At 39.0% G+C, this 144,179-nt stretch overlaps 2 protein-coding genes across 5 annotated transcripts; one reads left to right on the plus strand and one right to left on the minus strand.

The window, feature by feature from the left end:
- Positions 1–39,366: 39,366 nt before the first annotated feature.
- On the minus strand, positions 39,367–43,789 carry OXSM (3-oxoacyl-ACP synthase, mitochondrial). Its single transcript, XM_059162461.1, has 3 exons — positions 43,685–43,789; positions 42,032–43,139; positions 39,367–39,853 (listed from the first exon to the last, which is right to left on the minus strand). The coding sequence occupies exons 2-3, from the start codon at positions 43,009–43,011 to the stop codon at positions 39,451–39,453; spliced, it is 1,383 nt and encodes a 460-aa protein (XP_059018444.1). The 5' UTR covers positions 43,012–43,139; positions 43,685–43,789; the 3' UTR covers positions 39,367–39,450.
- Positions 43,790–48,902: 5,113 nt separating this feature from the next.
- NGLY1 (N-glycanase 1) lies at positions 48,903–112,418 on the plus strand. Of its 4 annotated transcripts, none has more exons than XM_059162458.1 (14): positions 48,995–49,130; positions 50,778–50,850; positions 66,523–66,637; positions 71,165–71,410; positions 82,141–82,306; positions 90,091–90,313; positions 92,848–92,969; positions 93,979–94,124; positions 96,374–96,484; positions 97,744–97,908; positions 101,732–101,917; positions 108,994–109,171; positions 109,539–110,886; positions 111,107–112,418. In XM_059162458.1, the coding sequence occupies exons 3-13, from the start codon at positions 66,623–66,625 to the stop codon at positions 109,712–109,714; spliced, it is 1,734 nt and encodes a 577-aa protein (XP_059018441.1). In that variant the 5' UTR covers positions 48,995–49,130; positions 50,778–50,850; positions 66,523–66,622; the 3' UTR covers positions 109,715–110,886; positions 111,107–112,418. The 4 variants fall into 4 exon arrangements, with proteins under 4 accessions (XP_059018442.1, XP_059018439.1, XP_059018441.1 ...); XM_059162457.1 differs by lacking the exon at positions 50,778–50,850 and adding an exon at positions 53,743–53,877; XM_059162456.1 differs by lacking the exon at positions 50,778–50,850 and having other exon boundaries at positions 48,910–49,130.
- Positions 112,419–144,179: the final 31,761 nt, after the last annotated feature.

Below are 144,179 nucleotides of genomic sequence, written 5' to 3' on the forward strand. Positions count from 1 at the left end.
GGCAGAGGCTCAACCCACTGAGCCACCCAGGCGCCCCTGAGCAGTCTATTTCTAAGCTCCCTATTCTATTCCACAGATTTATGTCCATCTATAGGTCTGTTCTTTAACCAACAACATGCTATCAGTTCACCCTGCAAGAAAGGTACATACTCACACCAACAGCTTCACATTGTCTTTTCATCTTCATCCCACCAACACTACATGTTATCTATCCTTTCAATCGTTTTCCAATCTACTAGACAGTCCTCTTCAAAAAAAAAATCTTTTCTGTTTACCCTTTTCTGTTTTTACCTTTTCTGTTTACCCTTTAATATATTGAGTGATTATTTTAATGATTTGTTGATACTGTTTACATATTGTGTATTGACATTTTGTTACCAATTTGTAAATAGTTCCCTCAAGTCTCTTAGCTGCCTTTTAACTTCTTCTTTTCTTTTGTTGAACAGAAGTTCTTCATATTTATGTAGACAAACCCATCTTTTAGATTTCATGACTTGTATGAACATTTTACTTTTGGGTTTCATTTCTAACTTTAAAAAGCCTGTGACACCTGCCAGGTGCTTCAGAGTCAAATTCTCAGTTTAATTCTAGCAACCATGTGGAATCTGTGGTTTACATATTTTCATTTGAAATTTTTGCTTTCTCATCTCAGTGTTCTACCTTTCTTATTATTTAATATTTGACTTAGCCAATGTCTCTAAAACTACCTTGATTAATGTTTCTATCTCACAGGAAATAAACTCCCAGTGCAAAATGGGCAAAAATAAATGTACATTTCACTCCTAAGTACATACCCCAAAGAATTGAAACCAGGTGTTCAAACAAAAACTTGTACACAGATGTTTATGGCAGGACTACTCACAAAAGCCAAAATGTGGAAATAACCCAAATATCCATCAGATGATGAATGAAAAAACAAAATGTGATATATCATACTTTGGAATAGTATTCGGTTATTACTTGGAAAGAAATAGTGATACATACCATAAAGTAATGAACCTTGAAACCTTTATGCTAAGTCAAAGAAACCAGATACAAAGGTTCACATATTGTATGATTCCATTTACAGGAAATAATCGAGAACAAGTGAATCCCTAGAGACAAAAAGCAAATGAGTGGTTGCCAGGGACTGTGGGATGAGAGTAATAGAGATTGATTGCATAATAAGTATAGGGTTTCTTTATGGGATGATGAAAATGTTTGGGGACTACACAGAGGGAATGGTTACACAACATTTGTGAATATACTAAATGTCACTGAATTGTACACTTTAAATGGCTAAGTTTTCATTATGTGACTTGTACCTTGGTTTTCTTTAAATCCAAATATATAATAAACATTTCCTTCTAAGGTGGGGATCTTAATCTCCACCTACTGCAAAGGGGTGTTATAATGCTTAGATGATAAACAGCAAGATAGAGCACTGTGCAAATACGGCATGATCACATAGATCACATTCATGACTGTTTTCCCTTCTAGGACAGATTTTGCCTTCCTTTCAAAGCTTCTCAGCTGTGGTTTGTCATTCGTAAATCTTTTAGGACAACAAATTGCTTAGTTTCCACCCCTGCTCTGCTAGAATTTCAATAAAAGGAAGGTCATGGTTAAAATTCTAGCCCATCTCTGTCCCTGCTCCAATTAGGAGCCGGCAGCTGGTGTTCCTACTGACTGGATTACAAACTGTGTGGACTCAGGAAAAAAAAAAAAAAAAACATAAAAGGCAACACTGTGAGCCCCTTCCCTAAGGGTACAGCTCACTTTGGTGTTGCTGTTTTCTTTTCTTATTCAAAAATTAAACATTGTTGAGTACCAACTATGTGTTGGGTACTTGGGATGTATTCACCAACAAACCAGTCAAAAATGCCAGTCCTTGTGGAGCTTGCCTTCTGTAGAGGGAGGGAGAAAAAATAATAATAAACTTAAGAAGGAAGTAAACTTTATAGTATGTTAAGAGGTGAAGAAATGCTATGGGAAATGGGAAAAGTAAGGAGCATGAGGAGAGTAAGGTAGGGTCCCCTTTCTAATAGGTGATCAGGCTAAGACTCCTTGGAAGAGCGGCATGTGAACAAAGACGTTAAGGAAGAAAGAGGTAGACCTCCAGATGCCAGATAAATATCAGATAGATCCTGCCATTTATCATGGAGAGTGCCGCCTCATGCAGAGCCCTAGGCAAATGTTCTAAAGCAGAGACATGTTAGAGCCTCAGCAAGGAGACCGGTGTTGGCAGAAAGGAGTAAGAGATGGAAGAGAAGATGGAAATGAGGTCAGACGGGTAAAGGGGACAACAGATCATGTCAGGTCCTTGTGGGAAAGTATAAGGACTTCAATCAAGAGCAACTACCAAGGTTCTGAGCAGAGGTCTTGCTTGTGTCTAACTTGACTTCTCATTGTTCTAGCTGGGTTTCCCTCAATGACTCCAACTCAGCATATTACCCCCAGAATCATAGGCTTCTTGTGCACATTTCACAGTCTTCTTAATCCTGCCTCTTCCTTTAGCAGCTGCTGCAGCTACTCATTCTCTATGGTTGCTAGTTCTTTGATCTCCTTTGTCCCAGAGCAGCTAGAGCACACCGTCCCATAAGCCCCCCTGCATACCACTTTCTTTCAGCCCAGGGATTCTTTTGAGGCTAAGCCAAGATGTCTTCCAAGTCACTTGGAATTCTTAATCCAGATGTACAAGAAAGTTAACATCAGCAAAGTCTTTCATGACCATGGCGATCAGAAGTCGAGGAGTAATCCTTCCCTCTTGCATCACCATCAAGAAAACAGTCCTTAGGTGCACTTCATGAGGCTCCTCAGGAAGTCGCACTGGATCCAACACAAGATGCCTCTAGCACTCATTCAACTCAACAACACGTCCTTGTATTGGCTTCTCCTCCCTTCCAGTTTCATTCTTCCATGCTCTATCCCTGCTTCCTGAGACCATATTTCCAATAAACTGACTTCACACAAACATATCCTAAGTTCTGCAGGAACTTGAGGGAAAATTAGGGGAAATCCAGTTTAAGACACCGCCCTATACTTTCAAACTTATTCCTTATTCCTTATTTATTCCTTATTCCTTATTCCTTAGCCTTTATTCCTCCAGAGTGCAATCCCCTAGAATGTGGTACCAGCCTGGAATGTCACAAACAGTCACACTTAACCCAGCTTTGACTGACCACCAGTTCTACCCCAGCTGCCCCTTGAGCTCCCTCTGTTCCCACAGCCGGAAGCAGAAAATGAACCCAGAAAACAGGTGGCCAACAGATTGTGAAAGGGCTGGGATGCCATGCTCAGAATTTGTAGGCAGAAGAGATTCAATGGATGTTTTTAATCAGGGGAGGAATGTGATCGCATTTTGGAAAAATAACCAATGGCATTGTAGATGGTAGATAGGAAGAAGAACGTCTGGAGCCATGCTGGGTGGCCCTAGGTGGAGGGGCTGGCAGAAGAGCTGCAGAGGAAAGATAAACAGATGAGGGAACGTGGTGATTTGAGGTTGTGGTTTAAGTGCTAGATCATACTGAGATCCCTCATATTGAATGGGAAAGCTACAGAAGCCAGGCACAATGAATGGTCTAAAAGAATCAAGACAGAAAGTGGTGAGAAGGGACAAAAAGGTGAAGATGTGGGGCGCCTGGGTGGCTCAGTGGGTTAAAGCCTCTGTCTTCGGCTCTAGTTATGATCCCAGGGTCCTGGGATCGAACTCCGCATTGCGCTCACTGCTCAGCAGGGAGCCTGCCTCCCACCCTCTCTCTGCCTACTTCTCTGCCTATTTGTGATCTCTGTCAAATAAATAAATAAAATCTTTAAAAAGAAAAAAAGATGAAAATGTAAAATGTCTATCTTATTTCTTAATTATAATTCTGAATGGAAGGCTTGGTATAGAATATATGGATACTAATCACTCACATGAGGTTTGGGGATTATTGGTGGATTTCAAGGATAAATGGACTGAATATGCAATGAAATTCAATTCTGCTTAACTGATAGGAACTAATGATCTCATTTTAAAGTCTAAAGTGAGAATGGACAAAACTTTCTATTAGTTCAACATAAATATTAATATGGAGCCCTGGGTACAGGGCTAGAAAAATGCGGCCAGAGTATGGCCTTAAATTTATTTAGAATAATGGTCAGGTAAAAATGCTATACCACTTGTAAGAGTTAACTACACGGATACAAATATATGTATATTAATTATCTTTTAAGCCAACTTTAAAAATAAATTTGGTTTATCAACTTGGTGATTTTTCCTTTTTCCTAGTAATTTAACGTTTCTATTTTCTTTCCATAATTGAATAATCCCTCATCTTCCTTTTTACAATTAAAATGATTTTCATATACATGAAAAATAAATAGCCAAGACAAATGCAAAAGCATAGGAATGAGGTCTGTAAACCACCACGGTAGTTTTGCTTGTCTGTTTGGTTCTTTTACTTTTATCGATGTACAAAATCACTTCTGCTAAATTGCATTCATCACCTTGAAAAAAGTCCAGAAAAAAAATTTCAAAAACCCTACAAATCAATACATGTACCAATAAAAAAGTAAATAAACAAACCCCACTGTATCACTTATCTCTTGTCACATTAATGTTTTGTAACTAGCACCCACAAATCCTGATTGGCATACACAGACCATCTTTCAGTGATCTCATCCCTGTGGATTGGCTATGTGGTTCTGCTGATCTCACCGGGCTCTCTCAAGTGTCTGTGAGTTGGATAGGTGGCAGAGCTTTACTGAATCCAGTTAACTGGGCTACTTCTGCTTTCACTCTCCTGGAAACAAATTAGCTAGAAATGTCCTTCTCATGGCAATGGCAGAAGCTCAGTTGCAAAAACACTTCAAGACTCTGCTTGCACCATATTCCTAAAATTCCATTGGCCAAAGCAAGGCCTCTGAGCCCAAAGTTGGGACATTTCATCCTGCTCACGGTAGAAGAGTGCTGAAAAGGAACATGACAAAGGGCACAGATAAAATGAGGGGAAAAAATACAGCCACTGGTGCAATCTCCCATATTCATTGTTCAGAATTTACCCAAGGAAATATTTTAAAAGGATAAAAAACAAAACTATGCATAGGACTCATTCATTAACATACTGATTACAATATGGAAAAATTGGAAATGTAAATATCCATGGATGGGGGCCTTGTTAAGCCATCATGATATAAGAAAATAATCATTTATATTTCTATTAAAATTGATGTAGATCCCTTTTTAAAAAAATCTTTTTAAAAGATAGATTTATTTGAGAGAGAAAGTGTACCCACAAGCCAGGGAGCAGCCAAGGGAGAGATCTTCAAGCAGACTCCCTGCTGAGTGTAGAGCCCATCAGGGAGCTTGAGGTCACAAACCATGAGATCATGAGCTGAGCTGAAATCAAGAGTCAGATGTTTCACTGAATGAGCCATCCAGGAACCCAATCCTTTTCTTTTTTAAATGGAAAGATGTCCGGGGCACCTGGCTGGCTCAGTCGGGTGACCATCAAACTCTTCATTTAGGCTCAGGTCATGATCTCAGAGTTGTGAGACTGAGCCCCTATCAGGCTCTGCACTGAGCATGGAGTTTGCCCAGAATTCTCTCTCTCACTCACTCTCTCTCTCCCTCCCCCTCCGCTCTGCCTCTCCCTCTACTCTCACCCTCTCCCCCCTCAAAAAAAAAAAAAAAAAAAAAGACAAAAAACAAGATTAAATGAAAAGAGGTCTATTACATGTAGTAGACAGGAAGGAGATGCAGGGGAGAAATAACTTCCGGAGTAGAATGAATAGTATGAGCGCATTTATGTGAAATGCATACATATTCCCACATGTTATACACCTAAGAAATCTCTCGAGGTCAACTATACTTTCTCTGATTGTAGAGTTTCAGATGCTTATTTCTTTCTCTGTATTATTTGATTTTTTATAACGCACAAATATTTTACAAAAGCCATACAGTACTCAAAAAATAAGTAACTCCTCTTTAAGATTAAATAGAGGGGGAAACAGACCTTTCTTAATTTTATTCCTGATTCATTGTCAAGATTTAGATTGGAAGTCCTACTTTTTATCCACAGAAAAGAGTAAATAAGCATTTTAAAACAAACTTTGGGGGCACCTGAGTGGCTCAGTTATGCATCTGACTCTCAGTTTCAGCTCCAGTCATGATCTTAGAATCCCATGATTGAGCCCCTTGTCTGGCTCCACACTCAGTGGAACATAACAGTGGAGTAAAGCAGCAAATACTGCCACAATGTAACAGGGGAGTCTGTTTGAAATTCTCTCCCTCACCTCTGTTCCTCCCTTCAGCTCCAGTTATCTCTCCCTCTCTGTCTATAATACGTAAATAAAACCCTTAGAAACAGTTAACTTTTTAATTAACTGGGTGGAAAGTACAAGGATATTTGTTATATTATGCTTTATACTCTTGTGTCTTAATTATTTCATATTAAATATTTTGAAAAATTCTTAAGCCAAACCTGTTTTACTACTCCATGTATTTGTATTACAAATGCAATCTTTTATTAGCCTGAGTCTTGATGTCTAAAAAGATGTTCAAATTTGTAAAGATTTTATTTATTTGACAGACAAAGATCACAAGTAGGCAAAGAGGGGGGAGGGGTGCGGGGAGGAAGCAGGCTCCTCAGGGAGCAACAGCAGGGAGCCTGATATGGGGCTCTATCCCAGGACCCTGGGATCATGACCTGAGCCAAAGGCAGAGGCTTAACCCACTGAGCCACCCAGGCACCCCTCAAATTTGAGACTAATTTTAATAATTTGCTAGACTCCTCTAAAATATAATCACTCGGGGTCAATGAGCAACTTCATGCCCCCAACTACAAGCATTCTAGCTACAGGGCACAAAAAAAGAATATCTACTAAAGAAAAAGAACAAAGAGTAATGTTAAGTAGTAAGCCTAATATGGTGATCCAAAATTGGCCAATATCCCAAGAGGACTATTCACCAGGATGCCTTAAAGTTCCTGAATATAGTTTGTTATCAAAAGAATCTAATGTATGTAACTCGATCTGAGCTTAATATGACCATGCACACAAATTCAGCTGCCACATTTCCAACACATTGTCCTCCACATTCCACCAAAAATAGGGATTCCAGCTGCCCATATGTTAATACACACTGCAAGAACATTGCATCATTACCAAACACCATATTGCAGGCAGGTTTCCTAGTAGATACTGAACTGGTGATACACGCATTTTAGGTTTTTAATATCAAATACCAATTGAAGGCAGTAATTGCTACTTCACTCTAAAATCCTATAGTTCAGTTTTTCAGTACAATTGCATTTAGATGTTGACCTACATTTAAAACATTTTCATTCAGGTCCTGCCTTCCTTCATTGATTCATTGTCCTTAAAGACAAGAACAGTATCTATTAATCACTGAAGGCCCAGGACCCCTACCACATTGTCTGGTAAAGAGTAGATTCTCAATAAATGGTTTCTAAATAAATGAATAAATTCTAGTTCTATTTCTATTTCTAAGCAATAAAAAGAATATGATGAGATAAAGTTAAAAGAGCATGGGACTTTTGAGTACAGAGATATAGACACTGTTGGCTACCAAACCACACATTTACTTTGCAATACTATCATCTTTTACAGTGAGTTCTGACTCCACTGACAGACTAAAAATGCTAGGTCTTTACTTTTCACGTCTTCCTTGTTACTGTAGGGATAAAAATATAACCAATTCTAACCAATGAGATATGTAGATAAATATTTGAAGAATTATTTCTTGGAAAGATGCATCTCCTAACTAAAGAGAGGAAGAAGGAAAGAATGGGAAAGGTGAAAAAACAAAAGGAGAGGTAGAAAAAATAAGGAAGAAAGGGGGAGGGGAGAGAGAGAAACAGAGAATGAGAGAAATAGGGAAAAAGGAAGGGAGAGAAAAAAGAAAAGGAGAGATTTACAGAGAAAAAGAGGTCCCTATATTTCTCTTTCTGCTTTAGACTGATTCTGTAATGAAGATGGGATGTTTGGAGCTACTGCAATCATCTTATGGCTTTGAGGGAAAGGTCAAGACAATCAGAGAAATCAGTCCAGCTCCCTGAACTAACCTAGAGCCATTTTCCAATCTTCTTGTAATGTGACACTATTAAATGTCTCCTTTTTTGAACGCTACTGTTAGCTAGGTAGCCTGTCATAATAAGCCAAAAATATCACATTTGATGTACAAAGCATAGGTTTAAGTCCCAGCTCTGCCACTTACTAACAATAGGACCTTAGAATACTTTCTTCTTGTCTGATTCTTCATTTCTCTATCATGACTTTCCTGACAAGGATGGTATAATGAAGGGAGGAACACGGAGAACAGTAAACAGCTATAAAAAATCAATTTAATTGTAAGTTGAAACTGAAGATATTCTCATATTTTTCAATGATTGTCCACAGATCATGTCCTCAGATCTCAAAATCAACAGGTAAAGAAAAGCACACTATAAAAACAAAATCAAAATCTGCTGACAAAGAGAAGCAATTAAATTCCTTATGTCTCTATCTTATCTTCCTAGCAAAGAGAACTCCAGAACCTCATTAGACCAACTCCAAGAATTTCTTTCATAGGGGCGCCTGGGTGGCTCAGTGGGTTAAGCCGCTGCCTTCGGCTCAGGTCATGATCTCAGGGTCCTGGGATCGAGTCCCGCATCCGGCTCTCTGCTAAGCAGGGAGCCTGCTTCCTCCTCTCTCTGCCTGCCTCTCTGCCTACTTGTGATCTCTCTGTCAAATAAATAAATAAAATTTAAAAAAAAAAAAAAAAGAATTTCTTTCATAATACTCTATACCATGATTTTAAACAATATAGATTTTATTTTTCTTCAAATATGTTTAAAGTGGGCCAAGAGACATTTTTCTGGAACATAATTACAGCAAATATGGACTAATGACAGGATCAAGCCCAAGGCTGTTTTTCTATGACAGACTGCACACTGTAAACTGTAAGGGCTCAGTCACAGCAGCATCTAATCACTCAGCATTCACAGCTCAGTACGTTCATTTGCCAAATGAAAACAGACAAATACTAAAGGATAGACTTCAGACGGGTACATAGATCCAGGAAAGCATAAATGTTTTACTTTCAGGTTGCCTGGTCTGTGATCGGGAATGCTTTGTTATTCCGTTGCATACATTTGTGGGAGTGAACTCCAGCCAGCTTCAAGTCAAACCATCACAGTCACTGCCTGCCCCAAGTGAGAAGTTTAGGCCTGACTTCTTGCTGATCACAGCAGATTGTTGTAACTACTATTTTATCTGCTCAGCATATGCACTTTCCTCACTCATTTCTTCTGGTAACAAACTTTCCCCACTTGTCACAGGCTTGGGCATGTGATGCAAACAAAATCACTTAAGTGCCACGCCCTCCTGACCCCAGGAATGTGCATGTGACCCATTTAGGGCCAATCAGAACCCTGCTCTGAGCTTACTGTATGAATGTTAAGAAAAATCCATCTCTGTAAGAGATAACCAGCTCAACACATAGAAATAACTAGCTCATTGTTTCGGTCAGGCTTTTAGCTTCTGCATAACTGGCAAGTTGCCAATTCAAATGACTTTTTTTTTTTTTTTAATTCCATTAGCCAATATAGAGTACATCTTTAGTCTCAGATGTAGGTTTCTATAATTTGTCAGTTTCCTAGAACATCCAGTGCTCACCACATCAGGTGCCCTCCTCAACGCCCATCCAAATGACTTCCAGCAAATACTTGCTGGTTTACCCAAGGATGTGACTTAATTTTTTCTCCACATAGCAGCAAGCAAAAATTAGACAGTAAAATCAGCTATCATCAGAACACAGAATTCAGGAAAGACTTGGATTATCTATATCGTTAGAACACTGATTAACATAACAAGCAGAAACAAAGAGTAATTGAGAACAAAGATTAATTGATCCAAAGAAGACTCTAGAGCAGCACCATCTAATAGAAACATCCAGTGAGCCAAATGTAATTTTAAATTCTCCAGTAGTAGCTGCACTTTAGAAAAGTAAAGTAAAAGGTGAAAATAATTTCAATATATTTTATTTAACCTAATATAGCCAAAATCTTATCATTTTAACATATAATATTTTAAAGTTATTAGTGAGATATTCTTTCCTTTTTTAGTAGTAAGGCTTGAAATCCCATGTGTGTTTTATATTTACAGCTCATCTCTATTCAGATTAGCCATGTTCTTTTTTTTTTATAAAGATAGATTTATTTTGGGGGGAGGGGTAAAAGGAGAAGACAAAAGGGTTCTATGCTGAGTGCTGAGCACAGAGCCCAATGTGGGGCTTGATCCCATGACCCTGAGATCATGACCTGAGCAGATATCAAGAGTCAGTCGCTCAACCAACTGTGCCACCCAGGTGGCCCTAGTCATATTTTAAGTGCTCAATAGCCACATGTGACTAGTAGCTACTATATTAAACAGCAAAGGTCTAGAGAATAAAATATCCTGGTTTTTAAGTTTTGGTAGCAGCTTCCTGTTACTCGTTGAGTTGGACATCAGGGTGATTTTCCCTAACCCAAGAAGACTCATTTACCATTATGATAAATAAAAATCCCATCTTTGATATTAAAAGGCAAATTCCAAGATTACGTGTGGGTGTGGGTGCACCCAGGCATGTGTGTCAAGAACCTGAGACACCTCTTGTGCACCATTACACCTCCCCAGTGAACACACAACTATGAGTCATTTACTCTGCACCCAGGTTGTTGAGCTCGCTCTTGGAGAAAAATCCTATAACTCTGAGCATTGGTCTCATTTACAAACTCAAGGCTTCAGATCTCAATTTGAAACTCAATATTACCCCCCAAAAACCTGCCCCTAATCAATTCCCTTTGCCATTGTCCTCAAAAATTTCATACCTTCACCATTTTCTTCGGTCCACCTTTGCCTTCTTCCATCATTCCTCCCTGGGTAACTCCAATCTTTCTTCATAGAGAAATGGAAGCTCACATACGAAACCCATTTCCCTACCCCTGTTTCCTCCTTCAAACTCCAGACTTCAACCTTTATTTATCCTTTTTTGGCCTCTTGTCTAAATCTAATTGCAGTTACCTCTCGCCACTGTCAGGCTTTTCTCAATCACACCATCCCTTGCATATCCAACCTTTCTTCTCTGCTTCCTCTCTTTAGCATCTAAAGTTCAAACTTCTATTGCATTGAAATTATATACATCCAATTATTGCTACTGCTCGCTTTCTCTGCATCCCTTTGTAGCAGTCTACCTTCCTTACTCTATTAAAACTGCTTGAAGATACCTCCTCCTGGAAAATCCAAAACAGCCTACTCTATGTGTTATCGTTCCTCAGTAATATTTGACCAAGTTAAGCATGTCCTCTGTCATGAAAATCTTTCCACACTTGACTCTATGACACCAGTAACTTTATGATTTCTTCTTTTTCCAGCTTTCAGCAATTTCTTTACAGTTTTTTTCTCCTTTGCCTATTATTTGATTGTTGTTCCTTAAATATCAACCATCTACCTTCTTCATTTTCCATGGGCCAGCAGCATCATCATCATCTCAGAGCTTGATGGAAATCCAGAATCTTGGGCAGCACTCCAGACTTCCTGAATCAGAATCTGCATTTTAACAAGATTGCCAGGCACAAGAGGCATGTCAAACTTACTCTGGTCCCACAGGCATGTCTGATCCCATGTGTTTAGATAAAGGGAAGCTCATGAGGAGTAATCATGAAAGAATACTTTGGAATTGGAGTTGAATTTGACATAAGCCTAAAAGGATGGGGAGGGCCAGGATTCATGTAACTAAAACGTGACAGGAAGCACAAAGCCCATTTATCTTCAAAACTGATGATGTAACCCTTTTTTCCCCCAAGGCAGCAGTCTCCTGGCAGGGAATATAAAGAAGAGGTAAACTAGTCAAAGGTTGTTGCCACACCCCGCCTCCCCCAGGGTTTCTTCAACTAGTATGAGAATTCACCTAGACCACTTGGTCTCTACCCTCCGCAAATTTCTTTTCATTTATAGTTATTTATTGAGCCTCTACTTAATAATGTCAGGTACTATTATTCCCAGAGCTGGTGATATAGCAAAGAACAAAACATGAAAGTTTCTGCACTCACATTCTTAGAAATATTTATTTTCTCCCCATAGTGAGTCATTTAGAAAGAAGTCATCATGCAACTTGAGTCCCTCTATAATCAACTCCCTGTGCAGCCCGAAGGTTCAGGAAGAATTCCAAAGTATCACTTGAAATACTTGAAAGCAAAGCCTCTATACTGGAAAGATTTACAAGTAAGGGTCTGGGGCAAAGAAGACCTGGATCCCTCTTCACTTCCTCATTGATTGTACAAAGAGGCTTGCTGGAAGCTAACCCCTGATAACCTCAGAATGACTAAGGCACTTACTCAATGTTTCTACACACTGAACTCTGATATTACAACAAAAAAGAACATCTCTGCCCTCCAGCAGAGACAGGAGGTGCATTTCCTTAATGAGTGCAAATTCACCACATCTGAGAAACTTTTTCCAAGTAGCTGAATAGGTTTATCAGTGCACATAAAAACAATATGGAACATTCTGTTGTAGCTCTTAGTCCATACAGATTTCACCTGTGACCTATTCCCCATTGTTTTTATAGACTAATTAGAACCACCACCATAGTTCAACAATAGTGCACCATAGAAACGAGGATGGGATACATGCCAGGCAATGTGAAAGTAAGTCTATCAGAGTTCAGTTAGGAGCAGAAGAATATTGGTAACACTAAACCATAGAAAATTGACAGTGGAATTATAGATTAACTGCAGAAATAGAGCATCTCCCAGACACTTTCATAAAAGGATGTTTTCCTCCAACCCCAAAGATAATTGTGAGAATTTCAACTGTTAAGTCCTCTCTAACATTTTTTTTTTTTGTTACATACTAGTGTTGATAAAATAAAACGGGAGAAAAAAGTAGAGCTCTGATATCATGGCTCTTACCTTCTGATTTGATTTCAGTCCCATTATCACATATTTCCAGAAATAAGCAGTAGTGCCAAATAGCTTTTTCTATCTTGAGGTGGTTTCCCTGTGTGTTAGCTGTCATTGTAAAATTATTGTGCCTCCTACATGCAGACTAAAATTCCAAACAATGGCTACTGACAAATTTCTCAATAATTCACTGGTTCCTCACAGAAAATGGATTTTCTACCCAGCTAAAATTAATTACCATTGTTATAGAAATCAGAATGCATCTGTCGGTTTGAACAGAAAATACTGTGTGCTTTGCTTTCCTTTTTATTGCATCAGTAATACAGTCTCCAGAATCAATTATTATCCTATAATCTTCCTAAAGAAATAGCCCACCACTATACCTGCTTACTGTGGAAAAGTCCCTGGGTTTGTGTATCCCTCAGGCACAAGAATCTCATGGTGGTGGAGACACCGTTTGGGGGGAATAGAAGGCTTCAGCGAATATTTTGTCACCCCAAGAATATGAAAGCTTTGGGAAAGTGCCGCGATGGTACTAGGAACCTGGGATGGAGAAGGTCAGGGTGTTGAAGTTACTACTTCGGCCTGACCACCACCTAATACTTAATGGCTCAAAACAGCAGCCATGCATCATTCCTCATGTATCTGCAGGTCCCCAGACAGCTAGTTCATATGACCCACTTCTGTGTCCTCAGTCACCTGGAAGGCTACTCTTGCTTCTGCAGTGGCTCGAACAGGAGAATTGGGAGGTCTCAACTCTCCTGCCTATGGTCTCACCTTTCAGCAAGCTAGTCTGGGCTTATTCTCAGGGCAGCAGCAAGGAGAGAAGAGAAGCATGCAAAAGTCTTTAATGATTCAGCTTGGAAAGGGCATCCCGTCTGGACCACAGCAGTCTCTTAGCCAGAGCAAGTCACCACTCAGCCCAGCTTCAAGGCGCAGGAAAGAGGATTCTACATCTTGATGAGATTTTAAAACCACAATGCAAAGGGCTAACATAAAGGGGCAGAGCATTGTTAAAGTGTTTTAGCCACAAGTCTAACATTCCTAGGAAACCCCTGGATAGCCTCCTTGGGTAGTACACTTCTACCTGGCACTCTTCGGGATCACGTTCATGCTGAGATTTTCTCTTACTGTGGCCTCCTCTTGCAAATGCTGTTACACCCCAAAGGGCAGGTCAAAGAAGAGACAGTGACAGAGGAAAAGAGGACAATGCTGCCTGTGCCTGTAAGACTTCATGATCTCTCAGCTCAACCGGTACATCCAAAACATGTGCTGTGGCTTCTTGGTTGGAGGGAGAGGGAGTAAGCTTTCCGACCCCTTGACTTTGGGAGACCCACATGCCTTGCTTTGGACAATGACATGTGCCACAAGCAAAGATTTAAAATGTGTTTGGGGGGCACCTGGGTGGCTCAGTGGGTTAAGCCGCTGTCTTTGGCTCAGGTCATGATCTCAGGGTCCTGGGATCTAGTCCCGCATCAGGCTCTCTGCTCAGCCGGGGACCTGCTTCTCTTCCTCTCTCTCTGCCTGCCTCTCTGCCTACTTGCGATCTCTCTGTCAAATAAATAAATAAAATCTTTAAAAAAATAAAAATAAAATGTGTTTGGGGCGCCTGGGCGGCTCAGTCCTGTGCACATGCTCTCTCTCAAATAAACCTTTTGAAAAATAAATAAAAACAAAATGTGCTTATACATTGCTTGTTTTATTGCATTTAGGCCTGGGCCAGAAGAAAAACATACCCTGAGTAGACACTGCCTCTTTAGCATGGCGTAAGCCAGCCCAGACAATCCACAGGGGTGTGACCCACAAACAAATGCTTACAGTTATATGCAATTGAAATTGTGCGGCTGCTAAACAGCAAACATTGAATTATTGATAAACTGAATTAAAAGAGTAAAACAAAAGGCAAGGAGGAGACTGGAAATTCTGAAGGCAGGAAACCAGCAAAAAGGTGATGGAATCACTATCTTCAATCTGGGTTTGTACAACACATGAATTTTCTGAAGAGAAATCCCACAGAAAGAGTATTTTTCTCTTTTTTCTTTTTTTTAAAGATTTTATTCATTTGACAGAAAGAGGTTACAAGTAGGCAGAGAGGCAAGCAGAGAGAGAGAGAGAGAGGAAGAAGCAGGCTCCCTGCCGAGCAGAGAGCCCGATGTGGGGCTCGATCCCAGGACCCCGAGATTACAACCTGAGCCGAAGGCAGAAGCTTTAACCCACTGAGCCACCCAGGTGCCCCAAAAGGGTATTTTTTCTTTACTGAGCATTTAAATCACCGATCCAAGAACATCTTTTCTACAGTCTGTGTGTGTGTGTGTGTGTGTGTGTGTGTGTGTGTGTGTGTGTATAAACATATTTCTTGTTTAATAGCGGGTGCTGGCCATGGCCACTCATTAGGTGAGAACTTTGCATTATTTTTGTAAGTGCAACAGGTTACACTGGTGTCTGTTCAAGAACTAAACCACCTTGGGGCACCTGGGTGGCTCAGTTGGTTAAGCGACTGCCTTCAGCTCAGGTCATGATCCCGGAGTCCCGGAATCAAGCCCCACATCAGGCTCCAGCTCCACGGGGAGTCTGCTTCACCCTCTGACCTTCTACCCTCTCATACTCTCTCTCTCTGTCTCTCTCTCAAATAAACAAACAAAATCTTTAAAAAAAAAAAAAAAAAGAACTAAACCACCTTCTCCCAGCTGTGAAATGGAGATTAACATGCTAAGATCCTTCAAAGGATTGTTTTCTGTTTTTTTTTTTTTTTTAAGAATAATGGAAAAAATAATTGAAAACACTTAAGAAATACAAAGTGATGTAAACACTAAATAATAATTACTTGTGAGAATTGAAATGAGAATTGCTTTGCCAAGAATCTTAAGTTAGATTATAGCTCCATTATTTGTGAGGAACAGCTAATGGGAATCTTCATTAAAAATTCTAATTTTCTGCTGACTGACTCTTTACCAGATCAAAACTATTAGCAAATCCGTATCAACCATCCGTCTTGAAAAAGAATGATATTCAGCAGAACCAGCTTAATTTCTTTTTGCAATACAGTTGATCAGCATTGTCAGAAGTTACTGAGCCATTGCAGAAAGATGTGGTACTTCCCGTTGGAGAGGAAAAGAATCATTTCCCCTGGCAGATATAGCTTCACAAGGGTGTAAGGCTCTAGTTAGTTAGTTGGAAGACTAATTGATATAATATTTCTTATTACCATTCCAAAAGACTCACTGCTGATTTATATATGCACACTAATAATCATAATACCACTTATTACATAACTACTATGTGCCAGGAACTTTATATATATATAAATATTTATATATATATATAAATATATATATATAATTTTATCCCCTAACCCTATTATGTGTAGTTCTTTATATATAATAGAAGCTAATGAATATTTAATGAATAAATATTCCTTCTTACAGATAAGAACAATGGAACTTAAAGAATTTAAATGACTTGTGTGGCACAGGACAGAACCAGAATTCAAAGAAACTTTCTGAATCCAAAGCCTAGTCTAGGACACATAGTACATTCTAGTAGCACACTCATTCTCCAGTGTAGACACGAAGAACAGAATGGTAAACTAACAGAATCCTTGCTCTTTTGACATTTCTGATCTAAACCAAAGCAAAGTTACCTGGTGCAGCCTGCATTCAGTGGGGTCCAGCTGTCCTCATGCAAGGTAGTGGACTGCCTGGACCAAGAACCAGACTTTCTCTAGGTCCTTCCCTGATTCTCCCAAGGCTCTGCCCTCTGGAAATCAATTTGAAGCAAGGTATCCTTGTATTTTCAAATACAGCATCCACCAGTAGGCCCTCAGCTCTAGCCCTTCCTTAGTTCTCTCTTTGGTCATCCATCCTGTGAACACACTGACCTGCCCTCCTACCTCTTGTTCTACAAAGATGACCCTGTTACCCAGCTCCAGGAAAACATGTGGGTTGATTGGGGCTTCCAGGGACCCTTAACCTTCTAATTTTCTTCATTTATCTCACTACCCAGAATAGTCCCCACAACCCACTTAGCTCAACATGTTCCTCTCCATGGAACATGTTTTATATGTTTGCTATAACATCATGAGCATGAAATCTGGAGCCAGAAATCCCATCTTTGTCATTTATTAATGGACTTTAAGAATGTCTCATAATTGGGGCACCTGGGTGGCTCAGTCAGTTGAGCATCCAACCCTTGATTTCAGTTCATGGTCTTGAGTTAGTGAGATTGAGCACAGATTGGGCTCAGTGTTGAATGTGGAGCGTGCTTAAGAATCTCTCGCTCCCAAATAAATATTTAAAGAAAAAATATTGGGTCGGGGGGGACACCTGGGTAACGCAGTCAGTTACATGTCTGCTTTCAGCTCAAGTCATGATCTAAGGGTCCTAGGATCAGACCCTACATCAGACGCTCTGTTCAGCAGAAGTCCATTTCTCCCTCTTCCTCTGCCCCTCTGCCTTCTTGTGTTCTCTTTCTCTCCCTCTCTCTCTCAAAGAAATAAACAAAATCTTAAAAAAAAATTTTCTTTTAAATTTTAGCATTATTTGTTCCATTTCTTTGAAAAAGATGGATGGTACTTTGATAGGAATTGCATTAAATGTGTAGATTGCTTTAGGTAGCATAGACATTTTCACAATATTTATTCTTCCAATCCAGGAGCATGGAACATTTTTCCATTTCTTTGTGTCTTCCTCAATTTCTTTCATGAGTACTTTATAGTTTTCTGAGTATAGATTCTGTGTCTCTTTGGTTAGGTTTATTCCTAGGTATCTTATGGTTTTGGATGCAATTGTAAATGGGATTGACTCCTTAATATCTCTTTCTTCTGTCTTGCTGTTGGTGTAGAGAAATGCAACTGATTTCTGTGCATTGATTTTATATCCTGACACTTTACTGAATTCCTGTATAAGTTCTAGCAGTTTTGGAGTGGAGTCTTTTGGGTTTTCCACATATAGTATCATATCATCTGCGAAGAGTGATAATTTGACTTCTTCTTTGCCGATTTGGATGCCTTTAATTTCCTTTTGTTGTCTGATTGCTGAGGCTAGGACCTCTAGTACGATGTTGAATAGCAGTGGTGATAATGGACATCCCTGCCGTGTTCCTGACCTTAGCGGAAAAGCTTTCAGTTTTTCTCCATTGAGAATGATATTTGCGGTGGGTTTTTCATAGATGGCTTTGATGATATTGAGGTATGTGCCCTCTATCCCTACACTTTGAAGAGTTTTGATCAGGAAGGGATGTTGTACTTTGTCAAATGCTTTTTCAGCATCTATTGAGAGTATCATATGGTTCTTGTTCTTTCTTTTATTGATGTGTTGTATCACATTGACTGATTTGCAGATGTTGAACCAACCTTGCAGCCCTGGAATAAATCCCACTTGGTCGTGGTGAATAATCCTTTTAATGTACTGTTGAATCCTATTGGCTAGTATTTTGTTGAGTATTTTCGCATCTGTGTTCATCAAGGATATTGGTCTATAGCTCTCTTTTTTGGTGGGATCCTTGTCTGGTTTGGGGATCAAGGTGATGCTGGCCTCATAACATGAGTTTGGAAGTTTTCCTTCCATTTCTATTTTTTGGAACAGTTTCAGGAGAATAGGAATTAGTTCTTCTTTAAATGTTTGGTAGAATTCCCCCGGGAAGCCGTCTGGCCCTGGGCTTTTGTTTGTTTGGAGATTTTTAATGACTGTTTCAATCTCCTTACTGGTTATGGGTCTGTTCAGGCTTTCTATTTCTTCCTGGCTCAGTTGTGGTAGTTTATATGTTTCTAGGAATGCATCCATTTCTTCCAGATTGTCAAATTTATTGCCGTAGAGTTGCTCATAGTATGTTCTTATAATAGTTTGTATTTCTTTGGTGTTAGTTGTGATCTCTCCTCTTTCATTCATGATTTTATTTATTTGGGTCCTTTCTCTTTTCTTTTTGATAAGTCTGGCCAGGGGTTTATCAATTTTATTAATTCTTTCAAAGAACCAGCTCCTACTTTCGTTGATTTGTTCTATTGTTTTTTTGGTTTCTATTTCATTGATTTCTGCTCTGATCTTTATGATTTCTCTTCTCCTGCTGGGCTTAGGGTTTCTTTCTTGTTCTTTCTCCAGCTCCTTTAGGTGTAGGGTTAGGTTGTGTACCTGAGACCTTTCTTGTTTCTTGAGAAAGGCTTGTACCGCTATATATTTTCCTCTCAGGACTGCCTTTGTTGTGTCCCACAGATTTTGAATCGTTGTATTTTCATTATCATTTGTTTCCATGATTTTTTTCAATTCTTCTTTAATTTCCCGGTTGACCCATTCATTCTTTAGAAGGATACTGTTTAGTCTCCATGTATTTGGGTTCTTTCCAAACTTCCTTTTGTGGTTGAGTTTTAGCTTTAGAGCATTGTGGTCTGAAAATATGCAGGGAATGATCCCAATCTTTTGATACCGGTTGAGTCCTGATTTAGGACCGAGGATGTGATCTATTCTGGAGAATGTTCCATGTGCACTAGAGAAGAATGTGTATTCTGTTGCTTTGGGATGAAATGTTCTGAATATATCTGTGATGTCCATCTGGTCCAGTGTGTCGTTTAAGGCCTTTATTTCCTTGCTGATCTTTTGTTGGATGACCTGTCCATTTCAGTGAGGGGAGGGTTAAAGTCCCCTACTATTATTGTATTATTGTTGATGTGTTTCTTTGATTTTGTTATTAATTGGTTTATATAGTTGGCTGCTCCCACATTGGGGGCATAGATATTTAAAATTGTTAAATCTTCTTGTTGGACAGACCCTTTGAGTATGATATAGTGTCCTTCCTCATCTCTTATTATAGTCTTTGGCTTAAAATCTAATTGATCTGATATAAGGATTGCCACTCCTGCTTTCTTCTGATGTCCATTAGCATGGTAAATTCTTTTCCACCCCCTCACTTTAAATCTGGAGGTGTCTTCGGGCTTAAAATGTGTTTCTTGGAGGCAACATATAGATGGGTTTTGTTTTTTTATCCATTCTGATACCCTGTGTCTTTTGACAGGGGCATTTAGCCCATTCACATTCAGGGTAACTATTGAGAGATATGAATTTAGTACCATTGTATTGCCTGTAAGGTGACTGTTACTGTATATGGTCTCTGTTCCTTTCTGATCTACCACTTGTAGGCTCTCTCTTTGCTTAGAGGACCCCTTTCAATATTTCCTGTAGAGCTGGTTTGGTATTTATATGGAACCAGAAAAGACCTCGAATAGCCAAAGGGATATTGAAAAAGAAAGCCAACGTTGGTGGCATCACAATTCCGGACTTCAGGCTCTATTACAAAGCTGTCATCATCAAGACAGCATGGTACTGGCACAAAAACAGACACATAGATCAATGGAACAGAATAGAGAGCCCAGATATAGACCCTCAAATCTATGGTCAACTAATCTTCGACAAAGCAGGAAAGAATGTCCAATGGAAAAAAGACAGCCTTTTCAATAAATGGTGCTGGGAAAATTGGACAACCACATGCAGAAAAATGAAATTGGACCATTCCCTTACACCACACACAAAAATAGACTCAAAATGGATGAAGGACCTCAATGTACGAAAGGAATCCATCAAAATCCTTGAGGAGAACACGGGCAGCAACCTCTTCGACCTCTGCCGCAGCAACATCTTCCTAGGAACAACGCAAAAGGCAAGGGAAGCAAGGGAAAAAATGAACTACTGGGATTTCATCAAGATCAAAAGCTTTTGCACAGCAAAGGAAACAGTTAACAAAATCAAAAGACAACTGACAGAATGGGAGAAGATATTTGCAAACGACATATCAGATAAAGGACTAGTGTCCAGAATCTATAAAGAACTTAGCAAACTCAACACCCAAAGAACAAATAATCCAATCAAGAAATGGGCAGAAGACATGAACAGACATTTCTGCAAAGAAGACATCCAGATGGCGAACAGACACATGAAAAAGTGCTCCGTATCACTCGGCATCAGGGAAATACAAATCAAAACCACAATGAGATATCACCTCACACCAGTCAGAATGGCTAAAATCAACAAGTCAGGAAATGACAGATGCTGGCGAGGATGCGGAGAAAGGGGAACCCTCCTACACTGTTGGTGGGAATGCAAGCTGGTGCAGCCACTCTGGAAAACAGCATGGAGGTTCCTCAAAATGTTGAAAATAGAACTGCCCTATGACCCAGCAATTGCACTATTGGGTATTTACCCTAAAGATACAAATGTAGTGATCCAAAGGGGCACATGCACCCGAATGTTTATAGCAGCAATGTCCACAATAGCCAAACTATGGAAAGAACCTAGATGTCCATCAACAGATGAATGGATCAAGAAGATGTGGTATATATACACAATGGAATACTATGCAGCCATCAAAAGAAATGAAATCTTGCCATTTGCAACAACATGGATGGAACTAGAGCGTATCATGCTTAGCGAAATAAGTCAAGCAGAGAAAGACAACTATCATATGATCTCCCTGATATGAGGAAGTGGTGATACAACATGGAGGCTTAAGTGGGTAGAAGAAGAATAAATGAAACAAGATGGGATTGGGAGGGAGACAAACCATAAGTGACTCTTAATCTCACAAAACAAACTGAGGGTTGCCGGGGGGAGGGGGTTTGGGAGAAGGAGGTGGGATTATGGACATTGGGGAGGGTATGTGATTTGGTGAGTGCTGTGAAGTGTGTAAACCTGGTGATTCACAGACCTGTACCCCTGGGGATAAAAATATATGTTTATAAAAAATAAAAAATTAAATTAAAAAAAAAATTTCTTTCCTTCTGCCCCCCCCCAACTTACTCGCACATTCTCTCTTTCTCTGTTAAAAGAAGAAAAAAAGGAGGAGGAGGAGGAAGTCTCATGATCATCTTAAGCCTTGACTTTCTCATCTATAGAGTAGAAAAGAATCTATGGAGAAAAAAAAATGTACTTTAAGGCACGTTTTTCAAACCTCACCAAAAGTACTGTTAATCCAGATACTTCAGATAGAACACTCTGACAAATTGGAATGAAGGAGAGTGATTTCAGTTGAGGGAACTTGGTCTATGACCCTAATATTATGCTGCCTAGGAGCCTACCTGATTCCCCCTTTACACTGGCCCTGAATCATAGCTCTTAAAAAGAGGGACATGTAATAAAAACTCAGTGAGGGCAAGGATTTTTGTTTGGTTTACTAATATATCCTAAGGACATGACACATACCTGGTATTCAGTAAATATTCTTTGAATGAATGAATGGAGAAATTGCCAGGAATAGCCAAACTCACAATTCTACCCACCAGGGAAGTAATTGGCCTAGTGGTTTAAAGCAGTGATTTAGGGGTCTGACAGATTTGAGTTCCATTTCTGGCTCTGCATCTTATAAACTATGTGAGCTTGGGCAAGAGCTAAACTCCTAGGCCTGAGTTTCATCATCTGGAAATGAAAATAATAATAGCATCTACTTGTTCAGGGCTGTTTGAAGGATTAAGTGAGATAATACATGGAAAACATTTAACACAGGCCTGGCATGCAGACCAACTGCTGGGAGGAAGAGAAGCTAGGAGTATTGCAGGATTAGCCAAGTGAGACAGAGGTCCTTTGGTTTATGGATTCCATTTGTGTTCTCTTTGCAGGCATAGGTGATACCTATGAGTGTCACCTATCGAGTCCCACATCGGGCTCCTTGCTCAGAGGGGAGCCTGCTTCTCCCTCTGCCTCTGCCTGCCATTCTGTCTGCCTGTGCTCGCTCCCTCTCTCTTTGATAAATAAATAAAATCTTAAAAATAAATAAATAAATAAAACAAAAGCAACAATGAATATTCATTCACTCGGCAAATTCCTTTTAGGGACTTTCTATGTGCCAGACATTGATTTAGGCACAGACATTGATTCACATGCTCTAGTGAACAAAACAAAGAACTTCTGGCAGAAACAAATATATAAGCAACAGATTAAATAAATGAGTAAATTATAAGGTATGTTAGATGGTGACTAATGCTTTGGAAAATTAAAAGTAGAGCAAGGTAAGTGTGATCAGCAGTGGGAGGTGGAAGCATCATGTAGTATTTAAATAGGGTGATTCTTGAGAAGGTGACATTGGAGGAAAGGCTTGAAGGAGGTGAGAGATTTGGTCATGGAGATATCTCGAAGACGAGCAGTGAAGGCAAAAGGGAACAGCCAGTGCAAAGGCCCTGTGGAGGGATAGGACTGGTGCCTATCGGTCTGAGAGATCATCAGGGCTGGAGTAGAGTGAACGCAAGTGGGTGCGGATTATTTAGAAGCTACTAAGCCATTGTAAGGACTTCAATATATGACATGGCCTGGGTTTTAAAAGGGTTGTTCTGGCTGCTGAATTGAGAACATGTCATAGGGAAGCAAGTGCACAAACAGGGACACCTATGAAGAACCTATTAGAGTGATATAAACATAAGAGGACGGTGACATGGACCAGGGTACCAGGGGTCTGGGAAATGGCAAGAAATGATTGGATTCCAAATATATTTTAAGGTGATTAGAATGGGTAGAAGTCAGAGGTTTGCCCCAGTGAAGGTCTGCTTATCTCCACTTGTTTCCAGACGACACAGTGCCCAATCAGTGAAGATAAATACAAATAATTTCATAAAATTATACTAGGTGGGCCTTGCCCTGTTCAAAGAACCATGGCCTCCACCCCGGATTTTTATTCAAAATTAGCAATTTATAGACCTTGGCCTGTCTGCTAACGTCACAAAAAGATAGCCATTATGTGCTGACTCAGGAACAGTGTGTGTTCTTGTGAACTTGGATCAAGTCAAGCCCCAGTTCTAACCACTAACTTCTAGGCAATCTGAACATGTTAAATAATACCACAGACTTGCAACCAGCAACATACAAATGTGTAAAATTCTATAAAACAAACGATCTATTTCTTTCACAGATAAATTGCAAGAGAAAAAGAAGAAAGAGACTTACTCCTTTAGATTGAAAATGATTTAAGAGCTACCTCTTCCAAATGTTTTAACCTTATTTAATCCTGTTTTTCAATAAATCCATATTTTAAAAAATTTATGAGATATTTGGGCAAATTTAACACAATTTCATATTTGATAGTATTAACACATTATTGTAAATGCTGTGAGGTGTGAAAATGGATCGTGGTTATGTTTTTAAAAGGAAAAGAGAGTATCCCTCTCTTTTAGAGTAAGAGTTGACACTTTCTAAAAAAGGTCAGACAGGAAATATTTTAAGCTTGTGGAGCAAACATTCTGTCCCAACAACTCAACTCCACCATTATAGCACAAAAGCAACCATCCACAATAAGTAAATGAATAATAATGTTTAGATGTTGTTGAGAAAGAATATCTTTCCCTCTATACTCTTAGATTCACTTGTTGGAAGCTTGTGAATTAAACTGAACGAAAAGCAGATTAGGGGGGCACCTGGGTGTCTCAGTGGGTGAAAGCCTCTGCCTTCAGATCAGGTCATGATCTCAGGGTCCTGGCATCAAGCCCCACATTGGGCTCTCTGCTTGGCGGGGAACCTGTTCCCCCCCCCCTCTCTCTGCCTGCCCCTCTGTCTACTTGTGATCTCTCTCTCTGTCAAATAAATAAGACCTTTGAAGAAAATTTGAAAAAAGAAAGAAAAGCAGATTAGGAAAGATTTTTATTCACATACATAAGAGTACACACACCTAGGAGGTGGTTAGAATTTGAGACTTACATATCATCTTAATTGGGGGGGGACAAAGGACACTTATGGGAAACCAAATGAGTTCTAGGAAGAATAAATGGGCCCTTAGAAAAATAGATGACGAATATGATAGTTTTGTGATAATGTCTGTTTAGATGTGGTTCTAACTTCTTTATGATAAGAATCAATCTTTCATAATGTTGAAATTCCCAAGGAGGAGATTTATGATAATTGAGTTCTTTTGGGAGACTCTGCTCTTAGGCACATAAGAGAGTTGGTAGGAGAAAAACCTATCCTCAAATAACTTCATCTTAAAATTATTTTTATGCCATATGGAATATTCTGTACCCCTTCACTATGTTCCTATTAAAACAGACATTGGGCTGTAATTTGCTACCTCTATATTAGAGATAGATGTTGAAATATTTACATGAAGTAATATGATGTATAAAATCTGTTTCAAAATAATCAAGTAGGGGAAGTGAATGGGCATTTAGGTAGAAGATTGCCCATAAACAGATAACCGCTGGTGAGTACATGAAGATTTATTATACTTTGTTCTATATTTTTAAATGTTTGCTATTTCTCATCATAAAGGTAAAAAAAAGTAAGAAAGAAGCAAACAAAAAGCAAACAAAATAAAACAATACTTAAGATTTTTAATTAATCACTATTATTGAACACATTAAATTCCAGGAACAGTGCTAACCACTTTTCATGCACTAACTCATTTAATCTTCAAAACCACCTTAAGAAGTAGGTACTATTATTATGCCCATTTTACAGATGAGGAACAGGAGATACAAAAAAGGTTAAATAGCCAAAGTCACAGAGCTCATAAAAGCTCAGAACCACTATCTGACCCAGGCAGATTGGCTCCAGAGGCCAGTCTCCAAAGACACTGTACAAGTTACTGATTAGGTATAAGATGCTTATGGATTTGTAGAATTCTCTCTGTTCTCTGCTAACAATGACTCTTCTCTAGTTAATATGCTGCTCCAGTAATGTCTAGTCTGGGAGGATTACCTCCTGGATCTTTGCATTATACATTATTATTCATTCATCTTTCTGAACTGCAATATGATAACTAAGCTTAGTTATTAAAATAATCTAAATCCTTCTGTATCTGAATGCATTTTTTATCAACCTTCTCCCTCTCGCTTTCATCCAAAATACAACAACGAAAAAATCTTCTTGAGAAAAAAGACCCAGTGGCTTGTATAAAACATGAGTATTTGAGTCCTGCTAATCTCAAGTATACAATTTTAACCAAGCAGGCAGAGATTCAGGTCAGGAGCCAGTATTTTTCAACCATCATTGTGTGTACAGAGGATTTCACATCAGCAGTATTAGCATAATCTTTAAATAGACATCAAAAAAACAAAACCCAGGCTACAGGAACCTTGAGAGGTCATCTAATCCTCCCTGCTGCTAGGAAGTGGTGGGCCTGAGCCAGCCAAGAGAGGCAACCTTTCATCCCTTCACCAGGAATTTCATAAGCTTCTTTGTTAACATTTCTACGCTTCAAAACACTTATTTTACGGGAAATTCCTAAAGTCTGGATATGGTACTTTTTAGCTTGACAAAGCTTTTCTCCATTTAGCAATAGGTATCAAGGATGATACTATAACAGTAATAATAAATATAGATATATAAAAATAATGATAAAATCCAAAGGCAATTGAATTTTCTGGATCTAGCAACAAAGCTCCTGGAGAATTCATTAATATGAAAAAAGACCATACTCGTCTCTTAATACAATAGTTACTTTTTACACAGATGATCCCACTCAGTGTATTATCGTTCAACCTGTTGGAGGTTCAAAATCATTATCACACAAGTATTATTACTGACTCCATCTACAGAAGAGAAAACCAAGGCCCAGCAACAGTGATTTCAGTCAAGGTCTCCTGAGTCCAGCTCTTCCTCTCTGCCCCCCATACCACACTTGGAAAGCAAGGAAATCTTCAGGTGGGTTGTTCGTCAGCAGATCATGGTTAACAGAGCTTGGCTAGGGTGGAATTCAGCAGTGAAAGGAAAAAGGAAATTCTCATATGCTATTTTCTGAAGTCAGGCCAGACCAAAATGGCAACATATAGATCAGTTACTTAGAGGTTATAACATGTCATTAGCCAGTGATAAGGCATGTGGAGAATGGGTTGACTTTATTCATCCACACTGCTTTAATTTGTAAAACTGATCATATATTGGGGCACCCAGGTAGCTCAATCAGTTAAGCATCTGACTTGATTTTGGCTCAGATCATGATCTCAGGGTTGTGAGATGGAGCCCCGCATCAGGCTCTTTGCTGGGTGTGAAGTCACCCAGCAGAGAGGATTCTCTCTCTCCCTCTGCCCCTCTCCTGTCCTGCGCTTTCACTGCACTTTCTCTTTAAAAAATAAATAAATAAAATATAGGATGCGTGGGTGGCTCAGTCAGTTAAACATCCACCTCCTGCTCAGGTCATGATCCCAGGGTCCTGCAATTGAGCCCTGCATGGGGCTTCCTGCTCAGTGCCTGCTTCTCCCTCTCCCTCTGCCTGCCACTCCCCATTGCTTGTGCACGCTCACTCTCTGTCAAACAAAAAAATAAAATCTCTTAAAAAGATGAGCATATGCCCTATACTATTTGTGGTAATGAAAAATATACCATTGGGGTGCCTAGGTGGCTCAGTGGATTAAGCCGCTGCCTTCGGCTCAGGTCATGATCTCAGTGTCCTGGGATTGAGCCCCGCATCGGGCCCTTTGCTCAGCGGGGAGCCTGCTTCTCTCTCTGCCTGACTCTCTGCCTACTTGTGATCTCTCTCTGTCAAATAAATAAATAAAATCTTTAAATCTTTAAATTAAAGCAGTGTGGACGAATACAAGTCAACCCATTCTCCACATGCCTTATCACTGGCTAATGACATGTTATAACCTCTATATATACATATATATATACCATCAGTGTTTTTACCTATAAATAGGTCCTTCCCTTAAGATACGATGAATTTTAAAATTCTAAGTATTCTAAAATTCTAAATAAAGATATACAAATACTGTACCTGGAAGAGCAGAATATTTACACCTAGAGAAAGGTTATTTTGATTTTCAAGTGGGGGGTTATCAGACTTTAAATGTTCTAATATAATCTCTCAATACCTGTGAAACCAAATAGGTCACATATTCGTTCTTTTCCAAATAGACAAAAGGAGACATTCAATAAACTTTTATTATTCCTTCACCCAACTCAAAACAGCGTTCATAAGAGTTATCTTCATCCTGTTCTATAGGATTTCTCTTAGTAGGGAGCGTCAACTCTTGCTTTTTGAGCAGATGGTATATTCTTAAGTTTAAGAAGATGCTCTTTGGGGTCAGAAGATACCCTTGAGTCTCTGCTCTGCCACTTTCTGACTTTGGAAACTTTGGACCAGCTTTTTAATTTCACTGAATTTCATGTTCCTTATCCCTAAAATGAGGACAACAATATTACTGGAATTACATAACTGTTATGAGGATTAAATGAGAAGGATTAAGAAAGGCACTTGAGGGGTGCCTGGGTGGCTCAGTGGGTTAAAGCCTCTGCCTTTAGCTCAGGTCATGGTCTCAGGGTTTTGGGATCGAGCCCCACATCATGCTCTCTGCTCAGCAGGGAGCCTGCTTCCCCCTCTCTCTCTGCGTGCCTCTGCCTGCTTGTGGTCTCACTCTCTATGTCAAATAAATAAGTAAAATCTTAATAAAAAAAATGTTTACACATCAGTTTAAAAAAAGGGCGGGGAGCACTTGAAACAATGTGTGGCATATAAGCATTAGCTATTGTTCTTGTAATTGCTATTACTACTCCGGTACTAAAATCCAGCTTTCTAAGGTTACACTGCAAAGTTTCTGGACACTTCACTGATGCACAAAGATTAGATGGCTAAACATTTCAGAGAATGTCAAAGAATGTGCTTCTTTGAAGAGTTAGAGCATAAAGTGTGAAGATATAACCCACTGACCGAATCTGCCCCTTTCCCTGCCAAATCCTGCTAGACCTACACATTCATTTATGCATGGTCTATTGCTGCTTTTGAACTATAAGGGGAAGGTTGAGAAGATGTAACTGAAACCATATAACGCACTAAGCCAAAAACATTTGCTATCTGGCCCTTTACCCAAAAAATGGGCTGAACTCTGAGTTAAAGGCATATTTGCTCAAGACAGCATATTTAGTTTCTTATAATTCAAGATAACATTGCTTGTAAGCAATCCTAAAGAAATTACCAAGATAACCATGAGCTTTCTTATTTGATTCCAACCAGCAAAGCTGAGTCTCAAGTAACCAAACAGAGAAAAAGCATGGCAGCTTCCACTAATTACAGTCAGAAGGTCCATCCCCTGTACTTAAGGCCCTGAATGGGCAACTCTTACCTTAATAACAACTCTTTTGGTTTTCTAAGACCATGGGTGAATGGCTCTTCCTCACTACCTTCCTGGAACAAAGATATTTTTAGTCATTGTTGAGACTAAAATAGTTGTTTGTGTTGGTGTATGTGTTCGTGTATATACTTGTGTGTAATGTCTGTGTGTGCCACACAATTTGCTGTATTCTGGGAATGCAATTTTTTTTCCCCAAGGATTGATAACATTTTTTTCCATGAAGCTTATGTTTTAACAGAGAGATGTTTTTAAAAACTCAGAAAAAGGGGACAATTTTTTAAAAATTATTATTTATTTGACAGAGCACAAGTAAGCACGAGCTGGGGTAGGGGTAGAAGGAAAGGTAGAAGCAGACTACCTGCCAAGCAGGAATCCAGACAGGGGACTCCATCCCAGGACCCTGAGATCATGATCCAAGCTGAAGGCTGACACCTAGTTGACTGTGCCACTCAGGCACCCCAATAGGGGGTAATTTCTGATAGTAACAAGAGATTTAAAAAAAAATACCATGGGGCTCAGGGATAAGTAAAGGAAAAGAGGGAGCTACTTTTTTTATTTTTAAGAATTTGTCAGAGAAAGAGTGTGCACAAGCAAGGAGAAGGGCAGGCAGGGGGAAATGCAGGCTCTTGCTGACCAAGGAGCCCAGTGTGGAACTCTAACCCTGGACCCTGGGATCATGACCTGAGCAAAACGCAGGCTCCTAACCAACTGAGCCACCCAGGCATCCAAGGGGGCTACTTTAGATTGGGTGACCAAAGAAGACCTCTCCCAAGAAGAGGCATTCATGCTGAAACCTGAATAACAAGAGGAAGCCATTTTTGACATAAGTTAAAGAAAAAATCATGTTCCAGGACAAGGGAAGAGCAAACAAAAAGCAGAAATGGGCATGGTGTATTTGAGGAAGAGGAAGAACACTTGAATGTGAGTAGTATGACATGAGATCGAAGAGGGAGGTCAGGGCCAAATCACATAGAGCCCCTGGCTTTGATCAAGCGATTGAATTACATCCTTCATCAAATGGGAAGCCATAAGAAGCTTTTCAGCAGAGAAAGGACATGATCTGATTTATATTATACAAAGACCAATTTTTTTTTTAAAGAATAATCACAATTTTTTTTTTAAATTTATTTGACAGAGAGAAATCACAAGTAGGCAGAGAGGCAGGCAGAGAGAGGAAGGGAAGCAGGCCCCCTGCCGAGCAGAGAGCCCGATGTGGGACTCGATCCCAGGACCCTGGAATCATGACCTGAGCCGAAGGCAGCGGCTTAACCCACTGAGCCACCCAGGCGTCCCCAAAGACCAATTTGATGACTATGACATGCATGAACGGTGTTTGGGAAGCAGTGGATAAACTGAAGCAGGGAGACCACAAAGTTGCCCCTTGTACTGATAAAGGAAATCTGTGTTCTGAGGTGGATGACCAATCCACTCTGGGCCCAGGGCCAGTCCAGGCTTTCCCCTAGCCCCAGCAGCCACAGCTACAAGAGTGGCACAGAAACGGAGGTAAAAGTGTATAAACTACCCCATTTGTCTGTGCTAGGGTCTCAGACCTTGAGGGATTCCTCTCCTCTAAGCCCCCCAATGTGAAATAAATCTCCGATCCTCCACGGTCTCCCAGTGCCACTTGTTTTTGGCCAGGATCCAGCCCATATTCCATAATAGCACTAGTTCAGGGGAGAGGTGATAGCAATGGTTAGGTATGAAGATCAGTGACTGCTTAGGGCATATACTGGGTATATAAGCCACTGGAATGGCTGAAGGATTGGAAATGGGAAAGCAAAATCTGGGGAATCGAGGATGATTCTTACTAGTCTTGTGGTCGAAGCAACCAGGTAATTGGTAGGGCAATTTTTGAGATTCATTCATTTGTTCACTCAGCAAATCTTTACTGAGGACCTACTTTGTGCCAGGTACTATTCTAGGTACCAGGAACTCTAGCAGTAAAATAAGCAGTAAAAAGTCCCACTCCGGTAAAATTTATATTCTAGGAGGGAACAGAGAATACAGAAGATTAAGGGAGAAGCAAAGAATCTGGGGAGGAAGATGGGGGAAATCATTTACTAGATCCTGCTGATTCTGTCTCCCAAATATTTCTTATAGTTCAAATTGAAAAAGATGGCAGATGCTTTAAAGCCACAGTCACCTTGTTAAATTAATTAAATGAGGAGACTCTTAGACTGAGGTGTCTCAAATACTGTGGCAGCTGATGTAAATAAACCAAAATCAAGCCTGTATATGCCTCAAGGTTATTAAATAGAAAGCTAAGGACAACCAATCACAAACAGTCAACTAGGATGTAAGCTACAGTCAATCAGTAATTGCCTTGCTTTGCTTCCACCTGTTCTCTACAAAATCTCTCCCTGAGCTCTTGCTGGTGGAAGGCTCCTAACCGTTTCTCTTTTGGTACTGGCCAATTTGAATCAATAAATTTTCCGATAACTCTGAAAATATTTAGCATGCCTCATTTTATCTTTTAACAGAGTAGACTTGAAAGACCTTGGGGAGGGGAAATCTTCCTAATGGGCAGAGCTGCAAACAGCCCAACTGGCCATCTACTCTGTCCAAAAGAAGCCCAAGAAGTGAGACCATATAGAGATTCCTAGGGAATAGCCAAAAGTCTCTCCTTCAGTCAGGCATCTGGAAAGAAAAAGATGGAAAGATCAGAGATAAGATTATCTGGGGTGGAGCCATGCAGACGGACATACAGACACTTATTTGAATAAAGACTTCTGTATCACACATTTATACCCCCCAGAAGACATCCACCACTGCAGAGGAACTGAACAACCAAGTGGACAAAAGGACTCTGCCAACTGACATTAGTCAGCCTTGTCACTGAACACCTCAGAACTCGCATGAAAGACACATGAATGAAGTAGTCACAATGGCAGAAATGGAGGCTGCATATGGGCCCACCAATGTGGACTTCCACTTACCAGATGAATCTAGCTACCACTGCCTCCATTTACTAAGTAAACAATTTAGCTACAGCTGCGCCTCCTCATCTGCCAGGGATACCTTCTAAGACCCCCAGTGGAGGCCTGAAACCACAGATAGTACACAAGCCTATAAATTCTGTTTTTTCCTATACGTACATACCTATGATAGAGCTTAATTGATAAATTAGGCACAGTGAGAGATTGACACTAAAATAGAATTATAGTGTAATAAAAGTTATGTGAATGTGCTCTCTCAAAATACCTTATGGCACTGAACTCACCCTTCTTTTGCTGATGACAGGTAGCATATGCCTAAGTGAGGAGATGATGAGGACGTGAGGGGAACGTCATGGGTGCTGTGGCAGAACCTTGGGCTCTTACTGACCTTCTGACGACCCATCAGGATGACTGGCTTCTGGGCTTGGCTGAGGGCAGGGAATCAAGGCTTCGGAAAACCAAACTGCAGGTAAGGGGGAAACTACTGCAGCATTACCTCTGAACGTCCAACGTAGCTCAGAAAGAAGCATCTGTGTTTTGTGGTCATAGGATTAGATTCCTGTTTCAGGGGCTCCACAAGCATGGAACCCCACACAACACAACATCTGAATGGTGCTTCTTGTCAGCTTCCCTGACGAGATCTGAATGGGCCCTTCACACGGGAGGACAAGGAAAGCCTGAAGAAAGAGTCTGGCCACTCCTGGTTGGTGAGTGGCTGGCTAACAAGTAAGGGAACCTTATGAGGCTCGTTCCTCGGTGGATCTCTGCATCAGCTGCGAGAAATCTTTAAAGTTTGTAGAGAGGCCTTAATGAGGTTCAGTCGTGTAACTGCCCAGATAGTTTCAATAACACATTGCTTTCAATAACACATCGCTCAAGGCTGTGTCCTTGAAATTGCCTCCCGCTGTAGAAACTAAGGGCTGAATGTAGATTTTCAGGACCCAGGATAGGGTCAGGAACTTCTAATTGCCGGGGTCTAGCCCGAGGGTCAACTGGTGTTTCTGTCAGCTGGGTGACCTCCTGCAACAATTTATCCCTCCCGATCTGCCTTTACAACCTGACAATCCCCCATGCCCCACCCCCAGCCTCTTCTGCTGATTACCCTGAGCAGGCAGCAAGGAGTTTCACTGGGATGGAGGTGATTCATTGGACAGCTACCTGGCTATGTTGGAGGCAGATACCACAATACAGACACATGCAAGAGAACACTGAGGTAACGATTCCCAAGATAAAGAACAATTTTTTCCACCAAAGACCCCATGATCCAAACTACCAATTCATTAAGTTACCAAAGAAGGGTGTCATTCAGAACATTCACTTGGATCCTCATGTGACTCTGCTAATGTATTAGCATTAGCAGGCATGAACACACAGCATTCTCTTGGGTAACAGCATAGGTGCCTCCTTGCAAGGCAGTAATAACATTTAAGGCCATCCTTTTTTGGAGGATAGTTTTTTTCTTTAGAGATATTTCAGTGTTCGGTAAGGAGAGGCTATGTTGGCTATCATTTAAGGCTTCCTCAGTGAATTTTGTAAGGCCTTCTGTGTGAATGATAAGGTCCTCCAAGATGATGGGGGGGGGAGACAATGGCCAAATGATTGTACCAGTGGAAAACAGAATGTATCCGTCTGGCCTAGAGGAGAGTGAGGTTGGTGGCTTTAGGATTTGACCTGGATGTAATACCGTGCATATTTCCTGGGAGAGGCAGCACTCTCAGGCAGGAGGAGATGGACTGGGGGCAGAATATGTCGACCAAGACCTCTACTTTCTTCCCGTTTAAAATGATGCATGTTTCATTCCAGGTATAGTACATTTCAGAGGTCCAGCTTGCAGCAGGACAACTGGATCCCAGTGGAGATTAAATAGTTACTCCTCATTGAGGGTTGCAAAGTAATTATTCATCCATTCTGATGGGACATCCCATTGCAAATCCCAGTAGGTAACAACTTTCCCAGGCATCATGGGACTTCATATACTCAGCAGCACAGCACTTTGAACCACGGTGACGGTTGGTGGGGAGGGCTCTGGTTTCCACAATTGTCATACATTTGTGGTATTGGGTATCTCAGCTGGGTCCTCAGTCTGGCATATGGAGCAAGCGGTGCTACTGGATGATCATTCAAATATATTAAAACATGGGATAGTACCTTAGTCTACCCAGGCAAGGTAGTTTTACCCTTGAGTAATTTAATCTATTGCTTGCAGTTTATAGGGAAGATGGAACCTCCATTCAATGTCCTATTCTTTTGCCCAGTTTTATACATCATGACATTTGCAATGTGACCCCTGATCACCATCTATTTGATGTGGGTATCTACACGGTACTTAGCTTCGCTAATCCCCTATGGTGACAGGAATACTTGGGTTAGGCCAGACACAGTGTCAACACATATCAAGGCATATTAAGAACCCTCAGTTGGAGGGAGGGGACCAACATCATCAACCTGCCAATCTGTCATCCATTGGCAACTCTAGTGAACAGCCCTAGGGTCTTTAGGCAATTGCCTTGGGCATTGTTTAGAATGCACAAGACAAGTTGTTACTACATTAACCAAGTCTATGTATTTCAAGGGCAATTTAGCAATATGCCATTTCACCTGGGCAGTAGTGTGGCACCTACTGAGGGGTCAGTACCAGGGCCTGTACAGAGCAATAGCATTAACTTCCTGATTGCTAGGAGGTGTCCTGCCTTATGAGCCAGGATGTAGAAGGCAGTGAGAAATGTCTCAGGCCCTTGCAGGTGAACCCAAATGCCCTTCCACATATCCTGACCTCACAGGAGCTTATTCATGAACATCCATCTCTCAGCTTCCCACCAGTCCAAACCATGGGGTTGATCCCTTTTGAATAGCCCAACTGTCAGTATAAAGGGTTAAAGGCCAGGACTTATGAGTGATCACCAGCCAAACTGCTCTGAGTTCAACTCACTGGCTGCTATAGCTCTTTCCTATTACAAGGAGAACAGATTCTTACTGAACTTATACAAAAAAGCTCTGGGTGGGGGGGGCGCCTGGGTGGGCGCCTGGGTGGCTCAGTGGGTTAAAGCCTCTGCCATGGCTCGGGTCATGATCGGGATCCTGGGATCAGAGTCCCGCACCGCATTGGGCTCTCTGCTTGGCAGGGAGCCTGCTTCCTCCTCTCTCTCTCTCTGCCTGCTTTTCTGCCTACTTGTGATCTCTGTCCGTCAAATAAATAAATAAAATCTTTTTTAAAAGAAAAAGAAGTCTTGGGCGCCTGGGTGGCTCAGTGGGTTAAGCCATTGCCTTCGGCTCAGGTCATGATCTCAGGGTCCTGGGATCGAGTCCCGCATCGGGCTCTCTGCTCAGCAGGGAGCCTGCTTCCATCTCTCTCTCTCTGCCTGCCTCTCTGCCTACTTGTGATCTCTCTCTATCAAATAAATAAATAAAATCTTAAAAAAAAAAAGAAAAAGAAGTCTAAAAACAAGCTATATGGACATGAAAATAAGAATACACAGTAAGAGTTTCCAAATTCTGGAAGGATCAGGTAGGGAAGAAAAGATAAGTGTTTCAACTTTGTTTATAAAGGTAGATGTTGTCAAACTGCTGATAGCTTAAGGAAAAAGAGCAAAAGGTTTCCTTAAATCTGGAAAAGCAAGACCAAAAAAATCAATGTTTCCAATAAAAAGCCCTAAAAATTATAGACATCCTTAAGAGTTTTTCCATTAGAGTTCTGTAAATTCTTATTCAGTTCTGTAGTATGATCTTAGATATCAGACACCTGTACTTGTTAGTCTTTTCCATGAGTCTCCTAGAAGATAAAGCAATGTGCAGGAACACTTTTGCAAGGGCATGGGAGTACAACAGTAACTGTCTGTAAATGACAAAAGACTTAAAAATAGCTATGGTTAAAGATCTGGTAAGAGTTCGTTAACAATGTGATTAACATGGACATTTGGTTATTTCTTTGGCACACAACCTCTTGATGACTCCTCCAACACTAAGCAGGGGGCTTCCTGCAGAACAAACAAGCAAACGAGATGCACCCTGGGAGCATGCCAGTGACATGGGATCCATGAGTTGTATCCCATGTCATACCATCCAGAAGCAGCCAGCCTCAGAGAATGCCAAAACAGCCCTCTAACGGCAAACCTGAATCAGCAGCTCACAAGCAATATCCTGAACGTGGTGCCATCCTCAGGATGCAGTATTTGCTGAAATCAAAGACTTCACTACAGGGCCAAGTCCCCACTAAATAGAACACAATGGGTATGGGGAAGAGGAGTGACCCCGATTACCATCACTCCCAGTGATTCAATCACAATAGGGAATTTTGTGCTTCCCATCCTTGTAACTCTGGGCTCTGCAGTGTTACAAGTTCTGATCTCCAAAGGGTGTACATACTCTTGCCACGAAACACAGAAAGTGTCTCATTAAACACCAAAGTGTAGTTACCACTAGGACACTTGGACTCCTTGTGCCCTGAACCCAGAAAGTCAACATACTGGCTGTGGTATTTGACTCTAATCAGCTGAAGAAGATGGCGCTGCTTTACAAGGACAGGGAGAGTATGTGTGGAATCTAGGTTGTGTACTTGGGCACCTTCTGGTATTTCCTTTCCTCCTGATGCCAATGGTCTAGACATAAACAGCAAGTGCTGTCTGGAAAAGGTGTGGTATGATTGCTTAGGGCCCAGGCTGTCGGGAATGAAGGTCTGGGTCACACCACCAGGGGAGTCAGCAAGGCCTGCCAAAATAACTACAGCTGAGTGCGAGGGGGAACTTAGGATGAATAGTGGATTAGGGGGAGGATGAGGACCAGTGTGAACCTGAAACCTACCGCGGCATTAAGAGCTACTATTTGTCCCACTAAGCTTCCTCTTTAGGAGAAGTGGTTAAGCTGTCTCTGTGAGACTGTTAGGTTCACCTGTTATCCTCTGATGCTGGAATCTGAAGTCCATAGGGCAGGCAGTTGGAAAGGGAAGAAAGATGTAAAGTTTCAATAACAAGCTGGAACCTACAACCACGAAAATGAACTGAAACCACTCAGAACTTGCTCCTTCTGATTTGGGTGGTGTGGGGCAAACCTGGGCCCTTCATTATCATGGAGCTAGACACACACCTGGTCCAGGAGTCAGGGAAACTGAAGGAAGATCCAGCAGAAGAGGAAGCAGTTTCAGGCTCAGCCACTGCCTCCTCATCGAGGTGAACCAGCAAAACCCCATCAAGTATCTGCTACGAAATGGCTGCTGCTTCACGTCCACCCTCCCATTCTCCCACAAGAATCTCTTATGGCCAGCACTAACCAAAAACATAAAGAGAATTCTGGGTAATGTAGGTGAGCCTAGCCAAGCTGACATCTTACAAAACCATCATGACCTTACCTTAAATGACCTCCCATTACTTTTATGCCCTTAACAAAACTTGTTAAGGTTCCTTGTGACCTGACTTCCACCAGATTTCCTGCTTTATCTCTTCTTCCTCCCCAATCTCAGGCTATATATATTTATGTATAGTACAAATGTTCTGACTTTTCTAACCTTTCCACACTATTCCTTGTGGCTGGAAGACTTTTCATTCCATCTCTCTTCCCCTAACTTGGCCGAGACCTATTCACTCTATGGGTTCAGCTTTTTTCTTTTTAAAGATTTTATTTATTTATTTGACACAGAGAGAGTGATCACAAGTAGGTAGAGAGGCAGGCAGGGGAAGGGGAAAGCAGGCTCCCCGCTGAGCAGAGCGCCCGATGCAGGGCTCAATCCCAGGACTCCAAGACTATGACCTGAGCCAAAGGCAGAGGCTCAAGCCACTGAGTCACCCAGGCGCCTCTGGGCTCAGCTTCTTTTTGGAAACTTTCCTTGCGGGGCACCTGGGTGGCTCAGTAGTCAAGCAGCTGCTTTCAGCTCAGGTCATGATCCTAGGGTCCTGGGATTGAGCCCCACATCAGGCTCCCTGGTCAACGGGAAGCCTGTTTCTCCCTATCCCACCCTTCCTGTTTGTGTTCCCTCTCTCACTGTGTCTCTATGAAATAAATAAAATCTTAAAAAGAAAAAATAGGAAACCTTCCCTGACGTATCACTTTATTCTTGGAAGCCAGTACAAAACCTCCATAGTTAGCAACCAACAGATTTTGGTTGAGAAAACGAATACATGCCAATGACAATTAGAACTGATTATAACTGAATGAATATGGCTGCAGTCTTGGGAATACAGGGAATGAAGTGTTATAGTTAAGGTCAGTGGGTAGATAATATATCCAGCCTATTAAAACATGTGGAATACAATTCAGTTCAGCAGAAATATACATGTTCCATTTATCCACTTATTCACTCTACCCATTTGCTCTATAAACCCCCATTTTAACACCCACTTCTTGCTCAGTTTGAGTCTCCCACAAAGCAGAGCCTAACACAGGGTTGTTTGTTTGGGGAGTGATTCCTGGGAGTAGGATTAAAAATCAGAAAGGGAATAAAGGGAAGGGGGAAAAAGCAAGGGAAGAGGTTATTGAACTGGGTAATGCCCTGAGCACTGAAGTTTTATCTGACCAGAAACCCTCTGAGGAACTGGGGAGAACATTAGATATCCCTCTGGGAGGAGGCTGACACACTTAACCACTAATTCCATCCTTTTTGGTTTTGACTGCTGCTCTAGGGAGCTTGTCCCTGTCCCTTTCCCAATACTTCCAGCCAGATGGGGATGAATGAGATCCCAAAAGATCTTTAGAAAAAGCCCCAGCATGGAAAATTAGAGACACCACCAGCACTTGTGGGGGACAGACACAAAAATTATCTACCATAGCTATAATAAAGGTGGGTTGAGGTAATGTGGCTTAAGTCACCAAGTTCTGCTCCACTTCCCAAGTACCTTTATCTCCCTCAATGACTAGATGCCACCATAATTACAAAAGGAGTACGAAACATCAAACCAATTTTACTTCCTTCTTTCAGAGAACTCATGACTTGGACATTTAGGGAAATTCCACTAATTTATTGCATCTCTGTAATAATACGAAGAAAAGAGAGCTATTAATAGATAATACGAAGAAAAGAGAGCTAAATGGATAGAAGGGGGTAATGATCAATGAGGCAAACTCCCAGTTTTATGTGTCTTCCTTCTCCTTATGTTGCATGGGAATGGTAAGCCTAGAGTTGTGCAATGCAATAACCTAGCCTAGCACAGAACAGCTACTCACCAAATGTTACTGGAAGATACAAAAGCAGGTGAAACATCAAAGAATTGTTTGACCTAGAGTATTAGGAAAATAGAGATCAGCAGTTCTCATATGGGGACAATTTTGCCACCCAGAAAACACCTAGCAACATCTAGAGACATTTTTGGTTGTCACAACTAGAGAAGATGGTGCCTCTGAAATCTAGTGGGTAAAGGTGAGGATGCTGCCCAGCATCCTATAATATACAGGACAGCTTCCCCTCGCCCCAACAAAGAATTATCCTGTCCAAAATATCGATAGTGGCAGGGCTGAAAAACCCTGATACAGATGAAGGGTATTTGGGTATTGATACAGATCGATATATAGATACATATTGATATATTTATGTAAACATTTATTTCTCCATTTAATATAGTTCATATTTTTTTAAATCATATTTAATTACAAATTATTTGTACTACATGCCAGCAATACAAAGTGTTGCATTAGTACCACCAAAACCAAAGGAATTGGTGAGTCCAATACATCTTTTCTCAATTTTCCATTCCTGTGCCTTTAGTGGAACATAATTGAGATCAAATTCTGGTTCTGTACAATCCAGGTTTAAAGTAGGTGGTAGTTTTTGATAATAACAAGCCAGAGCAGTAAAAGCTGCCTCAACTGCCCCTGCAGCTCCCAACAGATGTCCTGTGGCTCCCTTAGTTGAAGAAACTGCAAGGGCAGGTGCATGGTCTTTGAAAAGATGTTTGATAGCTTTGTTTTCAGCAGCATCTCCCAATGGGGTGGAAGTAGCATGCGCGTTGACATAGGATATCTCTTCAGGTTGTACACCTGCGTCTTTTACAGCTGCAGTCATACATCTAATAAAATAAGGAAAGAAGTTCATCAGAACTAAGTTTAATTTGAACACAGGAGTCTTTATATGGCTTATAAGAAAAAAATAAACATATATGCTAGGTGAAGAGAATCCTTTCCTTTAGTAACAGAACCCCAACTTGGATTACCAGATGAATTAGAATGCCACCTGCATGGGAATAAGGAGTAACCCCCAATACCCTGGACTGATTCAACACCATGAGATAAAGACACAGGCCTATAGGTTTTATAATCTCTAACAAAATATATTTCCATTTATTTGAATTGGTATTTTTCTCTGGAGGAAAAACCATGTTGACTCAAACCTAGAATAGTTTTTCTTCTAGGAATTTTTTATCAATGGGAGGGTGTGTATGTATGTAGTGTGTAGTGATTCCAAAAGTGGTAAAAAATTGTATAACTGTGTTTTAATTTTTTCTCGCACATTTAAATGTAAAACTTGGCATATTTCTCAATAATCTAAAAATGGCTGCACCATTACTTTGGTGCTTCAAATAACTTTTCAAAATTCTATTTAGGCTGTAAGAATGCTAAATAAATGAAGTACAACACCAAGCAAAACCAAACAAACAAATCAGAAAATAAAACATTTCTCTAGAAGAATCTTTGAAAACATCATCAACATCAACACCTTCTGTTTTAGTTCCTAATCTCTGGACTGCGTATATTTCCTTAAGAGGTAGCTCTGGTGTAATTTGAAGTGTGATGAAGGGTTTCACCTAAATATAACTGTTCTTCATCTAGCTGGCTACTGTTTGACACTTCTAGCACCAACAATTTAGTAAAACTCAAAAGCATAATTCAGGGGCCAGTAAACTATGGCCCTGGCCAGATGCCTGTTGACCCTTGAATAATATGGCTTTGAAGAGTGTGGGTCCACTTAAATGTGGATTTTTTATATTACTGTACTGTAAATGCATTTTTTCCTCCTTATGATTTTCTAAATAACTTTCTCTTTTTCCAGCTTACCTTATTGTAAGAAAACAATATAAAATACATACACAAAATACGTGTTCATTGACTGTTTATGTTATCAGTAAGGCTTTTTGTCAACAGTAGCCTATGAGTAAAGTCTGGGAGGAGTCAAAAGTTATACATGGAATTTTTGGTTGCACAGCGGGCCAGTGCGACTGACCCCTGCATTGTTCAAAGGTCAACTATAGCTTCACTGGAGCACGTCCATTCATTTATATATTGTCTATGGCTACTTTCACACTAGAAGACAGATTTGAATAATTGTGACAGAGACCCTATGGCCCACAAAGCTGAAAGTACTATTTGTGCCTTTACAGAAAAGCTCTGCCAACCCCTGGCCAAGTAAACTGGTTAAAACATAATATGATCTAAGCAGGCTAATCCATTAGCTAACACATTAACAGGGATTTTTTTAACTTAACTATCTCTTCTGCGATATCAACTTGCTTTTCAAATTGTGGTTCTCAGACCAGCAGCATCAGCATCCGCTTGAGCTTGTTAGAAAGGAAGAATCTCTAGCACCACCCCAGGCCCAGAGTCAGAGTCTGCATTTTAATATTCCTGGGTGGTGAAAAGTTAGAAAGTACTGATTTAGTAACAGCAGAACCCAGTTGAAATTGCACAGAGGCCAGACACAACTAGAAGAAAGGGTTGACTTTGCTGTCTGAGATGATGAAGGGCCAAAGAGGAGGACTGTGGGAGGGAGCACTCTGACAGCTGTTAAGCACAACTGGAAGTATGAAAAATTGGCAAAGACACACATGGCCCTCTTCACAAATTTACATGCCTTAACTAAAATCCAGTTTCTGTTAAGGATGTTCAAATGCTTTCAAATATTTCAAATATGTTAAAGCAAAGAATTCAAAACCATTTTGTTTACCACGGGCAGATACTACAATACTGGACTCCCTAATTTGAAAGTCTAATAAAATGTCTTTTTTGAAGAAATATTTTAAATAAAACTAGTGTTGGGGCACCTGGGTGGTACGGTAGGTTGAGCAGCCCACTCTTGGTTTCAGCTCAAGTTGTGATCTTGGCGTCCTAGGATCCTGGGATTCTTGCATCGATGTGGAGTCGGCTTGGGATTCTCTCCCTCGCCCTCTGCCCTTCCCACCCCCACCCCTGTGCGCTCGCTCAAAAAGGGAAATAAATCTTAAAATAAAAAAAAAAACAAAACAAGTCTTTACCTTAAGGCACCTTCTCCTTCAGGGTCAGGCGCAGTTATGTGACCAGCATCACCTGAGAGTCCATAGCCCAAAATTTCTGCGTAGATCCGCGCCCCTCGTTCAATGGCATGATCATATTCTTCCAGCACCAGCACAGCTGCACCTTCTCCCATTACAAAACCATCTCTTTTGGGGTGAAATGGTCGACATGCCAACTTAGGATCAGGGTTTGTGCTCAGAGCACGAGCTCTGGAAAACCCAGCAAGAGATAAAGGACTAATGCAAGAATCTGTGCCTCCAGCCACCATCACATCAGCATCACCATGGGCTATAAATCTAAAGGAGTCTCCCACAGCATGAGCTCCTGTGGTACAGGCTGTAGACACTGCATGATTGGGGCCCTTGAGTTTATACCGAATGCTGACCTGGCCTGCTGCCATATTGACCAGAATCTTAGGGACAAAGAACGGGCTGACTTTACTATAACCTTTTGTCTGAAACATCAAAGCAGTTTCAGAAACAACTTCAAGAGGAACCATTCCCATGCCAATTGCAACTCCAGTCGCCACTTGATCAGCTTCTGATTGAGGGTGCCAGCCAGAATCTTTCATGGCTAACTCTGCAGCCCCAATGGCCATAATGGTTGGAGAAGACATGGACTTGATATCGGATTTGGACACAAAGTTTTGTTCATTGAACTGACCTTCATCACCACCTCTTGGCACATAAGCAGCAACACTGCAAGGGATATTCTTATACTCCTCACCGACCAGGGAAATAATTCCACTCTCTCCTCGGATGAGACGATCCCATACCAGCTGAGTTCCAACACCCAGAGGAGTCACTAAGCCAATGCCTGTAATGACAACCCGCCTACGAAATCTGAACGTTGGCACGGTTCCGGAAAACCTCCTTTTACTTCCTATTAGTCGCTGACATAATCTTGGATATACATGAGGGCTTGTCATTTTTAAGAAATTTTGCAAGCAGTTTGACAACATGATTGAGATTCGATCAGAAACACATTCCTGTAACAGATCACAGCACGTCCTGGAGGTAATCGCTGTTGTTTAGATACTTTGTAGGCCTAACAAACGATAGCCGATTCCCTTCTGGTGCTCGGTGGGAGCTGTTAATGAAGACACGGAAAACAACGTTAACATCACTTTAATTTAGACTGATCATCAAACCGTTTGGAGTTCTCTTTTTAGACTGTTAAGTACCCTCAGACATTCCAAGACAGAGAGGTGAAATGATTCTTTTAATTCACAACAGAATTACACCAAGAAAAACAGGCAGTCCCAGCCTTTTATGGACTGCAGAAAGCATCCTTTATCAGGATTACCGAGGCCTTATTCCAGGTAGTATTTCTGGTGTCGATGACACAAAAAACACCAGGGCCTATCCTCTTGAAGCAGGGCTAGGTGAACTTTATTGGTCTTCAAAAACATGGCGAAAACTAGGGCTTTAACCCAGGGCGGGGTTTGGGAGTGAGGGGGCGTGGCCAACTCCCCACCCCGCCTCTCAAGCACCACTACACACACACCCCCGAAGAAAGCACGCCCAGAGGAAAGGAAACCAGGCCCAGGCCATCAAACTCCCCCTCCCCGATTCAACCCACACCCGATGCGGCGGTGGAGGAGCAGAAGGAGAAGCGTAGCCAGCAGCAGATACCTTCACGAGGCCTCACGCCGGCCGCGCAGCCGCTGTCTGCACACGCCCGGCCGCTCATGCGCGCGCACGCGCTGTGTCTGAGCTGGGCGCGGCCGGGGGCCGTTCTTCCGCGTTACCTTGGTGGAGGTCAGACTGCGGGCGGCGGCGAGGCTCCGGTTGCGGGGGTGGAAACGCCCCTCTGCCGATCTCAGGGACAGGATGATAACCAAGAACGTGCCTGGGACGTGATGAGACAGATATTTTGCCCATCAGGAAAGGATTTTGGCGAGGGGAGGGGAGTAATGATGATGTCCAAATATTTCTGTCTGCTGGGAAAAGGGACGCAGTCATAGTCTACTGAAGTCCTTGGAAAGAATTAAGGAAATTATTGTAGCCTCAAAGTTAGTACTCTGCCTCCCGAAGTTGTTTGTAATAGTAAAGTAGAACTAACCGAAGTGCCCGACATCTGGAAATGGGTTATTGTAGTACACCTAAAGGCTGTGCAGCCATTTAAAATAATTTTGTAAGTGAATATTATGCGGAAAGATGTTGAAACCATGTTAGGAGATACAGGTTACAAAATAGTATATTACACCTTTTAAAATATGTGTGTGTGTATGTGTGTCTTTTAAGATCTGCAAGGATGTACAATGATTGTGAAGTTCCCCCATTTTTGCTTAGTCTTATTTACTATCTCGTCTACAATAAATAATACTTTTGTAATAAAGCGTTTTTACTTTTTAAAAATTACTGGTTCTGGGGCAGGGCTCCAAATGCCATGTGTAATGTCTAACAACAATGGAGACAAAAATAGAAATTGTAGACATTTATTGCTAAGTGTCTAAAAAATACAGTAACTTTTTGTTTAGAGCTGTAAATCTATAAAGGAAAATATAACATGAAATATTAAAAAAAAAAAAAAGAAAGAAAGCAGCAAGATATTTATTTAGATGTCCTCTGTTGCTTATGTGCTATCCCAGGTCTGAGGTTTGTGTCCTTTTTTCTTTTTTAGATAAAGGATTGATGATATAATCTGCATCTGATCCTCCCAGCCATATTTGTTTCTTTCTGAACAGTGTGTCTTAAAATGATTGTTTCTGAGTGCTCTCCCTTCATTCTCAGTTCTAGAGAATTTTGGTTAAGTTTATCTTTTCCTGGTTAGTACTAGACTTAAACGAGTTTTGAAATATACTTTGCGTAAAATAATTTAGGAAAGCCCAGTATGACCTTGAGTCTTGATCCTATTCAAGGTCATACTGGGTACTACTACTAACTACTACTACTACTAACAAGGTACTACCTTCTTAGCATGACTTTATTCATTAGTTTTAAGAGGAATTAAACACATGTTGTTATAAAATAACTAAAACTTGAGAGAACTATCCAACCCTGCTGTCCCTTTTCATTGTTATGGAATATGTTGAAATTACAATGTGAAAGGATCTACAATATATTTTTTGAACCCAAACTCCTATGAAACATACAGTTTTAATGTGCTGTTTTTTCTCTCTTGTAATAGCACAAGATTATCTTGCATAAGAAGTGACAAATCAGTTAAAATCTTGTAGAAAAGTAAAACCACCAAAAAGTCATTTAATTTTTATTTCTACTTCTGATCTCCTTTCCTTTGGTTTGGAAAGGGGTAAGAATGTCTTTGATACTGCAATAGCCACAAAATGATTTAGTACTGTATTTCTTGCTGGTGATGCTAATGCTGATATAACCACGGCTGTAAACTCATTGTAACATCATGAAAGCAAGGCCTGTGCTTATCTACTTCACTGCTTCACAGTACTCAGCACAGTGCCAGGCATTTGGTAGTCACTCCATAAATATTTGGTGAATGACTGAATTATGAAATGAATGAATAAACACATACACTTTATTGGTTAGTATATATGCAGTGCTTTGTGTGTTTTTGTTTTTGTTTTTGTTTTTTTTACCAAATGACTTTATTTTTCTTTTCACAGTAGCGTTTTTGTTTCATCAGTTCTAGGGCTGTCTGTGTGTAAGGTATGATCATAAGTTTTGTCTTTCCTACTTCTTTAACAAGCTCTTAAGTCCTCCATCACACTACTTTGTATAAACAGGTGCTCAATAAATGTTGGTTAGTCACTTAATGCACTTACACAATAGTGAATCTCCATACCAATTCCTCAAAGGCTTCACCTCCTCTCCCTATTACAGACTTTAATCCCAGTGAAATTTAATGGGTTTTTTCTTTTTTCTATTCCATTTAAGAATAGTGCCCCCATGTGTCAACTCTAACAATGGTGTGCTTAATAAAGCTGGAATCTTAAAAAAAAAAAATTTTTTTTAAATTATTATTTTGGAGGAAAAAAAATCAAGTAAAGGAATGGAAAGTTCAATGCTAATTTAAAACTAGAACACCCTTGAGTTGACACGATGTTAAAAAGTATAAAGAGATTAAGAGTAGCCTACTATCTTCAACTTTTCTAAAGGAACTGAAAAATCAAAATATTTTCAACTTGACTTAGTAGAAGAAGCAGACAGGGAAAACAATGAGTTGAAGTCACTTATAATAAACTCTCTTAACCAGCTGCATAAATGGTGATATCCAAGAGAGACTGTACTTAAGAACTTCAACAGGAGTACTGGTAAGTAGTAATTTGGAATGCTTTAAATTTCAGGTGACTTAAACAATAACTTACTGAATTACCCTCAAAATGATTTATATGATTCCTTGGATTGCATTATCACCAGCATGAACTTTATGGCATTGGTTTTCACACTGTGTTTGCATATTCCCCACAAAGATACCTGGTGACCATTACCTCTGTTAAGGCACAGGCTAAGCTGATGGCATTCTGCCCACCCCCCCCTCTCTCCCCCGCTTAAATTCTACAGCATATCCACTTTTGTGCTTTCTATGTACTGGGTTTCCTCCTAAGAATTTATTTGAAAGAGAACAAAAAGTGGTGTTACTTTAAAAAAAAAAAAGTCAAAATACTATATAGTATATAATAACTTGAAGCTATTATAAGGATAAATGTGAAAAAAGAAATTCCAATTAAGGTGAATGTAATTTTTTGTGTTGTTTTGTTTTACAGAGAGAGAGACAGTGAGAGGGAACACAAGCAGGGGTGGTGGGAGAGGGAGAAGCAGGCTTCCCGGCCAAGGAGGGAGCCGGATGACAGGCTCAATCCCAGGACCCTGGGATCATAACCCGAGCCGAAGGCAGACACTTAACAACTGAGCCACCCAGGTGCCCCCTAAGGTGATATAGTTTGTGGTTAGAGACACCTAGCTATAATTCTAGGCCCCCTTCCCCGCACCTTTCTATCCTTAGAGTTGTGGGTGGTACATGCAGAGCTAGGGACATTTCCCAGCCTTCCCTCTTTTCTCTAGATGGGGCTTCATTTTCTCCAATTATATGGTAGAGAAAATGCTGTATGTCATTTTGGGCCCATGTGGTTAAGAAGCAGGTATGCCTTCTTTTTGCCCAATCACTAACTAAATGCAGAAGTCTCTGAGGCCTTAGGGCAGGAGTTAGCAAACTACAGGCCAATTCCAGCAGGCTGCCCATTTTTATAAAGTGTCATGGGAATGCGGCCATGACCATTCATATTAAAGTATCATCTACAGAACTACAAGTGCAGAGGCAGAATTAAAGAGTTGAAACAGAGACCCTATGGCCACAAAGCCTTAAACATTACAATCCGGCCCTTTACAAAACTGTTGACCTCTATTCTACAGGATGGAAGAAGCCTGGGAGCCTGAATCATTACATGGAGGAAAGCAGCCCATTGATTAATGACACCTGCTTTTTAAACTGCTATGTGAACAAGAAATTTCTCTTGTGTTAAGTCACTAGAAATTTTAATTACTGAAGCTGATTACATACTATTGGTTAAACACACTGGTCTCAGAAGCTGTTCCAAAAAGCTACATATTAAAAACTTTTCCTGCATATCTAGCAGATGAATGGTAATTGAAGCACATGGCTTGGCTCAAGGTCTTGCTCTGAGATACTGGAAGAAAACTTCAAATTTAAGAAGCAAACAGATAAATCATCAAGAACATTTAAATAAGCAACTTACGCAAATAACTTACCCTAAAAACACAAGGTCAAGAGAATATTTGTTGAAGTTTGAAAGATATGTCTGCAAAGAAGGAAGCCATTGGTAAAGCACATTTTCAAGGACATGGTGAAGCAGAGAATGGATTAAAGAAGTTAGGATTCATCTTCTAAAAGGAATGAAGGACATTAATGACATGATCTACCTATGAAGCAAAGTCACAAAATAACACCTGCCCTTACCATGTGAGATGCATTTTTTTACTGCCAACCGCCCCCTCCCATTTTATTCTATTCTATTTTGTCCTTATGGTATATATGCTGGTCACCACACGGTAAATTGAGTCCACAACCCACTACGTTGCAACCTGGGTTTGAAAACTAATTCTCGGGGCGCCTGGGTGGCTCAGTGGGTTAAAGCCTCTACTCAGGTCATGATCCCAGGATCCTGAGATCGAGTCCCCCATCGAGTCTCAACCGGCTCTCTGCTCAGCAGGGAGCCTGCTCCCCTCCCCCCCACACACACACCCTCACCCCGCCTGCCTCCCTGCCTACTTGTGATCTCTGTCAAATAAATAAAAATCTTTAAAAAAAAAAAAAAAAACTAATTCTTTACAGAGACGTCATGCTATTTGAACTGGCACTTATGAAAAAGATTTTTCCATCATTCATCTAATTCTAAAAAGAATCTATATATACCAGAAACCCATAGAGTTTACAGACACCCATTTTAAACATTTGTTTTATACAAGGTTTTAAGCATTTGTCGCTCGGTCCTTCTGGGGTCTTTCATCCACACTTATCTAGGAACACCGAGCAGTCTTCGAGGAGGAAGCTGTAAGACTGTTTTGTCTGGGGGGAAAGGGGTGGTTGTACTACGGCGTTTTCCCACCTTCTTGGCTGGATCAATGGAAGACCACACTTAGGCGCGGAAGGAGCGGGGTTTCTGGGACAAACTGGCCAGCGTGGGCCAGCATCTCCCTGCCCCATCCAGCTGAAGCCCCCGGGCCCTGACAACCAAGCACCCCGCCCCTTCTTTCTGATCGAAGCCCGAGGCCCTGGCGATGACGCCAGGTTTGGACTCCAGGTCCAAACCCCCGACTGTCCCAGAGACGTCCGCAGCCCGCCCGCCTGAGGCCACCCCCGCCCGGCCCCTGCCCCTCCCCGCCGAGCCCCCGACCTCCGGGTCGAGTGCCCCGCCCCTCCCGGCTCGCCGCAGAGGAGGCAGCGCGCTGTAGCGCCTGCTCAGTGCGGGACGCGGCGCGCGAGGGGCGGCGACCGCCGCGGGCGCTCAAGCATGGCGGCAGCGGCGCTGGGCGGCTCGTCGTGTTCCGCGTCCCCGGCGGTGGCCGAGCTGTGCCAGAACACCCCGGAGACCTTTCTGGAGGCCTCCAAGCTGTTGCTCACCTATGCGGACAACATCCTCAGGTGCGGGGCTGAGGAGTCGCGCGGAGGGGAGAGAGGGTGCCACGGCGGACGGTGAGGGGGCGCCTGGTTGGCCTGGGTTTAGGGGTGCCCGCTCGGGCCCCGAAGGGTGGCGAGGCCAAAAGGGACTGGGGTCTGAACCGGCCTTGGCTCAGTATCGGAGCCCACGGGCCAGGGGCCTCGAGACCCCGTCTGGCTACTCCCTCCCGAGAAGAGTAAGTTTCTTTGCACTTGTGACTTGGCACGTAATGTCGGGGTGTTCTAGGGTGAACCGGAGGTCGCGGGGATGGCGCAGGGTGGAGGAAGGTGAGAAGGCGTACCCTAAACATTTGCCTCCTTTCGGGTTAGCTGTCTTAATGTCAGCACAGAAACGGTAACAGTGTTTCATTCCCAATGCGTGGATTTTACCGAACAGAGTGCCTTAGCCACAAGCTTATGAGAAGTTAGTCTCGACAAAATCCTCGCCCCAACGTTTTGTGACTACCTTAATATTAAAGCCTACTACTACTGAAGTGGTGGGGGATTTACATTTTTATGGTCTTTTCCTGCCCGCTTTTGTTGGTTGAAATATTATTAACCATATTAAAGTTATAATTTTCATATTGATGCCGGTATTCTGCTTTTCAACATGACCTTTTAAATAAGAATTGATAAAGGTTACCTTGGCTGAGAGTAATTTGTTTCATTCTCTTGTGAGCAAAAGTACACTTGTAGATCCTTAAGGGACCTTACAGGTTTGGGGAATTGGGATGCAAGTTTGATTATTCATTTTGAATCATTATCTGCTTCAGTTCTTAGATCAAATCATGTAGTGGCTTGTGTGGGGGAGGGAAATGGAACCGAGGGTAAAAAAAGAGCTCCAGCTGCCAGGTACTTGTGGGGTTCCTTATTCATCAGGTCACCCTGAGAGGTACTCTCGCCCACCTCACCCCTTGGTGCACTTTTTCTTCTAAGTGGCGGGTATATTGGCATGAAGTCTAAAAGGAAATTCTTAGTTTCAAGGTTATAGATTTTATGTGACCCAATTTTAGAGACAGTGGTTACAAATGTAGTGTTTTAACCCACGGTATTTCATTGTTCATGGCAATATATTGTTCATAGAGGTAGCATTAAGAATTTTAAAAGTAAATTGAAGGAAAAATGAGCCTTTATTATATGCCAAATGCCATAAGGGATGTGCAGCATGTGTAGTGTACACAGCTACACATTGTGACCTATGTGGAGACTGCCTTTCTCCTCTGTGACACCTTCTCAACTCACCTCTACCTTGTGAGGTCTAACAGGTTTTCAAAGCACAGGGATGCCAATAGACTCTGCATGAATGAACTCATAAGCTGAGTCCTCTAGGTCTTACTGAGCTGGGACCTCCAAACTGGAAAGCCACCAAACTATTTAAATCCCATTATTCAGAAAAGGGAAGTGGCCTTGTAATAGGATTCACTTCTGCTTTTAATCTAGTGAAACCCAAAATGCTAAGATCAAGGTGTTTTGAGGAAGGAAAACTTTGCATGCAAATAATGACTTGGCATCATAATTACCAATATGAATATTTATCAAACTCTTAGAAGAAGCCTTGGCATGCTGTCAGTTCATTTTACAGTCTTTCGTATGGCTTGTGTTTCTGATCTGATTTCTGTTTCTGATTCAAAGGGTATTGAATTAGGAATCTGGAACTCATAATTGAAGATGGTATGAAAAGCTACCCTTGTTAGTTTAAGTACAGGTATACCTTGTTTTATTGCTCTTCACTTTATTGTGCTTTGCAAATACTGGCTTTTTGTTTGTTTTGTTTTTTACAAATTGAAGTTTTGTGGTATTGAGTGAGTCTATTGGTTCCATTTTTTTCCAATAGCACACTGTGTATCTCTGTGTCACATTTTGGTAATTCTTTTAATATTCAAACTTTTTCATTGTTATATTTGTTTTGGTGACCTGTGATCAGTGAGCTCTTTCAGTTAATTGAAATATAGTTTACACACAATGTTACATTAGTTTCACTAGTACAACATAGTGATTCTACAAGTCTATACATTTTGTAGTGCTCACAAGTGTAGTTGCCATCCATCACATACAGTTCTATTATAACACCATTAACTATATTCCTTATATGTATCTCTTATCTCCATGACTTTTTTTTTAAACTGAGCTCTGTCCAGTGTGGGGCTTGAACTCATGACCCCAAGATGAAGAGTGACATGCTCTACTGACTGAGCCAGCCAGGCGCCCCACCCCCACACCCGTGACTTACTTATTCTAGAACTGGAAGCCTATATCTCCCTCTCCCCTTCACCCATTTTGCCCATCTTACATTTCCCCCTCCACCCCTGCAACCATCTTTTGTACTCTGTTTTTATGTGTTTGATTCTAATTTTTGTTTATTTTGGTTTTTTTATCCACATAGAGGTGAAATTATGTAGTATTTGTCTTTCTCTTTTTGACTGACTTCTCTTATCATAATGCCATCTATCTAGGTCCATCCATGTTGTTGCAGATGATAAGATCTCATTCTTTTTATGGCTGAATAATATTCCATTGTGGTTATGTATACCACATCTTCTTTCTTCTGTGATCAGTTATCTTTGATGTTAATACTGTTTTAGGATGCACCAACTGCACCTACATAAGATGGTAGACTTAATCTATAAATGCTGTTTGTGTTTTGACTGCTCCACCCATTGGCCCTTCTCCTGTCCCTCTCTCTTCCTTAGGCGTCCCTGTGTCCTTACACACAATAATTATTGAAATTAGGCCCATCAGTAACCCTGCAGTGACCAGGTGTTGCAGTGAAAGGAAGGGCTGCACGTCTCTCAGTTTAAACCCAAAACTAGAAGTAATTCAGCTTAGTGAAGGCATGTTAAAATCCATGATAGCCCAAAAGGTAGGCCTATTGTACCAAACAGCCAAGTTGCAAATGCAAAAGAGAAGTTCTTGTTTTGTTTTCTGTTTTTTGGTTTTTGGTTTTTTAAGAGAAGTGCTTTAAGGAGATTAAAAGTGCTACTCCAGTGAACACACAAATGATGAGAAGGCAAAACAGCCTTATTGCTACTAATGGAAGAAGTTTTAGTGGTCTAGATAGAGGATGAAGCCAACCACAACATTTTCCTAAAACCAAAGCCTAATCCTGAGCAAGGCCCTACCTCTTCAGTTCTCTGAAGGTTGAGAGAGGTGAGAAAACTGAAGAAGAAAAGTTGTAGGTTAGTTGAGGTCGGTCAATGAGGTGTAAGGAGAGAGGTTGTTTCCATAACACAAAAGAGCAGCAAGTAGCAGCAAGTGCTGATGAGAAGCTGCAAGTTATCCAGAAGACCTAGCTAAGGTGATTCATGAAGGTGGCTACACTACAACAGATTTTTCAGTGTAGACCAGATAGCCTTTTATTGGAAGAAGATGCCATCTAAGATCTCATAGCTAGAAAAGAGAAGTCAATGTCTGACTTCAAAAGACAGGTTGATGTTATGTTAGGGGTTAATACAGCTAGTGACTTTACGTTGAAGTCAGTCTTATTAACCACGCTGAAAATCCTAGGGCCCTTAAGAATTATGCCAAATCTATTTGGCCTATACTCTGTAAATGGAAAAAACAAAGCCTGGATGACAGCACATCTATTTGCTATGCAATTTACTGACTGCCACTGTTGAGACCTGCTCAGGAAAAAAGATTTCATTCAAAATACTCCTCATTAACAATGCACCTGGTCACCTAAGAGCTCTGATGGAAATGTACAGTAACATAATGTTGTTTTCATGCCTGCTAACATCCATTCTGCAACACCCATTCTGCAACCCATGGATCAAGGAGTCATTTGGACTTTCAAGTCTTTAACGATTACATTTTGTAGAGCTATAGCTGCCATAGATAATAATTCCTCTGATGGATCGGGACAAAGTAAGTTGACAAACTTTTAGAAAGGATTCCTCATTCTAGATACCATTAACATTTGTGATTCATGGAAGGGGGTCAAAATATCAACCTTATTAGGCATTTGGAAGAAATAGATTCCAACCCTCATGGATGACTTTGAGGAAAGACTTCAGTGGAGGAGGGAACTACAAATGTGGTGGAAACGCAAGAGAACTCAAATTAGAAGTGGAACCTATAGGGGCACCTGGGTGGCTCAGTGGGTTAAGCCTCTGCCCTCGGCTGGGGTCAAGATCCCAGGGTCCTGGGATCAAGCCCCGCCTTGGGCTCTCTGCTCAGTGGGGAGCCTGCTTCCCTTCCCCTCTCTCTCTGCCTGCTTCTCTGCCTACTTGTGATCTATATCTGTCAAATAAATAAATAAAATCTTTAAAAAAAAAAAAAAAAGTGGAGCCTACAGATACAGCTAAATTGCTGCAATCTCTTGATAAAACTTTCATGGATGAAGAGTTGCTTCTTATGGATTAGCAAAGGAAGTGGTGTCCTGATATGGAATCTGCTGGTGAAGATGCTGTGAAGATTGTTGATATGACAAAAAAGAATTTAGACTATAACATAGTTTGTTGATAAAGCAGCAACAGGGTTTGAGGGGACTGACTCCAATTTTGGAAGATGTTCTGTCAAATAGCATTGCGTGTTACAGAGAAATTGTTCATGAAAGAAAGGGTCAATTGATACAGCAAACTTCATTGTCTTGTTTTAGGAAATTGCCCCACCGACACCAGCCTTTAGCAGCCATCAACATTGAGGCAAACCCTCCACCAGCAAAAAGATTACAATTCACTGAAAATTCGTATGGTAGTTAACATTTTTTAGCATTAAAGTATGTTTAATTAAGGTATGTACAATTTTCAAAAACATAATGCTATTAAACACTTAATAGACTACCGAATAGTATAAACATAACTTTTATATGGAGTGGGAAATTTAAAAAATTCGTTTGACTTGCTTTAGTGTAATGTTCACTTTATTACAGTGGTCTAGACTCAAAACTGTAATACCTCAGAGCTGCGCTTACAGTAGTATTAGTCCCTGCTCTTTAATTATTAGAGTTTAAATTCCTTTAGGCTTCAGGAAGTTAGAAAACACTCTTTTTTCCACTTCTAAGTCCAGTGACTTGTTAACCTCTAAACAGAAAAACCTCTGATCTCTTTTTTATTCTAACTACACTACCTTATAGATCCATTACTCTAACTTGTTTAAGAATAGAGAAAACCAAGAGTTCTGTTTCTTTTGCTGTTTTGGGAAATTGATTGGTGTTAAAGATAAGGGACTATGTCAGGGATGTTGTCTTGATAAATCTTGTTCCTGCCTCAGGGTTTGACATAGTATCTTATGAAATAAGTGCTGAAATAAGAATTTCATTAGTAGGTGTTTTGGTTTTGTTTTGTTTTTTAATTAAGATTTTATTTATTTGTCAGAGGGCACAAGCAGAGGGAGCAGCAGAGGGAGAGGGAAAAGAAAGCTTCCTGCCAAACAGAGACCCTGATACAGGGCTTGATCCAGGACCCTGAGATCATGACCCAACCCACGCAGGCACCCCTTGTTTTGTTTTTTTAACAGCATTACTTGTCACTGCACTCAAATGAAGATAATACCTTTGATTACATTTCAGATTTCTGCTTCAGGTGATGTTTGCTTATTCCCCAACTAAGAGTCATAAAGCTAATGAAATTCTAGAATAAAATGTAAGCTAATTCAATACGATATGCTATGGGTTTGAGGCTTTTTACCTTTTTTTTTTTTTTTTTTTTAGTTCACTAACTTCTAGATAAAGATGAGCTGTCTCAGTACTAATCTACTTTGCAAAGTTCATAATAGTTTGACTAGCATGTGTTCCGTAGATAATTTGCTCCTTTCATTCTTTAAAAAAGATGGTTGATTTCCTTTGCAAACTGCACACAGTTATTGGTTACAAACTGCACTGCGTATGGTTGGGAAGGGCCAAGAATGGAAAGTGGTTTCTTCCAAGAAAAAAGTCATGTTTAGGAGAAGAACACAAGTATGGAAAGTAGCCACAGCATTAAATCTAGAGAACAATTGAAAGACAGTGTTCAAGAAGTTACATGTTTATGTCTGGAGATAGCAGAGGGACCTAGTGTGGAAGAGTTTTGAGAATGGAGGTTTGGTAAGATGGGATAGGTTCAAGGAATAGCAGAGAACATATGTTTGACATAAGAGGCAAGAGAAAATAATTTTACTTTCTAGAGTCAAAGAGAAACATGAAGGAATTTCATGTAGAATAGTGATGTAAGGCACAAGCATGGGTTTCATTTGTGAAGCTATTACAGTAATCATAAGCATAATTGGGGATAGAATGTAGAAAGAACAATCAGAGGCAGGGATTGGCAGTTCTTGATGACAGAATACAATGAGTAGAGGAGACAAAATAATTCAAAGAACTTCAGCTTTCTAATCTAGGTGACTGTTGACAACTAGAGAAATTGAGAGAGGGAAGTTAATTGAGGATTGGTGAGTTTGTTGGTATATTATATCGTGGAGAGTATGTAAGCTTTGTAATCAGACCAATGGTTTGAATCCCAGTCAGCCATTTCCTAAGAGAAATGTGGCTCTAGGCAATTTATGTAAAGTCTCTGGGTTTCAGTTTCCTCAATTTTTTTTTTAAGATTTTATTTATTTATTTGTCAAAGAGAGAGAGCATACAAGCAGGCAGAGTGGCAGGCAGAGGCAGAGAGAGAAGCAGGCTCCCCGCCAACCAAGGAGCCCAACGCGGGACTTGATCCCTGAACTCTGGGATCATGACCTGAGCTAAAGGCAGCAGCTCAACCAACTGAGCCACCCAGGCGTCCCCAGTTTCCTCAATTTTAAGAGGAAAGAAAAGTGCCTGCATTATAGGATTGTTGCAAAAGAGATTATTCAGTTTTTTTCATGTTGAACAAGCTAGATTATGTGTGTGGTTCCCTTTTTGTCAGCTACATAGAGTGGTAGAGTTAGAGTCAGAGATGGTTCCCAGATGGTTCTAAAGATGTTTTTGAAAAATTTACATGTATCACAGAAGAATAGATTTTCGGAAGGACTAGAAATATTTTCTATTTTCTAAATGGCCTGCAAATCAACTTTTGTGATTAGTAATAAATACAAGATTATAGGATCTCTTGTGTACTAGATTTCTATTTATGTAAACCCTTTCTAAGATTATGAATTCTAAAGAGGTAGAGGGTCAGTAAATGGCTAAATATATTTAATTACCAGCATTTCTGAAATTCTAAAATAGAAACATTGAAGGTTTTCTTTTTTCTGAGTCTGTGACCTCTGGGAAACCTACTGTTAACATGTCTTAGGATCTTTTTTGGGTGCCTGGGTGGCTCAGGCAGTTAAGTGTCTGCCTTTGGCTAAAGTCATGAGCCCAGGGTCAGGGGATCAAGCCCTTCAACAAGCCCTGCATCTGGACTCCCTACCGAGCGGGGAGCCTGCTTATGTGCAGTCATGCGCGTATGCTCTCACTCTCTCTCAAATAAAGTCTTTTAGAAACAAATCTTTTTTTTAAAAGATTTTATTTTTTTGTTTATTTTAGAGAGAAGGGGGTGGGGGAGTGGGATTTAGAAGTGAGAGGAACAGGAAAAGAATCACAAGCAAACCCCATGCTGAGCACAGAGCCTGACCTGAGGGTTTGATCCCATGATCCTGAGATCATGACCTGAGCCGAAACTAAGAACCTGACCCTCAACTGACTGAGCCACCCAGATCCCCAAAGTCAGTTCTGACTTTGAAGGTAAAAAGCATGGATTTTTTTCTACCATTCAGTAATAAAAACAAAGACAGCAAAATGTATTCAAAGTGGTAGTGAGGTGCAGGACATTTTGCTGCCCTTTCATGATCCCATTCTTTTTAACATTGTCCAACAAACACACCAAAAAAAAAAAAAAAAAAAAAAAAAGGTAAAAATTATTGCAAACAAGCAAGATAAATATTACAAATTGCAGAAATAGTTAAGGGTCAGCAGAGGTAGAAAAAAACACATTGAATTATTACAGCAAAAAATACTTGAGAAAAATCTACAGAGGAAATTAAGTTAATGAAAGAAGAAAATGAAGCAAAAATAAACATGATCCTTAGGGCTACTTTACCCACTGCCAGATAAGGAGAATAGTAACGAGTTCAAGGATGGTGGATACTTGGGGATGATGTTGTGAAGCTAGAGATTTAGAAAGTGTTTGTTTGTACTTTTCCAGAGGCAGGGAATGGGATCTGTTGGATTTGAGCTCTGATGGCTTTATGGCCAAATTCCCTCTGCCTTTGAGGGCTTCAGGACAAACTTTTTTTTTTTTTTTTTTTTTTTTTTTTTTTTTTTTTTTTTTTTTTTTTTTTTTTTTTTTTTAATTTTTTATTTTTTATAAACATATATTTTTTATATACATATATTTTTATCCCCAGGTCTGTGAATCACCAGGTTTACACACTTCACAGCACTCACCAAATCACATACCCTCCCCAATGTCCATAATCCCACCCCCTTCTCCCCAACCCCCTCCCCCCGGCATCCCTCAGTTTGTTTTGTGAGATTAAGAGTCACTTATGGTTTGTCTCCCTCCCAATCCCATCTTGTTTCATTTATTCTTCTACCCACTTAAGCCTCCATGTTGCATCACCACTTCCTCATATCAGGGAGATCATATGATAGTTGTCTTTCTCTGCTTGACTTATTTCGCTAAGCATGATACGCTCTAGTTCCATCCATGTTGTTGCAAATGGCAAGATTTCATTTCTTTTGATGGCTGCATAGTATTCCATTGTGTATATATACCACATCTTCTTGATCCATTCATCTGTTGATGGACATCTAGGTTCTTTCCATAGTTTGGCTATTGTGGACATTGCTGCTATAAACATTCGGGTGCATGTGTCCCTTTGGATCACTACATTTGTATCTTTAGGGTAAATACCCAATAGTGCAATTGCTGGGTCATAGGGCAGTTCTATTTTCAACATTTTGAGGAACCTCCATGCTGTTTTCCAGAGTGGCTGCACCAGCTTGCATTCCCACCAACAGTGTAGGAGGGTTCCCCTTTCTCCGCATCCTCGCCAGCATCTGTCATTTCCTGACTTGTTGATTTTAGCCATTCTGTCTGGTGTGAGGTGATATCTCATTGTGGTTTTGATTTGTATTTCCCTGATGCCGAGTGATATGGAGCACTTTTTCATGTGTCTGTTGGCCATCTGGATGTCTTCTTTGCAGAAATGTCTGTTCATGTCTTCTGCCCATTTCTTGATTGGATTATTTGTTCTTTGGGTGTTGAGTTTGCTAAGTTCTTTATAGATTCTGGACACTAGTCCTTTATCTGATATGTCGTTTGCAAATATCTTCTCCCATTCTGTCAGTTGTCTTTTGATTTTGTTAACTGTTTCCTTTGCTGTGCAAAAGCTTTTGATCTTGATGAAATCCCAGTAGTTCATTTTTTCCCTTGCTTCCCTTGCCTTTTGCGTTGTTCCTAGGAAGATGTTGCTGCGGCAGAGGTCGAAGAGGTTGCTGCCCGTGTTCTCCTCAAGGATTTTGATGGACTCCTTTCGTACATTGAGGTCCTTCATCCATTTTGAGTCTATTTTTGTGTGTGGTGTAAGGAAATGGTCCAATTTCATTTTTCTGCATGTGGCTGTCCAATTTTCCCAGCACCATTTATTGAAAAGGCTGTCTTTTTTCCATTGGACATTCTTTCCTGCTTTGTCGAAGATTAGTTGACCATAGAGTTGAGGGTCTATTTCTGGGCTCTCTATTCTGTTCCATTGATCTATGTGTCTGTTTTTGTGCCAGTACCATGCTGTCTTGATGATGACAGCTTTGTAATAGAGCTTGAAGTCCGGAATTGTGATGCCACCAACGTTGGCTTTCTTTTTCAATATCCCTTTGGCTATTCGAGGTCTTTTCTGGTTCCATATAAATTTTAGCATTATTTGTTCCATTTCTTTGAAAAAGATGGATGGTACTTTGATAGGAATTGCATTAAATGTGTAGATTGCTTTAGGTAGCATAGACATTTTCACAATATTTATTCTTCCAATCCAGGAGCATGGAACATTTTTCCATTTCTTTGTGTCTTCCTCAATTTCTTTCATGAGTACTTTATAGTTTTCTGAGTATAGATTCTGTGTCTCTTTGGTTAGGTTTATTCCTAGGTATCTTATGGTTTTGGATGCAATTGTAAATGGGATTGACTCCTTAATATCTCTTTCTTCTGTCTTGCTGTTGGTGTAGAGAAATGCAACTGATTTCTGTGCATTGATTTTATATCCTGACACTTTACTGAATTCCTGTATAAGTTCTAGCAGTTTTGGAGTGGAGTCTTTTGGGTTTTCCACATAGAGTATCATATCATCTGCGAAGAGTGATAATTTGACTTCTTCTTTGCCGATTTGGATGCCTTTAATTTCCTTTTGTTGTCTGATTGCTGAGGCTAGGACCTCTAGTACGATGTTGAATAGCAGTGGTGATAATGGACATCCCTGCCGTGTTCCTGACCTTAGCGGAAAAGCTTTCAGTTTTTCTCCATTGAGAATGATATTTGCGGTGGGTTTTTCATAGATGGCTTTGATGATATTGAGGTATGTGCCCTCTATCCCTACACTTTGAAGAGTTTTGATCAGGAAGGGATGTTGTACTTTGTCAAATGCTTTTTCAGCATCTATTGAGAGTATCATATGGTTCTTGTTCTTACTTTTATTGATGTGTTGTATCACATTGACTGATTTGCGGATGTTGAACCAACCTTGCAGCCCTGGAATAAATCCCACTTGGTCGTGGTGAATAATCTTTTTAATGTACTGTTGAATCCGATTGGCTAGTATTTTGTTGAGTATTTTCGCATCTGTGTTCATCAAGGATATCGGTCTATAGCTCTCTTTTTTGGTGGGATCCTTGTCTGGTTTTGGGGTCAAGGTGATGCTGGCCTCATAAAATGAGTTTGGAAGTTTTCCTTCCATTTCTATTTTTTGGAACAGTTTCAGGAGAATAGGAATTAGTTCTTCTTTAAATGTTTGGTAGAATTCCCCCGGGAAGCCGTCTGGCCCTGGGCTTTTGTTTGTTTGGAGATTTTTAATGACTGTTTCAATCTCCTTACTGGTTATGGGTCTGTTCAGGCTTTCTATTTCTTCATGGTTCAGTTGTGGTAGTTTATATGTTTCTAGGAATGCATCCATTTCTTCCAGATTGTCAAATTTATTGCCGTAGAGTTGCTCATAGTATGTTCTTATAATAGTTTGTATTTCCTTGGTGTTAGTTGTGATCTCTCCTCTTTCATTCATGATTTTATTTATTTGGGTCCTTTCTCTTTTCTTTTTGATAAGTCGGGCCAGGGGTTTATCAATTTTATTAATTCTTTCAAAGAACCAGCTCCTAGTTTCGTTGATTTGTTCTATTGTTTTTTTGGTTTCTATTTCATTGATTTCTGCTCTGATCTTTATGATTTCTCTTCTCCTGCTGGGCTTAGCGTTTCTTTCTTGTTCTTTCTCCAGCTCCTTTAGGTGTAGGGTTAGGTTGTGTACCTGAGACCTTTCTTGTTTCTTGAGAAAGGCTTGTACCGCTATATATTTTCCTCTCAGGACTGCCTTTGTTGTGTCCCACAGATTTTGAACCGTTGTATTTTCATTATCATTTGTTTCCATGATTTTTTTCAATTCTTCTTTAATTTCCCGGTTGACCCATTCATTCTTTAGAAGGATACTGTTTAGTCTCCATGTATTTGGGTTCTTTCCAAACTTCCTTTTGTGGTTGAGTTCTAGCTTTAGAGCATTGTGGTCTGAAAATATGCAGGGAATGATCCCAATCTTTTGATACCGGTTGAGTCCTGATTTAGGACCGAGGATGTGATCTATTCTGGAGAATGTTCCATGTGCACTAGAGAAGAATGTGTATTCTGTTGCTTTGGGATGAAATATTCTGAATATATCTGTGATGTCCATCTGGTCCAGTGTGTCATTTAAGGCCTTTATTTCCTTGCTGATCTTTTGCTTGGATGACCTGTCCATTTCAGTGAGGGGAATATTAAAGTCCCCTACTATTATTGTATTGTTGTTTATGTGTTTCTTTGATTTTGTTATTAATTGGTTTATATAGTTGGCTGCTCCCACGTTGGGGGCATAGATATTTAAAATTGTTAAATCTTCTTGTTGGACAGACCCTTTGAGTATGATATAGTGTCCTTCCTCATCTCTTATTACAGTCTTTGGCTTAAAATCTAATTGATCTGATATAAGGATTGCCACTCCTGCTTTCTTCTGATGTCCATTGGCATGGTAAATTCTTTTCCACCCCCTCACTTTAAATCTGGAGGTGTCTTCGGGCTTAAAATGTGTTTCTTGGAGGCAACATATAGATGGGTTTTGTTTTTTTATCCATTCTGATACCCTGTGTCTTTTGACAGGGGCATTTAGCCCATTCACATTCAGGGTAACTATTGAGAGATATGAATTTAGTGCCATTGTATTGCCTGTAAGGTGACTGTTACTGTATATGGTCTCTGTTCCTTTCTGATCTACCACTTGTAGGCTCTCTCTTTGCTTAGAGGACCCCTTTCAATATTTCCTGTAGAGCTGGTTTGGTATTTGCAAATTCTTTCAGTTGTTGTTTGTCCTGGAAGCTTTTAATCTCTCCTTCTATTTTCAATGATAGCCTAGCTGGATATAGTATTCTTGGCTGCATGTTTTTCTCGTTTAGTGCTCTGAAAATATCATGCCAGCTCTTTCTGGCCTGCCAGGTCTCTGTGGATAAGTCAGCTGCCAATCTAATATTTTTACCATTGTATGTTACAGACTTCTTTTCCCGGGCTGCTTTCAGGATTTTCTCTTTGTCATTGAGACTTGTAAATTTTACTATTATGTGACGGGGTGTGGGCCTATTCTTATTTATTTTGAGGGGCATTCTCTGAACCTCCTGAATTTTGATGCTCGTTCCCTTTGCCATATTGGGGAAATTCTCCCCAATAATTCTCTCCAGTATACCTTCTGCTCCCCTCTCACTTTCTTCTTCTTCTGGAATCCCAATTATTCTAATGTTGTTTCGTCTTATGGTGTCACTTATTTCTCGAATTCTCCCCTCGTGGTCCAGTAGCTGTTTGTCCCTCTTTTGATCAGCTTCTTTATTCTCTGTCATTTGGTCTTCTATATCACTAATTCTTTCTTCTGCCTCATTTATCCTAGCAGTGAGAGCCTCCATTTTTGATTGCACCTCATTAATAGCTTTTTTGATTTCAACTTGGTTAGATTTTAGTTCTTTTATTTCTCCAGAAAGGGCTTTTATATCTCTCGAGAGGGTTTCTCTAATATCTTCCATGCCTTTTTCGAGCCCGGCTAGAACCTTGAGAATTGTCATTCTGAACTCTAGATCTGACATATTACCGATGTCTGTATTGATTAGGTCCCTAGCCTTCGGTACTGCCTCTTGTTCTTTTTTTTGTGGTGAATTTTTACGTCTTGTCATTTTGTCCAGATAAGAGTAAATGAAGGGGCAAATAAAATACTAAAAGGGTGGCAACAACCCCAGGAATATATGCTTTAGCCAAATTAGAAGAGATCCAAAATCGTGAGTGGGGAGAAAGGGGATAAAAAGAGGTTCAAAAAGGAAGAAAGAAAAAAGAAAAAAAAAAAAAAAAAAAGAAAAGAAAAGAAAAGAATTTTTTTTTTTAAAAAAGAAAACACCTAAGAAAAATGTAAAAAAATATATATATATATTAGATAAACTATTAAAAAATCGTTAAAAAAGAAAAAGGTAACAGTTAAAAAAAATAAAAAATAAAAAATAAATAAAAAAAAATAAAATAAAAAATAAAATTTTACCTGAAGGCGAGAAAAAAAAAAAAAAAATGAAGAAGAAAAAATTAAATTAACTGCAAGACTAAAAAAAATCACAGGAAAAAAGCCATGAGTTCCGTGCTTGGCTTTCTCCTCCTCTGGAATTCTGCTGCTCTCCTTGGTATTGAAACCGCACTCCTTGGTAGGTGAACTTGGTCTCGGCTGGATTTCTTGTTGATCTTCTGGGGGAGGGGCCTGGTGTAGTGATTCTCAAGTGTCTTTGCCCCAGGCGGAATTACACCGCCCTTACCCGGGGCCGGGGTGAGTAATCCGCTCGGGTTTGCTTTCAGGAGCTTTTGTTCCCTGAGCGCTTTCCGTAGAGTTCCAGAGGACGGGAATACAAATGGCGGCCTCCTGGTCTCCGGCCCGGAGGAGCCGAGAGCCCAGGGCCGCACTCCCCAGTGCACCCTCAGAGAACAGCGCCCAGTTACTCCCGTCTGCCTGACCTCCGGCCGCGCTCCGAGCTCACCGAGCCTGCGACCGGTTCAAGGTAACACGGAGCTGCGAGCTTACTGTCGGCTCTGTCTCTGTAGCCGGCTTTCCCGTTCCAATACCCGCAAGCTCTGCGACACTCAGACACCCCCGATCCTTCTGTGACCCTGCGGGACCTGAGGCCACGCTGACCCCGCGTGGGCTTCGCCCCGGTTTAGCCTCTGGAGCGATGTCCCTCCGCGGAACAGACTTTTAAAAGTCCTGATTTTGTGCGCGGTTGCTCCGCCGCTTGCCGGGAGCCGGCCCCTCCCCCCGGGGTCTATCTTCCCGTCGCTTTGGATTCACTTCTCCGCCGGTCCTACCTTTCAGAAAGTGGTTGTTTTTCTGTTTCCAGAATTGCTGTTCTTCTTCTCTTCGATCTGCCGATGGATTTTCAGGTGTTTGCAATCTTTAGATAAGCTATCTAGCTGATCTCCGGCTAGCTGAAGCAGTCTCAGCTTGCTACTTCTCCGCCATCTTGACCTGTCTCCAAACTTTTGGCACTATTGTATGTTCAGTGCTATGGCTGGTGTACTCAGCATATTTAAAAACAGGAAGATAGAATTTGGGTAGCCAGACATTACTGTTGGTCTTTTTGGTTTGCTTTTGTTTGCATTATTTTTTTAGTGAGAAAAACAGATAAATGGTATTGTGAGGCCCATAATGTTAAAAGACAGAAAATTGCTGACTAGACTAGACCAGAAAAGCTGTATCAAGAGTTACTTTTAAACATGTATCAAAATAATAAGCTGTATCAGATCAACTAGTCTAGGTTTTTTTTTTTTTTAAATTTTATTTATTTATCAGAGAGAGAGAGGGGGAGAGAGCGAGCACAGGCAGACAGAATGGCAGGCAGAGGCAGAGGGAGAAGCAGGCTCCCCTCTGAGCTAGGAGCCCAATGTGGGACTCCATCCCAGGACGCTGGGATCATGACCTGAGCCGAAGGCAGCTGCTTAACCAACTGAGCCACCCAGGCGTCCCACTAGTCTAGGTTTTATAAGAATTTTTAAACAGTGGTGAAAAAGGGAGGAAAAAATATAAAATTAAAGCCAGAGAAAGACTGATCTTGTAAAAATCTGGGAGCTATTGGGGGAAAAATAGGTTAAAAAAAAATCAGGCAGTTTTGCACCAGTACATTCTATCATCCTGGTGGTACTGATGGTTATGACCCTGTAAAATGTGTTGAATATCATGCTTCATTTATCTATAACTGGCCTTGATAAAGTAAGAATATTGTATAGTTTAATGTTTTTTAAGTGGTAAGAAAAGGAGGCACACTTATGATATAATGTGGCATAAATGCTAGGGATGCTAAGTATCTTGCTGTGTTCAGGGCAGTCCCTACAATGAAGACCTCAAATGTCAATAATGCCAAGGTTAAGAAACTCTCATTTAAAACAAAGAATAAAAGAGTGGCACATATATTTTTCTTTGTGTTTTTTAACCATCCATGTTGAAGAACAGTGTTTTCATTTTTAATTTCCAATTTTTTGTGGCTCTGTAACTTTGTAAAGTACAATAAAAATTTCATGGCAAATTGTTATAAAATTGCTGAGTAGTCTCAATTTCTGCACTTCTCATGAATGACTAACAAGGAGTTTACAGGTGGGCATCAGTCTGTGGACCTTTTGAATAATACTGTTTTAGACCTTTATCTCTGAGTATTTTGTAATAAACTTGTACAGTTTTTGAAATTAAAGAAAAGTTTAAAAAAGATTTATATATATATATGACAGTTTGGCAATAGAGAGTTGCTTGATAGAAAACAAATGTGAAATATGTTGAAATTTCTACAAATTAGGACAAAAATGCTAAATGGTTGCTAGCAGTTGCTAGCATTTGTCCATCATCACCATTCCATACCCCAGACAGATGGCCTCAGCACTCCTTCCTATGGACCCCTGACAAGACCTCAGAATCCTTCTTAGAATAGTGGTAATGGAAGCCACTACTATTGCAAGGGAGTTTGTATCAGATATGAAATTTGCTCATCGGGATTCCTGGGTGGCTCATTCAGCTAAGTGTCTGCCTTTGGCTCAGGTCATGATCCCCCAGGGTCTTGTGATCAAGTCCAGCATCGGACTCCTTGCTCAGCAGGGAGTCTGGTTCTCCCTCTGTCTGCCATTCCCCCTGCTTGTCCTTGAGAGCATGCTGTCTCTCTCTTTCCCTCTCTCTCTGACAGAGAAATAAAATTTTAAAAAATTTCACCATCCTAAATTATGTTCTGAAGTTCCATTGTGTAATAAAAGTATAATAAATGGTGTCATTATTTTTTTTTTATTTTATTTATTTATTTATTTGAGAGAACATGAGCGGGGAGGGAAGGCACAGGGAAAGGGAGAAGCAGACTCCCCACTGAGCAGGGAACCCAATTCAGGACTCGATCCCAGGACCTCAGGATCATGACCTGAGCCAAGGCAGATGCTTAACTGACTGTCCCACCCAGGTACCCCAATACTGTGGTTATCTTAACCTTGTATTTTTTTCTGTTGTTTTATTTTTAATACAGCCTTTCTGATTTATCAAGGTTATTAAAAATATCAAAGTTTTTCATATGCTGGTCTCATCCCATGTGATACCAAAATCTTAATCATGGTAAAATTAATTTTTGGCTCTGACAAAAATGTATCTTGAGCTGAAGCAGAACTTAGTATAAAAACAATCATTGGGGGCGCCTGGGTGGCTCAGTGGGTTAAGCCGCTGGATTTGTATTTGTCAGGGGTAAAGTGAGGAACTGTGATCCTTTTTTGTAAAGCTTCTTAGTTTCTTTTATTCATTCATTTCATAAGTATTTATTAACTGCCATTTATATGCATCAGGCACCATTCTTGATTGATCAATCAGAACAAAATAGGCAAAACTTGCACCCATGTCTGGAGCTTATCTAGATTTTTTTTTCTTAGCAACCTAAAAACTCATAAAGGTATGTGGCTTTAACAGCATAGAATTAACATGTCGCATGGATTTCCCTTATGGAAGCATTAATATCATTAGCTCTGAAATTAAACAGTAAGGTGGTAGTAACTGTATATTGAGGTAAGAATCACAAAATCTGGCTATTTTTCTGGACTGTGCTTCCTTTTTCTTTAAGGCTGGGAACCTTACTACCTCGTAGCCAGTATAGCCAGTATAAAATGTAAAAAGGAGTGCAAAAACACTTTGGAACGTGTAAATTGTTGTATATAATCATACTTTTTTTTATTTAAATCAGAAACCCTAATGATGAAAAATATAGATCTATCCGGATTGGAAACACAGCTTTTTCTACTAGACTCTTACCTGTTAGAGGAGCCGTTGAATGTTTATTTGAAATGGGCTTTGAAGAGGTAAGTTAAAGGGTTTCTTTTCCCTGGTTCACATATAAAGAATTTATTATAATGTTGATGGATAAATATCTAAATAAGATATATTTTTAAATTAATACATTATTTTGAAAATGTGTGGAACTAATTACTTCTTCACCTATTAGATATTTAAAAGTTACAGTAAATAATTATGAAATCACAGTAAAGTATAACAACTCTCCCCAGGAAAAATTCTTTCAAGTGTTAATTTTTTAGAACAGGAAGGTCAGACGTACAACCCAAAGACCAAATTGTGGGTCACTTTAGACTTTTGGCAAAAATCTGATTTGTAAGTATACATAAATACTAGTATGGTCTAACCACCTGTCTCCAGTAAGAATTGAAAAGAGTAAATGCAGAAAAGCTGAGTTAAGTTGACACATGTAAGGGATTTCTTCTGTGACAGAAGAGAAGAATGTCAGTACTTTTTTTGTTGTTTTTTAGTCAAAATAAAAGTTCAGTGTTTTCATCTTCTCAAGTCTTATGGCATAGCTTAATTTTATGACACAATGAAAGTTATCAATATTGTCAGTTTTCTTTATGTATATATGCTTAACCATTTCTAGTTTATGGACTATTGAAAGACTTTGAGCCAGGTTGTGGATGCACAGCAATCCATAGCAGTCAGAAATGTCAAGGCTATAGAAATTGTTAAAAAGAGATATGCTGAGTTGCCATAAGAAGTATTTTCCTTCCTGCCTCTCTGCTTTTCTCCCTAGATTCTGTTTCAGGCCCTGAAGGGTATAGTAGTGAACTAGAGAAAATGATCCCATCTCACATGAAGCCTGATTCTAATAGGTTAGACAACAGTAGACGTGAAAGCAAAGATGAGTGCAAAAAAGAAAATAAGGCATGCTAATAAACTAAAAAGCAGCTGTAGAGGTGAGCAGCTATGTAAGAATGAGTGGTCAGGGATGGCCTCTCAGGAGATAATATTTGAGCTGGGAACTAAATGAAAAGAAGCCCTCAGGTAAGAGTACTTCAAACAGACGCATTCAGATGTGCAACAGACTTCTAGTAGGATTAGCTTTGGCACAGAGAGTAGCTACACAGGCCAGCAGAATCCAGGGTATGGGGATATAGACTTGGTCTTCATTATAAGTGAGATGGGAAACCATAGGAAGGTTTTAGGCAGGGAAGAATGTTTAAAAGATTACATTAGCGGCTGTATAGAGAATGTTCTGGATGTTCTGGGATGGGGGCAAGGGATCAAGCAGGGAGACCAGTTAGAAAGCTTTTATCAGCCTAAAGGAGAAACAAAAATGGTTTGTATAAGTTCCCTGAGGGCAGAGCCTTTTGTCTTTTTGTCCCCTGTGTTGCTAGCTCCTAGAACACATTGAGGCACTCAGAAAACATTTGTTGAATTAAAGACTAATAGCAGTGGAGATGGGGGAAAAGTAGAGGCATTTAGAATTTTTTTTGAAGAAGAGCTTGCAGGACTTGCTGATGAGTGTGGGGTACAAGGGAAAGGAAGGAATCAGGGATACTACTAGGTTTGGGTTTGAGCATCTAAATGGATGCACGTACCATTAATTCAGATTGAGACATCTTGGAGTGTGTAGCAGATGTCAGGAGAAATCACTACTTCTCTTTTGGATAATTATAACCTATATACTGTTAAACATTCAAGTAGAGATAAAAAGTAGGCAGTTGAATATATGAGTCCATAACTCAAAACGAAAGGTCAACCTAGAGATAGAAGTTATGTTGTCATCTGCTTATTAGTTACAGACCTCTGAACATAAAGAACTTTGAAGTATAGTAGGCAAAATTGAGAACATTGCTGATTTCGTTAAAGGAAATACAGATTTTTGAGTTAAATGACAGAAAAATTTAGTAAATGACAACTGGAAATTATACTGATTTCTCAGTTTTGAAATGTCACATATTCTGTGGAATCATGTTTGTTGTTTCATTCAACAAATATTTGAGTGCGGCGTGTGATGACCACCATCCCAGTTTGCCTAGGGCTGTCCTGGGTTTAGGACTCAAAATCCCGCATTCTAGAAAACCCATCTCAGCCAGACCCAAAGGTTGGTCACACCATTGCCAGGTAACAAGCCACACTGAGAGCTGGAGTAGTATTTGACACAAGTGGAGCAAGTTTCAGAAAAGATTAACATGTTTTGATCAGGCTAATTTATACTTCAAGGTTCTGATTGTCATTAGACTTCACACCGCAGGACCCATCTGCAGTAAATGTTTTATCAGTGTGGCTAAGTTGCAGAAGGAACCAATGGAACTGCAACTGAACTCTACCATTAGAAAGAAACTTAGTAAGCTGAAAATGAAGTAGGAATCTCAGACCTGTCCCAAAATGTTCGTTGTATATTAAAATCTTGGGCACTTTTGGGCCTACTTGCCTCTGAGGCTACATTCTTTGTGAAGATTTTGAGGAGGTTGAGAAAGACTGGGATCCACATGAATATGTGACTCAGCCAGCTTGCTGAGTGAAGTGATTCTCGCCAGGTCCCATGGCGGGGGGCGGGAGTTAGTTGTCTTGGTGACAGGAAGATATTACCAGCACTTAGTGGGCAGATCCAGGTTGGCTTAGCATCTGATAGTGAAAATTGTCTTCGCAAAAATATGTTGAGAAATACAGATTTTGTTCAATACTGGAATTCTCATTAATTTTTTAAACTGTTATTAGATCTAGTGCATTAAGCCTGTAATTTTGTCCTTTTGCATTAAGCCTCTAATTTTGTCTTTTTGTGAAAAGACAGTGTAGTTGATGAAACTTTTTGGTACATAGCCTTTAGCTATAATCATACATTCTTTTAAAACTGGTTCTGTAAAGCTAGAAGGGAAGGGAGCAAGGCACAAGTAGCATCTCTGTCTTATCAGGGCCTTCTCTGAGGTATGGACTGAACATAGATCCCGGTACCTGTTATGCTGGATTTCTACCTCAGCCCGTGGTGTCTTCTGCCTCTCTCAGTGTTGCGGCACTAACAGTATGAGATGGGAAACCTCCATATTTGGTTTCAGCCAAGATACCTGATTTCTGAAGAGAAACCTCATCAGAGATGTGGGGTGGTTCCTTTCTAATGTTGGGAAATCATTATGATCCAATTTTTGCTAATCATGTATGCCATCACTGCTGTAGAAATACTTTTTGCTCAATACTTCCAATTATTAGTACAAGCTTATGGCTTTTGGGCCCTGTTCAGTCTAAGATGTAGTCAATTCTAATGTAATGATCAAGGTTTACTCCAACAATTAGTCTGTAGCATCAGGCAGATAATTTTACTTTTCTGAGCTTTCATAATTTCATATAAAGAATAGGGGTAAACCTAATACCTACATTTCAGGATGGTTGTGAGAATTACTTGAGATAACATACATAAAAGTTTATCATAGCACCTAGAACACATGAATACAATAAATGATAGTTTTGTTTTTATAAATTTTATGGGAAATGAATATATGGAGCTTAATGGTGTCTTTTGAAAGCCTTTTAAAAGGGATTCATATGAAATTAATTTTCATGTCATTAATGAGAAATGTAATGGTCAGTTGATTCTGAAAGGTTTGCCATCACCAGGGAAATAGATCATTCTCTGTTGTGGAGCTTAATTTAAGTGCTTAAAATCTACAAGTCTGTCTACTGCACATTAACAATATTTTATCCCATATCCATTTGGTAGAATTTCTATTTTAACACTGTTGTTTCTCACAGCTTTGAAACTTGATTGAAGATTTTTCATTTAACTTTTTTTTGTTTTGTAATTTGTTTCACATTGTGAGCTTTGTTGTAATCTTTATTGTGTCTTAAAGCACTCTGATTATATTATGGGTATTCATTAAATGAATCACTACTTGAGTGGGATTTTCATTGCTTGATTGTTTTGTTTGGACCACCTTTGTATTACTGTTAACAGTCCATAGTTTTGGCTTGACCACCAGGCTGTACTTCTTGTTTTCTAGGAAAAATTAGTGGACACCCTTCCCCCATCCAGACTTCTAATCACGTAGCTGTTCTTCAAAGTCTCGGGTTTGGAGAGTCAAACTTCTTGACCCCAGATCATTTTGTATGGCTACATCTCTAGTAGTTACTATTATTTCATAGGGAATTTCACAGAGAATAGTAGTATCATATACTACTATTGCAGAGAAGATAAGAATGTGCATTTTTATAATTCTTATGAGACTTTGTAACTTATTATTCCTAAAAGAAAGTATTTTTCTAATGGCCTTTAAACCAATCAGATAAGCTAAGCATTATATTGCAAAGGAGGAGACCAATTTTCTTAACTTCCTGGTTCATATATAGATACTTTTTACCTTTGACTATTTAAAAAAAAAAAAAACCATAATGGTAGGAAATGAGAATGATTGTTAAAATTATGAGGTATTCTATAGTATTGATTTCATTTTATATATATATATATATATTACATATATATATATAATATATATATTTCATTATATATATATATATATATATATATATATGAATGACTATCAGTATAAAGCAAAGGTTAAAATTTTTCCCAATTTTATAAATTCCAGGGAGAAACACATCTTATCTTTCCCAAAAAAGCTTCAGTGGAACAGCTGCAAAAAATTCGTGACCTAATTGCCATAGAGAGAAGTAGCAGATTGGATGGATCAAATAAGAGTTACAAAGTTGAATTATCTCAGCAACCTGCATCCAGGACCCAGCTTCCTGTAACACAGCCTTCAAATCCTAGTGGGTTAACCCAGCATGCAGGGAACAGTGAAGGACAGTCATCAAATCCACCAACTGCTTCAACGGTAATGTTAGAATTAAACCTTTCTTAACTGTTCAAAGTATTGAAACAGCAAAAGCTTTGAAATATGTTGTGATTTATTCCTGAATTTTTGCTCTTGTTATTGTTGGTTCTTAGAATTGTAATTCATCCAAATTTCCTTCAGTCTTTAAAAAATTGTCAAATTTGTAACAAAGTAGGGAAAATGGTTATCTTTTTTTATACTTTTAAATCTTAACTTTTGGTTCATTGCTTCTTGGGCGTTTCATCATTTTATCATTCATAAATGTACCCATTGCCTTGGTACGTAAATCAGTAACATTCATTAGCATATGTTTTTAACCTAAAACCAGAGTAACAGACTTGCTGGACAATGGCAATCAAACCTCTACTGCACTGGTACTTCTGATCTAAATTTTACCTGCTGCCATTCATTATGAACATTATTAATTCCAATAGCCTAACCATTATTAACCCCTCAGTTTGGTAAAAGAAATCAGCCTCTTTAAGGTAAATAATAATGCATTAATTTATTGAGGGGGTGCCACCAGATTAATGAAGTTCAGTTAGTGGCATATGCAGTACATGTTTCTGAAGAACTGCAATCCAACTTTCTTCTCTTAACAGGCATCCTTGATACACTGAACTGATCTTATTTAATAGGAAACTGTCCTATTTACAAAAATTCCTTTTGATAGCGGTGCTTAAGTTTTCCTCCGAATTTTCACTCAGAAAGATTTCGCATTTTGTTTTTTTTTTTCCTATAGTAATTTTATCACTAACCAGCTTCAACTCGTATCCTCTTATTTTAATTTTCATAAAACATTTTGTCAGTGTCGTCCTCCATAAAGCAGACCTTATATTAGAGAGTCAGTTATTAAATCTATCCTTAATTTTCTCCAGTTGAGTAATTCCAGAGTCCTTAACCTCACTTCCCTGGGGGTCATTTCTTTGTTTATGCTGAGAAGACACTAAGCTTGTCTTTAAAAAATAAAGAATAAAGGTGGTAAAGGCTATCAGGGGAAGAGACAGTGTTAACTGTCCTTTGGCTTTCAGACTTTTTTTTAAATGGAGAATTAATTCCTCTAAAACATATTTCTTTGTGTTTCAATTTACTTAGATTAACTTTTAAGTCTTGAAAATATTTTCTCCTCTAATTAGCTTCACAGCTAGTGTTTACAAATGTCTTCTAGAAACTATTACTGGATATGTCTGATCAACTAGAAATGATACTAAGTGGCTGTGGGTATTCCATGAGATAGCATATGTGAAAACATCATAAACTATAAAGGACTTTGTAAATTATAAAGGTTTGCTCTTGGTAATAATAATTCTTTTTGTATCTGAGCTGCTTCATTCACAGAGTAACAGAAAAATGTAACTACTTAACTCCAGTGTGACATAATAGTGACCCTAGTCTGTCCATTCCTTAGAAGAGTGGTTTTTGGTTACACAACTTAACAGTAATAAAATGTTGAGTATATAACCCAGCATCTATTTCCTTATACATTATATACTTCTAATATGTTATGCACTTATACAACAATTTTTTAAAAAAGTGAAATAAAAAGTAAATCTAAAATGTGCCCCAGTGGATTCTTTTTGTGCCCGTCTTGTGAGCATGTGTGTTCCATATTGGAATACCTGAGGTTGTCCTCAGTTTTACAATTAAGGTTGATAACAGAAGCACATTTAACTTCATTTTGAGCACTGTTTCTTTTGTTTTCTAACTATAGTGTTAGAATATATCTTTTTTAAGATTTCCTTTTAAGATTTAATTTCATTGTTACAATTTAAAATGCACAGTACTAATCAGCTTTTCAGAAAAGCGTGTAATACACAAAAACATTTTATTTTACAAAATAGCTATTTCCTGGACTAAGTAGTATTTTGTTAGTGTTCTGAGGGAGGAGGTAAATTCACATTTTCTGACTCTTATGTAACCTCTTTTTTTTCTTCATTCCTTTTTTTTTTTTTTTTTTTAAGATTTTACTTATTTTGTTGGGGGAGTATGAGAAGGAGGAGGGACAGAGGGAGAAGCAGACTCTGCTGAGCAGGGAGCCCGATGCAGGGATGGATCTCAGGCCCCTGGGATCATGACCTGAGCTGAAGGCAGCCACCTGACTGAGACACCCAGGCACCCCTCTTTTTTTCTTAACCTTGTAATTCATATATAATTTGAGGCCTTTAAAACTCTATAATCACTAGAAAGCCTCTGTATTCTAAACTAAAAACAAAATGTCATTTTATTGACAAAACAAATGTAGAGTTTAGAGGAAAATAAACTTTACCAAAAACATATGCTTTTAGTAGGCAGTCTATTACCAATTCTTATTTCTCTAGTCCTTGGGACACAATATCTTTTTCTGAGTTCCTTCAGAGAAATTAGAATTAATCTTATTTTTTATCACCAAGTCTTGTTTATCCATGGATCACTGGAATGCATAGTTTAGAAAAGTATTTTGTTTTTTAAGCATTCATCACCACTATTTATTATGTTACAGAATTTGACAGCTATGTTCCCCTGCCTTGCCTATTTTGAGTGGGTATACTTAATTGATAATTAAAATAGACCAAAGGCAAGCAGCAAGAGAAAGATTTAAAAAGCACTGAATGGGGTGCCTGGGTGGCTCAGTGGGTTAAGCCTCTCCCTTCAGCTCAGGTCATGATCTCAGGATCCTGGGATTGAGTCCTGCATCAGGTTCTCTGCTCCGCAGGGAGCCTGCTTCCTCCTCTCTCTCTCTCTCTCTCTCTCTTTCTCTCTCTCTCTCTCTCTCTCTCTGCCTGCTTCTCTGCCTACTTGTGATCTCGCAGTCAAATAAATAAAAATCTGTATAAATAAATAAATAAAAATAAAAAGCACTGAATGTGTATAAACTAGATAAATCCTGAGCACTGATGTGCTCATAACTATTACAATATTTCTTTGGTTAAAACTGCATCAAGTAAAATTTTGAAATACAAATCAAAGTGATAGTGATGTTGAAGTTTGCCAGTAAGCTTTTCCTTTAAGATGTAAAGTCCTGGAATATCCTGATACTCAATAAGAGTTGATGTTGTTAGAAACTTATTTTGCTGCTTTCTCTGGATATTTTATGTAAATGGAATTACACAATATGTAGTTTTTTTGCTTTTGCCTTCTTTGTGTGTTTTTGAAGTTTATTCATATTGTAGGATGTGTCAGTATTTTATTCCTTTTTGCTGCTGGATAGTATTCCATGATGGATATTTGTTATTTCCCATCTTTGCCAATTAGGAATAAGGCTGCTATGAATATTCACATACAAGGCTTTGTGTTTTCATTTCTCTTGGGTAGATTCCTAGGAGTGAAACCACTAGGTTGTATGGTAAGTTTATGTTTAATGGTTTAAGAAATTGCCAAGCTGTTTTCCAAAGTTGTTGCACCATTTTACGTTCTCACCAGCAGTGCATGAATGTTTCTCAATATCCTCCCTGACACTTGTTACTGTTGTTTTTATTATGGCAATTTTAGTGGATGTTGGGTAGTATCTCATTGTGACTTTAATTTGCATTTCCCTAATGACTCAATTGACTTTTAAATTTGCTGGTTATACATGCTGAGTGTTTAGTGTTCCTAAAGGACATAATTTCCCAATAAACCTTTATATATTTTTATACCCTTTGTCTTTGAAAAGCAGTTTTGAAACAGCAGAGAGAGTTTTTCAAAGACATAGACCTTGGAATGTTAAAGGCATTATATTTCCAATTTTGCAACTTTATCTAGGTTGAAAATATGTGATTCTGAAGTATGATTTGCTTAAAATAAGCCTCTGTTATTACAGAACTAGTTTAGCTGCATACTTTTATTTGCCACATGCCTGCTTTTAGCATTTGTATAGAATTGTTAAGGACTTCATCAACTCTAATCACTCTAGAAATTATTGCCCATTGTGTGTATGGGTATGCATTTATTTATTTAAAAGCATTATCATCTGAAATTACTCTTGAAATTATGTGTGTAATATTGTATTATTAGACAATGATAAAATGAGTTGGCTTATTTTTTTTGAGTTGGTTTAAACTTAATCTCATAGGAAATGTTTTAGTCTGGATCTCTATATGATCTTTATTTGATAAGAAGTCTTCTATTCGGACATTAGATTTCCAGTTTCTTGTGAATCTACCATTCTTCAAGGTAAACAATACTGCATAACCTTCAATAGTGGCTCACTTATATTACAACATGTCCATATACCAGGATTCTTAGCATCCATTAAAAATGATGATACGGTCTTTTGGGCATTAAGAGAGTTGTTATATGGGGGAAAAGTGATAAACTGAGAATTCCAAAATTAAACAACATATGTCGTGTATATGTATATAATATTTCAATTTTCTTATTAAAAATGCACACACACAAATACTTTAATTTTCAAAAGGTATGGAAAGCTATACACAGGTATCTTAGCCATAATTTTATCTTAGGGTGAAATTATGGGTGATTCCATATTGTTTATACCACTCGGTATTTCCTGACAATTTATTACAACAACATTTACTTTTATAAATAGAAAAAAAAAAAAAAAAGAGGGGTTGTAAGAAATAAGGTGATTAAAGTCACAAACTATTTAAAACTAATGTTAAATTATTAAACAGGACTTCTATGCTTAAAAAGGCAGATTCTAAATTTAAAAGTCACAACAAGGCTGCATAAAGGCAGGAGGAAGACTGGTGGGCTTGAGAAACCCTGGTCCTTTACTAAAGAAGTAAATTTGCTAATCCAGCTTGTACGGATTATATCACATGATTTGACAAAATAAACATTTTTTTTTAATTAATGAAGAGTCTTGAATATATTTCAATTAGAAACCAAAATAATTGAAATATAAGTATTGATCAGTGAAGCAAACCATCGTTTTGACCTAAAACCAGACAGATTGCACATTTTGAACTTCTGTTTGTATGCTAAATAACTTCACCTCTCTCAGGCAATTACCTGCTACCTGTTTATGTGGTTGCCCCACTGCTGTAGTCACCATGCAACCAGCAGACTTTGCTTTTATCTCTTAGTGTGTATGGAGTTGTGCCAAAGAATATGTAAAGAAATCAGGCAAGAAAATAAACTCTCATTCAGGATTGTTTGAGTGCCATAAAAACCACAAAGAGTGAGGTGGTTTCCAGATTGGAAGTATCAAATTGAAAATAAAAATTCTCTAGATGAGTTCTTACCCTCTCTCAGTAAATGAAAACCTACATATAAAAACAACAGCAAAAATATAGCTGTGCTTCCTTTTTGTAAGAGTTCTTTAAAAATGGAGACCTGTTTTGTGTGTTTCTGTATCAGTTTTGGTAAAAGAGCGTACTCCTCCCTCTTGGGAATACCCTGGATTTCTCATCACGAGACCTTCAGTAAGTGTCTTTAATCCTCTGTTGCACTCATCCCTTCTGTGAATGGGGAACCGTGTCTGCTCTCAATAAAAGGCAGTTCCTTCTTTGTCCCTGCGTCCCTTCTCCTCCGTTCAGTGTGGAATCTCCTGTGGACTATGTGCAGTCTTGAACCTCGTCTTATCTCGGGAATTCTTTTCATTGGCATTTAAACCTTGCTTTAGTGCGGTTTTCATCTGAGGTTAGGCTGTTGGCATCAGGATGAGCTGCACATTCAGGTTCCTAGATGTAACCCAACCTTAGACTGGCTAAATCGGAAAGGGATGGGGGTGGAATTAGGTAATCTGTGTTTTTCACAAGCAGATTAATGTTTAGGAAGCCTTCCTGTAAACTCTTATATCTGAGAAACAAGCCAACATACATATATCCCTGCGTACTACATGTCCTCTGGGTCTCATTTCTTTACAGACATTTTCTGAAAGAGCTCCCTGTACTCATCACTGTATCTTTACTTCTCATGTACATGTCTAGCAAGCTTTCCCTTCTTTAGTCATGTACACTATCAGTAAAATGTTTGAGCATAGCCTTATAAATTTTTGTTTATAAATTATATACATGTACTGTTCTGCCATTATACTGTATCAGGAAAAAATGTCAACAGAAGCTAGTGAGTAAATATTTTTAATTCTTTTTTTTTTTTAAAGATTTTATTTATTCATTTGACAGACAGAGATCATAAGTGGTCAGAGAGGCAGGCAGAGAGAGAGGAGGAAGCAGGCTCCCTGCTGAACAGAGAGCCCATTGTGGGGCTCGATCTCCGGACCCTGGGATCATGACCTGAGCCGAAGGCAGAGGCTTTAACCCACTGAGCCACCCAGGCACCCCAATATTTTTTTAATATTTTAAATAACCTCCACACCCAACTTAGGGCTTGAATTCACAACCCCAAGATCAAGACCTGCATGCTCCACCAACTGAGCCAGCCAAGTGCTCCCAGTCTTTGTAATCTTTTACAGGTTGAGCGTTTGTTAGTGAAAACTGTATAACATAATCTGTAAATTCACTTAGCCAGGTACATATGAATTGCCAAACCTTATAATATGGTAAGTAGTATTAAATGTGAAAGTGCCAGTTCTAACTCCCCCTGTACTTTGTGGTCCTGTCTTTCCTCAGGCCAGCTTGCTAGCCACTAATCACCCAATACTAAGTGTTCTTATAACCTAATTGCTTTAATTATTTTTGGCCAAAAAAAAAAAATAGTTCTAATAATTTCTGTACACTTTCCCATAGACCATTTTATGCTGCTGCTTTAGGTACTTATAGGCCATTTTGGGACACAGTTACACAACTAAATTTTTTACAATTTGTTTTTTACTAACACTATCAGAAATCTTCCTAAGATCATCAAAAACCTCCATGCTGCCAAATTTAATGCACTTTTGTTCAGTTCATTTTTACTTAACCGTTCATCATCTTTAGGTCAATCATTTCTTGGTTTTTCTTCTACCATAAGTGGTTCAGCCATTGACCCAGTTAGTTGTTCACTCAAAATCCACAGATATTACTAATATATTTTCCTACTTTTCCAGCTGCCCCCTGACTCCACAGTTCAGTCACCAAGATTTGCTGATCCTGTTTCCTAAGTTCTTTTTATTCAGTTTACTCCTACTAAAGCCACTAGCTCTTTCAGAGTTCTGCAGTAGGCCCCCCTTGGATCATCTGTAACCTCCGTTCTCAAGATTCAGCTAGAGTGATATTCTGAAGATGTAAATCTGATGGTTTTACTCCCTTGCTTAAAAGTCTTTAATAGGTTCCCATTGCAATGGAGGTAGACCAGAAAGATAGCTGCTTATTAACTCCGCATCATGCTCAGCATTCTCTACCATTCCCTCTTGGTTTTCCATGCTCTCAACACCCTGAATTTTCTCTGATCTTACATAATTTCCTGAACATATCCCCACAAACACACTCTCCAGCTACCTATATGCTGTTCCTTCCAATAGGATTCACCTTTTCCCTTTCCTATTAGCTTCTTATCCTTAGTACTCAACTGCAAATATAAAAAATACCATTTTTTCAGGGAGTTCTAGGTTCAGAACCCTGTTGTACAGTGTCACTATCTTCTGTATTTGCTTACTCTTCTTACACCTGTTTTAAATTGACTAACTTACTATTATAGCCCCGGTACCTAGCAAATAATAAAGGCACATTAAATATTTGAGTAAATGAACATTGTTGTACCAGTATTAGTTTCTGTATCAATAGACTACTTCGTGAGGATAATATCCTTGACTGTTTTGGTCTCTATTATTTTTCCAGTATGTAACATATACACACATTTATACACAAATATTTGTTGACTTAATATGGTGGTTTTGTCATTATTTAATACCTTTCCTCTCTCTTAGACAATAAAGTGATGTCTCTTAGACATCCATCCCCAGGACTTTATAAAGTCCTGGATAATAAGAGACTCTTAATGTCACAAAACAAACTGAGGGGGGCCGGGGAGAGGGGGTTAGGGAAAAGGATGGTGGGGTTATGGACATTGGGGAGGGTATGTGCTATGGTGAGTGCTGTGAAGTGTGTAAACCTGGCGATTCACAGACCCGTACCCCTGGGGCTAATAATACATTATATGTTTATTTAAAAATTAAAAAAAAATTTTTTAAGTCCTAGATAATGTCAGGGAGTATTTGATAATGGTTTTTATTTTTTAAATTAATCTGACTCTGCATTTTAATATACATATTTAATCTGTTCATATTTACCATAATTGTTAATATGTTTGAATTTATTTCTGGCCTCTTATTTTGTGTTACCTGTGTCCTTGCTTTTGTTTTTTCCTTTTTTCTATCTTTGTTTTATATTGAGAGCAGTTTTCTTCCACTCTTTTCTGTTTAGAAGTTAGAAAGTTAAATATCTTCTTTATTTAGTCCTCTATTATTGCCCTTAAAATTTTTTTTAAGATTTTATTTATTTATTTGACAGAGATCACAAGTAGGCAGAGAGAGAGGAAGGGAAGCAGGCTAGCCTGTCAATGTGGCATCTGCTTCTAGCAACCATGGGTAGAGAGCCCGATGCGGGACTCGATTCTAGGACCCTGAGATCATGACCTGAGCCGAAGACAGAGGCATCAACCCACAGAGCCACCAGGCACCCCTATTGCCCTTAAATTTTTAATACAGATATTTTTTAAATTTTTTTATTTATTTACCAGAGAGAGAGAGATCACAAGAAGGCAGAGAGGCAGGCAGAGAGAGAGGGGGGAAGCAGTGTCCCCACCAGGCAGAGAGCCCGATGCAGGGCTCAATCCCAGGACCCTGAGCTCATGACCTGAGCCAAAGGCAGAAGGCAGAGGCTCAACCCACTGAGCCACCTAGCCACTCCAACTTTTATATTTTTTTAATAACATAACAAGACAGGAACCTCAGAAAGCTTTAACTCTTTCTGCTCCCTTCCCTGATACCTTCTTTATGAGAAAAATTGAGATTTTCCTTTTCAGTTATTATTTATAATCAGAACTTAGGTTTTACTAGTTTATTTTTTTAACTCACTTCTCCCGCTTTTATTTATATCAATTTCTACTCCTGGGTCATCTGTTTATTTACTTTGATTATATTGTATTTTGAGGGGAAAATAACTTCTCTAAGAATTCTTTTAGATAAGATTTGTGAGTGGTACACTTTCTGTACTGCTGCATATCAGAAAACATATTTATTCTGCCCTCCTGTGTGATTAGCTTGGCTGGGTAGGAATCCTATATTCCCAGTCATTTTCCCTCAGATTTTCAAAGAATTTGCTTCATTGTTTCCAATGATATTATCAGATTCATAAAAGGCTTTGGGATTTTGTTTTTCTACTTAACTGTTATGAAATGTCACTACTATATGCTTTGTTTTATTCTTCCATTCATACTGGCTCTTCAGGTCTCAGAAATTGGTTTCCACTGTTTCTTTGAGAAGTTTCTCTTTTCTACTGTTTCTGCTCTACTTTCTAGACTTCTGTTAACTGGATTTGGAAACTTGGATTTATCTTCGGCATCTATTTGGATTTTTTGTGCCACATTTTCAGAAAATGTCTTGGCTCAGTCTTCTAATTGATTACTTTTTAACTATGTTTATTCTACTGTTTGACACAATGTATACTGTATTTCAGTGTTTAAATTTTTAATTTCCAAGATCCATAGTTGTCTTTCTCTGAATACAGTATGCTGTCAAATCTCTGAAGATAGACTTGCTGTTATGACCACAGGGTTAGTTCTTCTGATGTTGATTCTAGTGTATCATTGCAACAGTGTGGATTGTTGCAGATCCAGTGAGTCTGAGAGGTCCTGCTAGCCTGTCAATGTGGCATCTGCTTCTAGCAACCATGGGTAGAGGTAGAACATAACAAGATGGGGTGTACCAGAAGCCGCTGTTCTGAGCTTGGATGTTTCTCTTTCCTTTGGGACTAAGCAGCCTCTCTCACTTCTCAGAAGCATGGTTCTTTGTTGAGAAGGAATGATGGGGTGGGGACAGCGGGGAGATAACTGGCTATTCCTCCTGCAGAGCCCAGCCAGTGTCACTAATGTTTGTTCCAAGGCCCTTTTCTGCTTTGGATCCTGTGGCTCCTCTGTCTTTGGGATTGTTTTGAAAACTTTTTTTTTAGTTTGTGTAACCACTCTTTTGGGGAGTCATATTGCCATGGTTTTTTCCTTTAGACCATTTGTATCTGTTATTCTTAGGAGTTTCTCAAAATTCCTGATCTTTGAAGATCCTTGAAGATCCTTCCTTTACTAATGCCATATGGAGGGGTTTTTTTGTTTTGTTTTGTTTTGTTTTAATTATGTTACTTGCGGGGATTTGAACTGGAAGGGCTGTTAAATGTATTGCTCAGAGCACTTTTTTTTTCTTTTTTTAAGATTTATTTAGAGAGAGAACACGCAGGTGAGTGGGGGCAGGGGCTGCAGGAGAGGGAGAGAAAAGCCTCATGCAGACTCCCCGCTGAGCATGGAGCCTGACTCAGGGCTCAATCCCAAGGCTCTATGGCTATTACCTGAGCCAAGAAATGACCTGAGCCAAAATCAGGAGTTAGCCACTTAACCGACTGAGCCACCCAGGCACCCCTCAGAGCACTATCTTGATCCAAACTTGTAATCAAGAATCTAGCATACCTCTGTTTAAATATATCCTCAATAATGTATTCCGAGACAGAGAATAGATAATCTTCGACTGTGACAAAGATATCTCCTAAAGATATACTCCTAGGGTATCTCCTAAAACTAATATTATTTAGGCTTTGAGTATTATATTTTAGTAAATCCATAATTCCACTTTACCTATGAAATCATAGAACCACCATTTTTTATTATATGTTATTTTTGTAGCATACAAAGAAAAGCTAACCAGTATTTTTTTTTTCTATTAGGTTACTACTGATTCAGTCATTCTAAAAGTTCTCCGGTCCAACATTCAGCATGTTCTGGTCTATGAGAACCTTGCTCTCCAGGAGAAAGCACTGGCTTGTATTCCAGTCCAAGAATTAAAAAGGAGATCTCAAGAAAAGTTATCTAGAGCTAGAAAATTGGATAAAGGTAGTAGCTTTATATAACCATTCATTGCTAAATATATATCTGTTGCTAAAGAGAAACACTGAAATGCTGCCTTTTGCTGTATACATCATAAAATTCTAACCTATTTCTGTTCTGATTTTTAAGATGTTTAACAGTGGTAAAGTATTACTGTGTGTACATCATAGACACATCATTAACACATTTTTTTTTAAACCTCAGTATATGTTTGCAGCTTAATCATTGGTATATGAATTTCTTTAGGTATAATATAATTTAAGTCTGTGGAATATATGATAGTATTATTAGTGAATTTTAATGTGAATTAGAAGCCACATTGAGGATTAATCCATATGATTAGACCATTGATTCATTTCGGCTAATAAAGAGATAGTATTTACGGGTATATGATATTGTTCTTCTCACCTACTGCTGTCTGGGAATAAATTCAGCTCTGCCACTTTTCTGTACATTACGGAGCAAGTAATTTGATCTCTGTGTGTCAGTTTCTTTGTTTGAAAATAGGATGATTTTTTTTAAATAAATGAAAATAGTACATGTAAATGCCTCAGAATGATACCTACCACATTCATCAACCAATAATATTTGTGTGTTATCATTAATAGTCTTAAGATCTTAGTTGTCAGGTTTTTCCAGTGTTAGCATTTTTACTTTGAGTTTTTATGTGATTAGCTTTTATCTAAGTCATTTCTTAATACTATATTTTCTAGGGGATTATATAATTTCTCTGGGGGTTACCTTAGTTTGCAATATATGTTTTAACTGTGTCTACCTTCAAAAACACTATTCTACTTAATGTATAATGCAGATACCTTTTAACAGAATCATCCCAGTTCTTCCCTCCATACTTATAATATTGTAGTCATATGCTGTAATCACCCAATACATTGCTCTTGTTATGATTTTAAAAAGTTACTTTTTAGGCCAAGAATAAGGAAATAAAAGATTCTCTTTTACCTTCATATATTCCTTTTCTGACACTTCTTTTTCATAGATCCAAATTTCTGATCTATATCATTTTCCCTCTTCCGAAAGAATTTCTTTTAATATTTCTTTCAGAGCAGATCTGCTAGAGATGAATTTCCTAAATTTTTCATTGCCTGAGAAACCCTTAATTTTTTCTTCACTTTTGAAGGAAATATCACTGGGATATAGAATTCTAGGTTGGTGAGGTTTTCTTTCAACAATACTTTAAATGTTTTACCCTCCGGTCCTCTTGTCTCCATTTTTTATGACAAAAAGTCTGTTATAATCCTCATCCTTATTCCTGTCTAGGTAAGGTTTTCCCCATTTCCCCCAGCTCACTCCCATCTCCAGCTTTATTTAAGATTTTCTCTGTTTTTGGTTTTCTACAGTTTGAATATGACATGTCTTGGTGTAGTTTCTTGATTGGTGTTTTCTAAGCATCTGAGGTCTGTGGTTTGGAATCTTACTAATTTTGGAAAATTCGTGGCCATTATTGCTTCAAATATTTCTTTTGTTTCTTTCTCTCTTTTCTTTCTGGTATTCCAAAATGAAGGTATCCTATTTTGCTTTTTTTTTTTTTTTTTTTTTTTTTTTTTAAAGATTTTATTTATTTATTTATTTGACAGGCAGAGAGGCAGGCAGAGAGAGAGAGAGGGAAGCAGGCTCCCCGCTGAGCAGAGAGCCCGATGCAGGACTCGATCCCAGGACCCGGAGATCATGACCTGAGCCGAAGGCAGAGGCTTATCCCACTGAGCCACCCAGGGGCCCTCCTATTTCACTTTTATCTGTCTCTGCCTCAGTTTCCCACAGTTCTTAGATGTTCTGGTCCATTTTGATATTTTCCTGCGGTTCTTGGATGTTCTGTGCTCTTTTTCCTTTTTTTTTTTTTGGTCTTTGATTTTCAGTTCAGGAAGTTTCTGTTAACCTACCTTCGAGCTCACTGACTCTGTCCTTGGCTGTATCCCATCTACTGATGAGCCCACGAAAGGCATTCTGTTACAGTGTTTTGGATTTCTATCATTTCCTCTAAATTTTTTTGAAGTTTCTAAACAGACCAAAAAAAAAAAATCTATATACATTATCCATCTGTTTCTACATGTTGTTTACTTTTTTCGTGAGAATACCTAATATCTAGTTGTTTTAAATTCTTTGCTAATTCCAAAATCTGGGTGGTTCTGATACTTGCTTTATCACTTTAGACTGATTTTTCTTGCTTTTTAATACATCTTGTATTTGTTTGTTGTAAGTTAGACATGATGTATTGGGTAGTTGGAGCTGAGGTGAGTAAGCCCTTTATATAAGGTCTTACGTCCATTTAACAAGGAGTTGGGTTATGTTTAATGTTAGCAGTAGGTGTCAGAAACTTCAGACTTCCTCTGGTATTCTTGTCTCCCCTGTTGTTTCCAAAAAACTCCTCCTTAGATATAGTCTGCATCTTTTAGTAGATTCCATCGTTGTTACACCAGAGCATTTTTGGTGTAATGGTAAGGCAAGGGGGAGTAGAAGCCCTCTGTAATCTGATGATTAAATCTCAGTGCTTTAGTGGGCATGTATCCTCAGACCTGTGACCCTGCCAAGTCTTTCTTAACTTTTTCTCCCATAGATGAGATAGGAAGGCTAGATAGAGGTGGCTAGGGTCAGGGAAGTTCCCTTTCCCCACTTCAGCAAAGGCTCTGGTAAAATCTTTTTCCCTGAAGAGTAAGCCTTAATTGTAAAAAAGGCTCTGGGCACACTTTGCAATTCTTTTTTTTTTTTTCAAGATTTTATTTATTTATTTGACAGACAGAGATCACAAGTAGGCAGAGGGAGAGGGGGAAGCAGGCTCCCTGCTGAGCAGAAAGCCCAATGCAGGGCTCAATCCCAGGACCCTAAAACCATGACCTCAGCCAAAGGCAGAGGCTTAACCCACTGAGCCACCCATGCACCCCATACTTTGCAATTCTTAATCTTCTCCTCTTCTCAGAGCTATGAGGGGATCTTTTTTGGTTCTTCACCAAGAAAACCTGGTAGAATTGTTGGAAGGAAAGCCCACAAGAGTGTAAGGAACCCCTCCTAAAGATTGTGTTTCTTACTAAAGCTTGTCCATATTCAGACTCCAGCAGTTTGTCAAAATTATCATTTAAGTGTTCCTACCAATTAATGGCTCCAGTGGCTTCTGTTCCATATAGCAGATGGCTGGTTGTGATTCCATATATTTGGCTAAGATTCTCTGTATTTGTCTGTCTCTCCAGATTTCAGGGTGACAGTTTGCCCTGTGAACTCTAAGGAGCTTAAGAAAAGTCAATGATTTTGGTTTGTTCAGTTTGTTGTTGTTGTAATGATGGGAATGACAACTCTAAGCTCTTTACATGTCAGAGCTAAAACCGGAAGTCTCTCTGAGGGATTAACTATGAGTCTCTTTTCCATTTTTTAATCACTCCTCACGTATCTCATTTAGGTATTTTGCTGCCTATTGTATTTTGGTAGTTTTGTTTTTATTATATTATACTATGTCATTTTCTTGTATTTAAAAACCATTCTGGGCCTGAGACTTAATTCAACAACATTGTTGTGAGACCTTCAGACAATTCTTCATATTCTTGAATTAACAGGGTTTTTTTAATAATTTATGAAGTAAGAATGCTTATTAATATGTGATCACAAAGATCCTGTCCACATTAAAGTACTGTGCTCCTTTAGATAATCCCTGACATAAATGCCTGTTTAACAGGTACTTACCAGAGCATGTTTTATGTGTGACTCATTTGGCTGAGCCCCACAGAGGAGACACAGCAGTGTCCCTCTCGACATTTGCCTGGCATTTTTTCCCTATAATTATAAAGATAATACATGGCTTTTTTTTGTAGAAAATTTAGAAAATGGGGGTAAGATAAGCCATCCATAATTTCACATCAGAGTGTGACTTATGAGATTTGTCTATATATTCTTTCACACTTAAAATTTAAGAGCACTATAATGGAGCTTTAAGTAGGGAAGAAAGAATATATCAGGTTGGTAGAATGGTATTGTGAAAATCAGTAGAAGATTGAGGGTTTTTTTTTTTTTTTTTTAGGTTATAAAGGATGAGTTGGAATAATAACCTGAGATGCCACAGGAATTACTAAGGCAGAGGTCGGGGTATTGTTCCAAATGTAGTGAACAGCATGTATGGAGGCAGAAGAGTTATATTCTATGTGGGGAACAGTGAGGAATAAAATCTGGCTGTGTATAGTGTAAGGAGTGCGTAAACGAGTAGTGAGAGATCAGGTAGGCTGAGATCGTATTTTGGTTGACATTGAATTTCAGGCAGAGAAATATATACTGAATTTATCAGTATATATAATTTATATATGCTCTTTCCTAAAAGAACTAGAGATAAAATGGAACAAAGAATACTTTCAACAAAGTTTTGAAATAGAAAATAAGGACCAAAGAAATTAGGAGGATGTACATGTCTTAGTGGTAAAGCTAACATTACAATGTTAGTATGATTGAACATGAAGCAAAAAGGTTATGTAGTCTGTTCATTAGCAAGGAGAAAATAAAGCCATTGCTCAGGGAAGTCAAGTATTCTTGATTACTTAATTCAGCTGCATTAACCATTGAAGCTTTAAGCACGTAAGTGACCTCAGAGGTGTGCTTAATTGATCTAGCTATAACTTGTAAGATGAACAAGAATAACAGAGTGCAAGGAGAGAAGAGTGGAAACACAGTAGTAATAGAATTTCCAAAAGAGGAATTAGGGTTAACAGGGTATTGTGACAGCAGGGGAGAAAATGGATGTGAGTTACTGGGGTGATAGAATACATGTTGTTTGCAGTTGCTGAGTACATTTGATGTGACAAGGCATTGTGTATGCTTAAGGAAAATGTCAAGGAGGACGGAACAGTCTTTGAAGGGAAATGCTTTAAAGTACCTGCTGGCCATTATCTGGACCAGGTGAAAATGTAGGCCTGGAGTACACTTTAGGGTGATAGGTAAATCTGTGCAAGTAAAGGAGATTTCCCAGAATGAAAAGACAAGGGGAAAAGGAGAGATTGCAAAGATTCTAGAAAACAGGGCAGTACTAGCCACATATAGGTATTTATATTTAAATTAAGCTTTAAAAAATCAAAAGTCCAGTTCTTTACCTACAGTCAACACATTTTAAGTACACATTAACCACAAGTGACTAGTGGCCTTGCATTTTTAAAAAGATTACTCTGCTTTAGGCACTTAATGGAGAAAAAGGGCGGCAGTGCTGTATTTCTGAAGTTCATTTGGAATCTAATACAAACTTTCATATTATATGAGAAAAGCTAAACTCTCCCTGCCAGTCAGTCCTATACCTCTTCTGTAGGTAACAGCTATTACCGTGTGATATGTTCCTTTTCATACCTTCTCCTATGTATTTACACGCATAGTTACCTGCAAAAATAGTTTCAGTTGTGTGGGTTTACATAAAATTTATCATCCCATGTATCTTCAGTTTCTTGGTGTTTTTCATTTACTAACTTGTCTTAGAAACCTTTTGAACCCTCCATAGTGTTCTATAGTATGCATTTACTAATGTTTATATAGTTCCCTGTTGCTAGACATTGAGACTGTTTACCATTTTTCTCTATTCTGAATGCTCCTGCAGTGAGAATTCTTGCAAAGCATGCCTTGTGGTGTATATGCACAAGTGTTTCTCTGAGATAAATACAGAAGTATCAGGGGTATGTGACTTAACACTGTAAAGGGTCCTATCAAACAAATTGTCTTTCAGTTTACATCAGAAGTACCGAAAGTACTTATTTCTACTTAATGGAATTATTGGACTTCTTTTATAGACTTTGAACTTTTCTAATGGGTTTGCTAATATTCTTACCAATTTATAGAAATTCTTTATATATTCTAGATACTTTGTTAGATGTATTACATTTTTTTTTTCTCCCAGTGTTGTTTTCTGTTTGTTTGTTTTTTTAAGATTTTATTTATTTGACAGAGAGACACGAGAGAGGGAACACAAGCAGGGGGCAGTGGCAGAGGGAGAAGCAGGCTTCTTGCCGAGGAGGGAGCCTGATGCTGAGCTTGATCCCAGGACTCTGGGATCATGACCTGAGCTGAAGGCAGACACCCCTTTCCTGGTGTTCTTTAATTTCATTTAGTGTATCTTTTGAAATTCATAAGCTATAACTTTTAATTTAAGAAAGCTTATTCTTTCCCATTATTGATTTCACAGTCTACATCTTGCTTAAGAAGGCCCTTCCCTACCACAGTCATTAACATATTCTTCTGTGACTTCTGTTAGCTTTCTAGTATTCCTTCTCTCAATATAGAATTGATATATTGTCCCCAAATTATTGAGTGAACAGTCATCTTCTTAGAACTAGTTTGAAAGGCTAACTTTATTAGATAGCATGTATCACTTAGAAATCTTTTAGGAATCAGGGCATCTCGGTGACTCAGTGGGTTAAGCCTCTGTCTTCAGCTGAGGTCATGTTCTCAGGATCCTGGTATCAAGGGCTCTCTGCTTAGCAGGGAGTGTGCTTCCCCCTCTCTCTCTGCCTGCCTCTGTCTACTTGTCATCTCTGTCCTCTCTGTCAAATAAATAAATAAAATCTTTAAAAAAAGAAAAAAAGATCTTTTGGGAATCATTCTTTTGTTTCAGTGATCTGCTTTTTGTTTTTCACCAATATCACAGTATTGTAATTATTAAAATTTTGTAATGTGCTTTGACATTACTAAATGAATTTATTATATTCTTAGCCAAATTTTATGAAAATTTATTTTATAAATTTATTTTATAAATTCTTAAATAAATTTTTTATATTTTTAAATAAATTTTTTAAATTAAATACTTTATAAATTATCTTGTAATTGGGTTTACATTAGATTACAGGTTAATTTGTAGAGGAGTAACAACTTTGGAGTATTGTTTTCCCATCCAGGAACATAATATATTTCTAGCTTTTATATTCTCTAGTTTTTTTCCTAATACAGTTTTCTCATTTTGAACGATATCAAACAAATGGAGTATAACTATAGAAATAGAATATAATGTATCAAACACCTGTGACCAGCATTAAACTTTACTAGATCTTCACATTATGCCATATAGTACCTTCATATGTATGTTTTATGATCACTTCTTAATAATAAAACTTGAAAGAGATGAGGACTCCTGTATGTGTCTCCTATATATTCTTTTCTCCTCTCCTTCCCTTCTTACCCAAGGTACCATAGTCTTGAATGTGGTTAAGAGACATTTTTTATTTTGACAAATAGGTACAATTTTATATAATATAGGCTGTACTTACTTGCCAGGGTTGTTGTATACTGTGTGGACATTGTTGTGCCTCTGGTGATTTATGGTGAATATTCACAGATGGATTATACTGTATAGTTGAAGCACTGCTAGAAAAGCTGATAGGTTGAATTTTTAAGGTGTCTGGAATTCTGTGCTTTCTGCTAGTGATTTTGTTATTGTTTCTTGTTTACTTGTATATATACCTGATAAAAGTTGAATGTAGTTCTTTTTAAATGTTTTAAAATTAAACTGATTTCTTAACCTCCCTGTGTTTCAAGATCAACTACACATTGACCACAGTTCCCTGAAAGGTTGCTGTGTTCAGTTCACTTGTTAGTGCATGATGTTGATTAGAGGTTACAGAGTGGTAAATGTCCTGCCCCTGTAAATGTATAGTGTATTTGGTTCACAATATGCTGACAATTCTTTTCTTGCATCATATTTGAGAAAACCTTTTAGATCTTCTTATATTTTCATTTATTTTGGCTCCATATTCGAGAATAAAGTATGTATGTGTGTTTTTAGTTTTTATCAGCTTTAGATCTTACTTGGCTCTGTTTTAACTTCTCAGGTACTAATGTAAGTGATGAGGATTTTCTTCTGCTGGAGCTTTTACACTGGTTTAAGGAAGAATTTTTTCAATGGGTCAATGACATTTTGTGCAGCAAATGTGGAGGCCAGACTAAGTCTAGAGGTGAATCACTATTCCCCAATGATGATGAGATGAAGTGGGGTGCAAACAGAGTAGAAGATCATTACTGCAGTGCATGCCAGTTCAGCAATCGATTCCCAAGGTGGGTGTCCACGGGACAGTAAAGTTAGATTCCATTATTCTTTAATGGAATGGTTAGAAAAGAATTTTTGTTGAATGAACTCTTCAATTATTAGAAATACATTCCTCTAGGGCAGAGGTCAGCAAGCTGTGGCTGACAGGTTAAACCCAGCCCACATCCTATTTTTATAAATAAAGTTTTATTGAAACACATTTATGCTGATTTATGTATTTATGATCTATAACTCTTTACATTCCAGTGGCAGGGTTGAATACTGGCAGCAGAGGCCATATGGCCTGCAAAGTCTAAAGTAATTACTGCCTTTTTATAGGAAATGTATGTTTATTCTTGCTCTGGAATATAAATTGAGTATAGTCTTAGCACTTCTAATGTAACTTTTGTATTAATCTTTATTTATATAACTTCAACTTTCTGATAATTTTAATAATGATTGATAGCACATAAAAATAACACTAGCAACATTAATAATAATACTGATAAATTGTGACACTAAAGACAATGCTGTACTTAAAATAATCATCAGATGGTAATGTGGAAGGTAGAAGTATAATACCATCTTGCTGTTTTCTTTTTAACAACAGAATTTTGTTTTAATCAGGTGCCTCCCCTGCTCAACCTAACATATCCTCATTACCTAAATTTTAAACTAAAGAAGTTTGAACTTTTCAGTTAACTTTTTTCATCCTTTAATTCACAAGCCTCTTACCAGTATTTTTTTAAATTGGCAATACTCAAAAATGTTGATTGTATCACTGGTCAGGGAAAGATACTAAGTATTTGAAATCCCTGTTTTTGGAGCTTAAGGACTCAGTTGTATCCTAACTAGGAACCAGCCCTGTGGAATATACAGAATCTAGTATCTGTGAATGACATAAAATTAATTCAGGTTATTTCTTCAGTCAGCATACATTTGCACAGGTACTTTGCAAAGATTGGAAGGTAAAAAATAATAATTAAATCTCTTTCCTCATAAACTTTTCTAGGCCGTTAGATATAAACTGATAATGATATAAGAATCATACAGTGTATGTTCTTTTTGGTGAGTGTGGTCTGGTTTCTTTTACTCAGCATAATAATTTTGAGATTCATCCATGTTATCCTTACATATCCCTGTAGAGGGGCACAGGCTAACAAAAATATTTACTGTTTTCCTTTCTACTTGTTTGCTTGTTAACTGTTAATTTGTTGACGTTAATTTGTTTAACTATGTATAGAGTTGGGATGATGAACGCTATTAATTCTAGGCTAAGCTGATCATTCAACTGATACAAGTAGTATATAGAAGAGGCATAGGATACTCTAATTCTGTGGTTATTACTTCTTCATATAAATTTACATCTTTTTTCAATTACTTAACTACTTAATTTTAAATTCATTTAATTTAGCTAGTTTAAACAGCAGCGTCTACGTAAGACAAACTTGTCATGGTCAAGCCAGTTTATTCATGTAATGGCTTCCTTCCACAAGCTCACGGCCAGCATCTCTACTCAGCTAGGGACCATTTCTTGTTTAGTTTTATCAACCAAGATCCTTCTCAACACAGTATGCAAAGTTTGGTGTTCTCCAATTTATGATAATTTGATAATTGGAGTACCTTTTTAAAACATCTTTCAAAAAACAACTTCCAAATTAGCAAGCACCTTTAAGGAGTTAAGAAGGGGGTGGGGGAATCAATCAAAAATATCATTAGAGGGATGCCTAGGTGGCTCAGTTGGTTTAGAGGGATGCCTGGTGGCTCAGTTGGTTTAAGTGTCTGCCTTTGGCTCAAGTCATGATCCCAGAGTCCTGGGATCACGTCCTGAACTGAGTTCCTTCCTTAGCAGGGAGCCTGCTTCTCCCTCTGCCTGCTGCTCCCCCTGCTTGTGTGCTCGCTCGCTTGCTTTCTCTCTCTCTGACAAATAAAGTCAAAAAAAAAAAAAAAAAATCATTAGACAGAAAAGTAGTACTTTAAGTAGAATTGAGTTCAACTTCGTTTTTAAAATTTTTATTAAGTTGTTTACCTTTTACATGCATGAGCTAATTATATCACTTATTAGAATAATATCAATGCTTTAAGCAGATTTTCTAGAGAATCTCTTCCTATCCAAATCTAATCTGCCCTTCAAGGCCCAGTTTAAATACAAGCTGTCCTCCCAACCACTCTCACATAAGACTCAATCCGACCTAATATATGGTTTTGTCACATTCTGCCATGTATTAGTTTTTGTGTTAATTTCTTCTTCCTCTAAGGCCTGTAAACTCCTTGAAGGCTGTACCACTGTTTAATCATTTTCATTAAAGCTTCTATTAACATAATTAACAAAAGTAACAAAAAAGCTTCTGTTAACAATAATCATATATTCTTGGCTCTATAATCACTGTCTAAGAATGTGAAATGAAACTAATACAATATTGTATTTCAAATATATTTCAATTAAAATAATTTTTAAAAATATAAAATAAATATTACTGTTTAGCACAGAGGTAATAAAAAATGTTTAAAATTCTTGATGTTGTTAATGAATCAAAGCTTTTTTATGATTATTTTAAAACAGATATAATAACCCTGAGAAACTTTTGGAAACAAGATGTGGACGGTGTGGCGAGTGGGCCAATTGTTTTACACTGTGCTGCCGAGCCTTAGGGTTTGAAGCTCGCTATGTTTGGGATTACACAGGTACAAAACGTGGTGTGAGCAGAGCAATAGGGCTGTGCAGACTTCAAGATTGGGTTTATAGTCTGGGCTCATCATTTTCTATCTGTTACTCTCTGGCCTTGTCATTCTGAGTTTCCATTTGCCTTCTGTAAAATAAGAATATCAACCTCGAGTTTTTTGTGGAGAATCTCAAGATTTTTGTAGTCCACTTACATTTTGCTGGGTACTTTAAACGTGACAATATAAACATTCTTTTATAAACAGTTTACCATGACACTTTAAATAATGCTTTTTCTGTATGAATAATAACATGTAATATGCTCTAGAAATCTTTGTTTTGATAGCAATTAGTGTAAAAGGTGTAGTAATCTTAAATCTCAGTATACAAAAAAAGGTAATAAAAACCATGTGAAATTTTTATTGTCCTTCTTTAGAAATGACTGTTCTCATCTACATATTTAAAAGTTGTTTCCCTTGTCAGAATTTTACTTGTGTTTCTGTTGTTTTTTAGGATAAAAGGAAACCTTCACTTAAGAATTACTGTTCTCTTACAATCAAATATAGAACATCAGTAACCAGAGATCCTTTGTTAGACCTCCTACTGGTTTGGGTCTTACAGGGCAAAAGAGACTGCAGTTTCAAAAGTGTCATTAGCTCCTTCATATTAGCAAAGACTGAGCCTGATATTTTTGATGCCATTGTTCAATATATTCACCTTTTTAGAGTTAGAGCTCACATTATTTTTAATTAAGCTTAAAACTGACCGCATTAAAGGACATAGTCCAAAAACATTTTTAAGGATTTCAAAGAGACAAAAAAATTTAAACAAATATGCTAAGAGTCCTGTGTGCCACAAAATGCTCAGACCTAATAACTAAAATTTAGACCCTTACAAATTCTTCTGTGATCCTTTAGAGTTTATGGATAGTTGTTGGAAATCATTCTGGTTTTATAAACTTAACTTTCATTTCCTTTCTTTCTTTCTTTCTTTTTTTTTTTTCTTTCTGTTGCTCTCTTGTCTCTTGAGTAGACCATGTCTGGACAGAAGTCTATTCTCCTTCTCAGCAGCGGTGGCTGCACTGTGACGCCTGTGAAGATGTCTGTGATAAGCCACTCCTTTATGAAATTGGGTGGGGCAAGAAGCTTTCCTATGTCATTGCATTTTCTAAGGATGAGGTAAGGCATAAGCACAAAAATTATATTCTGAGAATGAAATATTTCTTTTGTTGGACAGCCTTTGAAGGTATAATTGACATATAAGAACCAGCTTATATTGAAAATAAGTAATTTAATAAATTTTGTCATTTGTATACACCCATGAAATTACCTTTATAGTCAAGATAGTGAATTTACAGGGCGCCTGGGTGGCTCAGTGGGTTAGGCCTCTGCCTTCAGCTCAGGTCATGATCTCAGGGTCCTGGGATCAGCTCCCTGCTTAGCAGGGAACCTGCTTCCCCCTCTCTCTCTGCCTGCCTCTCTGCTTACTTGTGATCTCTCTCTCTGTGTCAAATAAATAAAATCTTTGGAAAAAAAAAAAAAAGCTAGGGAACTTGCTCACTATCCCTGTTAAGTTTCCGTATCTCCTTTTTATCCCTCCTTCTTACCCCTCTCTAGGCAACCATGCGTCTGCTTTCTTTCACTATATAGGAATCTGCATTTCCAGAGTTTTATATACAATGGAATCATACAGTGTATGTTCTTTTTGGTGAGCATGGTCTGGTTTCTTTTACTCAGCATAATTTTGAGATTCATCCATGTTATCCTTACATATCAATAATTTATTATTTGGGGGCACCTGGGTGGTTCAGTCAGTTAAGCCTCTGCTTTTGAGTTAAGTCATAATCTCAGGGTCCTGGGATAGAGCCCCGTGTCCAGCTCCCTGCTCAGTGGAGAGCTGGCTTCTCCCCTTCTCGCTCCCCTTCACCTCCCTAACTCATGTTCTCTCTTGCTCACTCCACTCCCTGTCTCTCAAAAAGAATTTTAAAAGTCATTAAAAAATTGTTTTTATTACTGAATATTCCATTGTATGCATGCATCATAGTTTGTTTATCCATTCACCTCTTGATGGGCATTTGGGTAATTTCCAGTTTTTTACTATTTCTATTTCAAATAAAGTTGCTGTAAACACTTATGCACAAGTCTTTATAAAGCCATATGCTGTCTTTTCTCTTTGGTAAATGCCTAGAAGTAGAATGACTGGATCATATGGTAGGTGTATGTTTAACTTTTTAAGAAACTGCTAAACTTAAAAAAGAAAGAAAGGAATGAAGGAAGGAGGAAAAAGAAACTGCTAAACTCTTTTCCAAAGTCACATGCCATATCATATTCTCACCAGCAGGATGTGAGAGTTCCCAGTTTCTCTATATGCTTGCTAACTTCTATATCCTTAGTATGGTCATCTGGTTTTGGGTTTTTTGTTGTTGTTGTTGTTGTTGTTTTAATTTTAGCCTTCTTAATAGATGTGAGGTGGTAATCTCATTGTGGTTTTCATCTGCATTTCCCTAATGACATAATACTGAGTATCTTCTTATGTGCTAATTTGCCATGTATAGTCTTCTTTGCCCATTTTTAAAAAATTGGATTGTTCATTTCCTTATTGTTGAATTTTGAGAATTCTTCATATATTCTGCATACAAGTCATTTTCCAGATAGATGCTTTGCAAAGATTTTCTCCTTGTTATTGGTGTGTCTTTTCATTCTGTCTGTACTATTGAAGAGACATAATTGATAACAGCCAGTTAATCAATTTGTTCTTTCAGGGATTGTGCTTTTTTTCTTTTAAATGGGGTATAACAGACATATAGTTGCATTTGTACAACATAATGATTCAGTATTCATATAGACGGTGAAATGATGGGTTGTGCTTTTTGATGTATCTAAGAAATTTTTGCATAGCCCAAGCCACAATGATTTTATCCTGTGTCTTCTTTTGAAAGTTTTATATTTTCAGTTTTACATTTGGGTCTGTCATTTATTTTGAGTTAATTTTTGTATATAGTCCACTGTGTGGGTTGAAATTCATTGTTTCCCCTTAGAATAACAAGTTGCCCTAGCATCATTTGTTGAAAATGTTCTCTTTTTTCCATTAAATTTTCTTTGTACCTTTGTCACAAACTAGTTCTTTAATGTAAATTTAATACAATAAAAATGAAACAAGGTTTTATTTGTCTAATTTTATGAAATCAACTTTGTAAATAAGTTTTAAAAAACTAAATGTTCTGGAAATCTCATTTTATCACAGGCTTTCCTGAAAGTGTACCTCTTAGAAAAATAAATAAAAAGCATGTATTTTTTTAATAGGTTTTAAAATTTAAACAAAGGATAGCATTTTTAAAAACTATTTAAGAATTATATACATTCTTGGTAGTTAGCAAATTAAGGTTCATGGTTGTATTCTTGTTAAATACTGTATTCTGTAATTTGAGGTGGTTGATGTCACTTGGCGATATTCTTGTAAACATGATGAGGTAATCTCCAGAAGAACTGAGGTTAAAGAAGAATTACTTCGAGAAACTATTAATGGACTTAATAAACAGGTATGAGCACTTGGCATTTTTGAGAGGACATTTAAAGTTTTATAGAATCAGGAATGGCCAGTTTTTAACCCATTGAAACTCTGAGAGTAGCAGCATTATTTTGCAAGCAAAAATATTCTAATATGTTAAATGGTTTTTTGTTCATTGAAAACTTTGAGGTCTTGTTTTAAATATCATGGCTTTTTTGTGTATTCAGTTATCATAACATCTCTTACCAAAGTTTAGTGAAACAAAATTTCAGTGTATATAATACTAGACATAAAAAGTATGTTTTTATTTTTCAAAGAAATTGTGTCTTAAATATAATTATAACATTTCTCCAAGAATGGAAATTTTTGAAAGAAGGCACAGGAAATTGTTAACAGTGACTCTTCTGGAAAAAGGCACTAGAGGTTAAAAAAGGAAGATTCAGATTTTATTTAATATCCCTTTGGTAGTATTGAAATTTTTTACTATTATACATGTGTGGGGTTTTTTATGATTTAAAAGCCAAACCACTAATTTTGCTTCTGGCAAGCAGTTAGGATAGGGCAGATCCCCTTAACTCAGTGATTGAGTTTCAAGGTGAAGTGTCTTTGGGTCTGTTTGTAATTTCACCTTCTAATGTACGGCCCTTGAGCCTCTCACCTTGAAAGGCTTTGAACTCCAACTGATTTAGTCCACCATACTGTGATAATGTAAAAATTTGCTGTGTTTTTCAGCACGTAAAATATCGTTTCATGGTTGCTTTCTCACCCTCTTTGGCTCAGACCAGTTAATAATTGGCAAATGCCTGGAAGGGAAGGAAGTGGAGTATGTTCAGTTGACCACAATTCATTTCTTTCTTTGGGATCTTAGCTTGTTTAGCTCTGGTTACCTTGGTAGCTTTCTGTTGTATTTAAACAGGTGTTTGTACATGTGTGCCTGCATATAATGTTTTGTCCAGCTTTTGCTACCTTTCCTTGGTAGGATAGTTGGTCTGACACAGCTAGTCTGTCATAGCTGGAAGCAGAAGTTGCTACCTCCATTTTAAAATCTAGGACAATAAAGGTCATAAAGAGTTGGCTATGGATGTCCAGTTATTTCTTTACACAAAATTTGTAAAATTATTTTAAGTTTTCCACATTGTCTTACATTCCAAATAACTACATGTGAACAAAAAGTTGGTTATGTCTTTCAAGATCCCATTAAAATACAAATGTTTTATGTATATTCTTACTTAGAGGCAGACCTCTACATTTCTCTAATCTTAATGACTTCTTTTAAAATATGAATTACAGAGGCAAATATCTCTGTCAGAAAACAGAAGAAAAGAACTTCTCCAGAGGATTATTGTGGAGCTTGTTGAATTTATATCTCCCAAAACCCCTAAACCTGGAGAACTTGGTGGAAGAATATCTGGGTCAGTGGCTTGGAGAGTAGCCCGTGGTGAAATGGGTCTAGAGGTATTTAATTCTAATCTTCTCTATTGCTTCCAGTACTATGCTCTTTGCTTATAGAAAAATGCACTGAGCATGACCTTTTTTTTTTTTTTTAAAGATTTTATTTATTCATTTGGTAGAGCACAAGCAAGGGGAGCTGCAGGCAGAGGGAGAGGGAGAAGCAGGCTCTCTGCTGAGCAGGGAGCCTAAGCAGGGCTCTATCCCAGGACCCTGGGATCATGACCTGAACCAAAGGCAGACATTTAACCTGCTGAGCCACCCAGGTGCCCCAGGCCACGACCTTCCAATGAACTTTTAGAGTAATTATTGAACAACACAAACATTTGAAAGAACCAGTAATTGATTGGCATAGTATATCCACATGCAGTAGTTAGCAAGGCATTTTTTTTTTTAGCAAGGCATTTTAAAATAACATTTTTCTATGTTAGTTTTCAGTAGAGTGTAACTGTTACTGATGTAACGTACAGAAAAATTCACAAATTATAAATGTAGAGCTTACCAGATTTTCACATTGAGCACCCACATAACCACCAACCAGCCTGGGGAATAGACCACCAGAATCCAAGGAATAACCATCCGTTCCCTCCAGTCACTTCTGCCACCACTAAGAATAACCATTATCGTGGTTTCTAACATAATAGATTAGTATTGCCTGTTATTGTGCTTTATGTAACTGGAATTGTACCATACATACTCATATGAATACTTTTTTTCTCAACATTATTTTATGAAATTCAAACTTGATGCTGCAGTTTTTTTTTACTGCTTTTTTATGGCACGTTTATTCTCATTGCTCTGTAATATTCCATTGTATAAATGTAATTTATCCATGCCACCTTTGGTGGATATTTGGGCTGTTTCTGGGTTTTGACTGTTAAAAATCGTACTGCTGTAGACGATTTATACACATTTTACGTGAATGTATTTATCCATTTGAGTTAGGTGTGTACCTAGGAGTGGAATTGCTAGGTAGGTATCTGAGTAGGAGCTAGGAGTGTGTTCAGCCTTGGTGGATACTGCCAAGCAGCTTTCCCCAGCAGTTTTGCCAGTTTACACTCTCACCAGCAGTGTATGAGAATTTTCCACATCTTTACCTGTAGTTGGTATTGTCTTTTTCATTTTAGCAGCCCTGGTAGTATGTAGTAGTAGTATATTATGATATTACTTTGCATTTTGGTGATGACTAATGAAGTTGAATGCCTGTTCTTTAAATTTTGGATCTCCTCTTTTGGGAAATGCCTGTTCAAGTTTTTCAAAATAAGATTTTATACGTTTTAGAGAAACTTGTTTACCTGTTTTCATGTATATATATACATACACATATAGTACGTGAGAAAAATAATAAACCTGGGTAATTCAGTGGATTAAAGTGTTTATTTCTTGTATACTTATTATATACATCTCATATTAGCTAGAAATTATCATCTCTGGTGTGATTATTATTGTCAAATTTATATTAAGACATTATGTCTTGATTAATGACCCAAAATTAAATAATGAACAGAGGAAATATGCCTATATTAGGGGCTAGGTGAAAAACAATGTGCTCTGTAATGGATATTAAGGAAGTACAGTAGACCTATCCCTTGCCCTTAGGGAATTCAGAGTCGATCACTACTGAGTATTTTATATAAATGTCTAAGAAGATATGTAATGAAAAATGCTTAGATGGAAAATAACCCTTCACTGTATCATATCAGAATTCCAAATAAATTAGAGTTTTATATCTGCTTTTTCTGAATTTGCCATTGTTGCCGCTCATTTCTCCAATAAAAAAATATGTCCAAAATGGTGAATTATCCCCAGTAAACTTTATGTTTGCTTTTTAATTTATTTCATCATCTTTAAGAGACAGTTGAAAGTGTTGGTTCAGCCACAGAATTACAAGATCTAAATTCAACAGATAATTCAAATCACTGCTGATGCAGTGCAAGTTACAAGTTTAAATCTAAATGAAGCCAGTTTAAAAGAGCTAATTTAATTCACAGCTGTGTTCAGTTTAAATAAAACATCGATATTAGGTCTTCATTCTTTTTTCTTTTTATGGACGGATATGCTTCCTCTTGTATGGCATATAAGTTGATTAAACTTTAAAAATATGAATTGGGTCATATGCCCAGATTGTCTTCCCTTTTGAAATTTCTTTTTAAATTTACCAGTTACTGGAGATCATTACAGACATGGATTTAAAAAATCATTTTCCTCTTTAGAAGTAGATATTTATTTTAAAAGTAAATTGAAAGGCAGCTATGCTCACCACTATACCACCAACACTTTAAAAGTAAATTGAATAATGAAAAATGTTAGTCTTAAAAAATGATGAAACTGTACCTTGAAATCATTTGGAAAAAGAAGGAAACGGTGATATTATTTCTGGAGAGAAAAGTTTTATCTTAATCTTAGATTTAAAAGATTTTATGAGGGCTACCTGGCAGGCTGTGTCAGTTGAGCATCCAACTCTTGATTTCTGTTCAGGCCATGATATCAAGCTCCACATCAGGCTCTGCCTCAGTGCAGAGTGTGTTTGTCCCTCTCCCTCTGCTCCTCCCACCACCTACTTGCTCTCTCTAATAAAAAAATAAAATCGGGGCGCCTGGGTGGCTCAGTGGGTTAAAGCCTCTGCCTTTTGCTCAGGTCATGATTCCAGGGTCCTGGGATCGAGCCCCATATCGAGCTCTCTGCTCAGCAGGGAGCCTGCTTCCTCCTCTCTCTCTGCCTGCCTCTCTGCCTACTTGTGATCTCTGTCTGTCAAATAAACAAAATCTTTTAAAAAAATAAAATCTTTTAAAAAACAGAAGATTTTGTGAAATATTAATGTTATTCTTACTCCAGATTATTCAGTTGCATATATGATTATGTTCAGTAGCATAAATATTTATATTTTCCCTTTGGTAATTAATTATCCTTTTTAATGAATAGATAATGCTACTTTTAAACTTTATTTCCATTTGGTTTATGTTAGTACCCTAAAATACGTTTATTAAGGTTTTATTTATTTATCTGACAGAAAGATAGCACAAGTAGGCAGAGTGGCAGACAGAGGGAGAGGGAGAAGCAGGCTCTCCACCAAGAAGGGAGCCCGATGCGGGACTTGATCCCACATTGGGATCATGACCTGAGCCAAAGGCAGCCATCCAACTGACTGAGCCACCCAGGTGCCCCAGTACCCTAAAATATGTTTGATAAAGAGGAAAAGAACTGGGAAGTTTTGTTACACACTTGGTCATTCATGATTATAAATCATTTTCTAAAAATAAGCTGCTTTTTTTCTTTACCTGTTTGACAGTAATATCACAGTTTCCACTAGGGAAATATCTTTTTCATACATTTAATGTTACTATTTTAATAATGCTGACAGTGATGTATATATACACACACACACTTCTTTTGTTTCTAAGATGTTTTATATTCTGCTTTTGAATATAAAAGCATTTGAAGTTTTCTTGTACATTTGAAGCTTTCTTATTGTTTAATACCTAGCACCCAATGTTGCTTTAAGTTGAGGCCAGAAGGATGAGAAAGAACCAAGTATATGGAGAATAGAAAGAAGAATATGTGTCAGGGATCTGAGCTGGAAGTACCTGGATGGACCTTTTTGAGGAGCTATTGGAAGAGTAACTTGAGATTGATTGGAGAAGTAAGTAGGGAATAGATCATTTAGAGTCCTAGTATAAAGGTTTGGAGTTTAAGTACAGTAGAAGTTGTAGGAGTGAGTTAAGCAAGAAGGTGACATATCCTAATTTACCCCAATTTCTAGGAAATCACGTTCATTACTATGTGGAGTCTTCCATTATTTTGAAAAGTAATTCTGCTTTCTTTTTTTAAGAGAAAAGAAACCCTGTTCATTCCCTCTGAAAATGAGAAGATTTCGAAACAATTCCACCTTTGTTATAATATTGTGAAAGATTGTTATGTCCGAGTTTCAAATAATAATCAAACCATTTCCGGATGGGAGCATGGTGTGTGGAAAATGGAATCCATATTCAGAAAAGTTGAAACAGACTGGAACATGGTAATTTCATGCATGAGATTGTTTAAAAACTTTGTCATTGTTTAAACAAATGTAGACTGTTTCAGTGAAAACTGTGTATGTAAAGTGAAAACTGATCTATCAAAAAAACTGTGTATGTAAAGTGAAAACTGACATATGAAAATTTTAATAATACTCAAACCTGTAAAAGAAAATCCTCCCAACGTTTAATTAAAAGTCCCTAAGAAATTTGTGCATTTGTATCAAGGAAGTATCCATTTTCATTAAAGAGGCTGAAATTAATTCATTCATGGGGAAAAATAAATGTATGGCCAACTCATGACTAATTTTTGCATGAGTGTATAAAATATAGTGTTATTTAATTCCTTGATAGGTGCTTATTGATTACCTACTAAAGCAGGCTACTGGGGACTCTAACATTTAATCTGAAGTCCCAAGAGTTAACCATTTAACACACTTTCATGTAATAAGAATGCAGATGATTGAGCAGCAATATTGGTTATTTCTTCTCCATGCCCTAAAAAATAAAGGTATAGATGCTAGGACTAGTAGTTTACTTATATCAACCTGCATTGTCGTCACAGACTATCTGTTACAAGTAGAAGCCTTGCCTTTAAACTGCCCTCCCCTTAGATAGACACCAAAAATGAACACAAAATTACGCATATGACCTCAGTACATCAAACCATATTATTGATAGATTTTTCATAGGAGTTCATCAACCTAAAGGGAGCTTTTAAAGTTGACTGCCCAAGATTTTTGAGTTGGAAGGGAAGTTTCTCATTTGTAAGACACATTGGCTAGATTTAAAAAGTGAGTCATGGTTTAACAGCTGCTAGCGTTTATGCTTATCACTGTTCTAGGCATTGAATACAGAAGACATACAGAGATAGGATCCCTGCCTTTTTTTCCAGTCATGTTTTTGTTCTAAAATTTACCTTGGTGCTTATATTGGTGATCTTTTTGTATTAAACTAAGAATAGTTTACAACATTATTATAATTGTAGGTTTAGGAATTTTCTTCTTAAGTTGAAGACCATAAAAAATAGAAGAAAATCAAATTGAAAATTTTAAGATGTCTGTATCTGTAATTGACAATATAGTTGATGAGAGCGGATGAACTTCTCAGGAAGACTATCCTTATCCCAAAGATTGTTCTGAACAGAAAGCTGGATAGGATAGACATGTTATGTATCCAAGGACTAAGCTACCCTTCTGAAACTAATGAAAGAGTATGCCCTTCTCCCTCACCAGCAGCGTTAATGGAGAAAGTTAATGGAGAAAATAATGACTTTGTGCAGAAAATTTGGTGTGATGAGAAACAGGTCGATTCTATGTAATATTTCTTCTGTCTTATTCATTTGTTCATCAGCAAACATTTATTAAATGCCTGTTAATATCAGGCATTGTCTCAGCTACATGGGTAAAAAGATAAAGATACAGTGTCTAGGGGCGCCTGGGTGGCTCAGTGGGTTAAGCCGCTGCCTTCGGCTCAGGTCATGATCTCAGGGTCCTGGGATCGAGTCCCGCATCGGGCTCTCTGCTCGGCGGGGAGCCTGCTTCCTCCTCTCTCTCTGCCTGCCTCTCTGCCTACTTGTGATTTCTCTCTGTCAAATAAATAAATAAAATCTTTAAAAAAAAAAAAAAAAAAAAAAGATACAGTGTCTACCCTCACAGTCTAACAGGGGAAGCCGAAGCATAAACAGCCATCTTACCCATGATGCAGAATGCTATAATAAGGATATCAACACATTGCTATGGAAACACCGAGGAGGGAGTAATTAGCTCTGGCTGTGGGAGTTGGGGAAAGCTCCACAGAGCAAGCGACATTTGAGCTGGACGCTGAAGGATGAGTAGGTGTTCATGAAGCAAGGGAACAGCAGGGGAAAGGCATGGAGTACAGGGCATGTTTTGGAGTTCTCTAAATAGACCATTGTAGCCAGAGGGTGTATTTATAAGTAAGATTTAAATATTGTAAATGAGATGTGGAGGCCATTAAATAAAAAAGACTCCCACTCAATTAAAGCTTATGCCTTGATGTACCTATACAGAGGATATCACTTTTAAAACTCGCGTGAATCTGTTTCAAGTTATAATATGAAGAAAATATGAAAATGTTCATTACACTTCCAGAGTCTGATAACTTAGAAGTAATATATTGCCATTGAAACATTGAATTTTCTACCTAAGTCAGTATTTTTAGTTTTGTATTAGCATGTTCCCAATTAGAGATTCTCTAGCTCCACTAAATAGAAGAAGCCTATTTCCCACCACACCTTTCCTCAGTAACCTCCAGCATGGAATCCTTACAGATAATAAGCAGCTTGCCCTCAGATATTTAGAACAGATTCTTACTGTCTCAGAGTTAGCCTCCCAGGAATGTGGAGACTTATAAGTGTTACTATTTGGCAGATACACAGTTCAGTGATGTCTAATTTGGAAGGAGTATAAAATGCTGAATCAAAAAGACCACTATATCTTTTAGGAGGCAAGTGATAACACCTTGATAAAAGTGTTAATAGGTTCCTAATTAGTCTTCTGGGATCTCACAGTTGTTTTCCATGCTGTTAAGCCAGAAAAGCATTTCCCAAACCCCAGTCATTACTGAGTGCTCGTAGAGTAAGAAAGAGCTCAAGTCTCTTCTGAGCCTGGCCTCTGCTTTCTTCTCTGGCCTTGCCTTGCACCATGCTATCCCTTTGCTCTGCGATGCAGTTGGACTGCCCTTCTGCCTTCTGCACAGAGCCCTTTTACTTTCTTTTGTGTTAGATTCACTTATTCCTTTGTTTGGAACTGAGTGTAAGCCTCACTCCCTGTAGTCCCAGCTAACTGGATCCATTTCCCCCTTTATTTATTCACTGTTCATGTACCTCTCCTTCATGACATTTATTTAACAAATTTGTGTAAGAATAGATTATTTGTCTCTGTCCTACCAGAATTGTAAACATTCTCAAAGAAAAGGCTTTGTCTTTTTCTACTCACTTGTACTTTCAGTATGCATATATCTAGCATAGTGCCTGATAAATGTTTAGTAAAGATTAGTGAATGTAAGAAAAATGTTTGAATGCATATGGCATAAATTCTATACCACCCTCAGACTCTGTAAGATTGTGTAGACTGTCAAAGATGCTCTGTCTTCATTCAGACGATCCCTTGGCATGTTCTTAAGTACTTTGCATTTTTGTAAAGTATCATCTTTGTCACTAGAGTCACTTTAGCACTTTTTGGTGCATGGCATTATGTCAAGAATTGATTCATTTAGTCATTCAGTAAACGTGCATTTTCAGACATTGTGTTTGGCACTTAGATTGTAATGATAAATTAGGAGTCAAGCCTCAAGGTGAGCATAGACTAATGAAGGAGAAAGACATGTGGGCCAGTTGTTTAGATTAGTGAGATAAGTCCTAGAAGAATATGGGTTTGTTTGTGACTCTAAGGGAAAGAAGACAGAAGGAAGAGCCACTGTGCCTTCTTGAGTCAGAGATGATGACCTTGCAGAGGAAGTAATACCTGAGTAGGCTTTTGGAGAAGGAGGCAAAGGCAGAGTTTCTCAGTGTAGAGAGAGGATATAGAGATGTAGCATGTGCAAAAGCACTGGGGTGAGAAACACCTGGTATATTCAGGGAAGAGTAAGTTGTAGGGAATATGGGGAAGAAGAATGGGAAGTGAGACTAGAGAGGTGAACAGTGGACAGGTCCCAAGGACTTTGATTACCTTGCAGTTATGTAACAGGAAACCATGAAAGATTTCAGGCAAGAGAAGGACATGCTCACACTAATGATCCAGAGATAATTACAGAGGCTGCAGATAAAAAAAAAATAAGCATAGTACAGAAAGATGTAAATACAGTGGGGACAGTGAGTAATGTTTGATTGCAGTGATAAAAAGGAATAACCAAAAATAAGAATCATGAGCAATACCAGTTTACCAGCATTAAATTAAAATCAATTGAAATGCAACTTGTTTCATTAGATATGTGTAGGAATATGTGCAGAGTGTCTGCTGCACAGTAAACTTAATTAAGCTAATCTCTTTTTTTTTTTAACTAGAGTTAATCTTAACAGGCTAAGCAGAAAAATCATTTTAAGAGCAGAACAAAGAACAGCTTCAACAGTGCAGTACAAACCAAACTTCCAGAAAACCATAGCAGTGGACAGAAGAGCCTGGCATATAGTGATCAGAAAATCTTTAAGTGAGAATCTTCTGTAGACTGTGAAAAACGTAGAGCATAAAGAAGCTCACATGCAAATTGTTCTGTTTTGAAAATAGTGGTCACAGCCATAACCCAAAGGATAAGTTTCTGTTGTGTCCCTTGTTAGTGGCATAGCTGAGACCTTAAGCCTTACACAGACTGGTCTTATTCTCACCCACACATTGTGATCTGCCTGTACTGTATGCCTTAAACTTGCCAAAAAACGGGCAAGGATGGGTCACTAGAGGGAAGGGCTGGCATACTGTATAGATTTCAGGTCTATAGGGGTAAAGTCCGTGACTTCTGGTTTTACTCTTCCTTTTGCTAAAGTAAGGTAGCTCTTGGTAGTCCCCAGAACTGAAAAACCAAGCATGTAGAGCTGCACACAGTAAATGATACCAATGAATTAAAAAGCTGACCGGCAAAAATTTGTCTACAATAACTCAAGAGAGTGAGGAACATCTAATAGTAAAAAAAAAAAAAAAAAGTAGTTTTTTTTTTCTCTAGACCAAACAATTGAATATTAAAAGCTTGTAAAATATTTTTTCTCCTAAATTAATTATAATTACCGGTTCTGTTGCTATTACACATAGAAAGGACTATAATTTAAAAAAACAGTAATATAAAAATCTTACTGTTTGGGTAAATTTCAGTTATCAAACTGAGTATACATGTTCTTGATAACTTCCACCTCTAAAAACACTGGGTTAAAATTAGTTGGGTAGAATAGTACAGACGGAATATATTGTAAGAAAAAGATGACTTGAATTTTCAATATCAATAGAGTTTGTTTTATTTCCATATACTGTTTCTTTAGCCTAAGAGACCTTTTATTTGCTCACAATATGTTTGAATGTTTATTTAAGCATTTAAGAATTCTGTGATGAATTCTATCCTATCCTTTAGTTTTTTAGAGTCTTAAAAGCTGATGCCTTTATGACTGAAAAATGTATGTTTTAGAATAAGCAATTCTCTCAGACATGTTCAACAGCTATTATAAACCTTGTTATGACAGTTTAAACCACAGTTGTGGCCTGGTGGCCGTGTGGTATAACTAAGACAATTCTGAGGGTAAGCTAGGAATTTGAAATTAACCTGACTTGAATCTGTCGGATTTTATACCCACACTTTCGGTGGGGAGGGGATCATTTGAAACCACTGAGCTCTTAAAAAAGACACAAGAGATAAAAAAAAGCATACACTGAGACCTAAATCTAAGTGTATTTGTCTTAAGATTTCTTTTCCCCAGTCTTTGTTTTTTTCAACCACCTTTCTTCCAATAACCCTACTATTTGGCTCATCTTTTACAGCTAATCCCCTTTACTATCCACACCCTTGAAGTAGTAATTATAGGTAATCCATAGATGGCCAATAGTTTAGGATAGATGGAACCAGTGACCACTGGTCAATAGCCCCAGGTTCTCCTCACAGACAGGTGTAGGAGGAGCACTGCAGTAGGAATACATGGACATTAGAGGAGGTTATAGTGAGGTTGCCCTGAACTTGAACAGTTGACACTTCCATACATCTAGGTGTGCCATCCCATACAATCTAGTCTAAAGAGTTTAAATCATTTTCCTTGGGGAGTGATTGTTTTTAATTGTTGATAATCTCTGGCTCACTGATTCTAAAAACTTTCCAATTAAATTAGCTGACATATTTAGCCTGGATGAAGAACGATAGGCTGTAGAGTACCAGTAGAATACTAGCAGTGATTGATTTTTTTTTACTTGATGACTAAAAACAGGTAGTAGGACATTTCCATGGGAGATGTGTTTGTCCTGAGAAGTAAGTTAGAGGTTTCTAAAAGAATAGGTTGTGTATGCAGACTTTTAATACTTAAGTACTATTTATTAAATCCATATGAATCCCAAGCCTGTGCTTACAGAAAATGGGTGATTTGGTTAAGATCATACCAAGTTCATCTGATATAAGTTACATTTGGGTGGAGAATTATTGGCAGTTCACAGTGGGGTGAAATTCTGTGAAGGACTGAAAGCTGAGAGTTTGGATTTAAAGCTCTAGCCAGTTACTTACTGTACATTCTAAACTATGCAAATGTAGGAAGGAAGTGGGCTTTTAAAAACGTTAATTAGGCAGTTGGAGAGAGATGAGCATTAAGTCATGACTATAGTGGTAAGTATGGTATAAATGAGGACAGGTCTTTTTTTGAGACTTACTTCAAAGAACTGCATGAGTTACTGTGTGAGTTTGAGCATGAGGGATAAGTGAATAAAGAGTCAGATTCTTAGGGGTTTGAGCCTGGGTGAAGGAAGTGTTAGTGTTCACATGCACATTTTCTAGAATGTGGATGAAACTATGAGAGAAGATGAGCTGGAAGCAGCCAGTAAACTTGGATGCCTTAAACAGTATACACTTAAAGTGATAAGGGTCTCTGATAGTGAAGGAATGGGAGCATACTTTGTGGAGGCACAGCATGAATACTACATTTTAAACCATTACTTAAGAATGACTCAGTTGCTTTCTTGACTTGGATAGCCCATCCAGCTCTGGGAAAGCTTATCTGAAAATCCAGACTTAGAAAAGAAGATGAAGAAAAATTGCATTTAAAAGGATTCTTCATTTTCAGCAGGACTCATCATCAAGTTCATATCAAATAGCTGGACTTAACTAATTTAAAAGAAAATAAGATTTACTAAAATTTGGTTAACATCTACCCTATTTAGGGCTATACTTATCGGAGCACCTGTATCCCAAGTATCTTTCTTCTGGAACAAAATACACTATAGGGAAAATTGCTGATAAAATGCAAAATGTTAACAGTGAAAATCTCCTCAGTGGGGAAGAAATTAGGTCTTTATTAATCATGACAGTAAGACTGACTATATGTGTTCTCTACACTATTTTATTCTTAATGACAATTCTTTGTTCTCTTCCTCCTTTGTAGGTGTATTTAGCCCGAAGGGAAGGATCATCTTATGCTTATATTTCCTGGAAGTTGGAGTGTGGGTCAGTTGGCCTAAAAGTAGATAGCATTTCCATTAGAACAAATAGTCAAACCTTTCAGACTGGAACAATACAGTGGAAATTGCGATCTGAAGCAGTTCAAGTAGAACTGTCAGGCGGTAAGCATTTGAATGGAGAATTAATCATGATGAGTATATTTAACACTCTGAAGAATAATGGTACTTATTTGAGCTTTTCATACCCAAGAGTCATTCATATAACTGCAGAAAAAAAATTAAAATTAAAACCTGTATAACCTCATTCTAATAGAACTGTTTTATGTTTTTATTGTGAAACACAAATGGATGAAGAAAAGTCATTTCTTTGTTTCAAAGGACATATTTCCTCCATAAGGAATTTGTATTTATTTTTTTAAGAGTTGATTTTACCTACAGGTTAGATAGAAAATATGTATTCCAAAACTATCTCTTTATATTCTTTAAGTTACTAAAAGCGAAGTGTTAATTATTTTTTTTCCTCCAACAGACAAAACTCTTCGCTCCTATCATGATTTTTCTGGTGCCACTGAAGTTATTTTGGAAGCAGAATTAAGCAGAGGAGATGGTGTTGTTGCTTGGCAACATACCCAGCTGTTTAGACAAAGCTTAAATGACCATGAAGAAAATTGTTTGGAGATAATTATAAAATTCAGTGACCTTTGAGAACCTGAACATTATAGAAAAGCCGGCAATAATCAAGGACTTACCATGTTCTAAAGTAGTCTGTTGGTTCAGTGCATGCTTAGTTGGCAATTTACTACCCTCTGCTAGCATATTTCTTTTGCTGGCTATCCATCATGTACCCCTCATGAAAATATATCTTTATACTATGGACCATAATGAAACCTTGAATCAAAAGCTCCCTTCCATATGTGACTGTAATTTGAAGTAAAGTCTTACTGCCTCAATATGAGATTTTAATTTAAAACTGTAAGTATAATTTTAAAAGTAAAATGAAGGTATTCATGATGAAATGCTATTCATGATTATGATATAATCTTAAGCTAATAATAGTAATATGATGGTTTTTGATCAGCCATTAATTTCTTCATAAGTAATTAGATTTCCCAAGATTTTTAATTTTTAATAAATGTGAAAGTATAGTATCTCATGAGTTATAATGCATGAACATTTTTATGATTGTAAATACATAGGTATTTAAGAAATAAAATGAATTATTTTGCCTTATATCATTTTAGTGTTTACTTTGGCTAAATAAGAATCTTTATTAAAGGTATGCTAAATATTGAAAATTGTTGGAATAGACGAATGTTAGGAAAACATTTAACATTGACTGTGTATATTCAGAAATTCATTATAAATCCATGTGTGGACATTTCAGAATATGCTTTACTTTTGAGTTTACTTTTGAGTATTTCTATCTACCTCATTGAATAAAGATCTGTTCCTGTCTTTGAAACTATGTAACTAGATTCTGCAGTATATGCTCATCAAGAGTTTTTGGTGTGTCCATATAACCTCCCCAGTTGAATTTAGTGAACATTTAAGTGTTTGTGTTCAAGCATTGTGATACCACTGAAGGAGGCAAAGGTTAGAAGGACACAGTTCCTGTACTCTCACTCTTTGTAATGTTCTGCAAAGTGAGTTCTTAACTCTTCATACAAAAAAAGTACATTCTGAGAGATTCTTATCCTGTGTAACTCCATAGGATATTCATGTGCATTTAAAAAAAAAAAAGATGCACTAAGATGCTGAACAAAATTCTTATATTTGTCTTTTAATTATAGTCAAACTGTTGATCAGTTTCTTGCTAAAAAGTTACATTTCAAAAAAATTTTCCTGCATCTAAAGGTATGCATCTTAATATTAAAAAGGTTTCTGGAGGGGCGCCTGGGTGGCTCAGTGGGTTAAGCCGCTGCCTTCGGCTCAGGTCATGATCTCAGGGTCCTGGGATCGAGTCCCGCATCAGGCTCTCTGCTCAGTGGGGAGCCTGCTTCCTCCTCTCTCTCTCTGCCTGCCTCTCTGCCTACTTGTGATTTCTCTCTGTCAAATAAATAAATAAAATCTTTAAAAAAAAAAAAAAAAAAAAAAAAGGTTTCTGGAATTCTCCTGCATTAATCATAGCTTCATATAGTGGCCAAATACATAAAATTGGAGAGCCTTGACTCTACGTGTCTTGAGGTATCTGGTATTGACACAGGAGTATTGTGATTGAGCAGGTGGCCCAACCTTCTTAACCTCATGAGAAAACCTAGAGATTGGCAAGCATAAAGATGTAAGAAAAATGTCAATCTCAACTGAATGTACCTTATCTGTGAAAAGAGTACATTCTAATTTTTACTGTGGCTGTAAGCAGAAAAATGGAGTTCAAATGTCTTATTTTTATAGATGTGAAATGTTGAAAAGGAAAAGTGGTTCACACTTTTCTTACGTGTATTCCATGAGAGTCTCAACCCCAAGGGTACCCAATACATAATAATAGATATTTTATTATACAGAAAATGTTGGCAATAGTACAGAAATCACGGAGCAAAGCAATTCTTGGTAATGTATAAAGCTAAGTGACAGTAAACTGGTAAGGCCAAATTGGCAAGGAAGGGCTGATAGGAGAGCCAGCCTCAAACCGACACTTGTGTCAAAGCACAGTTTGTGTAGCCGTCCTCTGGGATCCTCTCGCTTAGAGGAGTACATGGTGTGCTGTGCTGAGAGTGACTGCCAGGGCAGGGCGGGTGTAACTGCACCACCTTCTGGAAACAGGCTCTGTCTGGTTGAGTAGCTTTCTACTGCCATTGCTCATTGTTTAAAAAGGCTGTTTACTCTGGCTTCAGTTCAGGTCCCATCGTGGTAATTTTACAGCCTGCTTTCTGTTACAGTGAGTTTGGGTAGAGAGTGGTTTAAAAAAGGACTTGTGCTGGAATTCACATTCTCAAGACGAACAAGAAGCTTACAACTGATAAAATTGTGAATTTTATCAGTTTGCAAGGAAAAGAAGTGCCTCATGTTGAAGGAGGGTTAGAGAACCATTTATCATGGACTTTTGGAATAGGAAGCATTGTTGGTGATCATTTCACCCTGAATCCTCACTTCCCACTGAGGAAACTCAAACCCAGAGAAGTTAAATGACCTATGTAAACAATGAGTTGCTGTTTTAGTGAGTGTTTCATGAATATAGATACTTCTGTAGGAATGTTCAAGTTGAGGTGTTAAAATTGATATTAGAATCAATGATTTTTCTACCTATAGGTAAGCTTTCCTAGAGAACAAATCTACTGTAATTTGATGATGGATTGTCTAGATACGGTTGCTTTGGTGTTTCTGTGATAATTTTTTAAAGACTTTTTTTTCCTCTGTAACAATAAATTGTATGTTGATTTTATAGTCCAAGTGAATACACTCTTCTAAGCTAGTAACTGACTCAGGTGGTATTCCTTCCTTAAACACTTTTGGGGGAAAAAGAATAAGAATAAAGCAACACAAGTCATGATTGGTTTTACCCCACTTAGCCTGTATTACAGTCACATTTTTGTATGGACCAAAACAGTGCTTTATTTCTGATAAAAGATTTAGAATGGGGGCGCCTGGGTAGCTCAGTGGGTTAAAGCCTCTGCCTTTGGCTCAGGTCATGATCCCAGGGTCTTGGGATCGAGCCCCGCATCAGGCTCTCTGCTCAGTGAGGAGCCTGCTTTTCCCTCTCTCTCTCTCTCTCTGCCTGCTCTCTGCCTACTTGTGATCTCTGCTTATCAAATAATAAATCTTAAAAAAAAAAAAAAGATTTTCTCTAGATTTAGAATGGACCTGAGCTAATAATGGTCACCTTTGTAGCGTCTAATGAATGCCCATGACTTTGGTGTCTCATTCGATCTTAGTGACCTCTATGTATTTTGAAACTGAGAGGCTAAGAGGAGCCAGCAGTATTTCATTGCCATTCCCTGTCATTATAACACCACAAGTAAATACAGATTCAGAAGTTCAGAACTTTCTCTCTTCTCTTAATTTGCTAAAGACTTGCTCTGAGATCAACACAACTGTAGCAGCAACTAGAAATCTGTAAGTAAGCCAGAGAGGGCCTCAGAAGAGCTAAAACAAATATAATGATGTCTAACCACTAAAGCCCATATTCTTTATTATGAGAGTGCATTTTGGGTAGTCTCTCAAAATCTGTTATTTACTGATTTTAAATGTTTAAATTGCTAAAACCATTTTTATTAAAAAATTCAAACTCGACAGTAAAGTAAAAGTGCTCCCCACACTACACCTGTTTACAGAAGTAACTGCCAAAATGTTTACATGTGTTTTTCCAGAGCTTTCCTGAAATTCTTATATTCATGCACGTACACATGCACACAAAATCAGTTTCCATGTATTTGGTTTTTGTCTTTTTATGTAAATGGAAGAGTATTTTTTTTTTCTGCTTGTTTTCTTAACAACGTGTCTAAAGTCTTTCCATGGTTGGCAATAAATCTGCACATTCTTTGTAACTGCCTCTCAGTATTCCGTTATCTATTCCCTTATTTACAGATATTTAAGTTTTTCCCTTTTTTGTTATTTCAAACACTGTGCAGTAAACATCAGTATACATATTTCTTTCACACAGGATATATGCAAAGATGGGCATTTTTAATCTCAACCTAACTACTGTCCCATCATTTCCTAAAGGAAGTACATCAATTTACACACTCAGTGTATGAGAGCACCCATTTCCACCCTTTCTTACCAAAACTAAATATTGCAGTTGCTGTAGCCAGCCTCCAATGATCCTCACCTCCTGGCTTTCATGTGTTTGTGTTGTCCCTTTCGCAAGAAATTAGGGCTGGCCTGTGTGTCCAGTAGAACATGGTACAAGTGACCACATATTTCTGAGGCTTTGTCATAAAAAGCCTTGCTTATATTGCTTACTCTGGAGAAATCCATTGCCGTGCCCTAAGGCCACTCACACAGATCTGTGGGGAGGACCTGAGGCTACTTTCAACCTCAGCACCAACTTGCCAACCATGGAAGTGGAGCCTCCAGCCCCAGCCAAGCCTTCAATGACTAGCTTCATGAGAATGAGACACCTCGCGATGGAAATGCCAAGCAAACCACTACTGAATTCCTAATGCCCAGAAAACCATTACAGCTAATTGATTTTTAAAAAGACACTTTGGGAGTGGTTTGTATGTACAGCATTAGATTACTGTTAAACCCCTCAATGTGGTAGTATTAGCAGGGGAGGCCTTGGGGAAATAATTAGGTTATGAAAATGGAGCCATCATAAATGGTATGGGTGCCCCAAAGAGCCTTTGCTTCTCTCTGCTTCCCACAACGTGAGGACACAAGAGGTCTATCTATAAACCCAGAAGAGGCCTTCATCCAGAACCCAACCCAATTTCAGACTTCCAGCTTCCACACTGTGAGAAATAAAGGTTTGTTGTTGAAGCCTTTGGGTCTATGGTAATTTGTGACTACAGCCCAAACTAAGGCAATTAGTAAAATAGCAATGTTATATTTGCCAATCTCGTGGATGAAAACTATCTAGCTTTGAGTTACATTTCCTTGATTAGCTGTGAGGTTAAACAATTTTTTACATGTTTATTAGCCATTTTTGTTATTTCACTTTTCTACGTACAGGTGTACCTTGTTTTATTGCACTGTGCTTTATTATGCTTTGCAGACATTGCATTTTTTACAAATTGAAGGTTTGTGGCACCCTTGCTTCCAGCAAGTCTTATCAGCTCCATTTTTTCAACAGCATTTGCTTACTCTGTGTCTCTGTGTCACTTGCAGGTAATCCTGGCAATATTTCAAGCTTTTTCATTATTATTATATTTGTTACGGTGATCTGTGATCAGTGATCTTTGCTGTTACAGTTGTAATTGCTTTGGGGTGCTATGAACGGCACCCGTATATAAGACAGCAACCTAACAAACGTGTGTGTTCTGACTGCTCTACCAACCAGCTGTTCCCTTGCCTCTCCCTCTGCTTGGGCCTCCCTATTCCCTAAAACACAACAAAATTGAAAGTAAGCCAATTAATAACACTGCAATAATGGCCTCTTAGCTGTTCACATGAAAGGAAAAGGTACACATCTCTCATTTTAAATCAAAAGCTAAAAATGATTCAGCTTAGTGAGGAAAGTGTGTCAAAAGCAAGGATGGGCTGAAAACTTGGCCTCTTATACCAACCAGCCAAGTTGAGAATGCAAGGAAAATTTCTTGAAGGAAATTAAAAGTTCTAATGAACACACGAATAATAAGAAAGCAAAACAACCTCATTGCTGATATGGAGTCTGAGTGGTCTGGATAGAAGATCAAAGTAACCACACTACGTTCCCTCAAGCCAAAGTCTAATCCAGAGCAAGGTCCTAGCTCTCCTCAATTCTGTGAAGGCTGAGAGAGGTGAGAAAGCTGCAGAAAAAAAGTCTGAAGCCAGCAGAGGTGGTCTGTGAAGTTAAGGGAAGAAGCCATCTCCATAACATCAAAGTGCAACATCAAAGTGCTGAATTGTAGAAGCTGCAGCAGGTTATCCAGAATTCCTAGCTAAGACTATTAACGAAGGTGGCTACACTGAAAAACAAATTTTCAGTGTAGCCCTGGCTTTCAAGCTTTCAAGGACATGCTGACTCTTACGGATGAATGCAGCTGGTGACTTCAGGTTGAAAGCAGGTTTCCTTGACCATCCTAAAAATCCTAGGGCCCTTAAGAATTATGCTAGATCTACTCTGCCTATACTCTATAAGTGGTACAAAGCCAAGATGACAGCACATCTGTTGACATCATGGTTTGCTAAATATTGTAAGTCCACTGTTGAAACCTACTGCTCAGGGAAAGAAAAAAGATTCCTTTCAAAATATTACAGCTCATTGACAATGCACCTGGTAAGCCAAGAGCTCTGACGGAAATGCACAACAAGATTAATGTTTTCATGCCTGCTAACATCCATTCTGCAGCCCAGGGGTCAAGGAGTCATTTGGACTTTCAAGTCTTATTATTTAAGAAACACATTTTTTAGGCTATAGCCGCCATAGATAATGATTTCTCTGATGGATCTCGGCAAAGGAAATTGAAACCTTCTGGAAAGGATTCACCATTCTAGATGACATGAACATTTGTGATTCATGGGAAAAGGTCAAAATATCAACATTAACAAGAGGTTGGAAGAAGTTGATTCCAACTGTCGTGGATGACTCTGAGAGTTTAAGACTTAGGTGGAAGTCACTGCAGATGTGGAAGAAGCATCAAGAGAACTAGAATTAGAAGTGGAGCGTGAAAATGGGACTGAATTGGGGCAATTCCATGATAAAATTTGAATGGATGAGGAGTTGCCTCTCATGGCTGGCTAGGAACTGGTTTCTTGAGATGGAAACTACTGGTGAAGATGCTGGGAAGACTGTTGAAATGACAGCAAAGAATTTAGAATATTTCATGAATTGAGTTGATAAAGCAGCAGCACGTTTGAGGGAATTGACTCCAATTTTGAAAGAAGTTCTATTAGGGGTAAAATGCTTTCAAACGTCATTGTATGCTACAGAGAAATCGATTGTCATGAAAGGAACAGTAAATTGATGTGGAAAACAGCATTGTCTTATTTTCAGAAATTGCCATAGCCGCCCTAGCCTTCAACAATCACTACCGCCTGATCCATCAGCAGCCAGCAACCTTCAAGAAAAACCCTCCACCAGAAAAAGTTTATGACTCACTGAAAGCTCAAATGATGGCTAATATTTTTTTAGCAATAAAGTATTTTTAATTAAAGTATTTTAGGCATAATGCTATTATACTTAATAGACTATGATATAGTGTAAAGACAACTTTTATATGCACTGGGATACCCAAGAATTCCTTTGACTTGCTTTGTTGCCGAAACTCACTTTATTGCAGTGGTCTCAACCAAACCCACACTTATCTCCACAATATTCCTGAGTAGATCCTTTGATAATCATTGTTAAATCCAACTCTTTAAGATTGCTTTCCTTCATATCATCTTGTGCTTGCTTAATGATTATAATATTCTATCTGTTTCTATAAGATTACTAATTAGAACTTTTCTAGAGATCTCTTTGGTGAAATAATCTCTATTTTCTTCCGGATCATACATTGTTCATTTTGATTTCTCTTTCATGTGACGCATTTTCTTTAAATGTTTGCTCCGCTGTATTTATGATTAAGGACTAAGCTGGTAACAAGTAGCTGGTTTGGGTTTTCTCAGTGTGGATGGTATTTCTTCACCAGGCCCCACCTCTGGTGGAGAACCCTCTTAAGTGGGGGGTGTGGCAGGCCAAAGGTGAGTTTCCCCGCTTGGTGTCTGGATGTCAAGCAGGCAGATGTGCTGGAGACTCACACTAGTCCCTCCCTGCTCAGCATTCACAGGCTTATTTGTTTCAGGAATTTTTTTTTCTTTAAGGTCTAATTAGGTGTTTTTCCTAGATCAAACATTTACATAATTCCAAAGTCAAAACTATACAAGTTGGAGGCATAGAAGTCTTGCTTCTATCCCTGTTCTCTTCTCCCACCCAACCCACCCTCACAGGTAACCATATTTACTTATTTGGGTTTGTTCTATTTTTAAAAAAGATTTTATTTATTTGTCAGAGAGAGAGAGAGCACAAGCAGGGGAAGCAGCAGGCAGAGGGAGAAGCAGGCTCCCCACTGAGCTGGGAGCCTGATGTGGAGTACCATCCTAGGACCCTGGGACCATGACCTGAGCCAAAGGCAGACACTTAACCACCCAAGCATCCTAATTCGTTATTTTCTTATTGAAAATATAAGCAAAAAAACAAACAAAAACCCTCCCCCTTTCCATCACAATAGACACTCTACTATTCTACAGACACTGTTTTGCACCTTGTCTTTTTTACTTGCTGTACCCTGGAGATCACTCTCCATTGGTACCTTAAAGCCTTCCTCATCTATTTTACAGGTGCATAGTACTCCTTTGAGTGCATGATAGTTCACGTTTGGCTTTCTCCCGCCTTTTACAATGAATAATATAAAATTATGTGAGGAGACTTAATTAAAAAAATCTGGATTCCAACTTATATTGTAAAATCAGATGACATGACACAATAACGTGTCCAAAATGACAGCACTTAGCTGAGGTTGACTAGAGGCTGTGCTTCCTTTAAGACAGGACCTGTGGGGGGTCACCTGGCTGGCTCAGTGGGTTGAAGCCTCTGCCTTCAGCTCAGGTCATGATCTCAGGGTCCTGGGATCAAGCCCTGCGTCGGGCTCTGTGCTCAGCAGAGAGCCTGCTTCCTCCTCTCTTTCTCTGCCTGCCTCTACACCTACTTGTGATCTCTGTCAAATAAAATCTCTAAAAAAAAAAAAAAAAAGACAGGACCTGCGGGGCACCTGCGGGGCACCTGGGTGGCTCAGTCGTTAAGCGTCTACTTTCTGCTCAGGTCATGATCCCCAGCATCCTGGGATCGAGCCCCATATCAGGCACCCTGCTCCATGGGGAGCCTGCTTCACCCTCTCCCACTCCCCCTGCTTGTGTACCCTCTCTCGCTGTATCTCTCTCTCTGTCAAATAAATAAATAAAGTCTTTGGGGAAAAAAAAAAAAAAAAGACAGGACCTGCATTCCCCCATTATGGGGGCTTAAGGGACCCATATCCCCTGCCCCCAGCTCCAATGTTAAAACCCAACAGTAGTCACCATTTACTGTAACACTTGCACTGCTGTTCTTCCAGACAAGACTGTAAACTGAAAGACTATGTGGGTTGCATGGTTTTATTTCTTCACTAATTCATTCTTACCTACAATCACTTAGAAGAGTTATCTACCTATTCATGTTAGAGTACGTGATTGCCCTAAAGAGATGCACTATTTTATTTGTGCTTACTTCAGTCAAGTTTAAAGTAATTACTTCATATTACAAGTTGCTTAAACCAAGATAATTGGCATATTGAATAGCTTTGGGGAAGGTTGTTGACTTTGAATTTTCAAGAACTTCAAATTCATCAGTAAGTTACTTAAGATTGTAGAAATCATTCCTGTTAACCAAAACCAAATGTAGGAAATCTACCAATTTTTATATCTTTATTTCTATAATTTGTACCTTTCCCCACTTCTTTTAACTTTCTGTGAGGCAAATATACTCACTTCTTATAGTTGTCTTTGGATTCTTCGATTTAATGCTGAGAATGCCTTATAAGTGCCACCGTTTGCATTTTACGAAAATGGCTCCGCAGAGTGGCCGCCCCATCAGAGCACTCTTAGAGTTTAAAGGATCATCATGGGTACCTACCACGTTTTTTTCTCCAGTTAAGCCCCCCTCTTACTTGTTAATGTTCTGGTTGTAAAACATTTTTTAAAAATACACAGAAGGGACGCCTGGGTGGCTCAGTTGGTTAAGCAGCTGCCTTCGGCTCAGGTCATGATCCCAGGGTCCTGGGATCGAGTCCCACATCGGGCTCCTTGCCCTCCGCAGGGAGCCTGCTTCTCCCTCTGACTCTGCCTGCCATTCTGTCTGCCTGTGCTCGCTCTCGCTCACTCTCTCTCTGACAAATAAATAAATAAAATCTTTAAAAATAAATAAATAAAATAAAAACAAAAAAAATAAAAATAAAAATACACAGAAGTGCAAAGAATGATATGACAAAAACCAGTATACTCTCCACTCAAAAGTGAAATACACTTGTTATTTTATTTGCTTTGTATTCTAATGAAAATCAAAACAGTACCTACAAAGTGAAGTCCTTTTTGGACCCCTCTGTCAGCCCCACTCCCCCTTTCTCCTTCCCAGAGACAACTATAATCAGGACTTAAACAACAAATTAGAGTTTATTATTTTATTATTTTTTCCTTTCACTCTACTATTTATTAATTATATTGATTTGTATAGTTTTAAGTCATTATAATAGTACATAATGTTCTACAATTTGCTTTTTCCATTATTTTCTATATCCATGTTGATATGTGTAGATCTGAACTCGTAGTGGTGCATAGATGCCATCACTTAACAGTATCCCTGTTGATTTCTCCCTTACCAGCTCGATGGATATGTAGTTGATGCTCAGTGTTATGACAAGCAGTTATTACTACTATTACAGCCGATGCTATCTAGATCTCCTTGTGGACAAGTGCAGTTTCTCTAGGATATATTCTTAGAAATAAAACTCCTGAGTCATAGGCTATGCACATTTTCAAATTTATTGCCAATTGTCTTCCAAGATGTTTACTGCCAACTTCACAGTGCTATTGGCGACTTACCCAAATTTCTGCTTTTCTGCTTTTCTGCATCCTGGCCTGCACATAGTATTATTAAGTTTTATAATTTTTGCCATTATTATCTGTGTGAAATGGTATTTTGTTACTTTACCTGGCATTTTCCTCATTACCGGTGAGTTTGAGTTTTCTTTCACATTTATTGATCACTTGGGTTCCCTATTCTGTCAATGCCTGTTCATTATTTTGCCCCCCCCTTTTTTTATTGGGTTCTTTGTCCTTCTCTTACTGACTTTTAGGTCTTCATGTATGTGGGATGGTAATCATTTGTCTATTATGTGTTTCCCTCTATATGTGATCCATCTTTTTTGTGTATGTGATCCATCTTTTAAATTTGTTGATGATCCTTTATTAGACAGAAATAACACAATATAGCAAAAAGCTATCTTCTCAACAAGATCTACTTAGGAAGATAATAATTGCTGACTCAAACCTTCTTATAAGCCCGGAAGCAAAGTCAAGGGACAAAGCAGTATCTGGCGACACTATAGAATGTTGTGTTATATTCCTGGAGTTCTCCAAACTGAGTGGAATTCCATGTGTGATGGCAGCATGCTTACAATTTGGAGAGTATTTAGGCTTAGAAAGAGGCAAATGTGGGGCGCCTGGGTGCCTCAGTGGTTTAAAGCCTCTGCCTTCGGCTCGGGTCATGATCCCAGGGTCCTGGAATCAAGACCCACGTCGGGCGCTCTGCTCAGCAGGGAGCCTGCTTCCTCCTCTCTCTCTCTACCTCTCTGCCTACTTGTGATCTCTGTCTGTCAAATAAATAAATAAAATCTTTAAAAAATAAAATAAAGAAGAAAGAGGCAAATGCTTGAAAATGAAGGCATTCTATGGTGGAAAGAAAGACTGTCATCTGAAATGGCATGTCACCCCTCACAGATGTAAAAGACTAAAAAAAGCAGAGAGGGCCTTTGATCTTCATTTAATAAATATGGAATCATCAAAGCTCTTGCACGTCTTGTAAACTTAAATTTGAAACAGATACAACGCTGAGGAAGAAAGAGGGTGGAAGAACTTTGTGAAGGGAATCATGAAGTAGTTGAATTTCAAAAATCCACGGTTGAAGAAAAGAGTGCTGTAATTTCAGTTGGATTCAAATCACCTCACAGGATAAGGAGTGTCAGCCCTGAACGGTCATGCAGTCAAGTCAGCCATCTTTGCCACTAAGGAAAAACACGTCAGTCTGAAAATGCCAGGTGGGAGCGCAGCTGCACAAAGAATTCGGTACAAACTGGGGTGCCACCTCCACGGAGGTGTCACCAAGTTCCTGTACTGCCTGGGCTGCCAGCCAAGAGTGGGTGCTTCACCGCCGGCTCTCCTTCCACATCTCCATGGAATGGTTCCACGCCAGTCCCCGGATCACGGAGTTGCTGCAGGAATGCCTGCTAATACATATGCACACATATTAAACGCTCACTAAAGCGTGTTTGCAGTGGGAGCATGGAAATTCTACATTTGACTTCTCAAAATGCTACTCTCCATATCATAAATCCTAACTTACAGTATTTGGGGGAACCTTCTCATTTTGCTCTGTGAGTGCAAGTTAATTATGTTTCTTAGTTTGAATGCCCTGCTATGTTTAAGCCACATTTTCTGATAAAAGCATAATTTTGATTTCATTCACTGCAGAATGAACTGCATACAGATTAAATTATGCTACTTATGAAATAACTCCTAAAGTATTTGTGAATATATTGCAATGGGAATACATAAATAGAAACAGTAAGGAAAGAAATGACAAGATGTGTATTTAATATTTCTACATCCCCTTTTGTAATGGTGATACCTTACACAGAGTATCTTTCGGGTAGGTTCGCTCAGGACTTTTCAGGCTGTTTCAGGCAGTGTGCCCCCAGAACAAGGACTATATCACAGCATCTGAGGGGTTTGCTTAAAATGCAGATTCCTGGGCCTGTCGCAGGAAATTCTGAATCAAAACCCTTAGGATGAAGCTAGTGAATTAGGTTTAAAAACAATTCCCATTCTTAAATGGACAAACATTTGAAAACTACTGTTCTAACCTAATGCTGTTATTTTCCTGATGAAGAAATCGAAGGTCAGAGAGGTTAAGACAATCCCCGCAAAAAGACACCAGCCCAAGAACATAAAACCTAGCAACATTGTGTTGTTCGTTGTTTTGTTATTTCCTTGCATCCTTACATGCTAACTGCTTTTTTTTTTGGTTTTTAATGGAAAAGGATTGGTATTTTTTTCTGATTCTCTTCTCTCAAGTCTTAGAGCAGTCCAAGATAACCTCTTTAGGCAGAGGGTGAAAAAGGAAAGGAAAAGAAAGAAAAATGGTGCTCCAGGCTAACTGAGCCCATTTCTTGACCTCTTTTTTCACTTTGAACACATTGCAGTTTGTTGTTCTGTACTCTGCTGAAAACACAAGATGGCAAGTCCGTTAATGCCAGCAATCACACCCTGTTCTTTTTCTTCTGTTGCCTCTAATACCGCATGCAGGACAGCACGCAGAAGGGACCTACAGTTGATCCTTGAACAACGTGAGAGCTCAGGGGCACCTGCCTCTCATATATCAAAAACTCCCAGATAACATTTGACCCCACCCCCCCCAACAACTTCACTACTATTCGCCTACTGCTGAACAAGAGCCTTACCGATCAACAATCAATTAACACATATTTTGTATCTTACATTTATTGTATCCTGTATTCATTCTTGCAATAGGGTAAGCTGCAGAAAGAAAATGTTATTAAGAAAATCATAAAGAGAAAATACATTTATAGTACTGTATAGCTGCAATTATCCGGAAAAAATGCATATATAAATGGACCCATGCAGTTCCAACTCGTGTTTTTCAAAGGTTAACTATAGTCAGAGGCAGCTAAGGATAAGCAGGTAAACTACAGAATAAAAGGAACCCCAAGTGGCTTCCCTGCCTCCCCAAAGGAGACTACTCTTTGGGGGAACATTTAGCAATTTCGCCCCAGGACATATTTTTTAACTTTTGCACCCACTGTGATTCTTGTAGAAAGTTGTGAAGTGTCACTGAAGATCTGCTCCTGAATTCCTCTTTACCTTCTTTTTTAGGTAGTAGTCTGAGATACATACGTATCTTTTCATTCTTTAGTCATTGGGACCTGCTCACTCTCAACCCACATCCTGGTTCTTTTTCGGATTGTATCTATCAGCATGATCTAAATTGAATTCGTTTTACCCTAATCAGTAGTTATCTATTAAAATTGATATGCTATTTTTTTAGTTTATTTATTTGATAGAGATCACAAGTAGTCAGAGAGGCAGGCAGAGAGAGAGAGGAGGAAGCATGGTCCCCCAATGTGGGGCTCGATCCCAGGACCCTGGGATCATGACCCAAGCTGAAAGCAGAGGCTTTAAACCACTGAGCCACCCAGGCGCCCCTTGAAATGCTATTTAAATTAAAATCTATGGTTAAAATAATCACTGGGATGATGGAACAACTAGTGGCACATACCACATCTTTCTTACAACTGTGTTTTTCACAGTCGGTCTTGTCCACCTTTCAGTTCATTGCAGAAGAAGTCCTTAACCAATGCCCCATTTGAGTCTTCTTTCTAACGCACAATTTCTCTTATAGAAGTTAACATACCTCACAGTTTCACTGATCAGTCTAAACACAGATGACTCCCACAGTTGAGCCTCATGCTGACCTCACAGAAATGTCTCAGTTCCACGTCTTCAGCCACCTGTGTCCATTTCCATGGATATCCCATCACCACTCTCAATCATAGCCCTGCCTCCACAGCAGCAACCTTCTGGTTAACAATTGCATATGCGCCATATTGATGTCCATGACACAGATGACTCAGTTATTCAATAAATATTATTAGCATCCTAGTCTGTGTTACAGATTATTTTAGCTACAGAGAATACAACAACAGAGAACAGATGAAACTCCCTGCCCTCGTGGAATATATACTATGGAGAAGGAGATGGATTTTAACCAAGATTCACACAAGTATTTTTTATTTTATTTTATTTTATTTAAGTAATCTCTACACCCAATGTAGGGCTCGAACTCATGACCCCAAGATCAAGAGTCACACACTCTTCCAACTGAGCCACCAAGGCACCTTACACACATGTATTTAGATAGCAATAAATATGTAGATAGGTATTTAGATAGTGAAAAATTCCCAAGAGAAAGAAAATATGTGATATTATTTTACCAAACAAAATTTTAGTCTGATGAAGCAGAAGTGACCTGCTTAGCACGTGAACCTGGTCGACTGTCCAGCCTCTGAGTAGAATGGCATTTTGTTGTGGCTTCATTGCCTACACTCACCTCTACCTGACAGATAATGACTACAAAGAACACACTAGCATCCTACCATGATTCTTGCATATCTGTGGATTTTGCACAGTTCCTTGAGCTGACATCCCCCTTTCTTTGACATGGGGTTGCCCACACATTACCTTTGTGGTAATGTCCCTTTTCTACCATATGAAATGCTTTGCTCTCATACCTGTTGTGTTAGTGATGTTAACTATGGCTTTACCTGTAAAAGGACCAGCCATTGGCCTAGTGGTGTTGGACAAATATTGATTAGGAGAAACATGGCAGTAAAATTTCATGCTTATCAACATCTCTCCATCTCTACCTGGATCAAATTTGCTCTCTTGTTTTGGTCTCACAATATCTTGTCAGCTCTAGTGCAGCAACCTTATTAAATAGTGTGTAGCTTTAAGTAACTTCCTTCTGTGTTATTATACAATACATAGGGATAATGATTTCAACCTTTCAAGAATACAAAGCATAAACGCAATGCTTGAATATATTAGGACTCAATGCATAGTAGTGGTCATTTTGATTGATCTTCCCTCTCCCCTAAAGGGCCAGATCTGACCAAACAGTACCTTCTTCAAGAATTTTGACTTTGGCCATTCCTGTTTTGATATTTTTCTCCTCATTTATAATTTTGTTTCACTTTTCACTTCTTTTTGTAAATTTGTAGCTTTTGTTTTCAAAAATGTAACAAGAATATTAGAGATATGAAGACAGTTAATAGTATGCAGTAATATTTTATTGACTTGAAAGCAATTAAATTTTTAGATTTTTTTTAGAGTTTTTATTTTAATTCCAGCTAGTTAACATACACTGTCATATTAGTTTTAGGTTTATAATATAGTAATTCAACAATTCCTTACAACACCTGGAACCCATCACAGCAAGTACCCGCCTGAATTCCCACCACTTATTTCACCTATCCCCCACAACCCCTCTGGTAACCATCAGTTTGTTCTTTACAATTAAGAGTCTCTTTCTTGATTTGTCTCCTCTCTCCCTTTTTTCCCCTTTTACTCATTTGTTTTGTTTCTCAAGTTCTACATATGAGTGAAATCATATGGTATTTGTCTTTCTCTGACTTATTTCACTTGGCATTATACCCTCTAGGTCTATCCATGTCCTTGCAGATGGCAAGATTTCATTCATAAGAAAGAAAAAAAAATATATATATATATAGTGTTCTCAGTGTTCTCTAATTTAAATATGTGTATGAATCATAATGTGCTTTGCATCATTTTTTATGATTGCACAGTAGTCATTTTTATAATGCAATGTAATTAAGGCATGCCAGGCTTTTGCTGGATTTTTAGTGATTTAATTAGTTTGTTGTTTTGTTGTGGTTTTTGCCAAATTTTTTAAGAGAAGAGGAAAATGAAAAGAAAAGGCAGCTCTCAGTAAATACTTCAAAAAAAAAAAAAAATCAAATACCTGGAACATGTCTTGAGATGATATAGACTCAGTCTAGTTTTCCACACTTTGTTGAATAACATCTTAGAAACTTCACCAATTCACTGTGACCATTACCAAGGACTTTAATTCCTTCCTTCATCCTTCTGTCACCACTGGCTACCTCCTCTATGTCAAGTACTATAGTGGAAACTGAGGATACCAGCCCAGGCCTCAAGGAGCTTCTTGACTCCTCAGCATAGGACTAATACTTTTGGGGGAGGAAATACTTAGGCAAGGTTTCCTTTTGTATTGTGTGTGTATATATATATATACACATACATACATACATACATACACACACAAATATATACATATATATATACATTTTTCCTTTTGTTTCCATTGTTTCCATTTTGTTTTGTGTGTGTATACACACACACACATACACACATACATATAGTATTTTTAAATTATTTATCTATTATATATTTTAATTGAAGTACTGTTTAATTGAAGTACTGTTGACACAATATTATATCAGTTTCAGGTATACAACATAGTGATTGATAGCTCTATATGTTATCCTGTGCTCACCCCAAGTGTAGCTACCATCTATCACCATACAACACACCTACAATACCATTGGCTATATCCCCTATGCTGTCCCTTTCAGCCCCATGACTTGTTCTTTCCATAATTGGAAGCCTGTACTCCCACTGCCCTTCACCCATTTTTCCCATCACCACACATGCTTCCCTCTGGCAACCATCAGTTTGTCCTCCATATTTGTGGGTCTGTGTCTGTTAAGCAAGGGTCTTAAGACAACATTTTTGGTTTGCTCTAATATAAGTTAAATCAGTCCAATTTTGTGGCATATACATAAATGGTACAGAGATGTTCTTTAAATTTGAATCTCAAATTTATTAACTAATCTAAATATACAGAATATTGAATATACCATTGCCTAGTTCCGTTTCTTGTCACGTGCTTCAAAAACAAAACACAGTCGTACTGCTTATTCTCATGTAACATAGAAATTAGCTGAATATGACAAGAGTTGGAAAGGGCTCCATAATCAGTGGCAGATATGTTTGGCATTGCAGAATGACAGTAATTTTGAAGAGGAAGTGAGATTAAAATAGAGCCTGATGGCTAAGTATAAGCCTGGGGTCCTGGAGCTGTAGCCTGTTTATAAGAAACCATAGATGTGAAAGCTCCCATTCCTAGCATTCAGAGATCACATTAGATAAACTGGCCTCTGTGAGCTGTTTTAAAGTTAGTGGCAAGCTATGATTAACTCTCTATTATGCAAGACAGGTATAGCCCCCAATCTCCTGACAAGATGCCAACATGGGCAAAGTTTGAGACTGTTGACTGTATACTGATAAGATGTAGACAGTGTTCACTGTAGACGAAAGTATGGTTTCAAAAATACAGTTAAACCTGAGCTTTCTGTGATAGCTGTTGTACATGTCTAGTATTAGTCAATAGAAGATTAATGTGTAAAAATATAACTAATATTCAAAACTAATCACTGTATACATTATGGTAGGCACCATTGGGAAGAAATTACACATACAGTGAATTCTTACAGTTAATGAAATTGATCCAGCAACCATTCAGATGAGCCACCATCATCTTAAACTGAAGATATTCTACACCAACTCCAAATGCTACACCAACTCCAAGTGATTCCATTTCCCTTCTTTCCTCTATCAATAATGCTACATGAAACCATCAAGTCCTTTTTATTGATTATTCCTTTAAAATATTTCCATCTTCCAACTATTCCTTTCTAATCTCGCAACACAATCCAGCCCCTCATCCCCTCCACTGCTTTTCCATTCTCTGGTATCATCCTTCCAAGATATTCCACATATCATGGCTACCATACCATGGCTATCATATCATGGTATCACATGGTATGTGATCTTTCTAAATCATTCATTTCATCAGATCAATCTCTAGTTCAAACTTGCCCTTGATTTCCCATAGGTTTAATTCCCGGCACATAGTAGGTTTTTAAGAAACGTTGAATGCCTCACGAACTAACTCATTGGTTGGTTTCCAAAATGTGGGGTTGCAGTTTTGTTTTAGCTTAAACATGTGATTCACTAAGCTTGAATTCATAACTATGGTACTACACTTCTTTCAGGTTATTTTCATTTACCACTAATAAACACACTGTAGCATTGTAAAATGATTGTTGACAGTGAAATAAACTAAGGAGATTAAAGCTTTAAGTACACTTCAATCTTGTGAAATAATTTGGAGTCACAATCTAACTTGTGCTTCATTAAAACTTGAATCATTCACAGTGTGTGTCTTTAAGGTGAAGATACTGATTTCCATAATCCTCACTTGCAAATCAGCCTCATTATCTTCTACGTCTCTGTGTATGCTCAACCCTTTTTTCCCATTCTTTTATTTTTAGACCCAGCCAACCTGCCAATCATCTGTCTATGAGCTGCTCTTGAGCAAGACCATCACTAAACAGGATTGTAACGTTAGGGTTTTAGGCTACCGCATAAATGTTTGTAAATCAGTTGAATACATTAAGCATGTGGAGTTTAATTATTTTACATTGAAGAGAAGTTTTACATGAAATGTTAAATGTTTGCATTTGGAGTAGAAGCGCTTTCTCCTCCTCCCCATTTCCCCATTTCGAATTTCCAAAGGTTGTGATAATTTAACTTTAAGCAAGGTTTAGTGTGAGCTTTAGATTAATCACATAGCCCAGCTGTAAAGGATACACACAATCAAAGTTCACAAACTGAACAAAACCAATGAGTTGCTTGAAGTAATTCATAGGGTGATTATGGTGTGTTGTTTCCTCTCAACCACCCCTGTAGATAACCATTGCTATGCTTTATCAGAACTAGCTTTTAGAGCCCTAAATATTAGCTGAAGGGAGAGTTTCCTTTTTTCTCAGCTTCATTTCTATCTTTGCTTCTGAAAGATGTACAACTTGCTGACCTGTGACAGAAGATGAGGGAGAGGCCATCGATTAGCCAGATCCATTCTGGCTCATACTGAGTGAGCCTGGATAATTCTCTCCCAAGTAATTGACTGGAATATGCATATTTCTTTGGTTTCACAGTTATAAGCTCTTTTAGCTCTTCTGATTGCACACTCCAAACTTTCTAATTGTAGGCTGAGTGTCAAGTTGCCCATGTTCCAAGCAGACTGAGGAGAAATGTGGGAATTTAGCTTATGTTTCAAAGTTATTTAAAACATGTATCACTCTTTGAAGCTGCGTTAGACTCTTCTTGCCAATAAGCTAAGTTTAACATTTCTCTCAATGTGCCGGGATGATGTTGCTTCTGTGAATTGCCATTGTGTAGATTGGGACTTTAGAAAGTAATTATATGTTCAGAGGGCTATGAGCCAAGTTCTACTACATTTCTTGACAATTTTGTCTCCAGCCAGTGTGATAACACTAGAAGTTACACATTCTTTCTTTCTTTTTTTTTTTAAGATATTATTTGTTTATTTGAGAGAGAGTGAGAAAGAGCATGAGAGGGTAGAAGGTCAGAGGGAGAAGCAGACTCCCCATGGAATTGGGAGCCTGATATGGGACACAATTCCAGGACTCTGGAATCACGACCTGAGCCAAAGGCAGTTGCTTAACCAACTGAGCCATGCAGGTACCCGAAGTTATGCATTCTTAAGTACAAGACAATGCCTGTAGCTGATTCTGAAAAGACCCACCGGTGCCCACTAAGCAAGTTATTCCCTGCTGAAGTGGAAATCAGCAGGAATATATCATGTCATACAGGAAAGATACAGGGAGTTCCTTTGTATGTCTGATGGTGGGGATTATTTTTTAAATCCTTCAAAATTATTTTTACCAAGGGAGCACTGTCTTCTTTACAGCACCTTTCTAGTTTATATTAGTATTTTCAAGGATGTTTTGTTATTTGAATTAGAAAATGTTCAAAAAGTGTATATTGTTGATTTGATTCAATTTGTACCAAATAATGAAGAGCCCTGAGTATGGTAGTTGGAGGCACCGCAAATATTTTGGAAAAGTTGCATATTACAAGGCGCTCTTTCCTGTTTTTTAAACGAATCAACGGTTCTGATGATCATAAACACAGGCTCTGGTTTACCAATGGGTTGTGTTCTGTAAGTATGTTTTAAAGTCAGTCAGTAGGGGGCGCAAGGTGGCTCCGTCAGTTTAGCCTCTGACTTCTGCTCAGGGTCCTAGGATCAAGCCCCCCACAGCAGCCTTGCTGCTCAGCATGGAGTCTCCTTTCCTCTCTGCTCCTCCCCGGATCCCACTGCTCCTCCCACAGCTCCCTTTTTCTGCTCCCCCCCTTCCTTTTCTTCCTCCCCCAGCTTCTCTCCCTCTCCACTCTTTCTTCTCCTCCCTCTCCCCCTTCTCTTCTTCCCCTGCTCCTCTCCCTGTTCCTGCTCCTCCCTCTGCTCGTGCTCTCTCTCTCTCTCTCAAATAAATACTTAAATAAATAGATAAATAAAGTCCACTGGTCAAATCTTGAGTCTATTTTGTATTGGCTGGACGAAGTCCCTTAATCTTTCAGAGCCTCTTTTTACATATATAGAAGAGGAATATCTTCCCTACTGAGTTTAGAAAGCTTAAAGAGCTCGGCGGAGAGCCTGCTTCCCTCTCTCTCTCTGCCTGCCTCTCCATCTACTTGTGATTTCTCTCTGTCAAATAAATAAATAAAATCTTTAAAAAAAAAAAAAAAAAAAAAAGAGAATATATATAAATGCAAAACATAGAGCCTGGGACGTAGTAAGTATTCAGTTATTAACATAACACTAGCAGTAATAGACACAACTCCAGTCTCTTGTCAGAATGACAGCAGGATCACAGGTTACTACACTGTGCACAACAATGAGTTTTTGTAGAATAGCCTTGAAACCCCCTCTTACTTAAAACCAAGGTAAACATGTTTTCTAAGATTCAGTTCTCAAAAAACAGATGTTTCAGACCATATTTTTCTTTTAATTTCGTAATGAAATTAGCTTTAACCTGGAGGGGGAGGGGAAATATGTCATTTTACAAGCCAAGGAAACTTTTGATCAGAAGAAAGTTATTGAGAATACTGGCGGTGTTTTTGACCCTGAAAGTCTAACATCTGCCAGTATCTAAGAAGAAAAACAGGGGTAGCTCTAATTCTTCATCCTTTCATGCACATTGGACTTTTGAGTTCATAGATCGGTTCATGGGTGTTATTCTAGGGGTCATCCCCACTTTACAGATGGAAAAACTGAAGCTCAAGCAAATTCACTTGCCTGACGTCACACAGCAAGTTAACAGCAAAACAGCAACTTGAAGTAGTTCACTCTGTTTATGGAAACGTTTGCCAAGTACATACCAATACTGGGGATATGGAAATCACTGTATCCCCACCCTCACCCCCTCTCCTAATGTCACACACAACACAGACCTTTCCCTCCAGGATTTTCCTCTCTGCATGGACCAGGTCAGGCCCCTTCCTTGCCTTAGTCTGTTTGCTGCAATAAAGAAGATCACAGGGACGCCTGGGTGGATCAGTGGGTTAAGCCGCTGCCTTCGGCTCAGGTCATGATCTCAGGGTCCTGGGATCGAGTCCCGCATCAGGCTCTCTGCTCGGCAGGGAGCCTGCTTCCCTCTCTCTCTCTGCCTGCCTCTCCATCTACTTGTGATCTCTCTCTGTCAGATAAATAAATAAAATCTTTAAAAAAAAAAAAAAGTTTAAAAAATAAAAAAAGAAGATTACAAACTGGATGTCCTACAAGTAACAGAAATGTGTTGCTCACATCAATGATCACAGGGCCGGATGAGGGCCCTCACTAGGTTGCCGACGTTTCCATGTGTCTTCCTATGGTGGAAGGGGCTAGAGAGATCTCAGTAGCTCTTTTATAAAAGCACTAATCCTGGGGCGCCTGGGTGGCTCAGTGGGTTAAGCCACTGCCTTTGGCTCAGGTCATGATCCCAGGGTCCTGGGATCGAGCCCCACATCGAGCCCCACATCGAGCCCCACATCGAGCCCCACATCGAGCCCCACATCGGGCTGTCTGCTCTGCAGGGAGCCTGCTTCCTCTTCTCTCTCTCTCTGCCTGCCTCTCTGCCTACTTGTGATCTCTATCTGTCAAATAAATAAATAAAATCTTTAATTTAAAAAAAAAAAGCCGCTGCCTTCGGCTTCGGCTCAGGTCATAATCTCAGGGTCTTGGGATCAAGTCCCACATCGGACTCTCAGCTCAGCAGGGAGCCTGCTTCCCTCTCCCTCTCTCTCTGCCTACCTCTCTAACTACTTGTGATCTCTGTCAAACAAATACATAAAATCTTAAAAAAAAAAAAAAAGCACTAATCCTCGCCCTCATTCTCACGACTTCAGAACCTTCCAAAGTCTCCATCTCTCAAGATCATCACATATGTATTAGGATTTCAATATAGGAATTTTGGCGACACACAGACATTGAGATCCTAGCCCTCTCCCTCACAGTCCACACAGATCCCAGAAGGCCTCAGAACCGGAGAGGTTTCTTGTTACACCAACGGAGAGCGGTGCCAAGAGTTCCAAAAAGTCCTATTTTTGTTCCTAACTACATACTAGTTGACCACGAACAAACTGTCAGGTCAACTTCTTAAAGCACCAAAAGTCAAGGCATCTTATTTTCTACAATTCAGCAACATTCTATGATTATTGTTTTCCTTAACAAAGGTTTTTTAAGGGCTGTAAAAGTTAAAAAAAAAAAAAAAAGCAAACGACAACACAAGAAAAACTTTGCACTTCGGTTTTGGAGAGCTCTAACATGACGTTGAAACAACCTACAGACAAATGTCTAGGGGTAGATGTCTTTGTTTTTAAGAGCAGGAAGTATGGCTTTACTTTCCCCCCTTCTGCAGTGTTCACAGCGTTTTAAGAACAGAATCTATGATTAAATAAATTGGGGGTTTTGAGATTTTCAGGATTCAGATCATGAGTGGGTTTTATTACTTTTCTCCAAAGCATAATATATTGCTGGGTTTCTCTTCCAATATCCAAACAACTAATAGCTTTGTTGAACTGTGTTCTCTTTCCCACAAAGGAAATTCTAATTAACTCAAGCACTTTGATTCAACCTCTGAGCAATTTAAAGATGGGGGTTGCGTTACAGTTGGTCTTAGTTTTTTTCTAATGTCCTTTGTTAGCCTCATAAAAACGTCTATGGATATGAATCTTAATAGATTTCAGTTCTGTTCTATTTTCACATTCCTGCTTGTCCTGAGGGAGTAGTATAGTTTGGTTATTGTTGGTCTGGCATGCAGCTGGAGGAAGAATGTGGAGTTTATGGGAGCAAGGGGCCTCTCGGCTTGTTGCTGCTGCCAGAAATGTGTATCTTGCAACTCCTAGGCTTTGTACAAGACATGTTACAAAAGGAACCATGCGCCTTGCTGGGTGTTAGTGAGCCCAAGGAGGCCGGACTTAATTGTGTGTAACTTACTTTGTCAGGAAGGGGGCAGTGGAGGAGGGCAGAGATCGAAACATTATCCATATTCTGGAATATCTTCTCTCCTTTTCCCTCCCCCCATTCTTTTCAAAGGGCCCGCCTTCTACCCTGAGAGGGAGTTACTGGTTTGGATTCAGGCAGTGTGTTTTGAGGAGTCCTTTTACCATATTGATCAGAGAGCTTATTCGTCATCTCAGAGAGCAGAGACTAGAACCTTGGCACAGTTGCAGGTGGGATGTGCAAATGGGGAGAGGGATGTTAAGTGCCAAGTTCTAGGTTCCACAGCTGGTAGCTACAGCCAGGCCCCTTCCTTTTCTCAAAGCCTTTTACCCTGTTCATGGCTTTGCTTCCTTTGTCTCCTTCCCTTTCAGCTTCTCCCTCACTCTCTCCACCATCCCTCTTCCATCAAATGGTTTACTCTCATTACCTGCAGCTTGTAGGGGCTGCTGGTGAAACTCATGGCGTCAGGCAGATCATGGTGCCTTCCAGCCTCTTCCCACTTTGTATAAGCTCTTCCTGGGGGGGGGGGGGGGCGGGCATCTCCCTTTACAGTTTCCCCTAGTAGACCTGTGCAGGCATGTTGCAACTTTGTATCTGAAATGTTTATACTCAGGATAGTTCCAGACCCATCTCCTCCAAAGTATTAGTGATACTCATTTCCATGTCTCGGACTGAATTCACCTTCTCTCTCAAATCTGCCTCTCCTTGTATTGTCAGGACCTAAGATCATTGGAGGGGGAAAAAAAAGCCAACAAATGAAAAATCACGAAACTAAAGTCCTTTGCCCCTTGCTCTCATCCAAAACTAATTAGAGACTACTGCATCTAAAGTGAGGCCAGAGTTGCTTCATGCCTTCATCAGTAACGTGATCTAAGGCATTGTGTGCATAAGTTCAGGGTTTCAGGATGGGACATGTTCATTCATTTATTAGGCGTCATTAATGATGCCAGATATGGGCCGGGAATAAGAAGTTATTTAGATAAATAACACCTGGGTGTGCTGTTTTCTTTATATGCACTGACTGGGCTATCTTAAACATTTCTTGAATAACCAGTCTCTCTGGGCTATACACACTCCTTCTAAGTCTGTACACTGCCTACCTCCCCTCCTACTGTGAGTGATTTGCACTGAAAGCATTATCTTGAAGGAATACTTTTTGAAAAGGGGGGCCACGAAGAAGACCATCGATTTCCTTTGTGATCGATATAACATACATGCCATATGAATAGGGGGAAAACGTACGCTTTAGCCGGAAAAGAACTGTAGGTATGGGTATGAGGAAACCTTGCCTTCAGGCTGAGCAGTTTGAGGCTTGGAGTCATGGGGCAGGTTCCATGTTGTGACTTGACTGTCTGGATTGCTGAGACATACCCTTCCCCAGGCCGTCCCAAGGACCTCTGAGCACACTTGACCTCACCTCTGCAGTTAACATGTCATGGCATTCTCTCTCAAAAAGAACAGCACGATGATTTGGTTTTTGCTTCTTAACAAACATTGTCAAAATAAATAAATAAATAAATAAAGGTGCTCCTGTTGCAGTTTGGGCTTTTCTGCAGGGACACGTTCAAGTGGAAAGAGCAAGGAGCCAGGAGACAGTTTATGTTCCCATGAACTATGCATTGTGAACTGGGTCACCGTTTCCCCAGCTTCAGGTTCCTCTTCTGTTACACAATCATTTCTGTACTTCGTGGCAACGTCCTCTGGGATCTCTAACAGAACACTTAAGAAATTCACTGCTCGGTGATAAATACGTTTTTATAAGACAGAAAGGTCAATGACCTGACTTCAGTCTTCTGTTCTAATGCTCAGGTAATTCCTGCGTTTTCTTCTTTTCAGACAGTCCTTCGATTTGAAGTATTTTTATTACTTACCGCCTTTGGAAAATTCATTTTAAAACTATGGTACGTTGTTTTAAATTATGAGCTAGATCTAAGCAACCAAGACCACTTATACAGAATAATGGTGTATTTGAAATGGGAATATTTTATTCTCTTAAAAAAGAGAATGAGAACAGCAGGGGTGGAGATGACAGAAGGCCCTTTCCCTAGGACGGAGAACATGGAGAAGAGCAGGGTGAGGTAGGGGAAGGATGGAGCCTGGGTGGCTAGGACTCGTGTCAGAACATGCCTCTGCTGCTTAAGTGACTCCCACTTCGCCAGGTGTAAAAGAGAAGTCCTCCCCACAGCTTTCTGGATTCCGTACCACATGGCCCAGTTCTCCAGGTCACCTCCTGCCTCCTTCCTTTTTGTCCTGTTGTGCCAACCTGGCTGTTTGCGGAACACATTTCCGCCCCTGGGCTTCTCCACTTGCTCTTCCCTAATCCTGGAATTCTCTCCCCCATCCCCCTTGCTCATTGTCTCCCTTTCTTCAGCTTCCGCTCAAACGCCTATCAGCCTCCTCTCTCTTTTAGCTGCCATAGTTCCCTCATACCCTTACCACCTCTTGGTTCACAACCCTCCCAGGAGCTTCTCAAGTGAAATCTGCAACTGGCCCTGTCCATGGTGGGCAGGGAGAGGCGGAAGAGAGAGGCCGGCCCCTCCAGGTGGGCAGCAGGCAGGTGTCACAGCAAAGGAACTTCCCTATGAGGCCTGTCTTGGACAGCAGCGGGATGAATGGAACTCCACCCCTGCCCACCAAACTTGAACAGTTCATAAAGAGGCCTCAGGTGGGTTCAGTGACATATACCACTGAGATGCTCTGAACACCACTCTGCTGTCTCAAGACTGAGTCCTTAGAACAGCCTCTGTGAGTGGGAAATGCAAGCAGAACCCACATTCCAAGGACGGATGTGGGGGTAAGGGCCTCCGAGTACCTGGGTCCAGCTCACAGGTCAGTCAGCTGCTACGGCCTCTCAGTGGCCTTCCCAACACCACCACCCAGTGTCCATTTATGTCTATATGTTCCCCTCATGGAAGTTTCAGGCAGAGAGGAAAGGATATGCCTCATTAGTACTCTATCTCCAGCACCTAGAATTGGCTTATGATTGATGTTCCATGAGCAGTTCTTGTATGAACAAATGAACTAATGAACTTGCATGAACTAATTCAGCTTGGGACATGCTGAATTAGAGTTGCCTCAGTTACATCTCAGCAGAGGTCCCCACCAGCAGATGGATCTTACGTGTTCACGAGGCGGGGGTCTGGGCTGTAGATTGGGAATCAGCAGCATATGGCACGTAGTGGATGAGATCAGGCGGTGAGGAAGGAGAGCAGGGAAAAGCCAAGAATGCATCCCTGGGAACACCAGTCCTGAGGGCCAGGTAAAGGATGATGGACCGATCTATGAAGGGAATCACTTAGGAAGAGTAGTGAGAGGTTGAGAAATCAAAGCCAGGACGGGAGAAGTATCCTGGAAGTGAGCTCCAGAGGGGGCCCCAACGAGAGAATGGCAGTGTCAGAGGCTGCCGAGTGAGACTGGGTCCTTGGAGCAGGGTCCCCAGAATGGTGAGGGGAGAAGCCAGATGGCAACGAGCTGAGGATGGAATCAGAGATGAGATGCGGACTGTAGAAGCTGGCGGGGAAAGAGCAGAGTAGAGGCAGCAACAGAAGCCTACTTTGAATGAAGATGATGGATTAAATGTTTCCGTTGATGGGGTGAAACCCAGGAGGTGGAGGAAGAAGTTGGATTGGAGGCGACAGAGGAAGATCTGCCCACAGTATGTGGGAAGGCCCCTCTTCTATTGTTGAGGAGGGGCAAGGAGCAGCCTTCCCGCTGAGCAGGGAGCTGGATGGGATGAGATGCAGGGCTCCATGCCAGGACCCTGGGATCATGACCTGAGTCAAAGGCAGATGCTTATCGACTGAGCCACCCAGGCTCCCCCGTGGGTGGATTTCTAAAGAGCTATCTAGTGTGAAATCCCAGCTCCAGGGAGTGGGATGGCATGCTGCCTAGGGAAACCTCCCAAGGGTGTCCGGAGGTGGCGGAGGCCAGCTGGGACTTGAGACCACGATTTTTGTAGCAACACCAGTGTTTTGTACTGCTGCTTCCCAATCTTAATACACTTCCTAATCTTAACACTAGAGTCACCTGGGAACCTTGTTAAACTACGGATTTGGCCTCAGTGGGCGTGGGGCAGGGCTGAGATTCTGCAGTTCCCTCAGGCACGCAGCTGATGCTGGTACTGAGGATCTTTGAGAAAAAGGTGGTCTGTGGGTTTTTTCCCAGCCACGCGCAGCAACCCGGGGATCACAGAGGACCGGTGGAGAGTGGGAGCCCCTTTCCTTCACTTGGGGCTCGGCCAGGTGAGCTCCATAGAAGGGAAAGGGGGGAAAGGAAAGCTGAGGTGCTTAAGAGGAGCCATCAGCCAGGGGCTACAGGTCCCACGTAAAGAAGGACGCAGAAGAAGGAAGCAGGCATCTGATGGGCAAAGAGCTCACAGACTGAAGATAGGTTCAAGTCATCAGATTTGCTGGGCAAGACAGATCAAAAACAAGTGATGTAGTTTCCAGAGGCTGATATACGAGTGCACCTAACATTGCCAAACACTGGAGGAAAAATACTACCACCCACGATCAGTTCACAGTACTTTTCGAAACACACAGAAGTTAAACCGAGTGCATTAAAATTCTTATCTTCATTCCTTTTAAATAAATGTCTCCTCTTTCCCGGTTATCTTTGCTTTGGATTTTACATTTCTACCGGGTAGAGATTTTACTGGGGGATTTACATTTACATAGCCCTACATTGCAGAGGGAGCTTGGCCGATCAGCCTTTTCAAATACTTCAGTTCTGGGCAAGCACAAGGACTTAAATGTTCCATGAATCTAATCAATCTTCATCAGGAAAGCCTGTTACCAGCTTTCTCTGTAAAACAGCATAATTCCATCATTTCACGTTTATTTTTCTTTGGAATAGGTCATCACCTACATTCTTAGAAATCTAATCTGTTCAGTAAAAGGCTGAAATAATGTGGCAAGCCCATAGCCCAAGTATTACACTGTCCAATTATAATGTTTTTAATAACAGGGACCTTTCATATGGGAACGACATTAGTAACAATCTTTAGGATATGGTGCTGAATGGTGGGAATACAAAGGCATAATGTAGGCCTCCCTTCCTGGGCTCTATTCAGAGAGCAAAATACACATTTCTAAGAGTCTTCCAAGCAACACCAGGCAACATACTCATTATGTATTGAAGTGAATGAAGTGAAGAGCTCATAGGAAACCACCTTGAAAAGAAAGGTAAATCCAAGTCATTCAAAGCAAAAAGGAGTTACCAGATTATTTTGGCTTTAGAATAATTTGAAAGCAGCATTACCAATTAGTGTTATTCCTAATTCTGCCTTGAGTGCTGTATTTCTTGTTTAAACCTGAAGTTAATACTATGAGCAGTTGTTAGTTACCAACTAACACTCAGACTGAACAATTTAATTACTGCTTTAAAATCATCATAAATGATTTCAGATGTATAAAAAGTCATAAAGAATAATGTAACATGCAAAATATTCTTTCGTACTCCATCAGCTTTGTAGGTACTCAGTCAATGTTTGTTGAATGAATAAATGATTCTCATTTATTATTAAATGCCTTGTCTCCATATTTATAGTATCCTTGGAGTCAAGGACAATGTTTTGGATTTGTCTTCTTTTTCACAGTGCCTATATAATGATGGTTACATGGTTGGTATTCAAGAAATACTCATATACTCGTAAGTTGGTTGATTATTTCAGGTCTATTTTTCCTACGTTTGTAACTGTCTTTAAATTTGAACCTTAACCTGTAGCTCTCTTGACTCTAACTCAGTATTTAGCCTAATAAAATTGTTTTTTAAAGGATTTTATTTATTTGACAGAGAGAGAGGTCACAAGTAGGGAAAGAAGCAGGAAGAGAGAGAGGGGGAAGCAGGCTCCCTGTTGAGCAGAGAGCCTGATGGGATGGGGGGGCTCGATCCCAGGACCCTGAGACCATGACCTGAGCTGAAGGCAGAGGCTTAACCCTCTGAGCCACCCAGGCGCCCCATAATAAAATTATTTTAATTGTAACACATTATCAAAGTTTACCTCTACAAGTCCAAATTGAGAAAAGCTGAGAATCACTTAAGTTATAGTTGTTGGTTTTTTTTAAAGATTTTATTTATTTATTTATTTGTCAGAGAGAGAGAGAGTGAGCAAAGGCAGGCAGAGTGGTAGAGAGAGAAGCAGGATCCCTGCGGAGCAAGGATCCTGACGCGGGACTCCATCCCAGGATGCTGGAATCATGACCTGAGCCGAAGGCAGCCGCTTAACCAACTGAGCCACCCAGGCGTCCCTAAGTTATAGTTTAATTGTTAATTTTGTTATTATATGCTAACATCCTTTATTAATACATTCTGGTTGTTTTGAAGACTTTATTTAATTATTTGAGACAGCGAGAGAGACAACAAGCAGAGGAAAAGGGAGGAGCAGGCTCCCCACTGAGCAAGGAGACCCCTGCCTATGGATCCCAGGACCCTGAGATCCTGACTGGAACCAAAGGCAGCTGCTTAGTCAACTGAACCACCCAGATGTCCCAGTACATACTATTTTTAATGTTTGAATGAAAAATAGGAAATTGGTTAAAAACCCAATTTATAATTAGAGTAGGAGTAAGTCAAAAGCTAATATTGTCAAATGGTTAAGGATAGAATTTTCTTATTAAAAAACCAACTCCGGGCGCCTGGATGGCTCAGTGGATTAAGCCCGCTGCCTCCGGCTCAGGTCGTGATCCCGGAGTCCTGGAATCAAGTTCTGCATCGGGCTCTCTTCTTCGGCAGGGAGCCTGCTTCCTCCTCTTTCTATCTCTGCCTGACTCTCTGCCTACTGGTGCTCTCTGTCTGTCAAATAAATTTATAAATCTTAAAAAAAAAAAAAAAACTGACTCCATCTCAATTTTAAGAGTCCTCCCACAACGACTAGGGATTTCATAAAATCTCGGAAAGTATTCCCACACTGCCCTGTGCATTTATTTTCTGCTGCTTCCTCTGCTTCACTGTTTCAACATGGAGCTCAAAGACCTCTTGGGTTAAAATTGTCTGGAGTGTTTGCTGTATGGATTCCTACCTTTCACCTCAGGTTCCTCTGCATCCCTCCAAGGGGGTGGGGGGTGGCACAGATTGCACTCCCATCTTTCAGCTCTGCAGATGCTACCTCAAGAAGCTAAGTTTGAATAAATTGTTGTTGCTGTTGTCTGAGCTCTGGTTCTCTTGGTCATCTTTCCCTCTTACGTTTATCTTTAGATTTCTGTTCCCATTCTTTCTCTTTCTCTGATCCCCTCCATACCCTACCCTCCTCCCAACTCTGGCACTTCCTTAACTCATCTCACTTCTCCTTCATGGCCTTAGGGATCCACCTGCCAGTACGGAAACTCTGGAATAGTCCCTCTTACAGAATCACTTGCTTCCCTCACTTCCATCTCAAGAGCCAGAGCATTGGAAATCCTTCTGTTTAAAGTATAAGGTGCTGTACCTCAGTGCCATTCCATGGATCCTGTCTGTGAGAGAAGAGCTTGTGCTTGGGTAATCAATGCACTAACTCCTTTTTGATAAAATATTGCTACAATTTTATACTCTGGTGCAAGCTCATTAACTCTTCATGGACCAACAACAAACAGTTCGTGGAAGGCATTGTTCCACTGACCATATTTTGAGTATCTATGTTACTGATGCATTTTAATTATTTATTTATTTATTTATTTATTTATTTATTTGATAGAGATCACAAGTAGGCAGAGAGGCAGGCAGGGGTGGGGGCAGAGGGGTGGGTTGGGAAGCAGGCTCCCTGCTGAGCAGAGAGCCTTACCGGGCTGGATCCCAGGACCGGAGATCACGACCTGAGCCAAAGGCAGAAGCTTTGACCCACTGAGCCGCCCAGGCGCCCTATCTGATGCATTTTTAAAACTTTATTGAGTTGGGACGCCTGGGTGGCTCAGTTGGTTAAGCAGCTGCCTTCGGCTCAGGTCATGATCCCAGCGTCCTGGGATCGAGTCCCACATCGGGCTCCTTGCTCAGCAGGGAGCTTGCTTCTCCCTCTGCCTCTGCATGCCATTCTGTCTGCCTGTGCTCGCTTTCTCCCCCACTCTCTCTCTGATAAATAAATAAAAATCTTTAAAATAAAATAAAATAAAATAAAACTTTATTGAGCCATAATCCATCCTACACAAAAAATGTATCCAGAGTTGTGTGAACTTTTTTTTTTTAAGATTTTATTTATTTATTTGAGAGACATTGAGAGCACAAGCACAGGGGTTGCTGAGGGAGAAGGAGAAGCCAGCTCTCTGCTGAGCAGGGAGCCCCATGCCAGATTCGACCCTAGGACCCTGGAATCATGACCTGAGCAGAAGGCAGATGGTTAAGCAACTGAGCCACCCAGGTGGCCCAGAGTTATGCAACCTTTACCACAACCAATTTTAGAGTATTTCTTTTCCTCAAAAAGAAACTCAATGCTTTGGCTATTACCCACCAGTCGGCCCCTCTCTCTTTCCCTCCGGCTGATCACCAATCTACTTTCTATCACCATATATTTTCCTGTTCTGGATATTTTATATGAATGGAATCATGTAACATGTGATCTTTTGTGACTGGCTTCTTTCACTTTGTACAATATTTTTAAATTTGATCATGTTGTAGCATGTGCTAGTACTTCACTCATTTTATGGCCAAATAATATTTTGTTGTATGGATATATTTTATCCGTTGATGGACCTATGGATAGTTTCCAACTTTTGGATATTGTGAATAATGCTGCCATGAACATTCCTATACAAGCTTTTGTGTGGATGTATGTTTTGAATTCTCTGGGTTGTACACCAAGGAGTGGAATTGCTGAATTAAATAGTAATTCTATGTTTAAACATTGAAGAGCTGTTAGACTGTTTTCCAAAGCGGATGGACCATTTTATGTTTCTATCAGCAGAGTATGAGGATTCTGATTTCTCCACATTCTGTCAACACTTATTGTTCTCTGACTTTTTTTTAACAATTTTAAAAATTTATTTGACAGAGAGAGACACAGTGAGAGAGGGAACACAAGCAGGGGGAGTGGTAGAGGGAGAAGCAGGCTTTCCACTGAGCAGGGAGCCTGATTTGGGGCTTAACCCCAGGACCCTGGGATCATGACCCAAGCTGAAGGCAGATGCTTAATGACTGAACCACCCAGGTGCCCTTGTTCTCTGACTTTTTGATGATAGCCATCCTACTGGGTCTGAAGTGGTATCTCAGTGTGATTTTAATTTGCATTTCTTTGATAACTAATGATGTTGAATGTCTTTTCATCTGCTTATTGGCTGTCTTTGGAGAAATGTCATTTCGGAGCTTTTGCCCTTTTAAAAATTGAGTTATTTCTCTTTTTATTATCGGGAATTATAAGAGTTCTTTATATATTCTGGAGACAAGTCGCTTATTAGTTTAATGATTTGTAAAGACTTTTCTCCTGTGGTTTGTCTTTTCAGTTTGATAGTATCTTTTACAGCACAAAAGTTAATTTTAATGAAGTCCAAATTGTCTATATTTTGCTGATGCCCATGCTTTTGGTATTAAATTTAAGAATTCCCTCCAGGGACACCTAGCTGACTCAGTTGGTTAAGCATCTGCCTTTGACTCAGGTCATGGTCCCAGAGTCCTGGGATCAAGCCCCACATCGGGTTCCCTGCTCATCAGGGAGTCTGCTTCTCTCTCTGTCATTCACCCCATTCATATTCTCTCTCTCTCTCCCTCTGTCTCTCTCTCAAATAAATAAATGAAATCTTAAAAAAAAAAAAAAAAAAGTCCTTCCCAGGGCACCTGGCTGGATCAGTCAGTAGAGCATATGACTCTTGATCTTAGGATTGTGATTTGGAGCCCCACATTAGGTAGAGAGATTGCTTAAAAATAAAATATTGAAAAAAAATTCCTTCCAAATCCAGGGTCATAAAGAATTATTCTATGTTTTTGTCTAACATTTTTATAGTTTTGACTCTGCCATTTAGGGCTTTGACCCACTTTTTAGTTTATTATTATATATGGAGTGCATTGTATTATTGTATCTGGTCCAACTTCAGTTTTTTGTATGTGGCTTTCCAGTTGTTCTAGTACTATTAACAGGGCGATTCTTTCCCTGCTGAATGAATCTTGGTACCATTGTTGAAAATCAATTGACTATAGATATAAGGATTTATTTCTAGACTTTCAACTCTATTTCATTGACCAATAATGTTTATACTCATGCCAGTTCCATACTGTCTTTTTAAAAATTAATTGGTTTAATGTTGTAATTTCATTCTATTTTTTTTTAAGATTTTATTTATTTAGGGGCGCCTGGGTGGCTCAGTGGGTTGGGCCTCTGCCTTCTGCCCAGGTCTGGTCTCAGGGTCCTGGAATCAAGCCCCACATTGGGGTCTCTGCTCGGCTGGGAGCCTGTTTCCTCCTCTCTCTCTCTGCCTACATGTGATCTCTCTCTCTCTCTCTCTCTGTCAAATAAATAAAATCTTAAAAAAAATTTTTTTAAAAGATTTTATTTATTTATTTGACAGAGAGAGATCACAAGTAGTCAGAGAGGCAGGCAAAGAGAGAAGGGGACGCAGGCTCTCCACTGAGCAGAGAGCCCAGTACGGGGCTTGATTCCAGGACCTAAGCCGAAGGCAGTCGCTTAACCAACTGAGCCACCCAGGAGTCCCTGTAATTCATTCTAATTAATATACAGCATTATATTAGTTTAAGGTGTACAATATAGTGACTCAACAATTCTATACATTACTCAGTGCTCATCTCGATAAATATATTCTTAATCCCCTTCACCTATTTTGCCCATTCCCTCCACCTCCCCTCTGGTAATCACCAGTTTGTTCTTTGTATTTAAGAGTGGCTTTTGTTTGTTTGTTTGTCTCTTTTTTCTTTATTTATTTTATA

This window comes from Mustela lutreola, chromosome 2, assembly GCF_030435805.1.
Source record: "Mustela lutreola isolate mMusLut2 chromosome 2, mMusLut2.pri, whole genome shotgun sequence".
In the NCBI taxonomy this organism is placed as follows: Eukaryota; Metazoa; Chordata; class Mammalia; order Carnivora; family Mustelidae; genus Mustela; species Mustela lutreola.

What these genes read in the sequence shown, in the direction of transcription:
- NGLY1 (XM_059162456.1), top strand. Translation starts at nt 49,000, where the DNA reads ATGGCGGCAGCGGCGCTGGGCGGCTCGTCGTGTTCCGCGTCCCCGGCG. An exon ending in TATGCGGACAACATCCTCAG is followed by an intron (nt 49,131 to 66,522) that starts GTGCGGGGCTGA and finishes TATTTAAATCAG; the next exon opens with AAACCCTAATGATGAAAAAT. An exon ending in TTGCATTTTCTAAGGATGAG is followed by an intron (nt 94,125 to 96,373) that starts GTAAGGCATAAG and finishes CTGTAATTTGAG; the next exon opens with GTGGTTGATGTCACTTGGCG.
- OXSM (XM_059162461.1), bottom strand. Translation starts at nt 43,011, where the DNA reads ATGTTGTCAAACTGCTTGCAAAATTTCTTAAAAATGACAAGCCCTCAT. An exon ending in GAAGGAGAAGGTGCCTTAAG is followed by an intron (nt 39,854 to 42,031) that starts GTAAAGACTTGT and finishes TTATTTTATTAG; the next exon opens with ATGTATGACTGCAGCTGTAA.